Source organism: Brachypodium distachyon, chromosome 5 (genome assembly GCF_000005505.3).
Source record: "Brachypodium distachyon strain Bd21 chromosome 5, Brachypodium_distachyon_v3.0, whole genome shotgun sequence".
NCBI classification, from domain to species: domain Eukaryota; kingdom Viridiplantae; phylum Streptophyta; class Magnoliopsida; order Poales; family Poaceae; genus Brachypodium; species Brachypodium distachyon.
This window is the reverse complement of record NC_016135.3, coordinates 25,884,625-26,006,520: the sequence shown is the minus strand read 5'-3', so window position 1 is coordinate 26,006,520 and position 121,896 is coordinate 25,884,625. Positions and strand designations below refer to the sequence as shown.

The window sequence follows — 121,896 nt, the reverse complement described above, 5'->3', positions numbered from 1 at the left end:
AGTTTTCTTTACATAAAAAGAGGCTGATGTAGTTGTAACCTGTAAGCTAAGCTCGACTGAGGGAGGCTCAACCAATAATAAGCTAGCCCGGGCCATTTCGTGAGCTTCGAGCCTTTTTGGCCAACCTTTCTTCATTAAACAAAATTTTGGCTAAGAATCAATCTGTCAATATATGACATATACATATAACAATTAACTGGTACCACTAGTTTGTTCTCAAAAGTGTTTACTGATGACTATGAATTGTATCATACAAACCACATATCATGAAATAATTTTTATCAAAACCCTGTCTTAACAGAACCTAATGCACATTATTATCACGAGGCGGAGAGAGTGTAGCAGTAGTTTGGATTCTAACAAAGAAAATACCATCTTATCATAACTTTTCTTAAGATCAAAATGGCATCAGATGACCCAAAACAAGACACTCCTAGAGCAGACTCATGGAGGAAGATCAACACCAATCAATGGAGAGCTACACTGTGTTGCACGCAACTCTCACATCCACCGCCACGGCGCCACCGCCGACACTTAAATGCTCCCTGTGCAGCAAAGCAGCCTCGTGCTAAATCAACCTGGATCACAGGTTCCGCAAAATCGCAGTGATATTTTTTCTATCCTACAGCAACTGTGTCATTTCAAGGACGTACAAACACCTTTTCTTTTTCCTGCTAGGGAGCCCCAGACTATGCCCAATGACCCACAGAAAAAGCCTTGTCCAGTTGTCCTTACACCCGCGTAACTTTTTCTCTCTTCCAGTACCATTCTGTCCTTGTCCTCAACTACTCGGCTACTCTCTCACTTCCCTTCCTTCCATAGATGCCCTCACATTCCACAGCCTCACAGACTCACAGGTGAGCCACCAGCACCAGCAGTTCATTCTTGGTAAGCCGCAGCAGAGAGCCACCAGCCACTGTCACTGGACTGGAGGTCAGTTCAGCTCACCTCACCTCACTACCAGCTAGCTTTTCTTGTGTTCTTGAAATCTCTTCCTTTTCCTCTTCCATGTCACCCTTGTTCTTTGGATAATCTTTCTCAATCCTTGTTTGGTGGTTGGGGGAAAACGATGGGGATATCTTGGAGCTCGGGGTCATGGGTTTGGAGGTACTAAGATGGCGATGTTTTTGGCTTAGTTGCTTCACTGCACTTGCTTACAATTAGTTGCTGGTAGCTGCTACACCAACTTCTTCTCCTGCTTGGAAGCACAAGTCAATTTTGTGTGTGGATAATTTCTAGTGGGGTTCTGGTTACCTGTTTGTGGCTTCTTCCTTTCTTACGTCTTGGTATCATCCCTTCCCATCCTTGCTGAGTTCTTTGCCTGGGACTTGTGTAGCCAATCTGCGGAAAGAGGCGTACACATTCCCAATTAGCAAGATTGCTTCATTAATGGGTTACGACGGTTGAGTTGTAGTTGTCGAAAAAAGTACTTGCTTTAGGTGTCATCCTTATCACATAAATTTGCCTGTCTAGTACAAGTAATATTGTGGAGACAAAGGAGAAGCACTACCTTTTATGCTCTGTTTACAATACTTTTACCAATTCTGACTTCTGGGACAACGTACTCCATGCAGTGCCTCCTCACATATTTAGATGTTCCATGTACCTACCGGTGCTAAAAGGCTTCATTGGTAGGTTTATCGCACTTCTGGATCAATGCTAGTGGACGGCCACAAATGGAGTTCTCAAAGACGCAAAGATTGCTAATTCGGCTATAATTAACTCTTCTGAAAGGAAATATAGTGCATTAGGTTAACAGTCTAACCTTTTGCGGTAGGTGGTGGGTGCACTGGGTATCGATGGGAGCAAACCTCAACATAACCTTTTTTTTACGGGAAAGAAAGGAGTTCTGTCATTGCATTAAGAAGAGAGTCAACACGACAAATACAACGGCCTAGGCCAAAAAATAAAGGACAAATAAAACACCCGATGTCGCAAACAGATCAGCGACTCGGCTATACACACATAAAGCTATCTGCCAAACGCCCTACAGAACTCATCATTCTCCTCCTTAATCAAACACCAGAGATTGAGAGGTGTGAGGCTCTTGTTTTAAAAAATTCTTCGGTTTCTCTCTTTCCAAATGTTCCACACGACATAAGCAGCCAGAGTAATGTCTTTTTGTGCCATCAGATTGCTCTTCGGAACCTGAGATAATTTATTCCACCAAGCCTTAATTGAGTGTTTTCTTGCGGCCTGCACAGCATGTGAGCCACCGAAACTTCCCAGATGCCAGACCTCTTTCGCATAAGGACATTTGAGCAGAAGATGATCCGCAGACTCAAGAACCTGATCACACAAGAGGCACTTGTCATTGTGATCCCATTGCCTAGCAAGCAGTCTGTCAGCAGTCCACAAACGATTGCGCAATAAGAGCCACAAGAAGAACTGAATCTTCCCCTCAGATTTTATATGCCAAACTTTCTCCAAATGAGGCTGCGGAATTCTGCTCAGGAAATGGAAATGGTATGCCGATTTGGCCGAGTACACCGTGGAAGGGCCTCTAGTCCACGAAATAACATCCTCATCCTCGGTTAACTCAACAGCCTGGAGCTTCTCCCATAGCGCGATGTAAGCCAATGCTTGTTCTTCAGTATTTATAGCCTGGAGACCTCGCATCCACTTCCGCTGAATGATCGCAGTATTGACAGAGATCTTCTTTCCTCGAGCGATAGCAAATAATTGAGGAGCTAAAACACATGGGGCTTCCCCTCCAAGCCACTTGTCAGTCCAAAAACTGGTAGAACGCCCATTCCCAAGGTAAATCTCAGAGCAAGACTGAAACACAGCCAAATCCTCATCATCACAGGGGATCATCGCCCCCTTAGAAGGCCTGTCATCCGGCAACCATTTTTGCCACAACCATCTTAATCTCAAAGCTCGACTGAAAATAGTAATATCCTTGATGCCCAGGCCACCATACTTCTTTGGAACACAAACAGATTTCCAATTGACCATGCATTTTCCCCCCCTCGCCTCTTCTTCCCCAACCCACAAGAAATTCCTTCTTAACCTGTCAACCTTCTTGATTGCCCATTTATCAGGCCGAAAAGAGGTGAGGAAATAAGTTGCAGAGGCCGTAATGACAGAATTAATTAGCACCAGCCGACCTGCCCGCGACAGCAACTTGCCCTTCCGCGATTTAAGCCTTCCAGCAATTTTATCAATCAAGGGCTGCACATCCACCCTTCTAGGCTTACGAGTGCCTAGTGGTAGACCCAAGTACTTGCAGGGAAGAGAACTACGAATGCCAGCAAAATCCGCTAGGAGCTCATCCAAATCCAAATTCCTGCCTTGGACTGCATAAGCCACACATTTCTGAAAGCTCGTTTTCAGACCAGAGATGTCTCCAAAAATGCTAAGCAGCCTCTGAACAACAGAAACTTCATCTTTGACAGGGTTGATGAAAAGGGCAGCATCGTCGGCATAAAAACTCATACGCAATCTTGCAAAACTTGAACTCAGAGGCGACAATAGATTTTCCTCCGTGGCCTTGTCAAAGAGACAACGAAGCAGTTCCATGGCAAGAATGAAGAGCATAGGCGATAGAGGGTCACCTCACCTCAACATAACCTGTGGCTCCTTTTTCAACAGTAAAAGTGAAGGACATTGCAGCTGGCAGAAGAACAAACTGTTAATTTTGCACGGTCATTTAGTTACGATGATTGCAAATTTGTACTAAAAAACATGACATAGATGTGTGCTTTAGTTCTCCGAACTATCAATTGGTAACAAAGTGCTGAAGAACGGAAATTTCAGAATTGAAGAATCATACGAAGCTTAGTGAAAAAAATAATATCACATCGATACAGGAAGAAGTTTGCAAAGTTGAATTGATAACAATTTTTTGATTCTTTCCCCCAATTAGCGCCCTAGCAGATGCTTTACCTGGATTCGACCCTGTATATGATTTGATATAAATAAGCATCACTAATACTTCATCTACTTTTAATTTCCAGAGTCTTGTACATCATGGGCTATTGGTAAAACCTGGATTGAATTGATAACTATTTTTGTGATTCTTTTCCCCAGTTAGCTCCCTAGCAGATGTTTTACCTGGACTCAACCCTGTATATGATTTGATATAAATATGCATCACTAATACTTACTTTTAATTTCAGAGTCTTGTATATCACTGATTATTGGTAAAAACTGAGCATCCATCATGGACCATAAAACATGGCTTTGGAGAAAGAAAACATCAGAAAGGACAGTATTAGCAAAGAATAAATCCAATATATCAGAGAGGGAAGAAGAGGTACATCATCTACATATTTAGATTTATATAAAGCTTATACAGTATTAATTAACATTTTTTCCTTGAAGGAGAAGATTGTACGGTTAGAGAGATCATTGCAAGCCTTAACAGAACAACTTTCATTTGCTCATGCTGAATGCTTTGAGAAGGAGGTTATTCTGGCCAAGCAAGCAAAAGTAGCTGAAGAAGCCATCTTAGGTACTACTCTATTCAGTTAACTCTCATCCCCGTAGATGTTCTTGGTTCACAGTAGTAGGATATATGATTTGTCCTAGAAGTAAAATTGCCTCATGTATGTATGCATATATTAAATTTCTGAACAGATGTTTTTTTTATACGAATATTCTAGGTTGGGAGAAAGCGGAAGCTGAAGCTATAGCTATCAAGACAGAACTTGATGACACTCTACATCAGAAAGCCATAGTTGAGCGAAGGATCTGCCAGCTTGATGAGGCTCTAAATGTTATAATGGTAGAGAAGGAGCTATTAAAAAATGACACTGCTAAAATGATTTCTGGTGAGCAGGATAAAGTTCAGAAGCTGGAAAAATATGTAGCGGAGAAAGAAAAAATAATTGCTAGCTTGGATGCTGAATGTAGCAAACTTTCTGAAATCATCTCGGGGAAAGAGAATGTCATCTTAGAGTTAACTGAATCAGATGCAGTGAAAGAGTCAGACATCAAGGACCTTGTGGTAAAGCTAGAGTCAGCAGAGAGATCCAATTCTTCTCTTAGATACGAGGTTTGCATGCTCCAGAAGCAACTTGATATTCGGAGTGAGGAAAGGAAGTTTAATATCAAATCTGCTGATGCTGCCCATAAACAACATCTTGAAAACGTAAGGAAGATTGCAAAGCTTGAGGAAGAATGCAAGAGGTTACGTGCAATGGTACGTAAAAGGCTGCCGGGACCTGCTGCCATTACTAAAATGAGAAGTGAAGTTGAAACACTGAGCAACAATAAAACACATACAAGGATGGGAAGGTTTAATGCCACGACACCATTCAATTCATTTGATACAGTACAGAACTCTTCTGATGCATCGCATGTAAATTCTTCATTGCTTGCAAGGCTACATCTGAAGGAAGATGAAAATAGAACCATGAAGGAATCACTTTCTAGAAAGGATGGTGAACTTCAGTTTTCCCGTACTATGCTTGCTCGCTCAACCATTAAAATTTCGCAACTTGAAGCTCAACTTCAAGACTTATCAAGCGATCGGGCGGCCACAGAACTAGTAAAAAGAAGTCCTGCAGTGTCAGAGAACCCTCTTTCATCTATCTCTGAGTATTGCAATGAAGATAACACAAGCTGTTCAGGTTCATGGGCGTCAGCCTTAATTTCTGAACTTGAGCATTTCAAGAAGGGAAGTTGTAAGAGCACAGGAGTTTCAGACTTAAGTTTCATGGATGACTTTGAAGAAATAGAAAGGCTAGCAATGGTATGTGATGACAAACCTTCAAAATCATATGTTGTAAAGAGAGAGGCAATAGAATCAGCAGGTAAAGAGCTGGTTCCAGCTAATGGTCCCAACGAAACAACTAATAAAGTTCAACAATACAAGATTGAGAAGGAACTCCTGAGGTTAGTTGAACTTGTTGAGGGAGTTATCCAGAGATCTTCAAATGATTATAGTGGCAAGCTCGTGGAATCTGGTGGCAATATGGGTGATAACTCTAGGGAAATAAATGGTTATTTTGCTCACGCCTTCTTGTGGAAAACATCAGAACTTACTTGTGTACTACAAAACTTCATTCTTGTATGCAATGAGCTTCTGTATGGGAATACCCATGTCGAAAGATTTGTTCTTGAAGTAAACCTCACACTAGACTGGATAATCAACCACTGCTTTTCACTCCGGGATGTATCAGACATGAGGGAAACTATCATAAAGCATTTTGAGTTAGATAGCAGCGCTAGTGGGCTTGACGCTGTTGCGACCAGGCAAACAGGTGTCCAGAACGCAAGTGGCATGGATGAAACCAGCACCCCAAACAGGGCGGAGACATCATTAGTTTCTGCATCAAGCCTCATGGACATTGGAATTAAAGCAGACGATGACACAAACAATATAAGAAATGAACTATCAGTCACTAAATTTCAGGAATCTGAAGGAAAATCTTCTAGTTTGCGAGCAGAACTAAATGCATTGAAGGAAACAGGAAAAATGATAGCAAATGGTGTTTATGGTGAAAAAACAATGAGTGAACTTGGCAAACACGAACCAATCTCTAGCTATGAGGTGAACAAGGGCATCATTAAAGGGAGCAGTTACTCTACTACAGAAGGCCCAAAGTGTGTTTCCAGGAATGAAGAACAGAATCTAAACATGGTAAGATCCACATTATCTTATTTCCTGACATTCCTTTTTAAAGGCTGCTTTTATATTCTATGCTGTATTCCTTGTTTCTTTTGGAAAAAGCAAAGACATATTTTCAATTTACGTTAGCCTTTTTGTTTGTGTGCCACAAATTTGCGATGAGATCATCTAGACTGTGCCTTGTGTCATGAAACTGATGGACAGAATTGGGCATCGTTTTTCTTCTTCTCAAACACACACCTAAATATGTGTCATTTTGTATTACAAGAAAGCATCCATATGACGTGAATTGGACAACTTTTTAGACTACAGTATGCTGAAATAAGTGATTTAACCCATTCAATCAGATTGCTCTTTTGTGTTTTCATGATTATACCCTGCTTTATTTTTTATTGGATACTTTGAAGGCTCCTTAGTCCATGCGTATTACCTTCATTTGGCATTTACCTTTCAAGTGTTCTCCATTTAACACTTTGTCCTCTTGTTCATACAGCAGCTGGAGGTCTCGACGGCATCAGAGAAGCTCATCGAGTGTCAGGAGACTATCTTAAACCTGGGAAAGCAACTGAAATCACTTGCATCTCCAAAGGATACGACCTTTTCTGACAAGGCAGCACATACTTCAGTTCAGCCCGAGCGTAAACCTCAGTCTCAGTCACTAAATGAGATGCTGGCTGAGGATGATGGAGGGTGTGATTACCTCGACTCTCCAAAGACCAAGGAGATCATATGCTCAGAACCAAGGTCAGCGCATGAAAGAAAATTCTCTGCTGACGGGGCAGGTGATGATCTGGAATCATGCGGTGCTCACCCAATGCAAGTGGTTCGGCCCACAAAACCGTATAGTTTGAGTGGTAATTGCAAGAATGAAGCTGCTGTGAAGGTAGTAGCACTCGCCGTTGTCCCGAGCAAGCAGAAGGGGAACACTAACTTGCTCAAGAGGATTCTGACAGGAAGGAGAAAGGAGGCCATAACCAAGCCAAAGGTGGTCCTAACTCCTAAATGCATAACTGGCAGACATGGAGAAAGGAGGCCATAACCAAAGACATATCCATGATTAGATTTCATTTGCCTGTGTAAATTAAGGGTGTATGATTGTTCCTTGAGCGTGTTCTTCTTGGGTTTCGAAACACCATGGAGTGTATATGCTTGCTGTGCATGTGTACTAGTGTGCTTTGTAACGTTGTGACACTCATTAGTCATTACCTTGTTGCTTAGGTCTATGAACCTGTGGTTTCTCACTGGTAACGTGCCTAGTTTGTTACTTGTTAGTATCATGTTTTTTATTTGCATCAACCCTTAAAAGGATTTACTCCCTCAAAGGATGTCTCAACTTTGACTAAATTTGAATGCATCTATACACTAAGTCATGTCTAGATACATCCAAATTTTGACAAACTTGAGACATTTTTTGTTGGACAGAGGGAGTATTATGTTTTTTAAGAAATGAGAAATGATTCTTGCTCTAAAAGTCTGCTACTGTCACCGACAAGGTTGCTCACTGCCGTGCGAATTTGTTTCTGAAACTGACCAAGTGGCTAGACTTCATGTGCACAAGCTCTCTGTTTCTGTGCATCTAGGTGGACATGAATACATGATGGGTTTCGGATTCAACATGATAGCAGTGCGCTGCGTCACAAAACTAAAATTAAATGGGTGGATCGGAGCATGCGACGTGAATGAAACTAGCATTAACATGTTCAGAGTTCGAATCGAATTGGAAGACTCACAGGACCTGTGAGCCGAGCGGCGCCGCGATCGCATCCGTCCTTGGGCCCCTTCCGCGAGGACGCGCGGAGGTGGGGTCAGCCGCTGCGTTCTCAGCCATCGCGGGTTGTCGAGCGGCGCCTGGCTTCGAGGACAGGTGTGCCCTGCCGGGGGCGGGGTCGAGAGACGGAGGTGGTGCGAGAGCGCGGCGGAGGGGATCGGTTCCGGCGGGGAAGGGGCACGAGGACGACCGGGGGATGCGCTGTGAGGCCGAGGTTTCAGGCCCATGCGGCTCTGGGCCTTCATGCCTGGGCCACGTCCGGTCCGAGAGGGTTTCGATCCACTAGGCCTTGAGAGTTGAGATCCATGGGCAATACGAAGAGGGAGAGCCCGGCTCGGCTTGGGCGGCTGCAGCCTGCAGGCAGTTTGCGCGTAAACGATGGCGCGTTTAAGATTTCCCGAACATGTTTGCAGCGTAGAAACGAAGGTAATCATGACGGCTAAGTTGGGAGCCCCGTGCAGTCGGCAATGGCATGCATTGTGTTTTCGAATCCCCATTTCACTGGTTCTATTCGATCTACTACTACTTTTTTTTTTTGGCAAAGATCTACTCCTGCTGCTAGCAAAATGCAAGAAACCGCGAAGTAGTAGTACAGAAGTGTGTATGCGGCGTGACTCGGAGCGATCGAGAAGCAGCCGAGCCGACCGACCTACATTCCCTGCAGCGGAAAGCCGGTCCGGTAGGCAGGCAGCCCCAGAGCGCGAGCAGCAGGACACACACGACGGTGGCCCAGGCATGGCCGGCCGGCGCCCACCGCGCCTGCGTCGTCGTTTTCCAGGCGCGGAAAAGCGGGGCGCGGACTGTGTGTTAACTGCGGGGAGTCTCGGAAAAGAGCGACAAAAGCACACCGCATTCGCACGCACGCACGCGCCCCGGCCGGCCCCGCCTCGCAGGTCGCAGCATGCCGCTTCCGGCTGGCCTCGTCTCCTCCGACTGGACACGGCCGGACCCAGCCAGTGTCCGCCATGCATGCACAATGGCATGGCATGGGCGTGCTGTGACCTGCGCGGCGACCGTGTGAGCCTTTTGCTCCCTTCCCGTTCCCGACCCACCGCTGTTTTTTTCCTCAGCGTGCGGACTAAGCCTAGCTAGCTTGGCCTCACGCGCCCGGCCGCCTGCCTTCTGCATGCCTTTCAACGCTCAACGCTGCCGTCGTTTCCCCATCCCCACCGCCGTGGAGGGATTCGGAAACAGAAATTCTGCCCACGACCGCGCGTCAGCCGGGCTGGCTTTCGCCCCCCTTTTTCCGTTCTCCGGGGAATTTGTTCTTCAGGCGTACATCACCGGACACGCCTGCCTGCACCATTTGCAACTTACTCAATCGATCTCCCTGCTTTTGCACCGCTACACGAATTGTTTCGGCACGCCGTACGATGCACACATATATGATGCACAGACGAAATCTCATGTGTGTACTGTAAACTTTCTGTTAGTAGTACGCAGCAGTAGTAGCAGTATACTGCTGCCTTTCAGGTACAGCACCATACACAAAGCTCTGTCGATCGACCATGCAAACTCTACTCAAAATCATTGGCGTCCGAGGCATGTTTTACGCAATCATGGCCATGATGTCGCTCGACACACTAGCTAGCAGATGTTTAAAGCAACCTGCATGGCGAGGAACGTACGTACGTACGTATAAAGCTGGAGCCGAAGGCGGCTCGCTCAGGGCGGTCAGGTTTTGGTATTATTGGCTCGTAAATCCTGAACTGGCCTAGTCTGCAAGCACATAAAATGATTTCGAATGTCGTCGATCAGGTCTCCAAAGTTCTTGCTTCAGGATAGTTAATTGTACGTATAGTTTCCCTTCAGCACGAGCTAGTGTTCAGTTTGGTCCATCAAGTTTGAGGACTAAACATGATAACTTGGCCCAAATTAAACTCAAGTACTCTCTCCGTCTAACAAAAAATGTCTCAAGTTTGTTAAAATTTAGATGTATTTAGAAATGACCTAGTGTATAAATGCATTCAAATTTGATCAAATTTAAGACACCCTTTATTGGACGGAGGTAGTAATTCGTTTAGTGGACTATTTTAACCCCTGCTACTACCGAGCAGCCTCTGCATCTCCATGCAATACAAAACTTAGCACACCGGAGGGTTCTGCAATAGTAGTAGTAAACACTACTGGTAGAGCCGTGGAGGGTTCTGAGATCACGTCTGATTACAATACACGCCCTGGCAAGTCAGCCACACAAGTACACAAGTACACGTGCACACCGGAGTTAGGAAAAGTCCAAACAGCAGTACTAAAACAGCCAGCACACGCGAAGAAATCGTCAAAGCTTTGACAGCGAACCGCCAAAACAATCCCTTTGCATGGCTCACCATGCATACGCCGGCCGATATGCATGCGTGTGCATGCAAAACAGGTAATCAATCTGCACAACAGCACAGGCACGACAATTAAAGCCGATGTCTAAGCTTTCCCCTGCGGACGCAACGGGAAGAGCTCCAAGGTGACATCGTCGGCGGCGCCGCCGCCCTCCGTCTCCGCCGCACCGCCATGTCCGCCGTCACCCCACGCTTTGCACCGCCGCTTGCAGCTCGTCGTGACGTCGACATCGGCACACGCTGCCGCTTCCATCTTCTCCGCTCCATCCTGCACTTGCAGAGACGAAAATATAGCTGTAAAGCTCGTGATAGATTAACAGTAAGCATCGTATATTTACGCATAGATATTATCTACAGCGGCTGCAACTTGCTATATACCCCGATATATGTATAGGCATGGTGTTAGACTAATCTTGTACAAGAGTCTAAGTAGGATTAGGTTTATGCATTACTAATCCGTGTAGGTCTACTACTTGCAAGTAGTATATGTGTAGGCTAGATTGGAGTAGTCACGTACAAGGTTGAGTCCAAGTCCTAGTAGTATTAGGTCTTGTAGTTCGAATAGAAATACAGGAGTCTTGCCGGATGTGCATATATACACATGGGGGGCTGGCCTTTGTAACACAAGATTGTAACGTGAGATTTACAACAGAAATAAAGACAAGGCACGACAGGCGTTTTTGGCCATAATTTGGTGATCCTCGTGTGCTCTTCATGTGATTGACTTTTGGGCAAACCCAACATTTGGTATCAGAGCGAGATCAAAGATTTAAAAACGCGCTTGCCCCGGGGAGGCGATGTGTTAGCGCCTTGGGGCGGGCAACGGCAGCGGAAAGGCGTCCGTGGATCAGGACAGGCAAACGGTGGCTGTGCACGGAGGAGTGTTCAGCGGATTGGATCGGGCAAACGGTGTCTGTGCAGTGGAGTGACGTTCAGCAGATCAGATAGGACTATCCTCGCAGTGGGCCGATCTCTTAGTAACGGGAGATCATCCTGATCGTCAGAAAGTACTCGACATCGGATCAAGCTGCGTATGTACATCCAGGTCGTCAGCGTCTGTGAGTCGTGGTTGTGTCCAAGTGCTCGTCTGTGTGGCGATCTGTTGCAGTGGAGGTGCATCACAGTCGAAGTGCTGTACGATGAGGTGTATCATCGAGGGCGAAGGATATGCGTGCTGACAAGGTGGCGGATGGTCATCTTTGTGTCGCGGCGAGGAGATGAAGCTCAAGAGTATTGCGAGACGGTAACCGGTGATGAGTCTCTTCAGTGAGGTCATGTTTCCTGCATGAGACTATGTGATTAGTAGCATGTGGATGTTTTGCGCTAGGAGTGGACGGTGTTGCCACGGGGTGTACTGTGTAGTGCACAAAGTTAGTGTGGCTGGGAGTCAAGATCATACATTGAGTTGAATCGACGAGTCGTGTAGCTGTGGAGAGTCAAGATCAAGAAGAGCATGGAAATGACAAGTCAAGATTAGGGGAAGATTGTTAGACTAATCTTGTATAAGAGTCCAAGTAGGATTAGGTTTATGCATTACTAATCCGTGTAGGTCTGCTACGTGCAAGTAGTATATGTGTAGGCTGGATTGGAGTAGTCACGTACAAAGTTGAGTCCAAGTCCTAGTAGTATTAGGTCTTGTAGTTCGAATAGAAATACAGGAGTCTTGCCAGATGTGCATATATACACATGGGGGGCTGGCCTTTGTAACACAAGATTGTAACGTGAGATTTACAACAGAAATAAAGACAAGTCACGACAGGTGTTTTTGGCCATAATTTGATGATCCTCGTGTGCGTCTTCATGTGATTGATTTTTGGGCAAACCCAATATATGGGAGCTGTGGTTACGTACCTTGGTGGTCGTCGTCGTTTCCGGCGGCGGCGGCGGGGAATCGGAAGAGTCGTCGAGGCCGGTGCCGGCCGTGGCGAGGGTGAGGAGCGCGGCGCGCTTCTGCTTCTGGCGCTCGCGGGCCTTGTGGTTCTGGAACCAGTAGAAGACGTTCTTCCCTTCGATCCGGCCGTGCCTGCCGAGCTCCTCCGTGATGCGCTCGATCTGCGCCGCGTTCGGGGTTCGCATCCCGCCCCGGTACAGCGCCTCCAGCACCTTTATCTGCTCCGTGGACGGGTTCCACCGCGTCGTCCCCCCCGCCGCCACCTGCACCTGCTACCCACAAAGATATCAATGATTCCTCCACATGAATGCATCAATCTACTAGGTCGATCACTGGCAAAACTCTCTATATATAGGGGTTTGGGTTAGCTCACGTACAGTGCATGCCAGCAGCTTGGAGGCGGCGGTTCTGACGCGACCGAACTCGGGCGCCTTCGTCCTCGGCTCCGGCAGCGAGATCTTGGGCGCCAGCGGGCGGAGACATTGGAAGGCAAAGGGGAAGGTGGATGGTGTTTGAGACGGCGACAACGCAGAGGAAGAGCTGGAGGCCGCTTTCTTGTTCTCCAGGTAGGCCACATGCAGATGCTGAAGCCTCATGTTGGATCTGGATCGTACGTAACTGTACTACTCCTATAGTTTAACGCAAAGTTTTGTATGGGAAATGGGAGATGGGCCGATTTGCCTGGGGTTAAGCTAGGGCTACGTACGATCGAGAGAACGACATCCTCGCGTGATTATATATGGGGGAGACCGGACGGCAAAGGTGGCAAGGGTTTGAGTGTGCTCTTGTGGGAGATCGAGGCAACAGTGGAAAAGGGGCCATTGCTAGATAGCTTTTTCATGGGCCGGGGCGACGGCGACAGACAGGGAATGTGGAGATTGGTGATGAAAGGCGTCAGCGTCTGCGAAATCGTAATCATCGAGACGAGAGACACACGGAAAGCATGCATGCAGGGCAGGCGCTGTGTAGTAAAGGTGGAAATTCTCTCCCTCTGCGCATGGAGCTCTCCTTTCACCTTTTGATGTCGAAATTCATGACGACCGATTGACAAGTTGATGTAAATTGCATATATAAACTGATTTTCATGTGTGTAGCTTTGCATGCCTGAAAAGCAAGTTTGAGGCGAGAGCGCAACATTCTCGCCGTATGCATGCTTGCATCACGACCTTAAATGCTCATGCCTCGTGAGGAGATCTAGCTAGCTAGAAAACCCTCCATATCAGCCATGAACGACGGACTATGATTGGAAAAGCATGCAGACGAAAGCGAGGACCAGAAATGATCATAGATACTACTGAGGTTGACCTCGGAGTTAGCGCTTCCACCAACCGTTGAACTCGGAACAGGACACTGCATGCAGCGTGAACAGATAGAGCCCCCCACCCACCCACAGCCACAGGCCACAGCTAGCAGCAGGCAGTACCGCACTCCACTGCACTGAAAATATTCCTCCTCACTGCATGGTGCAGTGCATGCCACTGGGCACTCTGGTGTCACTCTCGCTGCGTGGCACCGCATAAAAACGAGCACAGTGCTCTCTCATGTTACGCACATCGCTTTCGTGAAACACCTGCTAAAAGACTAAAAGTGTCCCCGGCCTGTCACGGCCAGCAAAACTGTCGATCGACCGAACTGTAAGTAAAGCCCATCCCTAGCTAATGATACGCACTTACACGCAGACCCGGCACACGCACATCATTCTCGTGGAAAAGCTGCTGGCCGGTCGACGGCCGGGTGCAGCAGCCAGGAAAACGAGGTGCATGCATGCATGATTTCCCTTGCAAATTAATAACGTGCTCACTCCGTAGTAGTTAATCACAATCGAGATTGATCGACATGGCCGGATGGATCAAACTTACATGCATGCATGATGCATCATGGTCTTGGTCAATTCCTTGGTATTTAGCTTTGCAGTGCCCATCGTACTCAGGTAGCCATGCATGTTTGCGTGCAGCGAGTGTCACACACACACACAAGAGTGCACAACACGGTGATACCATGCCGTGTCGGGCCCGTCAAATCGGTCGGTTTAAACTTTTACTCACCGGTAGACAGTAATGATACAACAAGAGCAAGAGCCATACTACTAGTCCTACCTAATTAAGGAGTACTACATATATAGCCCCGGCCGGCCTGGCTTTCACATGCTACCAGTGAAAACAGTCTATCAGGGCACAGGTGCTAGCTCGCACGTAACATCCGCGGGCGGGGATCCATCCATCCATCGAATTAACGGCATGCATGCATGAAAAAGATTGTGCCAATCCCGATAAAGCCGTGAAGGGGCGCCAAAAGCCCCCCCGGAAAAGAGGAAAAGCTGCCTACACGTAAACTGATCAGCTCAGCTCGGACGTACGTATGAGGAGCTGCCGGGACTCTGCGTGCTTGTCGCGTGAGCCGAGGGAACGCCATGGTGGGTGGACCTAACTAGCCAGAGGTGTGGGCCGCCGGACCGGCAAGACCGACGATGCAGGCAAGCAAACCAAAGTATTTGATGCATGGCAAACAGAGATCAGGGGGGCCTCAACATGCATATCCATGCTGCAAGGTGGCCGGCCGGGGCTCTCATATGCATGCTGCAACGTGTCTGCTGGAACATATATTCACGCTGTACATTGCACTGCAGGCTGGCTCGGCCAGGATGGAATGGCCCATGCATGCACGGCTTGGGTTCGGTGATCACGGCGGTTGGAGGCCGAGACGTACCTACGACGGGGCGCCGGCCGGCCGGCCGGTGCAATCATGACGTTTGTACACACCAGCTAGCGTCGCGGGACTTGCTTTTGAGCTTTAATTCGATCGAGTAGATGACGACACGCGATATCGATATCTTTGATTTGCATGCATGCATGTTTGTTTGCCTCACGGTAATCATCGCTGCGCCCATTTGATATGCATGCACCTCGGGTATAGCTTCATTAATTAATTCTCCAATCTGATCGACAAGCTTTCATGTATGACTTTGCTCTCGTCAAATCCATCCGGCCGGGTCTCCCTTTGTCTCAGCACTCGATCGATCTCTTTGACTGGCCGTGATTTTGAAATTAAGAAGCGGCATCAGTGCTTGATTAGATCGGTGTTGCTGCTGCTTCCGCTTGTTCGATTCTGCATGCTGCCTGATCGATCGAGCCGGCATGGAGGCATGCATCTCAGGAAAAAAAAAAACTAAGGATGGCCCTTAGCCATGTTAGTCTCGGCCTGTGGTTATAATTCTGGTCCGTGCGATTTCGTTAGTCCGACCTCAATCTGTCCAAGCCCACTGTACGATTTAGCCCACTCCATGTGGGCTGTGAATCCATGTATTAACCCACTACGCGATATGGCCACTGAGTTCGACTCGCTTTTGTATGGACCGGGCCGCGGTACGTCAATTCGGCATACGTGCTTGCCCCAAAAAAAGGTGTGGCTGTGTCTAGAGAGTTGTCTGATTTTTAAAATATTTAAATTTAAGTTGATGAATCACAGCCATTACATTAGTATCTAGATCTAATTTACTCTTTTTTTTTTATCTTCCGTTACGAATCTTAAAACACAAATCATATCCAACGACTGAGGAACGGATTAATCTCTAACTAAAAATCAGACAACTTAAATATAGCAAAACCGAACAAAACATACGTGCTCTCTTTTCTTGCTCTCCCTCTAAAAAAATGCACTCTTCACTTTGAAAAAAGATTCCTAAAAAAAACTACCAAGCACTGGATAAAGATACATCCATATTTAGGCAAATTTGAGTACAAAATATCCTCAAAAGAAGAGGAGAACAACAAACTTCCCAATCGACCAATGCGGTGTGAAAAAAAAAATGCAAGAGAGCCATAATGTGCCTATGTGCAAGCTGGAACGAAGATGGCGAACGAACTAGCCTATGCAGAGACGAAACCTGACTGACCAACCCAACAAGCACCCACCAGCTGCCAATGCGACATAAATCATCAGTAGGAGATGTCGATGAGCGCGACGACATAAATCATCAGTAGGAGATGTCGATGAGCGCGACCATGGCGTGCGCGACGAGCTCCTCCGCCGGCCGTCTCTGCACGCGGCGCAGGGAGGCAGCAGAGGAGCCCTGCTCCTGCGCCCTCCGGCTTCGGCCCGCGAGGTACGCGCAGAGCTCGGCGTCGTAGTATTCCCCGGCAGCCCGGAGCGTGGCGCAGCATCGCGGCAGCTGCCGCAGCAGCGGCAGCACCAGGTTGAATGGCCACACCAGGATCGAGAACTGGAACGCGTGCATGATCCCCGCCGCGGCAGGCACCGCGAGCAGCGCCACGTGCACCACCATTGAGAGCTGGCGTTCGCTTCTACCTGGCCGATGATCCCTCTGCTTCATCCACCATGGAGACGTTCTAATCTCTTGGGTCGCTGCTGGGCTTAACTAGCGGGAGAAGAGGAGTAGAAGCATGGCGTGCGTGGAAGGATTAACAAAGTCATTGCGTGGCTTGGAACGGCGAAATGTGGAGGATTTATAATAGGAAGGAATTAACTCGATGGTATGGCGCGGCTCGATCGTGGCACGTACTATCTACTGCTTCTACACATAAGTCAGGACAGGCGGCCGGTCGGCGACATTCTTGTTGCTTAGCGTTTGTGAATACGTTTGCTTAGCGAGAGGCTTTGGGGATTCTTGATCGACAGGCCAACCGGTCCGGCTGATCGATCTCGATCTCGACATTTATTCTGCAGGCCCGATCGACCCCGTCGCCCCGCTGGCACCACTCATCAAGGGGAACAGTAGTAGGACTGTAGGGTAGCTCGTGGCTTGCCCCAGAAGTTCAGAGACACTCCGGCAGTTCTGCAGCGCAGTTAATTCGAGTCATTTTTAGGTACGGGCCCTGATGTGTGGGTTAAGTCTGAGATCTAACTTGTGCAACCTGAACCGAAAGAACGAATGAATCTGGAGGTCTGAACTGCGGGAAAGCAACATGTAAACTTTTCTGGGTTCAACAATTAAAGGATAAGGTGTTTTTATCTCAGAGTACTACGGAGTAGTACATTTTGTGTTCAGAAAAGAACAAGTCAAGCAACAACTGGATCATACGGTACAGGCCAAGATACCGACCGGTTCAGATATTTGTCAGATTAATCGAGCCCCACCCCACGCGGCAGTAACTGAGAGCCTCAGAGAAGCATCATCAACGACATCTCATAATTATGGGTATGGTATGAACTGGACATGTGTTAAACTTCGCCATCCTCAAGCTAGTATATTTTTGGTCCCTGAAACTGAAAGACACATTTGTTTTTGGCCTCTCTGGGTTCGAGGAGCTGCTCTTCTTCTGTGCTTGCGTTGCCCCTTCAGCAATTCCTCGGTATTCAATGCAAGCATGCATATCCGTCTAACTGTTGAGCTAATCCAAATTGGATGGAAGTATGGAACTGCTAGTGTTTCATTAAGTTGTAGTACTAGCGTGCAAGTGTACCCTGATAGATAGCCACCTACGTGGTATGGGATCTGTGTAGCAGGACTGTAGATGTAGACAGACGAAAAGTAAATTACATCCAACACGAAGAGGGATACTTGCAACTTTGCAAGACTATACATAAAAATAAACTGGCGCAGGAGCTAGTGACTTTTTTTTTAGCGAAAGGCTTTCGCCCGGGGTTTTAGGAAGTACGTACTTTCGACAGTGACCGAATAGTTTAGCAGGAAACATAAAACGGAGAAACCTAACACGATGTAACTGGAAATGAATTTAAGCATGCTCTGTGCTGCTGCTGCTTGCTTGTTCGATCGGGTGTATCCAGTATCCACGCAAGAATGTTGCTTGGATTTACAGATAGCAATGACAATGTGTCTGTTTCTTCACGGTTCCAGCAATAATAATAAAACAAACCATGCCCAAATGCCTGCCGCTCTCCCAGGAAACTAGCAGGAATGATTGGCGATGGCAACTACAACGCTCAGTGCCGGTAAAATTACGGAAATCATGCAATTGATATTGCGTGCAAGCAAGAAGTAAAGGACGGTGCTACTCCATAATGCTGGGGACTCTACTCCACGTTACAATATGCTTTCAGGGAAAATACCCGGCAACAATGTATGATGATGAAGTAGTGGTACCACCGTACCAGTGTTGCACTCCAAAAACTCCACAAGGTTCTTCACGTGTCGACGGGAATTAACGCCAATAATTGCCTATTCCGAGACGTCGCACATTCCTGTTCTGAGATGTGGAAAGACAGCAACATTATAGGTTTTCAGATCAAGCAAGCGGGCTATCGTACCTCATGCTGGGCCAGCCTGCCGGGACCGAAGAATGTATATATCAGCCTGTCATGCCCACTTTCATTTCTCCTCCGTGAAACAACACTAATATACTGTCTGAAACAATTTTATTTTTAATTTACGTACTCCCTCCGGCCGGAATTACTTGTCGTTGATTTAATATAAGTTTGTACCAAATCTGGGACAAGTAATTCCTGCCCGAGGTAATAATGATCTTAAGGAGTGCCCGCTCTCGGGACGTGGATTGCCAAATTGGGATCGGGTTCGGAGATGAATGTCGTTGCATTGGCGGATAGAACGAAGGAGCAAGGCAAGAAAGGTGGCTTGGGGGCGTTCACTCTCTAAACGGAGGCGAGAGCTGCGCTAGAGGCTAATTGATTTTGCTTTACATGAGTTCTCTCAAAAGCTCAATCTGTCGCTCCGTATTTTCAGCTGAGGGGCGATATACGCCTTATTAATTCAGCTATCGATACTGTCAAAAAAAAAAGAACGTACGAACTCACGCCACCGGTCCACGTCACTGTTGATCGTCTCTGTTTGCTGCTTCCATGCCAGTACTGCGCAATTCCTCTGCAAGGAAATCTTCCTTGTAACACTTACAAATCAAGGCTACAACCAAGATTCAGATCAACGCAAATGCTCGGGAAGACAACGGTATGATCAAGCCGCCGCGTCCAGCAACAAACCAAGACTACTCTAGTAAAAACAAAGCATAAAAAACAGACTGAATCCGTCCGGTTCCATTATCGATCTCAGTTCAGTAGGAGACGTTGAGCAGCGCCTGGCGGAGAATATTCTCGCCGTCGTCGTCGCCGCCGCCATGGCGCCCGCGGCTGTCGCGGCTCCAGACGGTGCCGCCGCGCGCGTACGCGCGGCGCAGCCAGGCGACGTGCGCGGCGAGCGCGCCGCAGAGGACGCCGCATGCCTCAGGAAGGTGTCGCGCGAGCGGCAGCCAGATGTTGAGCGGCCACAGCAGCGGCGGCGGCGGCGCCGAGCCGTGGAGGTGGAAGAACGCCTGCAGGAAGCCCCTCGCCGCCGCCAGCGCCAGTAGGTGGAAACCCATTATCGGCCGATCAATAAGCTCAATCCATACCGGTGATGAAAAATCTCGGCTCGTCTCGAGATGCAGCTGAGCCGCCTGAGGGTGATTGGACGGCTGGACGGTGATGTGTGTGAGTGTGTCGCTGCCTCAGCTGGCGTGACTTAATTTGGCGGTGGCGCCGGGGTTGCGGCCTTCCCCGGGTGCGAGCGGGGAGGACCTTTTGTTGTCATCCATCGCGGGGGCCAGCGCGCACGTAGTGTTTTCCAGATCGGAAGAACCTGACGGGGAGGAGCAAAGCTCGAAGCTCCAAACGTGCAACCCGTTATCTGAAGACCAGAAATGGGTAAAAGGGGCAAAAAGATGCGACGGCACCTGCGCGCTGGGTGGACCAACTGGAGGTGACGTAAGGAACGAAAATCCACTGTAAAACTAAAAGCTGCATCATGTCTTTCGAAATCAACAAGTCTAGATCAATCTTTTGCAACTTGACGTTCTACATGTAATTGGTAATGGAATTGCAGAATACCATGTTTGTACAAGCTGGACTAACTTTGTACGTTTTAAAAAGACGCTTGAGTTGCCTACCTCAAACAATGGGAATCTAAATCGGCCTTTTTTTTTTTAACCGTGTGACTCGAAGGCCCGAACTACAGTGGTTTGGCGGGCCGATCCTGGGCCTTAACCGCGGGTCCATCAACAACGTGTATGGCCGATGCATTGGCAGAGGCCTGCGGGTGCGAAGCCGGAAGAGACGTCCATCCATTTCAATAAAAAGAATTCAACGGGCCAATAGGCCTAGCGTTCGGACCCTTTTCCATGGGCCTAGCCTCCAGCTCCAGAAACTTTGCCTAGCCTCGCCCCAAAGAACCCGGCCGTGCCCACACCATTATTGCTGCAAACAATTGTCTTGTAACCATGTGCACCTTTGCTAAAAAAAAAGAAAAAATGTAACCATATGCACCATGCAGTGCAGCACAAAACGAGCAACCGCATGGTTCCCAGACCACACTTTCCAACCTTGGCACCTTGCAGGCAAAAGATATGGTTGGGACCCCTCAAACATACTCCAGTAGACTACTTGCTTCCCAGAGCTGTCCAGAAAACTGAAATGGTATCACCAGTATTCAGTAGCAATAATTTAGATCAGTACTACTAATACTTACCGCACTACAGCACTCTGGTCTTTTCCAAATAAATCTCCACATAACAGATCGGTGCTGAAAATACAATAGCAACAGGCCACAAAATCCATACACTAGGGAGAAGAGATCCTAAGATATATCGCAGAATTTGGAGCTCGAAGAGATACCAGTCAGAGAGACCATGACCCCACATCCATTCTCCTATGCTAACACTCTTCTTCGACTGGTCACTTGGGATAATGCATCCAGTGGACGATGATCGAGTTGATCCATAGAATGCCTAGGAGTTGCTAGTAAGATCACTGTCATGACTGTCATCGTTGCCACCAGTTGTATCCGCTTCCTTCACTTCCTGAATCATCTTGAGGACTTGCCAGGCAGTTGGCCGACTCTCGGGCGAGGACCGGACACAGGCAGATGCTATGTCAACAATCATCGAGAGGCGCTCGCTGTCCATACCTTCATCTTCCCTCGCTGACAGAGCATAGGTCTGGAGATTGGTTGCCACCAAGACTGAGTGCTCAAGTGGTGCCTTCCCACTTAGGAGCTCGAGGAGAAGGACGCCGAAAGCATAGACGTCTGATTTTGGGGTCAGCCTTCTGTTGGAGTTCATGTTTTCTGGTGATCTGTAAGCAGCATCGTCTTTGATTTCTGATGATTCCAAAAGGAACGACAAGCAATTGTCGGTAAGGCAAGCCTCAAAGTCTGAACCAAGCAGGACATTGGAGGACTTGATGTTCCCATGAACGAGTCGAGATGCTTGATGAATGTAAGCAAGGCCCTGCGCGACATCTTCAGCTATCTTAAGGCATGAAGTCCAGTGGAGTGGTTTTGCCTGCGATGACCTTGAACCTGCAATTAATTTGAGTTTGTGGGGCTAATAAGCACAATAGAGACAAAAAACATTTAATGCCGCTAGCTACGACTTTACTACCTCCTATCCTAGAAACCATGCTATTAAGCCGGAGTACACATAGCACGGTGCATAAACCCCACATTATGAAACGAGAAAACGGATATTGATTTTGTACACCCGGACTAGCACATGTCCTCTCGTAATTTTATAAAATTCAAAAGGTGGTTTTTGCAGTTCCAAAATTTCCAGCAAAACATCGCAGGTAGAGATACTAGAATGACCTATGTATTTGCAAAGTTTCGTGAAAAAATAAATTGATTTATTCTACACTAAGAAGACAAGGATGTGAGGCTAAAAAGCATCTTTATGTGCTCTAGTTTTGTTCTCTTTGCAGGTACTACGAAAATGCAAATTTATGCATGAAACTCAAATGATGTTTATAATGCTGAATCATTAACATGTGTGAATTGTTTCTGATCTTTTGGAAGCATGGCCTTAAAAGGGATTTCCATGCATAAGCCTGGTACGCATCATTACATTCCAAAACACTCCTAACAATTCCTACTGCTATAAGAAAAGGGAAAACATAAAGTATGTGTACTATGTTGTTCCCAATAACAAAGCTCGCTCTTGAGGATCAACTCGTCAACTTACGTGTATGTTTTAGAAAATAGGCTGATCAACCTATCTACTTCTGTCTGCATCTATTTATTTTTCTGGCTACTGTCCGCACCCAATTCATTTACCCTTCTGAAATCTCCAAACATCATTACATAATTATCATCAAACCACAATGAACAAACAACCATGATCATTATGCTCTTCCTGGTGATTACGAGTTCAATACACAAACCGGTACATCACTCAAGCTGTTACTTATTGCCATTGGCAATCACATGTTCTCCTAATTTCCCTTTCTCGAATCAAGATCGGTGAAAATTACAAACATTTGCTAACTCCTTGGTCTCCTACAAATTCTTAACTCTAGCCATTGTTTCCATTTCATGAATTAAATCGATGTTTGGTCCAGAACAGCGATCACATATACAAGGGGTCCACTCAACAGTCAACACATGGTGAAGTCCTAGTGGTGTTAATGCCACACAACCTGGTCGCGTGCTAGATCAGCAATCAATTATGTATGGTAGTTTGCTCTGTTCAATGGGGTTCACAAAGGAAAGTGTCTAAGAAAAAATCTAGTAATAAACCTATGAAGCACAATGCACTGCATAAATAGGTCCACCCGGGTACAGATTTTCACATGGCAAGTCTTCTGAATTTCAATTCATTCCCATGTTAGGATGAAGAATGTCTAGCCTAAAGAGTTAATGTTAGCCTAGCCAACTCTACTCCTAATCCACCGGAATTGCAGATTCACAAGTATAACAGCACCAAGCAGAATAGTTACTCACAGTAAGTAGCCCCAGATCAATCAATTTACCTATCAGCTAAAAACACACTATTACTGAAGCTAAATTACCGTGGATTAGAGAGTGCAGGCTGCCATTGGGCTGGTAGTCGTAAACCAGCAGCCGCTCCTCCTTAGCCTGGAAGAATGCCCGTAGCGGCACGAGGTTCGGATGCCGTAGTCGCCCAACCACATCCATGTTCTGCTCAAAGGCCTCCGCTTCCGAAGCCGCCGGGCCGATCTTGGCCGCATCCAGCCTCTTGACAATGACCACAAGCCGGCCGTCGAGGACCGCCTTATATGTCGTCCCCACGCTCCCGCGGCCGAGCACCTCCGCAGAGGCGCGCATCAGCTGCTCAAGAGTGTAGCTGGTGGCTTCACCGGCACAGAACGTCAGGCAACCGCTCCTCCCAAGCCGGCGTGCCTTCTCCTCCGGCATCATCATCGCTGCAGTCTCCTCATCCGGCACACACTCAACATAGCCGACGTCAGCGTTATCCAGCTCCCTGCTCACCTGCGACGCGGCAGCGCTCTTCTTGGGGCTCGGGTACGCCGCCGAGCTCGGCCGCCTCCGCTTCTTGCCCCTCCTCGCTGCAATCACGGCGCAGACAAGAAGCACAGCCAGGAAAGCCGACAAACCAACCGCGACAGCCATTGCGGTCCTCCTTTTAACTCTAAGCGTGCGAGGCCCAGCGGGCGAGTCCGGCAAGCTGATGCCCTCCCCTTGCGGGGTGGCATCGGAGCTCTGCACCGGGGGATCGGCGGCGGAGCCGTTGTTGCCGCCGCCGTGGAAGAAGAGGAGGTGGGAGCCACGGCACTCGCGGCGGACGACCTCGCCGCAGAGGCCCGGGTTTCCCGCGAACGCGGCGGCGCCCATGAGCGCCATGGCGGCGGTGACCGGCACGGGCCCTGAGAAGTTGTTGTAGGAGACATTCAGCAGCTTGAGCGACGACTGGTTCCAGGCCGGGACGGAGCCATCGAAGCGGTTGGCATCCAGCCGGAGGGCCGTGAGATGCGGGAAGGCCGCCTCAATGCCTGGCGGGAGCTCGCCCGAGAGGCGGTTCCCGGAGAGGTCGATGGAGCGGAGGCGGCGCAGCGAGGCGAGGGATGACGGGAAGGGGCCCGAGAAGCGGTTCCCCGCGAGGAAGAGCGCCTTGAGGTTGGAGAGCGCGGAGAGGTCCGGGATGGGCCCGTGGAGCGCGTTGGACTTGAGGCTGAGCACGCGGAGCTCGGCGAGCGCCGAGAGCGTGCCCGGCGGGAAGGTGCCGTTGAGGCCGGCGGACTCGAGCACGAGGTGGGTGATCTGGTTGGACCCGCCGGCGCCGGCGCAGGTGACGCCCGGGTGGGTGCAAGGGGATGAGGTGAGGGGCGGGCGGAGGTGGGAGGACGGGTCGGCCTTGGCGAGGAAGGCGGCGAGGAGGGATGCCTGGGTCGCGGCCGGCGGCGGGGTCGAGGCCAGCGTGGCGGCGGGCGGAGGCAGGGTTTGGGCCGGCGCGGGCTCCGAGTGCGACGCGCCCGCGCCGGGCCTGGGTAGCGTGGGCTGCGAATGCGATGTGGCTGGTGCTGCAGTGGTGGTAACGGCGGCGAGCAGCAGGAGGAGGAGGGGGACGAGGGGGCGGAGGAGCGCCGGCATTTTTGGGGGTTTGGGGGGGTTGGGAAGGGAAGGTGGTGGATTTCAGTGGAGTACTGGAGCCATGGAGAGTGTGCGGTGGAGTGGAGCACTGGAGTGACGAGGTGCGGGGCGGTCGGCTGGGTGTTTGTTTGCTGGAGCGGGCACAAGGGGTCAGAGATTCGTCGCCGTGGCACGTGGTGTTCAGTGTATTTTAAGAGCATTTTCTCCCCGTTAAAACAACGTACGGAGAAGCTTAACTGGGCTAAGTATAAGAGCACTTACTTTCGAGTTTAAACGCAGGTGGCAAAAGGAGCAGCAGCAGCAGCACTGGAGTTGTACTTGCACATGGTTCATGGAGTAATTAAACATCTATACCCAATAAGAAGAAAAATATCCGGAGTAATATCTCATGAAGCAAACATTCTACGTACTCCGTAGTACACATTTCTACCTGCCACGTGCTCCCTAGCACGTCGACGGAATTTAAAAGAAATCGTAGACTCGTAGGTACGTACCATGATAGTACCATCAGCAGAGTCACGGGGGAATGTTTGAAAAATAGCCGTTGGATCCTGCAGACGCCAAGTGGTGCCATTCCGCCGTTATTAACGATCTTGAAACTGGCAAGTGGGGTCAGTCAGTAAATTTACGAAAGTCCCGTCAGTCTGCCTGGCCCACGTGCCTACCCCAGTTGTGGTAAACCGATCGGTACAGTTTTGTCGGCGGGCGGCAAGTGTCCGCTTTCTCTTTGGTTTGGCGTATTCTTAGTTCCATGCGTTAACTGCAGGTTTCTCCACAGGGCCTTCAAGAACAGTACTCCACAATAAACAGAGAGAGCCCAGGTGTGTGTGATCCGGTAATAATCGCGTCGGGTGCAGGAACCGATCGAAGGAGGACGGCGCGTGTACGACGGTGAACTGTAAAGTGTTTGCTGCTTGCTTGCTTTCTGATGGCCGCCGTGGAAAGAAGCGACGCGTCACGTCCCGTGCGCTTGCAGCTATCCGATTTCGTTGCCGGCGGGGCGTGCTGGTTTCTAATCTGGTTTTCTTTCTACTATCACGGTAGGTTGGGTGGAGTGTAATTTTTATCTGAACTTTTGGGAGTTTGTTTTTTACACTCTGCCAGATCGCAACGCAGTTCTTGTCTGGCCATGCATGTATCGGGGGCCCCTGCATCGTTGCGACCCCTGTCTGATCGATGATGATTCAGAATCTGAAAACCCGTCAGAAATCTAGCAGTAGTATTAATTATCCTTGGTCCTTGCCGTGACCATGCAGAATTGGAAGGTAAAAGGGGCTGTCACGGCCCGGCGGTACAGCTGGGGCACTTTTCCCTCTTCTTCTCGAGAGGAGGCGACTTTCAGTCACGGGCCTGGGTGGGGATAAGAAGGCCATGGCTGTTCCAGCCCTATCTCCGACGAATGTAAACAGTGATATCCAGCAATAACGTGTTCAGTGTTCTAGTTACTTGAATTTTGGTCCTCCTAAAAAAAGTTACTTGAATTTTTGGTTCCTCTAAACAGAAGTTACTAGAATTTTTGAATGGAATGGCCTCAGCGTGTGCTTTAAATCTGAAGCACCGGCAATTATACCAGGAGAGCTGTCTCTATGCTCTGAGTGACAGGTACGAAATCTATGGGAACCTGAGAAGATAGTATAGTTTTCACACCCTGACAAGGTTACATCTGCAACCTATCTTCACAAGTCTCATCGCATACGTTACGAAAAGGAAAGGTCCTGGTTTATACAGCATGATACTTTCACTTCTGGGGGCTTCTCAGCAGGAATCTAGAGAAGTTCTCAACAAGACAACAATCAACATCCCTGTTTGGGATGCAGCCTGCCGTGCAATGGTACTGAAGCTGCTCAAAACAGTGTGAAGAACAGAGTAAGACAATCTCAAGGCCGCAATGGCATTGTTACTGCAGCAACAATGCATTTTCTTTTTCAGATATAGAGAATGCTGGAATGTGTCTTTGAACCCATTCGAAGCTCTGTCACTTGGAATCTTGCCCTGTCTCGTTCCCAATAACAGAACTGCCCTGTTGCAACGGGTTTCTCAAATACGGTGACTCTTTGTACTTGGCATATGCTGGTAAATCCAGGGCTTTCTCTGCTATCCTCCCATCCTCGTGAATCCTCTCTATCAAGCTCTCAAGTGAAGGAAAGTTGGCCTAAGCATTTGGAAGTTAAGTGATGTCACGAGTCAGGATCATGCATTCCATTTTGCCAGTATAAATGTGGTGTGGTTCTCAGTTACCTCAGGTCGTATGTAGCCAACAATAACAAGACGCAGCTCCTCTCCATAGAAGTCCTCATCAAAACCATGAAGCAACCATGGTTCCTGAAATCAATGCCTTTTAGAACAAAGCAATGCTACAAAACATGGAAATGGTTGTGTAAAGAACAGTACTCACGATAGTCTTCTCTGTGTTATCAAAGTAAGGGTTCCAACCAATGCTCATGACCATCTTATATATACCTCGCGTTGAAAGTCCAGCCCAGCCAAAGTATACACCTGATGTATGCTCGGACAGTATGTCGGAGAAGTTTTCTGCGGGTAAGTTGGCTACAGGAGAAATTACAAATATACAGTTATCAGAGGTCAAGAAGAAAAACTGAGTTTACTACTATAAAAAAATGAGTATATATTTTGTAGCTTCAAAAGGAATACATACATACTGAAGCCACAAAACCAAAAGCAATGCAATTCTTAATAGAACTGGAAGTTGTCAGAAGGTTTTCTATAAATCTTGTCAAGTAATTAGGTGGATGCATGCATATTTAAGCTGAGTGTTTAAGCAGACTTGCAAAAGATGCATTACCATGGAAATAAGGTAATAAATCTTAATATAATTCAGAAACTTAGCGTGACTAAATAACACCATTTCAGTTAGCCAGTTAGTTGCTTGAAAACCAGCATGAATCAATTTGTGTATCTTAAATCGTTAGCGGCTTTCCAGGGCCATTGGTTCACCGGTAAATCAGCTAGCTGGGTTTACATCTAAAATGGACCATCAATGAACAAAGTTAATAACATAGTATCATGACATAACCATTTATAGAACTGATAGCATGTGAAATCACTAAATTGTTGTACACTCCGTAGGCTCTAAAACATGCTAGTGAGATGTATCTTTACTTATGTTCCACCATACCTGTTGGTATTCCTAGTACTTTAGAACCACGGCCAAATCCTTTGATCACAGGTCCACCGATAAACCATGGTTCTATTGGTAAGGTACCTTCAACCCCTGGGCAGAAATTTATAAAAAGATAAGTAGAAGATCTCCATAATGTTCCAAAAGAAGAATAAACAAATAGTCACAAGAATTAGAGCATACAATCATTAAACGGTGGCAAACCCCACGTTTCAGGCTTTACGTCAAGGAGAGAGTTGATAATCTCATCAGCAGAACTGAATTCGTCAGTCCTTTTGGGTACTGAAGGTACAGCTATGACATGCATTCCTGCAGCTTTACCAGCTGTAACACCTGGCCTGGCATAATCATTGATTGAAAATGTTAAACCTAATATGCTTTCCAAACACTGCAGGTCAAACTAAAATTTCAAAACCAGTAAAGGAGCGTAAGAAAAAAAAATACTACTAGTGGGTTTAGCCCGATAATTTTTTTACAGAAGAATGTGGAACAGCAATGCATCTGCATCATTAGAAATTCTATGTGTCGTGCACAATGGCATTAGCTTTCTTTGAAGTGAATTCATCAGTTTATAACACTGTAAGCTGCTATGATGTAGAAGACCTCAAGACCATTCATATCAGAAATCATCACTGTCCAATATAGAGAATTTGTTCTCCACAAAAAACAATATAATGTTCTTAAAGAAAAGCAAGGAATACACATCTCATATGTTTTAAACTTTTAATTGCACACAGTCACACATGTAGCTTCGAGAAATGAGAACTAGACCTCCATGGCTATTCAGGCATTTGAAAACATGAATTTATGTTCCATCAAAAGGTGTATGGTATTCCACTGGAAACATGTCTATACTGCAGATGGTGATGAAGACAACTAAACCATGTAGACAGCAGAACCAAAAATAACCAAAAGTTAACCAAGGCAGAACTTACAAGGAATCCTCAATTACTAGGCAATTTGAAGGATCAATGTTCATTCTTTTTGCAGCTTCCAAAAATCTAGAATATCAGAACACCAGTAGATCAGGAGTAACAAAAGAAGATCAGTTTGACAAATCTATAGGGTGTCAGCAAGGGAACTAATTTAGCACATTATCTTACATATCTGGGGATGGCTTCCCCTTCTCTACTTCATCTCCACCAACGATTGCAGAGAACGAATCTTTCCATCCTATACATCATAAGAATAACTAATTGATGTATTATTCCACCAAGTAGAAAGAAGAACACCAAATATCCAGATCTTCCCTGCACTTTAGGGAAAACCAGAAAGGGATACCTTTATGGCAAGAAATTTTGGATTCAATGTTTGATCTTGAAGAGTTGGAAGCTAAAGCAGTTGGCACCCTGTTACTCTTTAAATGTTTTATTAAGCGATTAGCTCCTGGAAGAGCTTTTATGTTGCCCCATCTGCAATATGAAATTTAATACGTTACTCATAATAGCTTAATGAATAAAATTGCAAGTGAAGAACATTTGGACACATTTTTTTTGCAGGACAATCTCCACACATTATAACATGCCAGCCACCAATCAAAACCTTGCCACAGCTTTCAGTAAGGCTTTACACATGATTTATTTAGACACAGAACACTTTATTTATTTATTTATTTATTTAGGTACTTCCTGCAGCATACCAACAGCTCACAGTGTTATTTAAATTGCATCAAGGAAGCTTGATGTCAGAAGTACTAAGTGTAATTCTACTGCTGAGATACAGGATACAAGATTTTTTCTGCAGTGGCTTGACAAGTGCAGTGGGCAATTCGGAAGCATACGACTAGGCATAAAAATTGAAGAATAACTTCTTATTTGGCTTTGAAACTGCTCTACGATTTACTGGATGTCTCCTCATAAAGGAGCACATGGTAGCATAAGTTAAGTATGTACTAATAAAACAAGGAGAGATTCAAATCAACCTGTAGATCAGATTGAATTATTAATCATTTCCACGAATTATTTGGTGCCAGTACAGCCAAGTATGAACATGCTAATGGATAACATATGTATAAGCAGATGCGAACACAAGAACGTAAGCACACATCAGGAAGGCATTATTAGTATTTCTGGTGAAAGTGTCTGATTAAAACTAGCCAAACATGGACATTAATTCAATAAATTGCAGGGAAAAAACAGATTGGCAAGAAAAGATATATGTGCACACATCAGGAAGGCAAAATATGTCTAAATTCCCAATTACAGTAGCATGGCTATGCAGTTTGCAAAATATAGACAAGTATAAAGAGGCTCTGATGACATTACTGCTGACTGAACATTGGAGTAATCATTGAGAGGAACTCTTCTGTGGAGTAAGGGAGTCCGTAATCTTCCAAAACAACTGCTGCAGCTTCATAAGGTGTCTTTCCAACTAATTTGTGAGCTTTCTTGCTATCCCAATTTTTCCCATTTTTTACAAGAAATGGTTTAACCACTTGGCTTACGATGGAATCTGTCAAATGGTAAAACCAAGGTAAGCAAAGAAGAGAATTCAGAGCTGAACTTGGAAATATCAACTCAAGTAAATTTTGCAGCTTTCAGTCACCTGTATTTAAGAGGGTGCCATCCAAATCAAGAATGACATGGGAGATAATCCGAGATATGGGCTTGGGTGCTGCCATTTCCAAAAATGGAAGATCCTAATGCAGCAAGAGAGAAATTATCTGGGAAGCCCAACCTGACATATAGCCAAACTATTCAGGCATACACCACATTAATGTGACTTTTAAACTATGAAGATATATATCACGACGGATGTAATGAAACTAATTTGGAGTTATGTTGGTAGTTTTTTCTATAAACTTGATCAAATTTTTAAGAATTTTGACTTAGGAGGACAAAGCTCGGACATCTTATATTTAGGAACGGAGGGAGTAGTAGTAAGCTTGTCCACACGCAAACAGACAGTGTGGGTATTGAGTAGGAAGCACTTATTGCTTATTTTTGACCTTAGCTGGGATGAGCATCTATATACTGAGTGACAATAATGTTGTAACACCGGCGAAGTACTGAGATGAATTGTTAGAAGCCTCAGGCCAAAAAAGTTCGGGCAAAAAAATTGAGGTGATCGGGTGATTTCTGGTGGAATAAACTGTGTTTTTTTATATTATTCATCTTGACGCTCTGTAAAAGTAAATTGAAACAGCAATTATAGAATGGAAGCATCAAATTCATCACACATTCATTTGATTTGTACACTAAACTACAAAAGCTCTAAACTAAATATGAGGATAACATCAAAAGAACACAAAATTGGGGGAGAGGACAGAGAGTTGGGACAAAATCCCTACCAATTGGGGGCTGCCCGCTGCCGCCTGTTCCTGTACTAGAGGTGTCGGGGAGGGAGTCAACGACGGCCGGACGGCGACCTGGCGGTGGCACAGCTCTTCAGCCCGGGGGGGGGGGGGGGGGGGGGGCGGTGTTGCGCGTGTGGGCTAGGCGAGGCGGGGGAAGCTAACGCCGGCGGGCGGGCGGCCACGGTCTCCCTCTGTTTTCGTCTCTCGCAGTCTCGCTATCGGTCTATCGGACTCGCTATCTCCTCCCGCAGCAAACCCCGATGGCCCGATCGTTTCTCTGTCTCTCTGCTTGTTGGCCTAGGCCAGGGTATCCGCAGTTGACTAGGCTAAGGTGGGCTGCGGCCCGGGCCGAGGCCCAACTCTCCTATCCTACTCGGGCTCTGGCCTTGACTGCGTTTGTAATTTTTGTACTACAGAAATTTCTAAGCGCACCTGAAGTAACATGAACCGTTAAATTGGCGAGATCCAATGGTTCACCGCTCTGTTTACCTCACAAGGGCGCAATGTGAATTCTCAGGAAGATTTCTACGGGCTCAAGAACGCCAAGCTAGCTCAGTACAGTACAAAAGTTGGAACGATCCAATCCTAACACCGAGTATCCAATCCTAACACTGATTATGTACATACTTCCTCCGCTCCATATTAATTGTTTTAAATTTGTCCAAATTTAAATGTATCTATGATTAAAAAGAGTCTAAAAATACATGTAATATTTCGACGGAGGATTACCTTGCAAAAGAGTGACGGCAGCAAGTAAGCATACGGGATAGTACCAAGCCGTCATCGGTGGTGGTTGTTGGGAGTCTTCCGACGTATAATATGACATGAAAGCCAGCACGTCAAGATTAATTGCTACTCGTTCTGTTTCATAAAGATTAACATGAATTTAAACTGGAGTTAGTTTAAAACCGTACCAACGAGTCAGATCAGTCCACGCAGCGCGGCCGGCGGCGGCCTCTGACACCCCGCAGAAATCATGACAACACGGATACATACATGATCGAACTTTGTGAGCTTCTATTGTTGCTCCGTACGCGCCTACCCGCCAAAAAATATTTGTAAATAAAAGCCCTGCCTACCACTCAGGTCCGCACGAACAACGTGCGACCGGACGCGACGCGGTAGCTACGGATTTCTGAAACCGGCGAGACAGCGTAACAACTCTCCCTCCAGGCTCCAGCAGCCTCCACTCACTGCCGCTGCTGCCTGCTGCTACTTGAAGCGAAAAAGAGATCCCCAGCTGGGCTTGTGACGAGCCAACCATCCCGCACAAGAGGAGCTGACCTTGCTTCCTTTCTTCTTCTTCTTCTTCTTCCGTCTCCATCCCCTCCCCTCCCCTCGCTGATCGATTCCACCCCCTCGCGCACACGAATCGCCGAGGCAGAAGAAAGCCACTCCGGGGATGAAGTCCATGGGCAGCCGAGACAAGCTGCAGGCGGCGGCGGCGGCGTCGGGCCACCGGCGCGTGCTGCTCCTCGTCTTCGCCTCCTGCTTCGCCTTCGCCACGCTCTTCACCTTCCTCTACACCTCCGACCACTTCACCTCCGGTTCCTCCCCCTCCGGCGTCTCGCGCTACAGCTCCGCCTCCAGCTCCATCTCCGGCGCCGGCGCCGGCGGGGCGCTGCCGCTGCCGGTGTTCGATGCGCTGGTCCACTACGCGTCCTTCTCGAACGCGACGCACCGGATGACGGACACGGACATCCGGGCCATCTCCGCCATCCTCCGGGCCAGGGGCCCCTGCAACCTCCTCGTCTTCGGCCTGGGCGCCGAGTCCCCGCTCTGGCTCGCCCTCAACCACGGCGGCCGCACCGTCTACCTCGACGAGAACGAGTTCTACGTGAAATACCTCGAGCCGCGCCACCCGGGGCTCGAGGCCTACGACGTCTCCTACACCACCAAGGTCCGCGACTTCCGGGACCTCCTGGCGGCGGCCCAGAAATCACGCGCCGCCGAGTGCCGCCCCGTCCAGAACCTCCTCTTCTCCGAGTGCCGCCTCGCCATCAACGACCTCCCCAACGAGCTCTACGACGTCGCCTGGGACGTCGTGCTCGTCGACGGGCCATCCGGGTGGAACCCGTCGTCGCCGGGCCGGATGCCGTCCATCTTCACCACCGCCGTCCTCGCCCGCTCCGGCGCGAAAGGCCGCCCCACCGACGTGCTCGTCCACGACTTCAACTTCGAGGTCGAGCAGGTGCTCAGCAAGGAGTTCCTCTGCGACGAGAACCGCGTCCAGGGCAGCGGCACGCCGTCGCTGGGCCACTTCCTCATCCGCGCCGGCGGGCCCAAGGACTCCTTCTGCTCCGGCCAGGACAGCGCCGCCGCGGCGTCATCCGGGGAGAAGACTCGCAAGTAATCGAAATCTCGTCGCGACACGATTAGCAGCTTCCCCCTTTTCTCCTCTTCTAATTTCCCCCCCCCCCCCCCCCCCCTCCTCGGCTCGATCTTCACTTGTTATTATTAATTTTCTTCTTTTGTTACATATATATATGTTTTGTTTTTCTATTTTTTGGAGACCAATAATTGTAACAAAAGGCTTCCAAAGTGTAACAACCGTGACTATATGATTGCCTCGAAAAGAAAATAGAGGCTGGTTTACACTTCACACTTACACTTAAACAAACTTTCAAGAATAATCTTAGCATGATCCCGTGAAGGATCTGTGCTGGTGGGGAGGTAGTGGTTGCATCGCATTTCATGGGTCCGATCGGATCGCTTTCCATTTCTTTTTCACCCCGTCTCGGTTGCGTGCGTTGCTCGGCCGCCCGGCCAGGCGACGAACGATAAAGTGGATCACCTGCTCATCTTCCGGCCCCTCGTATGTATGAGCCGTTAATGAGGGTCTAGCTTAAATATCTGATGAATGAAGAAGTGCCTCGGATCAGTCATCAGATCCGAGAGAGTTGAGCTGATGTGCACCCGTGATGCATCCCGTTGCGGCGTTGAAAGTGTATGCCGTCTTTCGCAGCAACGCCCCGACGGCTCAACGAACTTCTGGTGATCCTTAGCTCAGCCTTTTTCTAGGAGTACTACCGTACTTGGTATACTAGTAATGGACAACATGTGTCCGTCTACGTGGCAATGATCAGGCACACCGACCTACCAGCAACCAATATGCCATGCCGGTACAATACAAATGAGCACATGTCTAATCCCTACCACTGCTACTTCAATCGTTAACAGAGAAAAAAATTGTCAAATTCTTAAGTAGATCATGTTTACCTCTTGCCGGTCCGGACCCCATTTTGATCAGCCGAAGCAGAAGTTGTTTTCTCGACACGATTGACCACGTTGGCCAAGACAGCAGCGGCATGCACGAGCTATCACCGTCTGGTGAGTGGTCAGCTCAGATGCTGCTGGGCTGCGTGTCTCCGGTGCGCTTTTGCGAACCAACAGCCAGCTCGTGGAAGAAGATTGAAAATTGGATCCGGCACGGTACGAAGAGCGAGCCAACAAACGTTGTTACAGGCTGCCCCACGTGACGTCCGGCTCACCAGAGACTTTTATTTAGGCGAATCGGGTGACATGCCAACCACCAAACCTCCTGTCCGAACACGAAACTTGAGCACTAGTACTGGTTTTCTGGTGGCAACACACCCACCGGTTACCATAGAATCAGGACAGGGATTGCGATTAGAGAGTGTGCTGATATTTTCTAAAGATTTTTTTTCTCTTGGAGATTTTTTTTCGACAAGAGAATTCATTACGTCGTCAAGGTTTTTTTTTTAGAATATCAGGAGGCCGAAGCCCCCGGCTCCATTGTATTAATGAAACCAGCTGTACAGAGTTCAAAGAAGTTGCAGAAAGTAAACTTTAACATTCAACAGGGAAGTTGCAGAAATGCAGAGTGATGAACAACCTCCAGCGGGTGCATCGGCCAAAAAGCTGGACAGGTCCGGTGTTGTAGGGGAGAACGAGGGAGCAACTGCCACAGCCAGAGCTCTGTTCAATTCCAGGACAGCTGAACTGGCGCCTGGAGGCGACCAGAAATGTGCAGGATGAACCTGTCCATCCCCCTCTGCATATGATCTTTGTAGGGAAGAGACCATTTGCGCAGGGAACGCAGGATTAACCACTAGATCTGTGTAATATCAGTCCATGGTTTGTGATTAAAAATCATATCATTGCGAAATTTCCAAAGATTCCACATGATTGCAGCATTAACAGTATTCATAACAGCATGAGTTTTATTAGCTACCCAAAAGCGAGCCACATATTCATAAGAACTACCAATCCGTCTATCAAAATATTGGGAGGTGTCCTGACATTTAGACTGGGCGACCACACTGTCAAAAAATAAGTGATGTATAGTTTTCTTTTCAGAACAAAACACACAGCTTTCAGGCTTTTTAATGTGTCTCCTTTTTAGATTATCTCTAGTCATGATGCGATTGTGAGATAAAAGCCATAGGAAAATGTGTAGCCTAGAGGGGACTACAATGGACCAGATTGCAGGAATGAAGATGGGTACAATCCCTCTGAAATTTATAATGCTATAAAGGGAGCTAGTGGAGTAAGTGCCTGAACTGGTATATTTCCAGATTAGGGCATCTTGCTCAGAAGTTAACGTAGTGCCAAGAATGATTTGCTCAAGTTCAAACCATCTTTCATTAACTGGGGAGAGAAGTTCCTTCTAAAGGACAATTTAATAATTTCACCATCCCAGATAGAGCAAATGTTGGAAAGCTGCTGATTGCAAATCACATACAGCTCCCAAATTGAACAGACAATGGGGAAGAGCCAACAATGTGGAAGAATGTTTAGATAGTGATTACGAGTTGAACTTAGGTTGACGGGTTCACGAACCGGAAGAATGTGGTAACTCGGTTTTGACACGGCCAGGAATTGGTTAGAAATTGACGGGTTCAGTTTCACGAGCCACGCGTTTTACCTCTGTCAGTTTGTCAATCTGTCGGTCCTGTCCTATCTCATGCGCTTTAAAATAGTACCACTGGCACCACTACGTGTGCTAACTAAAAACTTTGTTGGCTCTCGAACACCTTCCCACTAAAGTACGTAGATAGATGTGGTGCAAGAAATGATTTCCCTGGGCAGGGGATCCCCGAGCAAACTTCTGAATCTGCTCTCAGTGTGAAGCCAGGAAAAGGAGTTCTCAACTTTTGATGATTTCCTTCCCTTGGTCAACGAGCTGGGGCAGCATCTTCTGGACAGGGATAAGTTCAGCCTCGCAGTAGCGTACAAGGTTCCTGCAGTGTGTACAGGTTTGATAATGTAGGACTACTGCCACGTACTACAGTGTACAGTTCATCCTCCTCGACAGGGTTAGGCGAGGGCCGACCGAATTTGACGTGACGCTCAATTGACCCCTCACCGATTCCCATTCCGTTTCGTGCGGGAGACTCTGCAGTTCTTTCTTTTTTAAAGAAACTTTCCAACTAAAGCATCTTAAATGTGGGACACTTCGAGACTTCAGCAATTTCATGTGGCTACTCGTCGATCATCATCACTTCAGCATCTTACATCGTGAAATACTAGTAAACCTGGTGCATCGTATTATGGGATCAAGGCATGAAGCATCGGATGGTGCTTCCGTCCAGTAAAAAAGAAGAAGGCAGAGCATGTGTGAAATTGGGTTTACCGGTTGACAATGTCTTTCTGGCTGGCCAGCGCTTGTTTTTTTCTTCTTCTTTTTTTTTTTGTGTGTGGTTTGCCTTCCGATCAGAGCGCGCTCATGGCCCGGCCAAAAAATTGGCCGAGTCTGTTAGATTTGAAGGGCAAGGGCCGGGACATCTGGGCTGGTCGGGTTACCAGGCCAGATTCTGGCTGCTGCTGATTGCAACAATGGGCCGCAGGCCGTGTAGTTCACAACAGAATCAGCGAGTAGCTTAACTTATACTGCTGCCCCTCCCAGGCTGCATTTGTATGTTGATGGCGCTGCCTGGAGAGTCTGACGACCACCAGTGATGAAAATGTGAAGTGGTCGTCTGATTGCAATCCTGGATATATTATCGCGCTGAGCCTAAAGCTGCTGGAGACAAGACATGGTGGAACAATGCAAAACACACAAATTATGTCATGGAAAAGTGAGCGAAAGGGAACGGTTAGCAGTTGCACAGCCAAAGGTTAGCCAATCTGGCTAGGCAAGGAAGTAAGGGTTGATCAACAGCACAGAATTGCGGAACATCATACACACGCATTATGCATAAATGTTTGCAATCTGCTTATCTTGTTCCATTTACCAATCTCCGTAGTAACAAGTGCAGTCTCAAACCGCACAGGAATGTTGATGAATTTTACATATACATTATGCAATAGCAAATTTGGCGGTTCTGTAAATGACCGAACCCAATTTTTAGGTTTATGTACATGGGCATCTATTATAAAGGAGATACTTGCGCGCAGCGATCGGTCACCCCGCGCCTTCGTCAGTAACCAGGTGATCATTTGTGGAAGTTCATCACAGTGGTTGTCGATGGGTCTAATGGGCATGCTGCAATTGCTTATGCGCTGCTCTTCCCGGAGAAGGTACCGTGTGGCTTGGCCAGAATACGCTTCAGAGCCTTCACTGACATTGGGCTGTCCTTACCCTGTTCATCAAGCAACAAAAGCAGTGAGAATCAGATGACACGCAACGAACAGGTGGTTGTGATTTACTTCTTTTTTTTGCAATTGTGTTGAAGAAAGCATAACGAAATGGTCTGAGCTATTACCGCGAGGCAAGTTCCCTGCTGGACGTTGCAGATTGGGTAGCTGTGGGGGCAGCAGCTGTAGTGATCATCACAGCAGGTAGCGCCCTCGAGTGGGCAGCAGCCCCAGGCAAAGCACTCCTTGCCGTAGGTGTAAATGCAGCAACAGGTCGTGCTCGCAGGGCACTCGTTGTAGCTGTCACAGACGGTTGATGGTGGGGCAGGGGATGGCGGAGTTGGGCCAGGGTTCGGGGGGTTAGCGCCCTTCTTGAGGGGGTAAGAAGGCTCAATGGCGATTCCACATTTGCCGCTGGTTGCCTTGATGTTACGCTCCAACCGGACGTAGCCATCCTCACCCCAGACGGTGCCCCAAGAATTCTTCACAATCCAGTAGTCCTTGCCGTTTTCTGAACCATAACCAACTGCGGTGACACCATGGTCAAGAGCTGTTCCACATCTTCCCGTGAAGATACCCTGAGAGATTATAATGTGACAATCAGTATACAGCGAATGCTTCATCAAACAAAATCCAATTCGACGACTTGAAAAAACATTTGTTTCACCTCACGAGTTTACTACTTGGACAAGAAGAAAATTGTTATTAAGTTTTCAAATCTATTTGAGTTGTTTATCTACCTGAATTTCTTCTCCTATTTCTTTTTCTACACGCCCGCAAATGGGGCCGGTCTCCACAATTGCAAAATAGCAGAGCAGGGAGGTTCATTTCTTCTCCTATTTGATTAAGATGTGTAGCCAAAAGTGTTCAAACATCTTCATAATCGGGTATTCTACTTTGCTGATTTCAAGCAGAAGTGGATGATAGTGTAACCACCTAATCCACTAAGGTACACATGTGAACACACAAAGTGGCCCATCCCACTAAAAGTGCTTCGTAAAGGGAGGACATATGTGTTCAGCATGATTATGCTAAATGATGGGAAAATTGAAACCAAGTTCTGGAAGACTAAAAGAGGTTTAAGTTTAATTGTTTTTTCCCAAAAGGAGGGAAACCCACGGCCTCTGCATTAAATTTAACTAAATGGATGAAGGTGATAATATGATATCAAAGTATGCAAGGGTAAGAGGACTGCGTCGGTCGTATTCATAGTTTCACTCTATTAGTCACCTCACTTGCAACTGGGTGACAAACTGACAACATAACATTTTTACGTGTTAAAGAAGCTCATGAGGTGACAATAAAATCAACTTTTGTCACCTACTCATTGATAATCATAACTCTAAAACACGAATGTTAAAGAAGCTCACCGATTTGTAGAGCTGGAATGCCCTGCCACCAGCCTCAATAGCGACACTGATGGGCTGGTTTGCAACTGCCTTCTTCAGACTCAGCTCACTGTTCACGGGTACATCCTCATACCCATCAATTGTGACAACCTTTGCATTTTTCTGTTTAATCAACAAAACAAAGATGGAACAGCATATGAGTATGATGCCCTCCTTAAAATCCAAAAGGAAAGTTAAACAACAGAAGATACCTTGTTAGCATCACAACGGTTGTCCCTCTCCTTGTAAGGGTAGTCTTCCTCGCTGTCAATTCCACCATTGTTAATGATGAACTCAAATGCATAGTCCATCAGACCTCCATTGCACCCCTGGTTGTATGATGTGTCACAATCAACTAGCTCTTGCTCGGACAGAGCGATCATGTCACCTGTGACGATCTGGTTGATACCTTCAACAGCAGCAATTGCTGAGAAAGCCCAGCAACTCCCTGTAAAAGAACACAGATAATCAGTTATTTAATGTTCATAGCATACTGACACCGGTAGTAGAGAAGTAACAAAGCAACAATACATTGGAGATTTTGACTGGAGATAACAACAAAGAGGACTAGGCTGCTACCAATTGGAACACAAAACGTTCAGAAGAGCTTAATAAGATGAGATTTCTGGATTCATGCGAAATAATGGCATATGGTGAGACCATCAAACAAAGAAAAGGACAAATGGGTCCATCAGCCTAGCAACCAGACAATGACCACTAATACACTATTAATAAGTTTCCTCTATTTCTCTTCTAGTTAAGCTCATTGAAGTTGAAACACAAACACAACTGGACATGTCCATGTTCGATGAACCTACGTGCACTGCATAAGGCCATGCAAACCTTCTATACTGGTATCCTTGTAGGTAAAGTAGTACTATCAGTGAAGTACTCAAATTCTGATAAAATCAGGTTGGAAACTATGCGTATCGGAGACACCGATCCTTTAATATATTATGTATACACCAATTTACCATACAACAGAAAACAACAAAGGAATTATACTGAAGAAATTTGATACTGGACCGATTAACGCATCCTACCAAAAATATTTTCTTTTACCATGTGATTCAACACGTCGAACTAAGAATCAGATCTGTAATTGTTTCCTTTTCACTATCCCAATCGTATAGATAAAGCCTCTAAGCAGCACCAATTATTGAAAGTTAGATACAGGTCCCCTGATTTCTGTTCATGTGGATACTGAAACTACTACACGTTGACCAAACAAAAAAGTTCCTAAATTTTCGTCAAGGATCAAGCGGTCACGCCAGAAGCGGAATATACTACTCGTAAGAATCTTCACTTGAAATAGATGGAATCTATCGATAACAGGTAAAAACACAATACTTACAGTAAAAAGAAAACAGAAACAGAGCAGTGGAGGATTCTTACCACAGCCGCCCTGGTCCTTGACCTTGGCAACGGCCCCCTTCTCCCTCCAGTCGACGGACTCCGGCAGCTCCTCGTTGTCGGCGGCCTGGTACCTGCCGCTCAGCCTCCGCTCCCTCACCGGCTTGGTCCGGACGCCGAGGTAGGTGTCGCGGTACTCCTCGTTGGTGAGGTCGGCGAAGCGGTTGAGGCCGAGGCGGAAGGAGTGGAGCCCTGCGTCGGCGGCGGCGTTGTGCTGGTCGACGTAGCGCAGGTTGTCCCTGAACACCTCGAACCTCCTCTCTTCCTCGCCGATGGCGTTGTAGGTCCTCCCGTTCTCCGCCATCCACTCCACGTACATCCGGCGGACCTCCTCCTCGCTCCTCTCCCCGTACGACACGATCGACATGTCCGCCGCCGCCGCCAGCGACACCAGCAGCAGCAGCGCCGCCGCGGCCACCAGAGCCATGGAGCTCCTCATCTCCGCAATCAGTGTCGATAGGAGGGTGGGGAGGGAGTAGATGGGGTTAGATGGACTTTGCAGCTCGCTGCCTTGCTTTTGGTTTTCCATGGAGGGGTCGCTTTATAGCAGAGGACGGGACGGGGGGGAGTGGTGGGCCCAGATTCTCCAATCGTTTTGCTTGTTAATTTTTAATTTTAAGTCGCTGGACCAATGGGATATTTTTCCTGCTTTATTGTTTCTTGGGATCGTCTGAATGTGTCACACGGAGGTGGACGGGTTGGATTAGTTTAGAGGTGAATTCTTTTGACGTGTTCGTGTAAATTACTCGTGTTCCAATTTTTTTTAATGGATGTTCCAATTATTCAGTATGGGTAATTGGTTGATTTGTTTGTGTTGGAGATAAGGTAAGTTCCGTGTGGATGGAGACGAGCAGAGTATGATGGTGGGGAGAGGAGGTGGAAGGATTTGACTTGCATGATTTTCCTTCCCTGAGCTGCGCTAGTTTATTGCTCGAGAAACATGGATGTTTATTCCCCGAGGAATTTGGGTACATCGATCCCCCGTTCAAACTTCCCTAGAAGTTGTTTCTTGTAAACATCAAACTACGACCGGAGAGTTGAGACGCTGCCCATTATGTATGTATGGTCCTACGGCCAGCAGCAGCAACGAGGGAATGGAAGAGAAGGCGGCTAAGTGGAAGGAGGAGAGCCGACCAAAAATAGCCAATGCAATCGCTCGCAAAGGCGACGTAGCCTTCTGACCAACCTTGGCCCCTGTCAGTGCCAGGGGAAGGATTCAAGGATCGAAGAGAAGCAGGGGACCCCTTGGAATCTTGGTAGGTGTAGTTGGAGTTGTGAGACATGAAGAGATAGGATGGGATCATGGGGGAGAGAGGGGATCTAGATCCCAATCTGCTGACTAGCTAATCCTATCCACTGTTCCTCTCTACCCGTCTCCCATGGTGTGTACCAGGGTATCTCCGCATGTGTGTACATGTACGATTCATTCGCTTGCTTGTTTAGTGGGGAGCACGATGGGATTATATATGAGAATCTGCTCGTGCGATTAGTTTAGGCATTACTAAAAAAACCGTATCCTCGCAAATTATTAGTGCTATAACGTGGATAATGCATGTGGATCGGTTGACCTAGATCCGTTGCGATCTTCCTCCTGCTCGACCGGGACAATCCTGACCGTCCAATAGGTGTTCTGTATATCTGTAGTAGGACAGCGTGGGCTTGATACAGTGGGTTGTGACGCCCGCAGTGACCTAAGCTGCTTCATGCTAGTAGTAACATTTGATCTAGTCCACATTTTGTACTATGGCACACTTCTTGCAGTGAGATGGTTTCCTCCAAATCCTAAGCCCTCGCTTCTAAATCAAAACCCAACACGTTATGGGACCAAATGGAACGTAACAAGGTGCGCTGAATTTGGCCCTTGTTGTTTGCGGCCTGAAAACTCTGAAGCATGGGATAGCAGCGAGTTGATCCAGGGACCGGTGATATAGGGGGATCTTCTTGAAAAGGGGCGCGTCCTTCGGCGGCCGCCTGCATGGGCGGACCAGAACCCTTGGAATCTCGGGTGAGGCGAGACGGGAATACGGGATGGGGGCCTTGCGGCGGCCGTCGGTTGGGTCGATTGATTGGGTGACTTGCCGTGGAGCCACGGGACACCAGATTCAGATTCACTAGAAAAATTGCTGCACGGACAAAACGAGATGTGGGGGGAAATGATGCGGGGCCGAGTCATCGAAGAGAAGAAGACCCAATGAAACACGCCACCCAAAAGATCCGGTAAATTTTTCAGATGAAATCGCTCTACTGTAAGTTTTGATTGGAATTTCGTGGTGAAAGGGGCGGTAGAAGTTAAGTTGCTCCGTTGGCTTTAGTTTGATATCCGCGTGTTTTGGGTGCGGGGACTTTTGCTGATTTCTCACGAATATCAGTGCTAATTTCATGTGAACGAACTCTCGTGCATATCCCAAACAGGGGGTTGCATACGTGCAGCGCGATTTGGATACCTTTGCGCGCAGTTCAGTTTGTGATAAGTAGACAGCAGCTGCTGCATGGCTTATCACACCCTCCAGTAGTCCAGTTATACCAGCAAGTAGCTGATTCCTGTACGTTTCCATTTGTGCACATCAACGTCGCTTTCAGCTCGAGCGACAAGCTACCGCTGGCTTGATTGAAAAAAGAACTGGCCTGCGAGATTTGCAATAATACAGTTATCAAAACCAAAATACAGTAGCTTTTTTCACAACATAAAAATACAGAAGTGAAGGCCGTCACGGTAGCTCTCCCTCCGCCGGGCCCACCTGCAGATTCTGAGCCAGTGACTGCTCACTGGTATGCTAGCGAATTCGTAAAGACGTTGGAAATTGTGGACCCATCCACTTGATGCAGCTGCTTATCTCGTAGGAGTAGTGGCCTGGTGTCCTCTCAAAAATAAAAGTAGCGGGTGATGGCGAAGACAACAAGTACCAACAGGACTTCGATTGTTGGAGCCATCGTGGCTTCTATTTTATCTGTCCTGTTATTTTTCCAAACACCTAACACCCGGTTATGATTACTAGTAGCACAACTTTACTACAGGGATGTGCCGGTCAGTATATACTTACGTACTCCGTAGGCATATTCAATCTCATACAATAATGAAAGGCATCTTATATTCATTTCATAAAGGCATCATGTTACTACTACTTCAATTATTCTGCAGAGCAGAGTAAACAGCACATGTGAGTATAAGCCACGAGGCAGAGTCGTAAATCATCAATCAAGCCTTCAAGGAGGGCTGTCAACTGCTGGCATGTTATTGTTATCCTTCCCCTCGCTTGCACTACTCTTCCAGCATTTTCATCTGCACGCACCTTCGCGTCCATCACGTAACTGCAAACGGTGAAAAAGCCAGCCAGCCATGTCGATCGAGCATTACTCGAGCTGCCCGTCACGCAACCCTCTTAAATTACCACCACGTACTCCGCCGGTCACCGGATGATCGATGGAGACACGTCTTGGCCGGACAAGTTATCTCGTTCTGCACTCTTCCTGCGCCCGGTTCAGACGACCGGCGGCGCCGGCGGCAGGCAGCGCACGGATGGATTGAACAACCTTCTTTGGCGTCTCAGCAATGAAGATCCGTTAAGAACTAGCGGAGCCCCTACGGCCAGCCCGCCGGGATATTTCCGGTTTCAGTCAGTGCTCGGCGACACGGGGGATCTGGACAGTGATTTGATGGATGGATTCTTGCTGATGCAAGGTCGCCGTTGGTTGCGCTTTGCTTGCTTGAGATGGGATGACATGAAACGTGTTGGGATTCGCCTTTGGCCTTAGTCAAACGAAGGGATCTGGAAAGCTTAAACTCCTTGGACGTGCCAAAATAAAACCCAGAAAAAGAGTCGTACGAGCTATTTTCAGATCGAGATTGTTTTGAAGCCTGAAGTAGTAAGATTCAGACTCAGACAGAGGGAATGCCCTGCACGGTCAGCTTCTGAACCATGTTCGTTTCAGACTTCCGAGCGACACAAATTTTACGAGACAGCGAGTGAAATTCTGAACCCAAAACCAGCTTCTCTGTCCGGCGTGGCTAATTGGGAATCTGCAGCTACGGACTTGGCGTATTAAAATAGTAAAATACACCGCTGGTTTATGAACTCAGTAAAAATGAACACTTTAATCCACGAATTTGGAAAACGCATACTTAAACACCTAAACTGAGATTACTGTGTCACTTTAGTCCAAAAATGATTCAGCGAGGCTTAAACATGTCACGTGGCCGCCAAGTCGGCTTTTGCCAGGACCGCGGGCTGCTACTCGATTTTCTCAGAATTTTTTTTGAAAAATCGCCATGCCCGAGCCGCTCGTGAGGGCAAGGCGGCCGAGCCTAGACGAAGATCCTGCGGTCCTGAGAACCACACAGTTGCTGCTGCTGCCTCGCCTAAGGTCGCTATCAAGCCCACAACGTTCAATTTTGACGAGACGACACCGGTGAAGTGGTCGCCGAAGCCGACGTGGCGCCCACATGGCGTGTTTAAACCTCGCCCAACCGTTTTTGGACTAAAGTGACACGATTGTCCCAGTTTAGTGGTTTAAGTGTGCATTTTTCGAGTTCGTGGACAAAATTGTTCATTCTTGCCGAGTTCATGGATCAGTGACTCGTATTAAAATAGTTCTGCGGCGTGTGAACCCACTTGGCAATATTAAGATCCCATCGTTACGTACGGCCAAGAGAAAGCCAGGCAAGAAGAGGAGAGAAAGAAATGCAAATAAATATCTTCTGTCTGGCTAAACAAGCATTTCTTTCCGTGTTGCTTTCATTTAGGAACGCAGTTCTCCTGTTGCTTTCATCTAATACTACTATTTTCTTTTCGAGGATAATGCACACGTCTATTATTAGAACCCGTCCTGGTCAGATCTTACATGATGTCATGCTCTGCTGCATTTGTTGTTCCATGGACATTATGAGGGTTTCTAGTGATATGTTGCTAACTTTGTGTTGACGCTTACTGGCCTTTTCTTTTTGACATGATGCTGGCTGGCCTTAGTAAGGTAGGCAAAGAAAAATGAGTAGGGTTTTTTTTTAGCGAAAAGAAAAATGAGTAGGTGATGCTTCTACACGCACAAGTACTGCGGGCTAATTGCTAGCCCACAGGCCAAGAAGGCCTTGTATTTTCATGGCCGGTTTATCTGGGCCCAACTCGCTTGGGCCTACTTTTTTTATTATCGTTCTAGGAAAAGAGCTGATTTTTGCAATAGCTCACATCTTTAATTTCCAGCTTACAAATAACACACGATGGTTAAGCTCACATAACTTGGTTGTTGCAACGTATAGCTCACATAGCTTGGTAGTTCCGTACACGGGCAGAGGACCCAGTAGGGCAAGGTAGGTGGCCGCACTACCTTAAATTTTGCCTCGGTTATGAGTTGGGGAAGATTACGAGAGAGAGCTAAGAGCAACCACAACGTTGGTCAACACCGGTGCTAAGAAGTTTTAGAAGCGGTTCCAAACGCTGGAGCACTGCGGTGCTAAGAAATTTTTCTTGGAACCGATTCTTGTACTTGCGCCGGTTCTGATGGGAGGTCGGGACCGAGAGAATCGAAGAGGAGATAGATACCTACGCTGGAGGAAGACGAGGCAGGGGGGCTGCGGTGCCCGGCAACGGGAGGGGAGGGGGTGGAGGGGGTGGCGGCGCTCGCGCGAGGAGGAAGACGAGCGACGGAGCTAGGGGGCTGGGCCGCTCGGCACCGAGATGGGCCAAACTATAGGGGTGCGTTTGGTTCCTCGGCGAGCAAAAGTGGACACGGATAGCCATGGATAAGGATATCCCTGCCCTGTATTTGATCGCTTAACTTGGATGAGATGGGTCTCTGTTTGGTTTGGATGGACAAGAGATCGGAGGCGGGCAGGCCTAGAGGCGGATGAGATCCGGTGGCGGCGCCGGAACACTTGGCCGGCGCGGTGACCTGGTCGGGAGAGAAATAGAGGAGGAAGGGAGTCGGGTTGAATCAGGGGCTCAGAAAACGTTTCGGGAAGGAGAGTCACCCGCCAGGACAGCCCCGTCCGGCCAATTTTTGCTGATATTGTCAGCTATCATATTGGGGGGAATATGCCAAAAACAGGGATATCCATATCCACGTTTGGTCCACTCGACCAAACGTTGGCCATACCTATAAAACATGGATATCCCTATGCCATCCATGCCCATCCACTCGACCAAACGTTGGCCATACCTATAAAACATGGATATCCCTATGCCATCCATGCCCATCCACTCGACCAAACGCACCCTAGGTGGCCAACGGGTCGGGCGTGCCCGACACAACCCCGACTCGGGATAAACGGGCCTGGCCTGGGCACGGCCCGGTGAAGCCTGACAATAGAAGGGCCGGGCATCACCAAAACTCCTCCTCTAGGCCCAGGCACGGCATCGAGCCTGGACAAGCCGGCTTGGGCCCGTTAAGCCCAACGGGCCCAGCAAGGGCCCTCGGGCGAAAGGTAGAATTTTTTTTAAAAAAAACGTTAGATTTGGGCCAGAACTGGTTGAGTTGATGGGCCAAAACTAGTTGAAATGACATACCAAATATAAAAAATGAGTTTGGTTGCGGTTAGAATCTATATATGTATATGACCTATAAAGTTGATCCCCACTAACTGCAATAACCTATAAAGTTGATCCCCACTAACTGCAATTAATGTTTGCAACCTTGGCATGCAAGGTGTCCACATCATCATCCACATCATGCACATCATGGGTATTCAAAGGCTCCACATCACCATTCACATCATGTGTTGTTGTACATTAGGAATCCATTTTGGTGGTCCATACAAATTTATATAACCTATAAAGTTGATCCCCACTAACTGCAATTAATGTTTGCAAACTTGACATGCAAGGTGTATACATCATCATCCACATCATGCAGATCATGGGCATTCAAAGGCTACACATCACCATCCACATCATGTGTTGTTGTGCATTAGGAATCCATTTTGGTGGGCCATTCAAATTTAATATTTTGATACCTAAGATTTTTATCTTCACGTTGCATATAAATATTTCACCAAACACACATATTTTCATGATATGTATGTCATTTTTTCTAAGATCTACACATGTTCAGGTTGACGAAACTTTATTTTTCGGTTTCTTCGAAATTTTTAATGTTCATGCACATCAAAATTACACCTATTGTTTTGTTGCAGAGGTGTTATGGATGATAAAATCGTTTTGTCCTACAAGATTCATATTTATTTTACATTAAAACATATTACTATCATTTGTTTCTAAAATCATATTCAGACGTGCATATAGAATTTTCCGTGGCAACGCGCAGGGAATCACCTAGTTGAGAAGGTTAATGAGCCAAATGTATTAATCCTAAAAAAATAAATATAAACGGTCTGTGCCGGGTCGGCCCGAGGACCTGAGGTTGAAGCCCACACACGGCATAGGCGGGGCCGGCCAGGCCCGATTATTTTAAACGCAATACATATATTATGTTATGCTTTTTATACTGTTAATGTAACAATATCTTTGCTGAGAAGAGTCTCATTTGCTATGTCACATATTTACTTATCTTTTTTGGTGTGTAACTATGGAGATGTTTCTAGAATAAAAAATATCTATACCAATATATTAAATTGGAGTTGGTGGTGATGGTACGGACGTCGCGGTACGTCACTTCACCGAAATTACGAATCTGCCACCGCTGTCCCCATGCGCCTTTTAATCCCGGCTCCCGCGGTCCTCAAGCGTAGAAAAAACATGTACCGCCCAAAAAAGAAAAAAAAACAACAGAGCCCTCCTCGCTCCTCCTCTCCTACGAATCTCACCCCCACCCGATCCGGATCTTGCCAGCGCCCGCCACCACTCTTGGTCGCCTCCACCAGCTCGTGCACGTCGGCGGAAGGCGGCTGCGGACCCGCGGTTTCGTCGCACGCCTCGACCGCTGCCTCCACCGGCTCGTGTGCGCCGGTGGCTCCCCGCGGAACTTGGACGGCGATGGGATGGCCTGAGGCCGGGATGGCGGTGGCCTCGCGCAAGGCAGTAGGGACCGCGTCGGCGCGAGCCATCGGTGGCCCTCCCGACGGGCAGTGGTGCGCGGCGACCAGTGGCCAGACGCGATGTGTGGGTGGCACGCGAGCGCGGCGAACGGGCGAACAAGGCTTTGAGAGGGCACACAGGCGTACCGGGCAGCAAGTGGGAGAGCAGGCGGCGTGCATGAGCAGACGGGCAGCGGGAATCTATGGGCGGAGGCGGTGCGCACAAGCGGGCGGCCGCGCAATGTTCAGTGGCGGGATGAATCGGGACGGGAAGAGGAGTTTGCACTCAGGGTGGATGGAGAGGATAGTCAGAGGGAGAGCGAGAGAAATTGGGAGAAGTGATTTGAGAAATAAAGTAGGGAGTAGCAGTAATAGGAGAGCAGTAAGGCTGCTTTTATAGTGCCGCTTGCTTTATATGATTGTTGCTGCTGCTTACTGTATTGATCGATATACCGATGCTTGCTTTTTAAATCATCACCACACGGGAGGTGGAGCGGCTTGGACGGATGGAAATGATAAACTTTATCATTGCTACATGTTCTTCATTATTCATGATTATATTGAGAATCACTTCATGAATTCAGCAAAAAAAATTAAAAAACACTCACACATGACTTTTCAAGTGTGGTGTATGTGAGAACAGTGATAACCTGGAGGTAGAAAGCAAAAGAGTTGAGCATGTGTCATTTTCTCTTTACACGAGATATAGAAATAAGACATGTGCAAAAAAGAAAGAGACCAGAGTATAGCCTAGAAAATAAGCATATCATAATCGTTATATACATATGTGCCCATGAAACAGATCAACATTTGATTTGACGTTTTGATACAATTTTCCGTTGTTCCATGGCAACGCACGGGTCTTTTGCTAGTAACTATATATTAACAGTTATAAAAACCGGTTGAAACATTAGATTATCAAAAATGTGTAACACAAAGACATCACAAACATGCATGCAGATATTGGTGAGACATTTACAAAAAATATAACTACATATTGGCCAGTGCTTTTTACTTTTATGAAACTTATTGTTGTAACCGCCTGCTTACGAGCATCCTAAAATAAAAATCAATACAATATTATAAAATTATTAAAAACTAAAAAATAGATATATCAAAATGCATTTTTGCAAGCATAAAATAAATATCAAATGTTATGTGTATGAATATAAGTTGCCCTACCTAAAAAAAATTGTCATCCGCAAATGGTTACGTACAGATAATGTATGCATTTTTATCTAGTATAAGTGGGGTTAAAATATGCGGAATAGGAGATACTTGATCGTTTTATATAATGGTATGCTGTGGTATTACGCACACGTCTATGCAGCCGGCGGCACAACGGGCTTAGCGCAGTTGATCAGGCACTCGATGTTCATAGAAACTTTATCGGGGCATTTCACATACATGGTGGAACAACCCTTAAGTCATGTGGCACATCTCATGATGCATGATATTCTCAACCCCGCGTCGGGGCACTAGCCACCCCGCGGAACTCCATATTTCGTGAGACGGGCGACGTGTTAGTGAATTATGCATGTGAATATCTAGTTTTGGCGCATACATATACATATATAATACTATATAATAGATTGTTTTAGCACGGTGCTTTAGTGCTATCATATACACAATTTCATGCATAAATATTGCAATCTGCGTATATTGTTCCTCTATTAATCTCTGTAATGAAAATTGCACGCTACCAGTTTCAGACAGAAAGGAAAGGAGCTGAATTTAACATACATGTACACATGTAAAAGCAAATTTATCTGTTCTCTTTAACAACTGAATCCATTTTTACATAGATGTACATGATCATCTTATCTACAAAGGAGATACTTGAGCATGTATAGAAAATGGTCACGCTCCGCCATCGTTGTTCTTTGGTTACAAGGTGACCATTAGCAGAAGTTAATCACCGTGGTCGTTGACTGCAGTGTTTACGCGCTGCTCCTCTCACCCTGTTGATGGAGCATCAAAACTATTTACTCAGAATCAGGTAAACAATACTCGTGATTGATCAGTAGCATGTGTAGAGTGTGGTAGAATAGGGAACGATGCGTACCGTTGGGACAGTGTTCTTGACAGGGTAGGAAGGCAGCATGGCGATGCCACATTTGCCACTGGTTTCCTTGATGTTGCGCTCCATCCGGGCATAGCCAGATTCACCCCAGCTGGTGCCATAAGATTCCTTCACAATCCAGTAGTCCGTGCCGTTTTCTGAGCCATAGCCAACGATGGTGGTAGCATGGTCAAGATCTGTTCCACATGTTCCCGTGAAGATACCCTAAGAAAATCAGGAGGTGATAATCAGTATGTTAGTGAATGCTTCATCGAAGGAGTACAATGCAGTGGTCTGGAAATTGCTATTCTCACTTCATGAGAGGATTTCGGACATGCTGAAAAAGGATGTCCTACTTTGCTGATTCCCATAAGTGGATGGTAGCTCAAACCACACTTACTGAAAAAGTGACCCGTGCCACTAAAACTGCTTTGAGAAGGAGGGACACAAAGGCAAATTAGCGAAGTTTTAAATTATCTGGACGATATCAAATTATGATGAGGTCAGGATTTGGATTTTTTTTTTCTTTTGACGAAAGCAGCAGCGCCGATTCATTATTTAAGAGTTGGAATATACAGAAGAAAAAGGAAAGGACTTGGAAGTTGGAACTGTGTCAAAAGTAGTTTCACCATAATAGTAGCTGTGCGCATTGGATGGTAGCAAGCTAGGAGACAACTAAAGCAATTAGGCCGAACCTAGCATATTCATACATTGTAGATGCTACCAAGCTCAACAACAACAACAACAACAAAGCCTTTAGTCCCAAACAACAAAGATGCTACCAAGCTCAGAAAAGTAAAATCTCCATTTAGACACAAAGATGTACCAAGATACTTCGTTGCCATCATAGATAATTCAGAACTGTAGGTTCACAGCTAATCAAAACTCTATAACTGTAATTTCGGATAAAATCTCACCGATTTGTAGAGTTGGAAGTCTCTGCCACCAGCTTCAATTGCAACACTGACAGGCTGGTTTGAAACTGCCTTCTGCAGGCTCTTTTCGTTCATGCGTAAGTCCTCATAGTCATCTATTGTAACAGCCTTCCTGTTCCTCTGCAAATACCACAAAACAAAGATGGGTGCCATGGAACAGCATATCAGTGTAAGTTCTAAATTTTTGAAAAGGAATAAAGTAGCAACAGATACCTTGTTAGCATCGCAACTGTCATTCCTCGCCTTGTAAGGGTAGTCCTCATCGGTGTCGATTCCACCATTGCTAATGATGAACTCAAACGCATCGTCCATCAGGCCTCCATCGCACCCCGCGTTATATGAGGTGTCACAGTCCATCAGCTCTTGCTCGGACAGAGAGATCAATTCGCCTGTAACAATCTGGTTGATGCTTTCCACAGCTGCAATTGCCGAGAAAGCCCATGCGCTCCCTGCAAAAGAGAAATAAAAATCAGATTGCATACTCTTGTGCCACAATGCTTGGTATATTTTTTTTCACAGGTGAGCAGAAATATAAAGCTTCAGGATTTGACTTATGTCCATTGCATACTGAATTGCTGATGCAAGTATAAAGAAACATTTTAATATGAATCACTAGTCTAGCATTTTGGTTTGTGATGACAACGCAGAGATGCAGAGAGGAGGACCTGCTGACAGCAGGAACAGAGCAATGTGCAATGTGAGTGGATAACTCTGCACCGACAGGTTAGTTGAGAGGGGCGCTAGCTTACCACAGCTGCGGCCCTGGTCCTTGACCTTCCCAACCGCCCCCTTCTCCCTCCAGTCCACGGACTCCGGCAGCGCCTCGCCGTCAGCCGCCTCGTACCGGGCGCTCGGCTTCCTCAGATCCCCCACCGCCCCGCTCCGGAGCCTGAGCCCGAGGTAGGCGGCGCGGTACTCCTCGTTGGTGAGGCCGGCGAAGCGGTTGAGGCCGAGGCGGAAGGAGTGGATCCCGGCGTCTGCGGCGGCGTTGTGCTCGTCGATGTACCGCAGGTTGTCCCTGAACGCCTCGTACCTTCCCTCCTCCTCATTGGTGATGGGGCTGCCGTGCTGCGCCGTCCACTCCGCGTACATCCGCCGCGTCTCCTCCTCGCTTCTGATCTGCCCGGAGGAGGACGCGATTGGCATCCCTGTCGCTGCGGCCGCCAGAGACAGCATCAGGAGCAGCAGCGCCATGAGAGGCGTCGTGGTCCTCATCTCTGTGTGACAATGGGGAGACTGAGACTAACGAGGAAGAAGACTAGGGGATGAGAGTGTGGAGGCCTTGCTTTCCGTTTGTTTTTTCCATGGAGGATGGTTTCAGTTTCAGGGTCGATCTGTCTCGTGGAGCGGTGGCTCCGATTCAGAGTGCGCGCGCACTGTACTCTGCCTAAAATGAGCATTTCTCCCACATCTTTACTAAAAAAAAGCATTTGATTACTGATCAATAACCGAACAAGACTTTTCTATTTGAGAATCAACAACCGAACGAGAAATTCAGCCGGCCTGATTGTACCTATAACGAATGAACTGAATATGGCCCACTCGGGTGCCAAAACCATAAAGCTATCTCGAGAGTAACAAGGCATGCATGTATGCAACTGGGACATGAAAACGTGTGGCAACAGCTGGCTAGCTCTAGCCCACCCTGATGCCGAGGAAGTCCTTGATGGAGTATTCAAGCTGGCTCATGACGGCCTCCCAGCCTGCATGCGTGGGGTTCATCTCGTCCCAGTAGAAATAGCTTTGGACGTTATCAGTGTCCAGCGTGTAGGCGAACATGCCGTCTTCATCGTCATCCCGATCTCCACATAATCCATTGGGATCACTGGGCTCGCAGCACGGCGTCAGCTTGCTCGTGAACGGCTCCGCCACTGGCGAGTCTTCACATGCAGATCAAACCAAAACACATCAGTATATGTGAAGCAGAAGATCGATCAATGACGAAGAGAAACGATGGAACAATAGTACTGAACGAGTACGCACCGGTGGTGTCAGCGATGACGGCGTTGAAGGCCGAGTTGAGATCGAGTATGAGGACGGATTTGCCCAAATGGCTCAGCTTCTCTTCCAGACGTTTGTTGTGGATGGACGCGATGGAGTTGCCGCGTTCGTCGCAGCTGGTGTGGTTGTTCATCCTGGTGCGCAGCGGGACGCAGCTAGCCCAGCGGGTGCGTGTTGTTGACGGGGATCTTCTTCGCCTAGCTTCTTCATCCGCTTCACGTTCTTCACGATCTCCTCCGTCACCTCCTCAACAAACGGCTCGATCTGCAAGGGCCGATTAATTAGAATAGTCATCACTGGTACAGTATCTAATCTAGCTGCTACGCTTAGCTAAACTCACAGTGCTGGTGTCGTTACTGTTGCTCATGAGGGAGGTCTTGAGCAAGGGAGGCGAGTCCTGGCGATGGTGCCGCTCTCGAGGAGACTCTTGAATTTTTGACCTGCTGGTGGAGGGTATCCACCTTCTGCGGCACTTGGAACACGCCGGTGGCGAAGGACATGCCGTAGCGGGCCATGTGAAAGAAGCCTCGGTTGTGCGGGTGAGCTGCTTCGTGGACACCTATCATGTTGGCTGCATATATACCACGATCGAGACCAAATTACAAAATCAATGATCATTAACTGTGTATATGGATCTGAAAGTGAGATGAGAGATATGTGTAGAGTACGTACCGAGGAAATCGGATTGAACCTTGTAGTCGGAGAAGCGGCCGGTCGGCTTGCTATGCGGCCATCCGTTGTACTCCTGGTAAGAGATGCTGTACGGGTAGCGCCATGCACGGGCCAACCGGCCATTGTTTTCCTTGGTGTGTTCCCGTTGTTTTCGAAGGAAACACCGAACACGAACATGTTGTACCAGTGGCTGGTGATCGAGTTCGTGAATCCATGAAAAAACATTATTCAGGATCATATATCGATGGTGGACAACAAACAAGTTTGTGCTGAAAATCTAATCTAATGAGCGTAACGTACCATGGAGGAAAAGGAGAAAGCACACGACGGAGATGGCCGGAAGCTTCATCATGGCGTGAACATATGATCTCTCGTGGTGCTGCGGAAAATGGATGCAGATGTGGTTCGCCGGCGTTGCCTCTTTATAATGGTACGCAGGGAGAAGGATAACGACAAGTCAGATGCCACATCCCTAAAAGATCTCTCACTAGAACGATATTCCCTCATGTTTTTCTTTTGTTTCGAGGGAACATTCCCTTCTGGTTGTTAGCTAGGCCGGCGCCGTTTGAGGAGCCAGCCGTCGCCTACTCGCCTGCCGGTGCTGCCCCACCTGTAAATCTTCTGTTTCGTGCAAACTAATTTAAAGCCCGCACGTGCAGAGACCATCTCCTTGGCGCCCCTGTCTTCGCTGAGGTCTAAGTCCATCTCGCTGGTTCAATCCCGCCGGTGTCTTTTGCGTCTCTCCTTCTGCTTAGCACGTCCTGCGCACAAGTGGAATCGGAGATTGTTTAGCTTACGTACCAGTAATTCCATGTAACAGTTTATTTTTGTCTCGTACTTGGTTGGCTGTGTGTGTTTCGGCGCAGAGACCGGGAATGTGATACTCTATGTGTATCGATCGATATGCCGTCGAGATCAATAGAAACTTTCATTTTCGAATAACGTACCAGTAATTCAATGTGCATAACCAGCCGAATATACCTGGTTGGCCGGGTCAGTTACTCCTAGACTTGGGAACTAGTACAGTACGTAGTAGTGAACTACATACAGAAATCCACGGTCACTATTAAAAAATTCATCGTAATGGCCGATTCAGGATCATCTCTATAAATTTTTCTGAATTTGATTAAAATTCAAAAGGCAAGAAGATAATTTCGAACTCAGTACAATCACATGACCAAATCCCACCAACCAACCGATTTCAAGATATTAGGAGAGAATATTAACAGCACTACGATTGTCAACAGCAGTACGGAGTATAAGCAAAATCCAACCAACCGATCTCACAAACTGTTTCCTAAAAATCATGTACTATTTACCTAACCAAATAGATTAGCACAATCTATTGTCCAAAACAGCAACCTGAACAAACTCCAAACTAGTAATGAAATCCGAACTCAATATACAGCCGCTTGATAGGCAAAGCATATATGGCATATGGATATACTACTAGTTCTGATCATCGATCTAGTGATCTAGGAAGTACTTGATGGGCTCTTCCAGCTGCTTCATGACAGCCTCCCATCCTGCACTCGTCGGGTGCATGTCGTCCCAGTAGAAGTGCTTCTCGACCTGATCTGCGTCCAGAGTGTACAAGTAATTGGATTCGTCATCTCTCAGCCCACAGTACCCCTTGGGATCCTTGGCCTCGCAGGCCGGCGCCAGCTTCGTCGTAAACTGGTCCGACACCGGCGAAGCTAATTCACAAGCAAATCAAATCTACACATGTCAAGCAAATCAAATCTACAGAGATATATAACAGAATTCAAACCACATGAAAACGTACATACCGGTATCGTTTGTGAGCTGGCTGGTGATGTTGGTGAAGGCCGAATAGAGGTCGACAATGTGGACGTCGGTGTTTATTCCCAGCTTCACTTGCAGGTTGTCGTTGTGGACGGAGGCGAGGAAGTTGCCGTGGCCATCGCAGCCGGCGTAGTTGCTCAGCCTGGCGTGCCGAGGCGTGCACCCGAGAGGGGGCATGTTGTTCAGCAGGATCTTCTTGGCCCCCAGATTCCGCAGCCGCTCCACGTTCCTCGCAATCTCGCTCGTCACGTTCTCAACATAAGGGGCGATCTGCATGAAAATGAAAGCACATCTAAGTTAGTACTGATGATCCTTGTTACAGATGATCGTTTGGTAGCACGACTCACACTGCTGATGGACTCGTCCATGAGGTGGATCTTGGGCAGGTAGTCGTTGCCGGCCGAGATGGCGACGAGCAGCACGGCGCCTTCGAGGCGCGTGGACGATATGAATCCAGTCCTCAACAGGTCTTGGAACTTGTTGATCTGCTGGGAAAGGGTCGGCACGAACACGCCGTTATTCTCCGGCGCCTCGAACACGCTGGCGCCGGCGGCCGCGAAGGTCATGCCGTAGGGGTGGCATAAGTAGCCCGACTGCTTGTACGCTGGAGGAGCTGAATGGATCCGCAACATCCTAGCTGCAATCAACAAATTAAAAGCTAAGATTACCTAGGACCATGTAGAACAGTAGAAGCACTAAACATTGAGATTTACACGTATGTACCGATGAGATCGGGTTGGATCATGTAGTCGGAGAATCGGCCGGTAGGTTTGTTGCCGCCAGGGTTTCCGTTGTAGTCCTTGTAGGAGATTCCGAAGGGGTAGTGCCAAGCACGCGACAGGCGATCGCCGGACTTGGGGGTGTTCCCGGTGTCCGCAAACGAATCCCCGAAATTGAACATGTTGAACCAGTAGTTCTTCCTAGACTCCACACGAGTAGCTACATGTTCCAATCATCATCATCGTGCATGCAAAACAGCAACGTCGTCGTGCGATTAGCATGCTAGCATATATGCATGCATGAGAGCCAAATTGAAGGAGGAAATGGAAAAGGATCGATCTGATCAATCTAGTGATGCATGAAAAACGAATCTAGAAAAGGTGCGTATACCTTGGAGAACAAGCAGGAGGCAGAAGAAAGAGATGATCTTCGCTGGGGCCTCCATGACGATGACTCGGTCAATGGGGCTGATGACCTGTTGGGGAAGAAGCTAGATCGATCTTTTTTTTTTTTTGCGGGTAAGAAGCTAGATCGATCTGTCCAGCCGGTGATCGGTCGATCGTGTCCTGAGTATGTATATCAGTTTTTTTTTCAACAAACACGGGGAATATTTCTCAGAGATATTTTTCAGAGAGGTTTGTGGATGTGGGCCTTTTTTTAACCAGTAGATGTGGGCGTTTTTTTTGCCACACGAAGTTTCTTCGGCGTACAAGTAGGCCGGCCTCGCCTGGCCGGAGCTAGCTGTGGCGATACAGCCCCGATAGCTTAGCAGGCTCTTGCTGTGTCTCGCATGCATGAGTCGACGTGGCCATTGCAGGCATTAATTTTTCTAGGATCATTATTTTCCACAACTTTAATATATAGACCTGGTTACAAATTAATAACAGCCGATCGAATTAACACCGTTAACCTCACGCATATGCACGTGATTTAAAATTAAAATATATATGAGAGGACAGACTCAGTTTATTACGCACGCGCATGCGGTATTCAGGCAGCTGCCGGCGGCGGCGGCGCCGGCATGGCACAGTTGACAAGACACTTGGTGTTCCCGTCGATGCAACCGATCGCGCAGCCGGAAGCTTCGCCTAGCGGCAGGTTCACGCACATGGTGGAACATCCGGTGAGCTCCGTGGCGCATCCCACGATGCAAGTCAGCAGACTCTGAAGCTCCACGTCGTGGTTGGCGTCGCCGCCGGCGTTGGCACCTCCAATCAACATGGCTGTGAGGAGGACGCCAAGAGTACAGGTGGTAGCCCTAGCCACCCCGCGGAACTCCATCTTCCGATCGTGAGAGATGAGCTACCTCGAGCCGTGTTAGTGAATTGTAGCCTAGCTTACTTGTTTGTATGTTCTGATCGATGGGAGCAGCTAGCTTGATTTGTTCCTATATATGTAGATATACAAGGTGCTACATGCCGAGTGTGTGAATCTTTTCGTGAAGGAACGTAGTTCTGTGTACTGGACGTCTCAAGATCCGATGGCCGCTTCTACGCGGAACCAGAGCGCATTCGGCCAGCTCTGTGCCTCTCTGTTCTAGCTATGAGCATACAGGCATTAGAGAGTTGCTTTGTTACTCGAGTCGTCGTGCATGGCACCGTGTCCGTGGACGTGTCCAGCGGTACACGGTAGGTAGCGTGTCGTGGTTGTGTCGTCTAGGACTTCGATTCTCGGTCACGCGATGTGAGCGCCGCGCTTCCATGCATGGTTGGCGTTCCCGGTGCAAATTCCACAACCACCGGCCGGCAACACTTGTTGCATGCGACCGTGCGTACAGGAGCAACCAAGCGCGACGGCAGGACTATAAATTCCAGCCCGCGGCGGGCACTATCTTCTCGATCTCACTCCCACTCTCGCTCTCACTCCACCATAGTCTTCTAAGCGGCCGATCCGCACGTGTACCATGGCAAGCGTCACCGTCACCGTCGTCGTCGTCCTCGCCTTCCTCCTCGTCGTCGTCGGCAGCAGCAATGGAGCGGCAGAAGCCGGCGGCACCGGGCAAGCTGGCGAAGAGAACATGATATCGTGCATCACGGACTGTTCAGTTGTTATAGGGGCGTGCTCCGTGGAATGCACAAAGAAGTCGCTGGGAGAGTTTCCGCAGTGTACTATGGACTGCCTGCAGCAGGATTTAGCTTGTATCGCAGGTTGTCCGGCAACGGCATAGTTTCATATATACGGGGGTAAACTAATATGTCCGGTCACCGCCCCCACTTTATCTCCACCGCCGATATTTCCTCATTTTCACTTCTATTAAACGTTAGTGTCATTATTCATCTATTCACCTGTATGGAATAAGGCATCTATCATTTGCGATTATTGCACGTAACGATGTATTTAATTATGGACTGGATTTTACTACCCATGTTTGTAATTTTGTGACAATGTTTACTCTATTATAAATTTAATGTTATATATACCTCATGTTTGTAAACTTGCGACACTATTGTTTGCCCCGTTTTTGTTTACCCGATCAACCTGTCAGCCTATGCGACAAATGAATGGATGCCAAATTAGAAGCATGCTTCCGCTAGATGTTTTCCCCCTCGTGCCTAGACCTGACCCGCTTGCCGGCCATCTCAGCTCCTGGCGCTGCACAGCACACAATCCCCTGCAGCGGGAGGAGGAACGCGGGCACATGCAGGGGCTCATTTAAACACATACATCTGCACGGCTGCACCTAGGGAACTCCTATTGCACTGCCCATAATAATGTGTGAAAACTTAAAATCTCTGCACCAATCATACATTTCAACCTTACCAAATACTCTGTATTAGCAGGATTGATAAGAGTCCTTAGTTAACGATGCTGCTATCTGACAAAGTACAGTACACATAGCTTATCATACAGATATCTAGCATAGCATTCACTTGATCATACGGTCTTTACGTTTTCATAGGTTTCTCCAGAACATAATAAATGACAGTAATTAACACAGAACTCCCTCCATTTCCTTTTATAAGACCATTCGGCAAGTTAATTTGGCTTGCCAAAACCTCAGAAGAACAGAGGAAGTAGTAGGTGATGGCCTCATAACAAAAGCACCGCAGGGAGATGAAGTTTCATCTTGGTGGTGAGCAACAATATAGACATATACACTAGTTTAGCAAGGCCAAAAGGATCCTACGTGCGCACATCAGTCATTAGGATTTCAAAGCTTCATCTGCTCCCATTGCCCCATCTTGTGCCATGAGAATTTTGTACAATCTTTTAGACCATATCTTTCCCAATTTTTTGGTTTCATTACCAAGGCTATCTTCACACATGAGGTCGTAAAGCAAACGCTCCTTCTCACGCTCCTGTTACGTAAACCCATTTTGTGCCATATGAATTGTGTACTCTTCTTGAACGCCGGAAGGGCACTGTCAAACTATTGAACAAGGTAAAAGGGTTGCACTCACAGTTTTACTAGGATCCATATAAACATTCAGAAGGGATCTCATTGTACTGTACTTCTTCGAGATTGCAAGGGCCAAACTTGGCTTGAGTTTAGGGATAGCTATTAAAAACCTCAACCTGTAGTTAAGAATAAGCATCAGATACATTGCAAACATATCTGATCTGAAAGTTTGAATTCAAAACTGAGAAGTGAGAACTATAGAACTATGTTTGGATGGATAGTTGGAAGCTATTGGTTGATGCTTAACATTGCCACAGCTAACCTTAGGCAAATTGTGTCTGCCACAGAAAATGCGGTCAACAAAATGGCTGCCACACAACAATTGTGGCAAACTTTTGGCAAGAAACTGAGTATGGGCATGTGAACCATAGGGCTAACAATTTGTCGCAAGCCACAGTTGTGGCAAATAAATATCTAAGAAATAGTGGCATGGTATGGTTGCTTGTCACAACCTTAAAATACCAAAACAAACATGCCCTAAGACTGTTGGCCATGTGATGGAAACACCATCGAGTTGTGAACATATAAAGAGAGCACATGATCAAATTATGGATCTACTAGTGTTTTCGATAGCCTGCCATAGCTCCATGATGGTTTTCTGCTTTCAGATGAAGGTACAGTATTGACAAAATCTAGCGATGCAATTACAGCTACAACCGCTGTATCAGTAAACGACACGAAGATTTACTTTTTTTATTTTATACTCTTCTTTTCTGTCGTTTATTATGCAAAAGATTAATTCATTTGCTATATTAGTTTAGAACTTCACCTGATCAGAATTCAATTCTGCCAAAGGAGAACTAAAGTAAGACCAAATGGCAGGTAACCTTATGTAGAATGTGAATTTAGTCAAAATATGCTGCTTGTAACAATTTAGGATCGGAGGGAGTACTACGCAAAAAAGGGGAACTGTTCTCAATTTAGAGGAAAAGAAAAATCAACACAGAGAACATTAAATAGAAATGTAGTGCGATATATAGTTCTAAGCAGAACTTGCCAGGTATTGTTCTTAAACAGAGCTTTATCCACGGATCCCTTTGATGTCATCGCACCATTACCATGCACATATAACCATGTCAACTGTTTCCTGCAGAGTAGTCAAAGGGAATATTAATTAAAAAACATGGAATGGCTTTAAATTCACTAGAACAACATAACTGCACGTTTGCACCAAATTGGCATGAAAACCATTGGATGGGACTGCATGACAATGGTTTATATTATAACCCCGCCCCCTGCCCCCCGGGATCCAAAATATAACTCTACGCTTAGTACACTTCTGCCCCTGTCTTAGCCGCATCAAGAGTTGAGCCTATAACTCTAGCATTTATTGTATTTGGGAGAAAAATGAGGAAGTAGTAGAAATAAATTAAGGGCAATATTGGCATTTTACCAAAAGCCTTAATTATTGTGCCTAACTCTAATAAATCCCTATGTACATACATTTCAAAAAAATTAAAACCAACAGAAGTTAATCATCCTTATAAGAAATGCAACTTGCCTGAATTTGCAATTTGCAAGACTAGTTGTCAAACCAACAACATGCTCTGCCACTTCAGCTTCATCTGTGCATTGCTTTGAGTGTACTCTATCATAGTGTGTTACTAATTTGCATAAAACCTAAAAATACAAATCAGTTGCATATTGTAGGAACAAGTTCAGGGGAATCCAGATACAGTTGAAAGCATACCTCTTCCACTGGTGGACGTTTCCAGCTATTAGAACTGGATGGATTCGAATACTGATGTTGCTCACTGAAATGCCAAAATAAGATATAGGACATTTTGGCAAGATTATATCATGGAACATGCTTATATTTTCTATTACTAGGAAGTTACAGCATTAGCAAAACTAGTTAATGATGTGATGCAGAACAACCATGCCAGTCAGTTCTTATTCCTTTAAAGTACATTCTTGCGTGTACAAGTGATGTTGGTTATGGTCTATTGATGAGGCAAAAGAAAATTTACAATTCAGAGGAAACTCCATACAGTGTATACTGCATCGTTCCCGTGAACACAAACCAATGAATAGTAGGAAAACTTAGCATAATAAAGCTACAACACAAATAACGCTGCCAGCTACTACTGCTGGTCCATTAAGGAGAATCGTTGGGGTCGTAGACAAAGAAATAAAAGCATATAGATCAAACAAAAAAAAGTTGAATATGGTAATAAAAACTTAGAAGAACAAACCTTGTTTGATGCATTTCACCAATTTATTAATGACATAGCAAATGGTGAATGTTGGATAGCGAGCTCGAACTTCGAGAACATGATTGAAGAACGCTCCATTTCTTATAAGATCACAGGATTCCTGAGCTTGGAGCACAAATAGAATATATGATACTTCTGAAACTGGATGCTGCACAAAGATATATCACGGTATTAATTTAGGACATTCATGAGGTGGTACCTGCAATGCTGAATTTTCTATCATGCGTTGCCTTGGATCTATGTCTTCTTGTAATTTTACGGCATAAGGATGCCTATTTTATCCCTCCAACACCAACAGAAATTACATGGCAAGCAAGTGTTTTAGACATGGCATTCTGCCACACCAGTTGGATTATCCATATAACTTGAGCATTGGATAATCCAACTGGTGTGGCACATGAGTTGATCGGTTAATTGCTAGATTTTTCCCACTAACTACACATTTGTTCATACATTTTACAGGATTTGGTCCCATCACATAATATATTGAGTGCCCCCCTAACATAATACTCCCTCCATTCCAAAATATAGGCACACACATTTCCCAAATTTTAACCGACAAACAACTAGTCCACCTATACATGGGTTGCGTGATACAAAATTGATATCCTTGGATTCGTATTCAAAAGAATTTCCGTATGAAGTTATGCATTTATATGTTAGAAAAATCGTTGGCCAAACTTAAAACATGAAAAACGTGCAAACCCAATATTTTGGAACAGAGGGGGTATATTGAAAGCCATAAAGCAGCTGCATAATTTCCCCTTTTATCAACATGCTATCAGTAAGAACTCAAGTTGTCTCATATAATAAGTTATGGTTGAATGAATCATAATCTAGTAACTCAATAGTGTAAGCACTCATGCTAGTTTAGGGAAACCACCAATATAATGCTCCAATGAACCCTGGTTGAGCAGGATAAAGTTTCTTATCTACTGAATTGAAATATTACATCAACTGAAGTATGAATTTGGCCTGGCCTAGCAAACTGCAGAATTGACTACTGAGTTACATGACTAGCAGTATCTTAACCATAAGCATGTATTGTATGTTATTGGTCTGTAAGGACAATAGGACATGTCTAATAGCTTGACCAAACATACATATATTTTTTACTAAAAAGCAATGACATGCATAGCATAGAAAAAGGATTGACGTCATTGAGCCACAACTATATGGCAGCTACCATATGATGACTTGTAAGCACCTGATCATTTTGAGGAACCATCTTCCACAAGATTGATCCCCTCATTGGATTAGGCTTAACTTGAAATGTAAGGTTCTTCTCTGCAAACCTTGTCAGAAGAGAACCTGGTCGCAAAGGTCCAGATATCTCAGCATTAAAGAAATATGAAAACAATGCACGATGATTGGTACAACTGACTTGTAAGTACCTCCGATTGAGCCGATTTCGAGGACCGTTGGGTCAATCTCTGCCACAATCGATCGTAAAGCATCTTTTCCTGAACCAGTCTTCTTTTTCTTTGGCCAACTTCTTCTGCTCTGTTCGTTGATGTTTATCAGCTTCTTTTTGCATTTTTGTTTCCTGCAGCAACATAAAGTCATAAACAACACCCTCCCATATTCTCTACTATTTCTCACGTACCACAACAGACATGTCTTTTAAAATACTTTACAAGTCAAACCTCTCACTGTTGACATTTTCTAATAAAACTCTTGTTGTCGTTTTTCTTTTTCGTCTCTCTTTCTTATTAAGCCTCTTATGTTGCACAAAAGCCTCTCATTTATGATGCATATTTTTCATGAAACTAAACTAACAAGTTACATGCTCAATCAGCCAGACCTGTTTTTTCTCATCCTTGCTGGGTGTGTCCTCTTTCTGCGGGGTAGACCATTTGTACCCAAAGTCATCCAACTCATCATCACTGTCCAGAGATATTGGACAAGAAGCTCCTGTGAGGCACAAATATTTTTTTTACCCTATTACTAAATAAGATGATTATTATTCCATTGCGGAGTCTCAAAAAGGAAAGCAGCTACCAGCCTACTAATAAATAAGCAAGGAACATCACCAGACAAATCATGCGTCGTGCGGCTAGTAGAAGAGAAGCCCGGGGTGCTGGAAGGCCCAACAGAGCGCGGGGTGGTGAAGCCCGGCGTCTTAGCAGCAGCAGTGTCGGGGTCGACCGAGCACCGGGGAGCCGATACGGGGATCCTCGAAGCGGCAGCATCGTAGTCGAAGCGGAACGACCGCGGGAGAGCAGAATCAGAATCAGAATCAGAATCAGAATCATGCGTCTCGCCAGAGGCGGCTCGGGAGCGGTGGCCCAGCGAGCAAGGGGCAACCGATTGGGGAGCCTCGCGCACGACGGAGCCCGGCGGCTCGGGCCGCCGCTTCGGCGGTGGAGGGGCATCGTCATCGTCGTCGAGGAGGAGGATCGGGGTAACGGACGCGCGCCGCTTCGGGACGGCCGGGGAAGGGGAGAAAGCTTCGTGGAAGTCTGGAGCGGTCGAGGGAGTGGCACGGGAGCGGGAGGGCATGCGGTTGCGGAGGGTGGCAGGGGAACGACGATGGGCACACGAGATGCCATTGTCTTGGTGGGCTTGTCCTGCAAGCTTCGGTGTTCAGTTGTTCACCGTCGGAAGAATTGGGGATTTGAGGGTTTCAGGACAGAAGGCGGGATTTATGAATTTTGGACCTTTCGAGGTACAACGGATAACCGAGCAACCAGTAATCTCTACCAAGAAGTCAAGAAGGGTAGAGTAGGTTCCGTAGAGTAGTTGCCCGTTGCCTAGCTCTTTCATCAGTAGGTTGATGACTCGATGATCACCGCAAAGCTGCACGGGTCATGTCAAAAAATATAGTCACTCCTATCCTAAATTTATCAAAATATGAACGTATCTAAGAGGAAGCGAGTTTACGAGAACGCAAGACCATCCCTGGAACTGGAACGCAGATCACGGCCCACAGATAACTTAACGTGCGCAAACGTGGTTAGCGAATCAAACAAGGTTCAAACAACATATCAACAACTTAGCTAGAACTTGCTGACTCCACCGCCTGCTTTCTTGGCTACACGGCACTTCTTCTCTTTTGACGTTAAGCTACACTGCATATATTGTCTCGCAGATCACCTCGAGAAGTAACGATGTACTGTTGAATCTGCCTTTTCCTTTTTTCCTTAGAAAAATAACTCAATCAAAATCCAATTATTTATTTACTCTACAAGAACGAGCAGATCAAGTAATACATAACTTAGCGTATATATCTAGCATTAGCATACGATCATCATACATGTCTTCATAAGGTTCACGGAACATAGTAAGTGTCATGACAGTATGACACAACATTGCACGCAACGGTCATTACAGAAGCACTGCAGGGCGCTGAAATTTCATATAATACATATGCACTAATAAGTTAACAAGCCCATAAGGATGGTGCGGCCATAGATCCACCGTTAGGGTTACTAGGCAGAATCCGCTTCCGCTGTTCCATCTTGTGCAGTGAGATATTTGTACACTCTCTTGGAACATACTTGTCCCACCCTTGTGCCATCGTCGCCTACTCGATTTTCGCACTTCAAATCTTGAAGCAAAAGCTCCTTGTCGCGACCCTGTTACAAGAACATATTAAGGCACAGAGAGAGGGAATGTGCAATTTCTGCATTATTCCAGAACCTGATCAAACAGGCAGCACTCACAGTTTTACTGGGATCCATGTAAACATTCAGAAGAGATCTCATGGTAGGGTACTTCTTGTAGATTGCCAGGGCAAATCTTGGCTGGACTTTAGGGATGGCTATAAGAGACTTCATCCTGTTACAAATGATTTACTTCAAAAATTATATAGGATAGAAGAAGACATGTAACTCTGATCTGAATGTTCGAATTCAAAAATGTCGTACTCCCTCCGTCCAACAAAAGATGTCTCAAGTTTGTAAAAATTTGGACGTATCTAGACATGACTTAATGTATAAATGCATTCAAATTTAATCAAAATTGAGACATTCTTTGTTGTACGGAGGGAGTACTACATATGGATACCATAGTTGGAAGCTCAAAATGATTGATTTCACTGCAAACATAATTCCAAATTATCACTACCATGACAAACAGGATGATCATCAGATCAGATTTGGTTAAACACCATGATCACTGTAGGAGCTAGGATAGACAGCAGAACCTTGTCACTGTAGGAGCAAGCAACTCATTGTTTTCTTAGTTTACAACTATGATGAGAAGTCAGTTCCGCAGATGGAAAAGTAAGGTACTCCCTCTTTTTCAGTTTATGAGACAGTGCATATGCATTATATTGTACAAAGTAAACCACTGAATTTGTATCTGAAAGAAGTTCCTAATGGTATACTTTTGGTGGCAGTCACATGACTCCTATTTCGTTGATCAAATTGATGATCTAGCTGAAAATGAGTAAGAACCAAACTGCAATTCCTAAATAACCTTATGCAAAAAGTGAAAAATACTGGAAGTGCACACTTTATGATATATACAAAAACAGAAATAAGAAAATACTGAAAATGCAGAGCTTATATACAAAAACGAGAACCATTTCAATTATAAGTACATCTTACCAGGTGTCTTTCTTAGCCAGATCTTTATCGATGAAAGTTTTAGGTATCATCGCACCGTTAGCATGCACAGACAACCATGTGAGTGGTTTCCTGCAAAACAGTCAAGGGAAAATTAACAAAACATGCAGGCTGCATCAACATCAAGTAAAACTACGTATTTGCACCAAATGGACATCAAAATTATATTATAGAATAGAACTACATGACAATTCTTTTATGTCATATTAAGTCATTTAAAGGCATAGGTACTCTTAACATTTTACCTTGAAAGGAAACCAACATCAAGTGCAAAGTGGCTGACGCATACAACATCGAGGTCATAACAGAAGATCTTTACTATGGTTACAGAGGCCAGAAGTGTTTTTTTTTCAGCAGAGAGTTCACAGCACTAGAGCTGTGATCATAGCGTCTATCGGAACTTTGGCATACTTATGCCGAGATTTTGTGGATGTGAAAGGTGACTCAGTAACTAGTAGCCACTAGCAAAGTACCACATGAATTGAGCTTATCAAATTAAGTACATCCATTTAGTATAATCATGTGCATGGCAGTTGTACAAGGAGAAAATGCATACCCTATATGCAATTCATAATTACATTTCACGGACAAATTCTAGGAAGCTGATTGTACCAATTTGGTCAGATTTCAACATGGGAGTGCACATCTTTTTATGGTGTATAACCAAACATTTCCAAAAAGCTTCGGTAGTTTGATGTTATCATACAATAAAATCAGGAGCAAGTATATAGTGCCACAAGCAAAGAGATACATATCGGTATTACCCTTTAGTCCTTTACTATGATGGAAATGGTCTAGATATGTGACATATATACCCTCTAGTATCATAGGGATCATATAAAAGTAATTCAAATACAAGGGAGCAGAGCAAAACAAATAGTTAAATAGCCATTCTGATCTAGAAAATGTAACTTGCCTGTATTTGCAATTTGCAAGACTAGATGTCAAACCAACAACGTGCTCTGCTACTTCACCTTCATCTGTGCATTGCCTGGAGTGAACTCCAACATAGTGTGTTGCTAGTTGGCATAAAACCTAAAAATACAAATCTGTTACACATTCTAGAAAAAGTTCAGGCAAACTTCGCTACAGTTGAAAACAGACCTCTTCCACTGGTGGACGTTTCCAACTATTAGAACTGGACGGATTCCTATACTGACTTCGCTCACTAACATGTTAAAAAACAGATAGAACATGTTAGCATTATTAAATAGCAAGAGATAAATGCATTTTCTACTAATTACAAGTTACAACATTACATGAAAAAATTAAATATATATATAACACAGAAATGCTCCACTTTCTTCTTTTTCTCGTCATTCTTGCCTAATTTTCCAGGCTTGTTTGTCTGTCGGTTGTGGTTTATATAATTAACAGGACAAAAGAATACCACAATGAAGCAAACTATGTCATGTAAAGCAGTCAGAAACTCTGCATCGTCCATAGTTCAGGTGAACATAAGACAATGAAGAAGAGGAATTGCTCAAAAAAAAATTGAAGAGGAAGTCAATATTATCAGCTACTTAGCATTATTGCATAAACAAGTGAGGGGCATCGTAGACAGTTGATATACAAAATAAAGATCAATAAAAAAACTACAAGATGGTAATTTAGACATAGAGGAACCAACCGTTTATTTATGTAGTTCATCAATTTATTAGTGACGTAGCAAATAGTGAAAGTTGGATAGCGACTTTGAACTGTGTGAACATGATCCATGAAGGATCCACTGCTGATGAGATCACAGAATTCCTCAGCTTGGAGCACAAATAGAATATATGGCACTTCTGACACTGAAGCTGGGTCCTGCACACAGTAATGTCATCCTCAGAAAGATATGCCACACAACGATATTTGTGATGTGGTTATAGACTAATGATGCTGAATTTTCTATGTCACGGTACCTTGGACCTACATCCTATTGTAACCTTCTTCTATTCCTGTAGGCCTAAAATAAATGGCACGACAGGAAACTTACATTCTACTTCTGTATGGTGTGGAATGCATATATATGTTTTGTTTATATTACGGAAAACTTACATTCTACTACTGCATGATGTGGAATGTATATAGATCTTCCATTTATATTAAAACATACTCCCATATAACTTGAACATTGGATGACCTAACTGGTGCACCTATATTGACAAGCTGAAAGCCAGAATTTTACTCTGAATACACATCTACATTTCAAATGTAAAGAGGAAGCATGCATCGCTATATGACAGGTACTGTTATGAGTCATGACCAACAAGCACCTGGCCAATTTGAGGAACCTCCATCTTCCATAAAATTGATCCCCTGATTGGATTAACCTGAATTCGGTACTTGAGGTCCTTCTCCACAAATCTCGTGAGAAGAGTACCTGTTTGCAAAGGTCCAGACATCTCAGCGATAGAGAAAAGATGAACGCAAGTTTCCAATAACTGATGACTTGATAGTTTAATGGAACTAATTTAATTGTTCATGGTTTAAAATACCTCCAACTGAGCCACTTTCAATGATTGTTGAGTCAATCTCAGCGACAATAGATTTTAAAGCGTACTTTCCTGATTCCCAATCCCCTTTTTCTTTGGCATACTTCTTCTGCTCTGCCTTTTGAGCTTTCATAGATTCTTTCAGGAGCTTATTTTCCTACAAAGTAAACAATAACCCTCATATTCTGTACTCTTTGTCATGCAACAAAAGAAACATGTTCGCTAAAATGCTTTAAGTTTACGAGCCAGACCTCTCGCTGCCGTTTCTTTTCTTCATTCAACCTGTCTCTCCCTTCCTTTGTTAACCTCTTCCTTTTCTATATAATGAAATAAAGGCTTATTACTCAAGTTGCTTCATTTGTGAAACTTAAACTAACATGTTATCTTGTTCAAAGAAACAAACAAAGGGAGAGACTAACAAAAGGTCCTTCCAGACCTGTTTTTTCTTTCCTTCTGCAATCAGCTGAGGATTCCCTTCCTTGTCGTCTTCATCCTGGTCCTGCAGAGTAAGATCTTCACAGGGCGAAATCAACTTGGGCGACGGCAGTCTGTCCCCAAAGACATCCTCCTCATCACTGTCCAGAGATATCGGAGAAGAAGTTCCTGCAAGGCACAAAGAAGAGTTACACATACAGAACTCTCAGTTAGTCATACAGAACACGCAATCAAAGATTTTCGAGTCTCAAAAGTTAAGAAGCAGAAGAAAAACCTGGGACACGGGACGGCCCAGGCTGTCCAGCCAAGGACGAGGTGGTGAAGCCCATCATCTCATTGTAAAGACTGTCGGGGTGAGTAGATGCTGGGAGAGGCGATCCCGGGATCTCGAAAATGCCAGTAGCGCGGCCGGTCGAGCTCGAGACAGCAAAACCAGCACGCAAGTCCGAGCTCGGGAGGTCGAAGCCAGCGTGGAAGTCCGAGCTCGGGAGGTCGAAACCAGAAGGGAAGTCCGAGGTCGCGAGGTCAGAACCAGGCGCGGCCGCGCCAACGGCGGACCGAGCGCCGAGCAGCGAGCAAGGGACGAAAGACGGCGGGGTGTCGTCGTCGAGGACGATGGGGGACACGAGCGTCCCGCGCCGCTTCGGGACGGGCGAGGGAGTGGCGAATGCGTCGAGGGAGTCCTGGGAACCCGCGGACGAGGGAGCCGCGTAGACGGCGCGGGCGCGCTTGTAGAGGGAAGGGGCAGAGCCCGCGGTGGAGTACTCGTCGTCGTCGTCGTCGATGAGGTGGACCACGTCGTCGGGGAGCCGAGGAGGGGCCATCGCCGGTTGGGGCTTGGCCTGGGGTTTGGGGCGCTCCGATTTGGGGATTGGAGATTCGTGGGCCTCTGTAGAGACGAGAGGGGGGGGTTGTAGTAGGGCGCTGGGTAGTAGACGTTGGAATTATTTTTGAGATGGCAGTGCAATTCTGCCACGTGGTGGCGAGTAGATGGGGAGGGCGGTCGTTTTAATTTCGCGGGTTTCGCGGGGATAGGCGGGTGTGGGCGCCTGGGCGGCCGCGGCAGGCTTTTGCCGGGCCTAGTTGGTACGGCACGCGAGTTCGCCCATTCGGCCCAGGCCCATCTTCCAGGCCGCTCGGGCCTGCCTCTGCCCGGAGAAAAAAATAAAGAAATGTATTGACTGTTGAGAGGGCAGTCGAGCATTCATGAGCGCAGGCCATCGTTTCTCCCTTTCTCGTTTTCTTTGCGTTGCAGGGCATGGGAGCGAGGAGCTCACATTGACATTGTCGCCTACGCAAAGCAACTGACTCAGCAGCAGCATGCGAGCTAGTACTCAGTAGCAGTACGCGGCGTCGCAGCCAGCACGCGTCGCGCCATTGTAAACTGTGGACACCGATAACGTGAGCGAGCGAGACAAGAAACAGAACACAAGTTCGCTCAGAGAGAAGAGTGCAAGGCACGTACGTACTCGGCCTGCGCAGCAACGCACAGTGCAGGAGCACAGAACAGAGCCATCGGAAGGAAAAGCCAGGCGTGGAACTAGCGGCCGGCTGGTTCAGTTCCAAGCTTTCGCTGGCTTGCTGCTGCGCCGATGCACGTGTGGAATTAAGCCAAACCCAAAATGCCAGGCGTGGCATGCATCTTTTTTTGTACGAAAAAAAAATCTTGCACTTGTTACCCCCATGAAACCGATACGATAAACATGCATGAAGTCACGTACGTGTCATTCCATGAACCCCCAGAGTAATCAAAAAAGAGAGGGTGCGATCCAAATTGGAGCCGGCGCATTGTGCGGTATCTCCCAGCTGCGAACGGAGAGCAGGCCACAGATGAGCGGTGTTGTCCCTTTGCCCGAAGCACGCAAAGTCCCAGCAGGCGGCGATTTCCCGCCTCCTGATCAAGCGGCGTTGCTCAAAGACGATTTTGTCATAGATGAAACGCAATTCGTTCTTAACCTCTGGCGATCCTCGTCCATGACCGGCCGGCGCGCACACGGCCGAGCTCTTGTCCCCAAGCAACAGCACCCACTGTTCTCCGATGCCCTCTAACTTCTCCGCCGCCGCCTTCTCCGCGCCGAGGCCAAGCTTGTACACGCAGAAAGAGCTCTCTCGCCGTACACGTACTGGCGGTAGATATGGAGGACGTAGGGGCGCTCCGACGGCCAATACTTCCTCGCCACCAGCAAGACGTCGCCGCTCGGTGTTACTGCGAGGTACCGGCGATAGCCTGGTCTGTGGCGAAGAGGCACCCGTGCGCGGAGCCCGCGAGGACGATGGCGTCGTCGTGCGGGAGCGGCATGTGCGGACGGTGGTGTCTGTGGACGGGGAAAAGAGATAGAGCGGCGCCGCTGCGGCGTTGTCGGGGTCGGGCCGAGGGTAGAGCAGGCAGGGGGGTTGCTGCTTGGACGACGGGAGGCGGAGCCGGCGGAACGTGGCGTAGGTGGAGCGCCAGTGGGAGCAGACGTCGCTCGACCGGACGACGTCGAGGGCGTCCATGGCCGACATGGCGATCAGCAGCATGTCCTCCGGCAACTCGGCCCAGGTCACCGCCTCGTCGGCAGGTGTTTCTCTAAGGAACCCAATACTTGCATTGCTGAATCATCATCTAGTCTGGTTACAACTCAAGGATTCATGGAGAAGATGAGGAACACGAGGAGGAAGAAGAAGCAACACACGTCCTAAGTCACGCCTCGGCCGAAGCCGCCGTCAAGTCCCTTCCTAGCCAACCTCCTTGTTGCCGACATTCCTGTATTTGTATTGCGGCTCGTACTTTGATACCGGGCCGTAGCCCATGAACGATATGGCCCAATGTGCAGCCCAGCCGAAAGGGTGAAGGTCGTTGACAGTTTCTTTCATGGCCGCCGCGCACATCGTATAGATCTAGGCTACTCTTCCTCCTCCTAGTCCTAGTTAGGGCATCCCCGATTGGATTTACATTATTTTAGGACTCCTACCGTCCTACCTATGGGGAAAAGGAGCGTACCTAATCGGCACCGCATAATTAACACCCCTAATTGATGTGTCAACTGTGCTTAATTTAGAGACAGAGCAGATCGATTCGTAGATACTACTACTTCCGTTTCATAAAAATTGGCGCGGCTTTGAAAGAAGGGAGTAGATCCTCACCGCGGGGATAGGCCGGTGTGTGTGGTGGCGGAGGGAATAGGCGGCGCCACCGCGCCAGGCTTAGCTTAGCCCAGGCCTGTCAGTACAACGCGAGTTCGGGCAATTCGGCCCAGGGCCAGAACACGTTGATTCAGGGCAGGCCACACTCTCGTTTTCTTGCAGGGCATGTGAGCGAGGAGGAGCACAGGTTGCCACATACCGTCTCACACAACTGTCTCAGCAGCAGCATGGGAGGGAGCTGGTATGCACGCTGCGTCGCAGTCAGCACGCGTCGCGCCATTATAAGACTGTGGAGACTGACAGCGTAAGCAAGGGAGCCAAGCAACAAAACAGAAGTCGCTCAGAGAGAAGAGTCCAAGGCACGTGCGTCCTCACTCGACCTACGCAGCGCAATGCACAATGCAGGCGCACAGACAGAAGGCAGCAGGAACGGCTTTCGGGGCCGGTCAGTCACGCAGGAGCCACGGCAAGGGAAAGCCAAGCGTGGAACAGAGAAATAAAAAGGGAGTAAAGCGTGCCCGTGGACTAGCGGCCGGCCCGACCGAGGCTGCCTTTTGGTTCAGTTTCAAGCTTTCGCTCGTTTGTTGCTGCCTGCGCCGATGCATGTGGAAGCCAAATGACAAAGGCGTAGCATGCATGCACGCACGCAGGTTGGTTCGAGCCTGCAGGCAGGCTTTTCATGCGTACGGTTAAATAATTACACGTCGCGGCTTTTTTCTCCCTCTTCAAAAGGTCTCGCCGATGCGACCATGGTCTAATATACGCACTACCTCGGCCTTTTCAAGAACCTGATATACGCACTGCCTTCGCCTCTGTTTCGATGGAACTTGGAGCAGGCAGTGAGAGCTTTTTTTGTGGACTACTCGTACACTTTGGCCATCATACGTTTCAAGGAAAACTGAAGAACAACTTTATTTCGACAGCTCAATAAACTGTTGTTTGATCGACCGATAACCATTTTCAGAGCTATTTCCTCCGTTTTATAATTCTTGTCGAAATATTATATGTATCTAGACGTTTTTAAAAAATAAATACATTCATTTTTGGACAAATTTGAGACAAAAATTATGTAACGGAGGAAGTATGTTAGACAGAATGAACTACTTAGTATACAGTACTACCCCCCGTTAGGGAACAGTCATACACTTCTAGCTACCTGGGTTTCATACATGACATACTGACAAAGGAACAGCTAAGCCTCTCTGAGTCCGATCACAACGGCTCCTACTGTATCGGTCCTTGGACTCTGAAAGACCGACAAGAGCTCAAGGAAAAGGTACCCAAGCTTGTCCCCTCTGAAGAACAATGGAAGTCTTCAGTAGAGCTTGCAAGTATTCCGATTCAGAAATTTCTGCTGGATAATAACACACCTGATTTCTACGTATTTTCCATGGAGCTGCAAGAGTAATCGCAAGATCGAGTTGGTGGGTTGACAGGGTTCTGCATACTATTCTCCTGGAGCAACAAAACAGTTGGCTTTGGAACCAAAAAATGTTCTCCTGGAGAAATCATCTGCAAAAACTACTAGCAAAACAGAACAGAGCAGAAGACACGGAACCAACGAAAGGAGAGCAACTAACTCACTAATGAATTTAATCGAGCTCTAGTCAACTAGCAAGCACATCACTAACACATACACACCCTACGGCACACAAACAAGCTCGTCAAATCGTCAATCACTCCAATAACTACGAAGAAAAGAAGCGCGTCGTAAAGTTGGACGACGAGGAGGAGGCCCTGTTGGCGTCCATGGCCATCATCCCGGACCACGCCGACATCGACGACGGCCGGCCATCGACGAACCCGAACGCCGGCGGTGGTGGGCACGCCAGCACGCCCAGCGGCGGCAGCTTCCGCATCATGGACAGCGGCGGCGAGGAGGAGAACCCCCCTCCCTCCTCTTCCTCTTCCGTGATAACCCCGCATGCCGACGGCGAGGCCTCCGGCGTCTCGTACACCGGGTTCGAAATGCGCACGAATCCGCCACCGCCGCTGTGCGAAGCGGCGTAGGAGGAGCCGGTGGACGGCGGAGACCATGTCCAGTTGGCGGCGGCCTCGAGCTTGGGGATGGCGAGGAGGAGGTCCTTGCGGCATGCCGGGGCGCTCATGACGCCGTGCGCGTAGTAGAACGGCGGGGTGCTCGAGAAAGCCTCGTGCGTGGTGGCCGTCGTCGCCGTGGTGGCCACGGACGCATCGTCGGCTGCGGGGGTGAAGGAAGGCGGGGACTCGAGCTTGGGCCTTTTGTGCGGAGCCTCCATGTCCGCGTGGCGGAGGCGGCGGCGGCGGAGGTGGGAGCAGAGGAGGTCGGCAAGGAGGAGGACGAGGACGGTGAGGAAGACGGCGAGGCTGAGCGCCACCATGACGCACACCCCCACCGTCAGCCTCGACATCCCGTCCGTGAACATCACGCCCTCCGCCTCAGCTCCCCCAAGCTCTCGCTTCTCAGCACTCAGGTACTCGGGTGGTGCGCGTGCTACTGTGCTGAGCTTGGCTTGCAACAAGTACAGTGGTCACTGGTCAGCTGAAAGTTCCGGTCCCGACGACACGGCTAAAATACTCCCTCTGGTAATCTCGTTTGGATTAGCTACCTAGGCTGCCTACTCTCCTTGTCTTAATCTAATCCGCTGCTAGTACGGCAGTGCTACCTGCTTGTCCCGTCTCGTAACGATCAACTGCCGTGGCTGTCAGCGAGGCGAGAGTTGGTGCTTCCAAGAGCTAGGGGCTAGTGCGGTTAGCATCCATTAGATTATGGTGCTCTTTGTTTCAGAAACCACGAGGTTGCCGCTGCCGCGAACCCCTTTCGGTGGTGGTGAAGGGGCCCCGCGTGCGAACGACGATGTAGGGCAGAGTTTGTCAGCCGGAGTTGATCTCCCGAGCTGGGTAAAGACCCCAGTGTCTGTGTTAATCGGTGCGTGATCGATCATCGGGTGTCGAGAAAGGAGCTTAGACGGGGTGGGATGTTGCCGGGAGGTCGTCGATCTGCAGCTGATTACACTATTACAGGTGCCCATCCAAAGATTCTGCGGTTTCTGCAGCTGCTCTGACCGCGCGAGGCACGATCGAGGACGAGTCTTTTCTTCATCATTTGACGGGGGGGTCAGGGGTATTGACTGATGCTCTTGCCCGTACATCGTGATTGGCGTTTGGCAAAGTCATCGTCTTGGTCGCTGTGGTTCAAGCAGGCGTGAGCTCACGTGTCACTTTTCCTTACTTTTTGGCGAATGTGTTAGTCGGTGCATTGTACTCTTGGTTTTCGAAAATAAAACTACGAAAATGTTTTTTTTTCAGCAAGAAGGTAATTCTCAAAGAAGTCCGTGGTACTTCTCATGTCATGTGAACGTGAATTGTCTTTCATCTGGCTTCATATGAAAACTAATAATAGATGGCATCCACGTGGCAGCCTATTGCTCTTGCTCCTATATCACATTGTCACGGACGATTTATCGTACAATCGCAGACGCTCCCAACATCCCAACACGCACGTACACTCACCCCTATAACTGCGTGCACACACATCTTACCACCACGAGCACTTCCTATCTCACCAACTATTCTCTCACTGTGTGTTTTTGATATAAGAGTGACAATCGACTCAGCCAGCATGTCATGCCAATGTCACTTGGCTAAAAGGATGACACATCATAGCAAACTCAACTTTTTTTGACAGCACATAGCAAGATCAACAAATAACAAGTGGATGACTCTGCTTCATAGTATGTTGTTTGTTGGAGGTATAGAGGAAAGTACATATTTAATCCCTTATTATAACTTGACCTCCTGACTTCCTCCCTTGTCTACTTCTTTCCCCTGCGTGAATTTGATTCTTATTGACATGTGTATAATTTTTTTCACGAACATCGATTTATTAGTAACCATCGACAACGAGACAAAGAGTTCTAAAAATTTCAACACCGGACTCCCCTGCAAATGGAGTACTACGTGTCTTGTACTTCGTAGTTTTTATCTCGGAGTATTTTAAAACGAGCGGAGTTTTTATCTCGAAACGGCAAACAAACATGTTCAGCCTTCGAATCCACTCCGTCGAGTTCCCCGACGCCATCGCCGACCGCACCACTGCCGGAGCCGACGAAGTCGGCACCAGCAGCGGCGCCCCCGGTTGCATAACCGCGTCTAGCCCCATCTCCCCGCGCTCCGGTCACCCTCTCCCCTCCACCGCCTCCCCCACGACACCTCTCGAGCTGCCCGGCGCAACCTCCGCCGCGTCGGCACGAAACCCTAGGATCCAGCACACCCGCGGCATCCTGCACCTCTACCGCTCCTCCACCTCCTCGCCCGCTTCGTCCTACGCCTCCGCCGTCGCCGCCACTCCCTCCTCGTCCTCCTACTCCGGGCCGACCGCCCCACAGCTCCCCTGCGACTCTCTGCTCCCGGTAACAATTTCCGCCTCGGTTTCTTACTAATCCGCTCGTTTCCGTGCGTGCTCATGCCTGATTTCCCGTCTTTTCCCAGTCATGGCGCGGCACGCGGCTCCTGGTGCTCGCCGTCCCGACCCGCGTCTCGTCAGACGACTTTGTACGCTTCTGCGGCCCTTATGTTGAGCACGCCTCCGATATTCGTGTGATCAGGTGAATGTCATATTGAATTCGGAGCCGATTGCATCTGATTCTGCGCGTAAGGCAGTAGTTTTCTTATACATGCCGTTATGACCACAGTGATGATGGGGTGGAGGACCGGTACAGTGTGCTTGTGGAGTTTGAGGATCAGAAGAGTGCTGATGGATTCTACCTGGACCTGAATGGTTGGAGGTTCTCTTCATCGGAGGTTGTTAAGATTATCCATTGGGTGTTGGTTTAGTTTGTTGATCTTCTGTGGTACTGCTGCTGAATTTGGGAATTTCACTTGTTGTTCCATGGTGCAGGTGGAGGTGTGCCATGTTCTGTTTATAGTTGCCGTGCAGTACACATCGTCAGCCGAGATCGCGGTCATTCCACCAGTTGGATCTACTGAGCTCCCGACATGTCCTGTTTGCATAGGTGAGCTTATTGCTGTTTCTTGTTTCCCCTTTAAGGATACACACATGCTAGTATGACATCATAATTGGATTTTCTGCATTGCGTATTTACTGTTAGTTATGTCCCTCTAGCTGCATCAGTTTCCAATTGTAATCTCAAAAAAATTGACGAGGCGTTTCTCTGATGAGAAATGACACCTGTGAGGTTGATAAGCTCAGCAAACATAAAAATGTTTTCTACTGAGTTTTAATCTCATAAAGTGTGTATTAACCTTATGTTTAAGGTTTGGTTTCTTACAGTAAAATAATGTTTTATACACGAACGTCTGTTGTTTAAAATCAATTTTTTTTTATATACCAACGTTCCATTTTCTTTACCATTTTCAATTTTCAGAATTTGTTGGCTTTCATTTTAGCTATCTGGATGACCTTTCTGTTCCTTACCATCTTTTATGTGTTTGATGAATCAGAAAGATTGGATCAAGATATCAGTGGAATTGTGGCAACGAACTGTGATCATTCTTTCCAGTGTTCATGTGTTTCAATGTGGGTCAGTTCATCTTGTCCGGTAATGAAGGATCTTTCTTACAATCTCTGTTTTACTTGGTCATAGGGCAACTAGCAATCACTTTGTTATGGACACAAGTGATATTTTCTTCTAGTTTTTTGGCACTGCAATGGATTGGCCACTGGAGACTCTCGTTTACATGTGCTTCTGACTTTGAATAGTCATCCATAGGAACTTTTCATGAAGTTGCTGAAATGCCATATGAATGTCAAATATACAATAATTTGTGACCAGGAGATCACCCATTTCGCTTTATTTGAAGTTGCGAAGACATGGAATCTAATCAGCTCCAGATGTATTTGCAGAATATCAAACATCGTGTATGGTTTGCTGTTCACCATGGCATAAGAATATATTGATTGTTCGTTGAAGCTATTTGAATCTAATCTATTCATATTGACCTTCACTGTAATTTACTGGTCTTAAGTAAATGAACAAATGCTGGCTTTTGGGTACAATCATATTCTTGCCAACACTCTAACCTTATGGAACTATACAGTTATATTACCTGTGTATTGAGTTTCTTGTCTTTCTATTAGTAAACTTTGGATCTCAAGCATCACTTGCCTTGTTCATATTTGTTTCCGTTTCAGGTTTGTCAGTTTTGTCAGAAGTTGTCTGAAACTCCTACAGATCCTACATGTTCTGTTTGTCAGACCTCTGAAAACCTCTGGATCTGTGTGATATGTGGTTTTGTTGGATGTGGAAGGTATGCACACTTACTGACTGAAAATATATATTTTATCTGTGTTGAAGACTCGATAGTTAATGAACTATCTGAAGAATGAGGGACCTGCTTTCATTTCACACGTGTAGTTAATGTGCTGCATTGCTGCCCCAGTAACTAGGTTACATTTCTACTGCTCAGACTCTCCTTAATACACGGTTTTGTTGCATGTATCATAAGTTATTTCCTCCTGGACGTTTTTTTAATTCAGAACTAGTAGTCACGATGCTATCCTATGCACAAAGCGTGCCAAAGAATTTAACATGATTGTTTAATCTGACGTACATGGTAGAAGTTAGAATTTAATGAAAATTACATTAGAAGTTAATTATATGATTGCTTAAACTTATCTCATCATTCCCAATCGACCGTCCCTTTATCGGTTTGCTTGTTATAGGTATAAAGAAGGCCATGCAATTAGGCACTGGAAAGGCACTCAGCACTGCTATTCTCTCGATTTGGAAACTCAGCGTGTTTGGGATTATGTCGGTGACAGCTATGTTCATCGACTTAATCACTCAAAAAGCGATGTGAAGCATGCCAAGTTCAAGTCAAAGTGTGAGTATTCTGGTGACAACTGTGTGAACTGCTCATGCAATGATCACTCAGATATGGGTGGAGCTATATTCAGCAGCAAAACAGAAACAGTAAGATTTTTTGTTATTTGCAATCTATGTAATACCTCATTGGTAATCTTGTTCCTCAAATTCACAAGTTCTACTCTCCTAATAGATCGTGGATGAATACAACCGTGTTCTTGCAAGCCAACTTGAAACCCAAAGAGAGGTGCAGTCATCTTTATTTTTGCACACGCTTTGATGCCACTATCCACTTTGGTGTTCCAGAGCTCCTTATATTGTTTCTTTGGTTATGAAGTTGTTATACATGGAAGTGTAGTTTATATCTGATGCATTTGTCGACAGTACTATGAGGCTCTTCTGTCAGAGGCTAAGAAAGAAAGGGAACAGCACATTTCTGTTGCTGTGGATAAAGCTGTAAACGATAAGCTTCAAGAGATGCAACTTAAGCTTGAAAATTTAGCGTTGGAGAAAAAGAAAGTTGCAGAAGTGAGCATATTTAAATCATCCATCTTTCAGTTATTATAAGCACTGACAAACTTGGCATGACTGCTCACTTTCGGCTTTTATCCTGTAGATGAATGAAAAACTCACGAAGAGCCAGGATATATGGCGCCAGACAGTAAAAGGAATAGAGGAAAGGTATGTTTTCATCCGTCCGCCCAAAATAGTAGAAGCTGGCTACATACTACCATTCAAGATGTATTATGAGAGGTCAAATACTGATAATTTTTGGGGCACGTTATATTTATAGCTATAGTTGCTTGCAATGATCACTAAAGAATTGATTTCGTGATTATAAATATTTTCAGGATCTATAGGATGCTTCAATATTATCCTTTATCTAATAAATTCATTAAAAAATGCCACAAGTTTGCCCTTATACCTTTTGTTAAATCTGCACTAACAGGGAGAGGGCACAACTGAAGCTGAAGGATGACACGATTATTGATCTGGAAGAACAGGTGCTTATTATTGTCCCTGTTTCTTATAAAAGCTACCGTAGAGGTAAGGGCATTTGTTAACACGTGCTTTACAATTTCCTGCAGATAAAAGATTTCAAATATAACATCAAGTTACAGAAGTCGATACAGAAGAATGCACACGCTGATGACCTCCAAGGAGGTATGCTGGTGCCGTTGGCTATGGAATCCGACTCCGGAAAGGGTAAAAGGTCGTCAAGAACAAGCAGGAGGAGGAATTAGTGGTAGGTAGCTAAGCTTTGCTAAAAGTTGACAGCATGAACCTGCAGCAGTGACGCACATGCTGTATATATATGTAATAGTGCAGCACTGCAGTGTCTTGACTAGCCGCATACTGTTCTGAAGCGTGATAAGGTACTACAGCATTTTTATTTTTATTTTGCGAAAAGTACTACAGCATTGTTGGTACTTGGTATCCTCTCAGCGCTAGTCTGTACCAATCAAGAAACGCACGTGAAGATCATCGATCATACCACTCGTGCGTGCACGTAGGTTGGTGCTTGATGTTGTTTTCAGAGCCACGTGTATGCATGCACCGTGGGGCATCGCAGGCAGTACAAGCAAACGTCTCGGAGGGACGGACTGCTGCATGCATCAGCGTCATCTGCCCTCCGTTACATGTATCTAGACATATTTTAGACATAAATACATCCATATTTGAGCAAATTTGAGTCACTTGATATGGGACGGAAGGGGTATAAACAGTGCCTTCACTATGGTTAGGCTTGTTAGGGTGCATGCATCTTTGTTAGATGTTTATCTTTGTTAGATGATTTTTTTACCAGACTTTGTTAGACGGTTATCTAGATCGCCAGGATACCAAATTATGAAAATGAACGAGACATCAATTCAAGTGAAAGGCCAAATAAATGGAGAAGTTACCCAATAAAACATACTCCATAGATACTCCAAATAAATGGAGTATCTGTTACGTTTTGAAGAAAAAAACCGAGAGTAATCAGTGCATGGAAAGAAGAAGGATTTAAAAATTCCATAAGTAAAATTAAGAGTTAATTCCACATTTTACCTACCCTAGCCCCTTTATACAATTCTTGCGCTTGTTAACCCAGGAAACTATATGATAGCATTGCTAGACATGAACTCGATCACGCACGTGTTATTCCATGGATAATTAAAAAGGAGAGGGTGTGATCCATATCGAAGCAGGCGCCGAGTCCGGTAATTCCAGGTCCAAATGGTGAGCAGGCCACAGATGAGCGATGTTGTGCAACTGCCCGGTCTCAAAGTCCCAGTAAACGCCCATGTCCCGCCTCCTGATTATCCGGAATGGGTCACAGAGGAATTCCCTACGGATGAAGTCGGCCAGATAGGCGCAATTTGTTCGTAACCTCGGGCAATCCTCCATGTTGATCTTAACGCACAAGGCCGAGCACTTTTCCCCGATTAACAGCACGTGCTGGCGGTCTCCGATGCCCTCTAATTTCTCCGGCTTCTTCTTCTTGTCTTCTTCCTTGGCGCCGAGGTCAAGCTTGTACACGTAGAAGGGGTTCGCGGCGTCGAAGACGTCGTCGGGCTCCGACAGCCAATGCTTCCTCGCCACCAGCAAGACGCCGCCGCACGGCGCGACGGCGAGGCAAAGGATCCGGGAAACGAGAAGCACCTCCCGTAGCCTGTGCATGCGCGCGGCGACCCACGTCTGGGGGCCGTGGCGGCGGTGATGAAGGTCCAGGGCGTGGACGGTGCCGCAGCACTGGAGCGCGTAGAAGAGGCCGTCCTTGTCGTTGTAGACGGCGCTGATGAAGCCGTAGCCGAGGGAGGCGGCGAGCGAGGCCCAGGCCCAGCGGCCGTCGGCTCCTCCAGCTGGGCTGGCGAAGTGGAGGTCCATGGGCCGCTGGTGCACGACGAGGACGACGCACGACGGGTCCGCGCCGCCCGCGGAGATGGCCACGTGGCGGTACATCCAGGAGCGGGCGCGCCGCGCGGGGACGGCGTAGGTCGGAGCCGACGGCAGGTTGGGGGCGTCGACGTGGTAGACGATGTCCCCGTGGCCGTCCAGGGAGCTGCCGACCACGCACTGGAAGGTGGTGACGGGCGGGAGCGGCGCCTTTGCGCCCGTGAGAGGGTTGAGCAAGTAAGGGTTGGCCGCCTTGTCCGTGGCGAAGAGCCACCCGTGGGCGGAGCCCGCGAGGACGAGCGCGTCGTCCTGCGGGAGCCTAATGCGGACGGTGGCGTCGGCGGAAGGGGAGTAGAGATAGAGCGGCGCGTCGTCATCACGACAGAGCCGCGCGTCGTCATCACTATCTGCAGGCCCGCCGCTGGCGTCGCGGGGCCGGGGCCGGGGGTAGAGCAGGCAGGGGGATTGCTGCTTGGAGGACGGGAGGCGGAGCCGGCGGAGCGTGGTGTAGGTGGAGCGCCAGTGGGAGCAGACGGCGCTCGAGCGGACGACGTCGAGGGCATCCATGGCCGACATTGCGGTGAGCAGCATGTCCTCCGGCAACTCGGACCAGTTCGGTTTGTCGTCGGCGGTTGATTCTTCCATGGCCGCCGCGCGTACCGTGTCGTATCGATCTGCCCAACTTACTCCTCCTCCTAGTTAGGGCATCCCCGATCGTGTATTATTTCGTTTACTTGCACTCGTGGGAGAATATGTACTCCTCCGTTCAAGGAAGTATATCGCAACTTTGACTAAATTTAAATGCATCTATACATTAAGTCATGTGTAAATACATTCAAATTTTACCAAACTTGAGACATCTTTTGTTGGACAGAAGAAATACGTAATCTGGACGGCATAATAAACGTGTCAGCCGTAGCATCAGAGGTGTGTAGTTTTACCAAGAGTAAAGTCTATTTCGAATCTTTTTTTAAGGTCGACTGACCTCTAAATCTCTTAATTTGGCACCCTATCCCTTCCGAACCCCGGTCTGTAGCGCATAAAATGAGATTTCCTTGCTGACATGGCGAGTTCAAGACGGTATTGGAGGTACTGCCGCTCACGGCGTTCGGTAGCGCCTCCGTGAACACAACGACGCCACCACGTGGACAGCCGCTCCTTCCTCTTGGACAGCGCGGCCAGCAGGCGGCCCAGCTTCGGATGATGTCGAGGAATCTGGATATTCACCCCAGCCTCTCCTCGAACACCCCCAACCTCGCGAACGGGCCGACGATGATGTCGAGGAATCCGAATATTCATTCCAGCTTCTGAATTTGTGTCGATCTGACCTCCAGCGAGAGGATCGAAGGGAAGGAGATAAGGCTGGCCGCCGCTGGCGAAGACCTCGTCCGCGCCGGCAACAAGGCGCGCGAGCGCCTGGGAGCGGTGGCAGGGCCTGGCCGGCGTGCGGGAGCGTCAGGGAGCGGCACCTTGGCGAGGCCGGCGTGCGGGAGAGGCGGCGCGGTGCAGGGTGCGCGCACCGACGGGCATGAAGGGCATCGGCCCGCGGGGAGGGAAGGGAGCGGCAGGCCGGCACAGAAGGACGTGACGCGGGAGCTCAAGGAGCGGCGGGCCGACGGGAGGGCACGGAGCGGCGGGTCGGCACAGAGCGACGGGAGCGCATGAATCGGCGGGCCGACGTGAACGCACAGAGCGGCGGGCTGGCAGGAGTGCAGGGAGCTGCAGGCCGCATTGATGGGAGGGGCAGGGAGTGGGTAGCGGCAGGCCGGCGTCGTGATGTGGGGAAGAAGCCGAGGGAGGAAGAAGATGTTTGCCTCACTGACGTGTGGGTTCCCCATGTCAGTGGGAAGCCACGTGAGCAATCCTGGTTTGGGAAACAGGTTTCTGAACATATGGATAGGGATTAAAAAGCACAGGGTGCCAAATTTTATCATTTAGAGGTCATGGTTTGATAATGTCGACCTCTACAAAGTCAAGGTGCAAAATCGATTTTAAGGATGTCAACGCAGAAGCATTTGCGCTCGAGCGCGTCGTGCGCCGGACTGACGCGCAAATGTTTTAGCGCGATATAATTTAGGTTCATTAATATGAACTCAAGGTGACTATATTCTATATTACCTCGGTAATGCATACGCCAATCATCAGACAATTAAAAATCCAGACCAAGTAAACTATTCCAAATATTTAAACTTCCCATTTCGAATCCAAAAGTCACTTTACAAGGGAGCTATGTGTACCCGAAAAAAAAGAGGGGAGCTATGTGTTTTCCCACTCGTATAGACCACATATGATACTATAGATTATGTACATACACCAAATTCAGAGCCAATGGCCAATGCATAGTTTAATATTTTAAAATTATTTCATATACTTCCTCCGTTTTTAAATAAGTGACTTGGTTAACTGTTAACCGGGTCGATCGACTAAGAGTTAGTCGGATGAATCGTATATCACAGATCGAGAAGAGAGTTGAACTATTAAAAGGATGACGATTAATCGCCTATAGTTTGACAAGGTATATCGTGAGGCAAAAGGGACTAAGACGTATGTCACATTGGAAGGTACGTCGTCATGACTCGATGGTACTTGGGAGTCGGCACGTTCTGCTAGCAGCCGCTACCGATTGATCGATTGAGAGTCGGACTCCAATCGTGTCCAAGTCGCCATGTGTCTGCGGGGTCACACACTTAAGAGCGGGAGCAAGTATTTGGTCAGGTTGGACCCGAACTGGAATTGGGCTGACAATGCGAGTTGGACTCGCAAAGTGGATGGGCCACAAGTGCTGGAGCCCACTTCCACTCGGTATATAAGCAGGGGCGTGGGATGCCTAAGGGTAACGGTTTTTTCCACTCTCATGCGTTGAGAACCCTAGCCCGATTCAGTTCAACCGTCGCACCGGACCTAGCAGTCCGCCGCCGGAGCTCCTCCTCGCACGTGTGGATACCGGCAGAGGTGCTGTACGTTCAGCACTTCGACGATCGCGGGATTGGATCGGCTGGATCGGATCGAGGGACTGCACTGCATCAAGGCGCCGCATCGATAATTCGCAACTGCGCGTCTAGTGGTAATCCTCGCGGCCTTCTACCTCGGCTAGATCTTGGGAGTTCGCGTAGGAAAAGTTTTTGTTTATCTCTACGCGCCCCTTCATCAACAAGGGGGGAGCTCTATGGAGGGAGATATAGCACTTTGAAGCTTTAGAAATGGTGTGGAGAGAGTTGGGCTTCGGATGAGTTCATCCCGAGGCAGGGGATGACTATTTATGGGGGTCCCGAAATCTAACCGTTATGCACTAAGTCTGCCAGGATAGGAAGTTCCGGTCATATCCCGGAAGTTCCGGTGCCCCGGAACTTCCGCCCTTGTTCCGGTCCAACTTTCGCCAAACACAAATGAATTCCAGTAGCATCACGGAGGTAGGTCGGACGTTTGGTGGAAGTTCCGCCCTACCGGATGTAGGCCGGAAGTTCCGGGCCTGGAACAGACCTGGCAACACAGTTAGACTTTGGGTGGCTCTCTCTCGCACGGGTAGGCTTTATGTGGGTGCAAATATGATAGTTTGTGTACGTGAAGTTGATTCACCCATTACCTTCCCATGTGGACTCCCTCTTAATAGTACGGAGTTCCTACGACTCAATATAAATAAAAAGCCGCTAAACACCGCTACGCTTCTTTCCTTTAGGTAGTTAGATAGTTAGATAGTTAGATAGTCGTTTAGGTTACAGCTACCAACATGACACTCATGCAGTTAACTAGTCATTTATAGGTTATAGTTACCAACATGACACTCGTGTAGTTATCCGGTTACTGAGGTTAGCGTTACCATCTTGATACTTAGATAGTTTTCCAGTCGTTTAGGCTACAATTACCTACAAGACACTCCTCACGTAATTATCCAGTTGTTTAGGTTACAGTTATCAACATGACACTCATATAGTTATCCAGTCGTTTAAGTTTAAGTTATCATCAACATGACAGTTTTAAAGTTGGAAAAAAAGTGGCCAAGAATACCCAACTGGATCTAACTTTCAAAATAATCATGAATAGCCCGATAACTCACTTATTATTGCCCGGTAACTTTCAAGCTCGAAAAAGGTTTTGAAACACTCCGAGTAAGTATAGCTTTCACATCAATAACTAATAGTAAATATGTCTGGTAACTCGCACAGTTATGGTTGGTAACTCCTAAGCTTGAAAGAAGTCACCGAAACATATCTAATCGGGATCTTGTTTCGAAGCCCTCGCCGATACGAAGTCAACTGTGGAAATGGATTATAAATCAAGTACACGGTTTGATCTAGTCAAGTTTTAAAATTTTCTAGAACATTTAAAATGCACGTGTGTGTTGATGCTGCAGCCCCCTTCTTACTTCTATTTGCATGCACGGATGCAACCAGTGGTTCGTTCCACACGAACATGGAAAAAAGCAAGAGGTGGGGGGGAGCCGCACGATCGGTTTGCGAAATGGATCGGGGAGAATATTCGCGGGAAACGTACGGTGGCTATGGTAACTGCCACACGGCTGTTATATAGTCCAGTCCTTTTTAGAATAGGGAAAACGTAGGAGCTTTTTTTCTTAGAATGGAAAACGTAGGAGCTAGGCCAAGCTCAAAGATGCTGGGCTGGACGAGGCTACTAGAGCCAATTGTCGGAGCAATAGCGGGAGTTGGGCTTCAGGGTCGTCTCCTAGGCTTGGGCTTCAGAGTAAGAGACAAACGCCGTAAAATATTCCACTTTGCTCAGATTTGAAATGGTACTTCAAAGTTTGTGTTTGCACCAAAGCAATTCAAACTACCAGAGTTGGACCGTGCAGTGTGCAAGTTCGTCTGGACCAAGTTAGATTCGGGTGATTGTAGAAAAACTAGGTATGAATTGCTTTGTTGGAAGTGAAACTTAAAAATACATGCTTACGAGCCAGCTTTGCTTTTGCTTAACAATTTCAAACAGGTCCAAAGCGAAATGATCAAATTCGAATTTGGTTCACAATTGCAAAAAACATCATAGAAAGTGCCATAATGTTAAAATTTTCAGTGGAATTTACTCAACAATCTATAACGCGGCATTGTGAACTAAAACAGGGCGTTTCCCTGCGATTTGTTGCATTCAATTAAAAAAAGGGGAAAAATCCTGCGGCTAAACGGTCGGGGACCCTCAAGGGCTCAAGGCGGTGGGTTTCCTTCCCCCGCACAATCCCCTCCCCCAGAAGCTCCAGTTGTCCCAAATCACCACGCCTAGCCGCTTCGTCCCACACCAAACGCCGCCGCCTCAAACGCCGCCGCCTCGTCCCACACCAAACGCCGCCGTCCCACGAATCCCACGGCCTCGTCCCGCAACGGCCTCTCAGGCTCCCCGCGATGGCCAGCTCCGCGATCGCCGACTTGGTAGAGAAGGGCAAGGAGATCATGCGCATGAAGGAAGAGGGTCAATTCGGGCACGCACTGCAACTGGCCGACGTGCTCGCCATGAAGCACCCTGACTCGCCCCTACCTCCCAGCCTCATAGGTGCGATCCACTACGATGCGGCCATCCGCGCGCGCGAGGCTGCTGCGGGCTCGGAGGAGGAGGTGGCCGACGCGGCGGCGCTAGCCGAGACCCACCTCCGCGCTGCTCACCATGCGATCATCCAGGTGAATTCGGTGGCGCCCGACAACATCGACAACCATATCGCGCTCGCGGGCGTGCTTGTCGAGTTATCGATGTTCCGCGAGGCGGAGACCGCGCTGCGCCGCGCTTGGGATTTGGAGGCAAACCCACCTGTCACGACGCAAGGCCTCCACAGCCGACTGGGATCCTCCACTCGCGACGCGAAGGATCAGTCCTACGAACGGCTGACCAATCGGATCGTTGACCATGAGATTCAGAAGGTATCAGAGGTGCGCAATAGCCATGGTGGGGCGCTGAATGCTCTGAAGGAGGCTCGAAGTCTCGCCAAGCGCTTCCCGGTCTCGGTGCGTGCGCGGCTGTTCGAAGCTCTCATCGAATTAGAGTACATGAACAACCTCCCTCGAGATCTTGACAGGACCAAAGGATTGGAAAGGCTTCTACAAAGTGCCAATGCTATTGTTGAAACATTCCCCAAATCAGGTGTATCTGCTTCTTTCCGAGCCCGATTGCTGTTCCTTTTGGGTAGGCATGATGATGCGGAGGCAGAATGCAATCGGGCACTTCCTTTGGTTGATCTAAAAGAAGATACAATCCTCCCTGCATCCATCAGAGGGGATAAAAGCGAGTTTGATGACCTACTCTCCAAAATCACGACCAAAAGACAGATGGCTGGAGCTGGTGGTAGACCATGCCAGAAGATCACCGTGGATGATATTGCTACCATCTTTAATGTTGATCAAGTGTCAAGCAAAGAGGAAGTCTCCTTTCCAGCAGGTACTTTTTCCATCTCAATACTTATTATAACACTCCAAATTATAGAAATCTAGAAACAGAAGAGCTCCCTGGCATGACACTTTCAAGGAAAGGGAAATCCACGATGCCATATTTTAGAAGATAAAATGAGGCAATGTAGTCCTTGCTTATAGCTTTTAATCTATGTTTGCTGTACTTTGCATTCAGTGGTCTGTGTAGCCTCTAATTGGCTGACTGTACTTTGTGTCACTTTGTATAACACTGGTTGCTATGGTGAGTGCTGATTGCAGTCTGCTGAAATATTGATTTGGATAGAGCCACGAAGCAACATGTAACCATACATTTCTGTTGTATTTCTTTGAGGGATCCTTTGGTTATATTTCAGGTGGACATGAGCTTAGCAAGAGTACAAGCAACATTGGTGATATTGCTGCCATCTGTAATGTTGATAAACTATCAAGCAAAGAGAAAGTATACTATCCAGCAGGTACTTTTTCCATGTCAAAATACTTATTAGAACACTCCAATTTATAGAAATCTAGAAACAGAAGTGCTCCCTGGCATGACACTTTCAAGGAAAGGGAATTCCACATGCAATATTTTACAAGATAAAATGAGGCAATGCATTCCTTGCTTATTGCTTTTAATCTATATTTGCTGTACCTTGCATTCGGTGGTCTGTGTAGCGTTTTATTGGCTGACTGTACTTTTATAACACCGGTCGCTATACTAAACGCTGATTGTAGGTTGCTTAATTACTGATTTGCAAAGAGCCACGAAGCAACATGTAACCGTACATTTCTGTTATATTTTTTTGAGGGATCCTTTGGTTATATTTCAGGTGGACACGAGCTTAGCAAGAGTACAAGAACTGTTGGAACTTTCTACTGCTCAAACACGAAAGGCATTCACTTGCTAGAGTTCATTCTAATGGTAACGAATTTGTTCTTTTCAAAATCGCTTTGATCATTATGCTATGGATTTTTTTCTAAACTTTTACGATTGTGCAGACATTGTGGTGTTTGAGACACTTCGTTGCTGAAGTTATAGAGATGGAGTCTCTTTGCACCAATCATAATGGTCCTTGTATTAGTGAGATCGTACAAAACATCTTTTCTTTATGGGAGAATAATGAAGATCATAAGGAACAACTACGATGTCTAGCATATGCAATAAAAAGAAGATTAGACGATGAAAATTTCTTTGAGAAGGTACACATATTTTACATTATGCTCTTTCTCTGCTTTTATTTAGTCATACTTGTGTGGGAAATGTGATCACAAAGCATATAAAGTATTCTCTCTTGTGTGTCTTTCTAGAAATTTGATCATTTTTGTATTCTTCAGCTACAGGATGATTTTGTCTCTGAAATTACCACCACAATTCTTAACGGACTTCATGTGAATGATTTGTGTTTACACATTCGATTCGTCGGTGGTACATTTGCTTGCAATTCGTGCAGATCCAAAAAGGTTTCTTATATATGCTAACACTTGCTTTAGTCAACATTTTTTTCAGCAAACAGGCCATAATTGAGGTTATTTCCTATTTTTATGCAGGTCAACAACATATGTATCAACTGTAGTTCTCCTAGTAGGAAGGAACCCCACTCAACAATCGGTAATATATATTTGTAAGAATATACAGTAAATTATGAAGTTACCTTGTTGTTTATTTTGTTGTTACTATTTCAGTGGTCTATTGGACAAATGTGAGGGCAGATCCGCGGTCTTTTAGAGAAATCCTGAATGAATATGTTGGACCTGTTATGACTTTTGCTTACAACAGCGGTACAGCAGTTTACAGCCTAGCAGCAATGGTACGTGCACAAAATCTTTTATCTAAATTAATCTGGTTATAGACCTCAACCATTAATGATTATTTTTTAATTTTGACATTAAGGTATTATGAGGAAGGTGAATAATTGACTCATATAAATAGCCATGAAAAATTACACATGGCATTTATCGTGGTGTTAATGTCTCTCCATTGGTGTTCGATGCTGGATATGCTTTAAGATGCACACACAGTGTCTTAAAATCCCAATTTGGATGCACTGATAATTTGAAAAGGCCCTAGAGATGTCCTGTATTTGTCCATTGAAAGTTGGAATTGCTTGAAGTCTGAATTGGGTCTTTTTTCCGCGTCATATGAGAATTTTTTGAAGCCAAGGTTAAAGGAGACGGAGACCCTTGTATACAAGTTCTTGTCTTATGTACAAGCCACATGGTATTCATTTACAGATATGTTACTTGGATGGCTGTTGTGTTGACATTGTTCGAGCTGATGGATGCTGGATTATGTATAATGAGGCAGGAGGAGTTCAGAAGGTAAATGTAGCATGTAGCCAATTACTTGGTCAACATTTTCTGTGTTAAACGTTTTGTAACTTCCATGCAGTGTCTGGGCTCCTGGGAATTTATGCTTGAAATGTGCAGGAAGTACAGGCCATCTGTACTTCTTTACGAGGTTATCAAGTAGCCGAAGAGGTATGTTTGCATTAACATCACAACTCTGTCCTACATAATGTATGTGCCTGTTATATACTAGGGGAGAACACGCTGCAGCACACTGCACGGTTGGTGAGAATCCATTGTGTCATTGTCGGTTTATATGATATCGACTGCTTGGTGGTGTCGTGGCTACATAGCAGAGCTGTTTGGTGTCATATGTAACAACACAGATTTGGTTTAGATGCTTTATGCTTAGAATCGTGGGTTTGTTGTGAACAAAAAAATGGGACTTGTACCGTTGTACGCTACTCAGGTTATTTCTTGGACTGGTAGATAGATTAAGTCAGAGTTAGTCTCGTAGGAGGAATTTACCGTGTCAATTGGAGGAATACAAATAGTTGCCACGACATCGAAAATGTAAATTAATTGATGGTCTCTTCAGGCTGTGGACATAAGGCACTCATATATCACATGAGTACATAGATAATTTAGCAAATTATAGAGCCTCTATATGTTCTACTGTATCGGTGAGAAAAGTTAAGCAGATTCCAACCATTTTCAGTTTGCACTAGATTGGTCTCTAACCTCGACTTTTACACAAACATTAATTTGTAGCCAGCCCATACATAGTTCAACCTGATAGATAATTCACTTCCCTAAGAGAAATAAATGCATAGAACACAAGTATCACATGATAACCAGAAGCATTCAAGACTGACATCTCTTGCTTCTTCTTCAGGCAAGAGAACGGTGCGAAGATGCACTTGGGCAGGGGCAGGCCCAAGGGCAACTGCATGTCCAGTGTGCGCAATTGAGCCGCTGGTGATCTTGGGGCCAGCAGAGTGTCGAGATACTTCTGTAAACAAAACTGCGAAATACTGTAGAATAGAGCAAGGAGATGTATCGGCCTCCTTTAAACCTTGCAATTTCTGTTGGGGATGGCTTAATGTTGCCTTGAAGTGGATGCGGGTTGTGGCCCAACTAAACTGTTAGCGATCATGCTTGTAGTTAGATAAATATAGATATGATGATATAGTTACTGCCTTTTTTTTTCTGGGGGTTTCTTGTTTTTGTTTGAATAGAGTATCCTTATAGTCTGGGGAAGTATATATCCTCCGTGGATACTTCTGATGTAGCTTTGCATAAAGCTTTTGGTGCTGCTCCACCTAGCCACACAAACCAAAAACCCAATGAGTCTGGGTCAATCCATTTCTTCTGCACAGAAATTTCATGGCAATGAGCCAACCAACCCAAAGACATTTCCCACATCACTAAGAAGCTGAGAGGCAAATCTGCTAGAAGTATAGAAACAACCGATCCAAACCGTCACCAGTGCACGCCGCCGGAAATAAAACAAAGATAATACAGTAATAGATCAAATTGTTACTCCCTCCGATCCATATTAATTGTTTCAAATTTGTCCAACTACGGATGTATTTATGTTTAAAAAGCGTCTATATACATGTAATATTTCGACAATTAATATGGATCGGAGGGAGTAGATAGTAGGCATGCTGCACGGCTTTGACAACAAATCTCTACATAAAGCCAAGAATAATGGGAGAAATAACAAATCAGAACTCGATCAGATCAAGTGGAGCAAAAACTCGATCAGACCATCAACAGCAATCGGTGGTTTCTTTTGCAACCATCAAATTAATGGTGACTTGACTTGACATGGCTTATCTCAACCCTCCATGGTCTATAGCAGTAAACGAAACCAAACTAATCCATGAACTGTGAAATCTAGGCCGAAAAAAAAGAGCTAGGGTAAAAGATGAAACTGCTGCTGGTGACGCCATGGCCTCCACCGCTTCAGGTACTCATCGAGGTCGTCCCCATTGCCCATTGGCCATTGGTAGGTGCACTTTTATCCACCACCGTCGCAGTAGAATGTAGGGCATCAGTTCAAAACAAATAAACAAACAACCAAACTGAATAACGAAACTCAATCTGCAGAGCCGGTGATGGATGCAACAAAAGGGTGAATTAATGTCGACTGCTATGACTGACTGAACGGTAAAATGCCTTGAACCCGACGTAATGAAATTGCTAGCTATAGCTGCTCCTTTCACGTACAGCAGATCAAGGTATCGAAGCTTGTCTAGTCCAACTAATCTTGTTTTTATTTGTACAGCTAGGAGATAAGAAAACAACCACAGTTACGAATTGTTCTATAAGAGAATTCCGAGCACATACGTACTCCCTCTGATCCTAAATTCTTGAGTCAAATTTGTCAAAATATAAATGTATCTATTGTTACATGTAATATTTTGACAACAATTTGGATCGGAAGGAGTACCTTCGAAGCAGCTTAGCGAACAGGGCTTGTTGTATGATAGATCCAGGTACAAAAGCTCATGGAATGCAGAAAACACCGTCAAGTTACCAAGCATCATCCTCTGAATTTGCCAATTCATACGAACAGGCGCCGTCAGGACTGGTGCTCCGAATTGGGAAGACCGTGCTCTCGTCAGGGAAGACCTGATGTCCAGTAGGGTAGCCCTCTCCTCCATGATACAGCTAGAGGACAAGTGAAACATGTACTGTAATAAGAGAAATAGGACCTCCCAGTTACAGAGCCGACCCCCACAGGAAAGCCATACCCAAAGAAGCAAAGAAGCACGGAAGTGGTCATGAATGATCTTCTCTTTATCTTCCCGCAAGAAAGCTGTACCCTGCTCGATCACCAGAGACGCAAGAAATTACCCATCTGCAGCCAATAAGCTTTTCCTTCTACCGGCGGCGCGCATATACACTACGGTTGGGGCTGTAGTGGCTAGACCTTGAGAGAAGAATTGTGAGTTTGCTGATCCACTAGCTTTGTGTTAGCTTTATATCTGAGCCTGGGGTATGCCAGCAGATGAGCAGAGTGCAACCTGGCACACAGAACTGAACTGTCACCCCAGACATCACAGAGCATCACACAGTGTGACCGGATGACAAAATGTGATACTCTCCCTTTCCAACAAAAAATGTCTCAACTTTGATCAAATTTGAATGCATCTATTGATCTATACACTAAGTCATGTCTAGATACATCCAAATTTTAACAAATTTGAGACAATTTTTGTTGGACGGAAGGAGTACGTAGGTTGTACGGGAGGTATTTGTTCAGTGTGCTGCGGCCAGACATACTGGTCATGGTGCTGAAAAGGTATGGCTTAGGAACTTAGGCTGTTGGTACTACGTCGTGTTGTCGGTTTTTACATGGAGTCACAAAAGTGTTACATACATCTTTCTTTTTTGAAGAAAGATGCGGCCACCGAGCCCCAGGTGACAGGTCTTGTGCAGGGGAAAGAAAGACTATCTCCATCAGGCCTCGTTCGGTTACTCCCGTCCCGGTGGGGATTGGTAGAGATTAGTAAGAATTTAGGCCAAAATCCTTTCAATCCTCTTCAATCCCTACAGGGATTTATCTAACCGAACGAGCCCTCAATGGGCAATACCAACCTGGGACTGGGAATTACCCTCATGCTGCCTCTGCACAATACACTCATTATGAATCAGTGTGGCGCATGTGGTTATGCCAGCCGCTCCGAAGACCTTGTTCTTCCTTGCGTGCCGTATTGTGACAATGCTTGGCCTTGACCAGATTCTGGCCTGAATATAAGCCTCTTTCTCTGGAGTTAGGTCTGCAACAAACTGGACGGAAATGCAACAGAAGAAACTCAAGTGAAAATCCCAAATCCTTCTTGATGCAAAAATAAATAAATAAAATCCCCTTTTTCTCTGTCTCCATTTCCAGCCTTGGAATCAGGACCGTAACAGCTTTGCTAATGCTAACCATGTCGGGTAGGTACAAGGCATTACTTCATGAAGGGACATGTTAAAGATTGTAGATGGCGTCATGAGTCACGGAAGGTAGGCTGGAAAAGGATAGAAGGTCGTCAAGAACAAGCTTGAGGAGAAAATCAACGGCAGGTTTGCTAGCATGAACAGACACAGAGATTAGAGATGTGTATCGAACCTGTGTGTTAACTAGCAGACAGTTCTGACATTGTGTGATAAGGTGCGGTTTTCGGCTCGGTCCCTTATAAATAGAGCCTCTATTCTTCTTTAATGAAATGCAGGAGCACCTTGCCCTCTTGATGAGGTTCCGTAAAAAAAACATTGTGTGATAAGCCAAAGGTTGTTTCTTACTGGTAGCGTTTTGTTTCACTGCAAGTCTGTACTAATCAAAGCCAATCTAATACATTTCCGTAAGAAAAGGTACAATATGGTACAAAATTTAAAAACTGATGTGGATGTATAGTTGTATACTTACACATAAAGTGCATAACAAGCTGTTTTGTTTTGGGACACAGTACAACTTTGAGCATCACATTTAGGACCTACTCTATTACAACTTGAGTATCACATACCTCCCGTACGGATGACAAAACGAGAACGCAACAGTGGCCCAAAATGCCAAAATAAACGAGGCAGCAGTGACCGCGTACAGGACTGGGTCACCAGCAGTCTCTCCCACAACTTCCTCCAGAACGGGATCTGGACCGGGAGCAGCACATATGCTCCCCTGTGTAATCTTGCGAAGGTTGGTGTTGCCAAGGTAGCTGTCCATGCTGAATGACCCAAGCTGACCGGAGTTTGGTATGCATCCTGACAAGTTGTTGTATGCCACAGAGAACACCCCCAATGGTGATAAATGAGCTAACTGTAGAGGTATTGGTCCAGTCAGCTCATTATGGGAGAGGTCCAAACTTTCCATCTCCTCTAAGCCACCAAAAGTTGTTGGGATCGGGCCAACAAAGAAATTATGGGACAGATTAAGGGATTTGACATGGCTCAGATTTCCTAGCTCCGAGGAATTTCTCCATCCAGCATGTTTGCAGATAGGTCGATGCCGGACATCAAAACGAAGAAACTGCGGCCGTATGTGTAGAAATTCCCTTTGGTAGCAAAGGTGAAGTCTCTTAAGCCATAGAAAGAATTGTAGGAGTCCGATGCCCAAAATGCTGGTGCAAAAAATTGATCATCTGTGTCACCGTTGAAAGAGATGTTACCAATACATGATGGTAACGAACCCGAAAGCTTGTTATGGGCCAAATCAATTATCCTCAAGTACACGAGTTTGCACAGGCTTGGAGTAATCTTCCCTTCCAAACCTGTTTCTGCCCAAGGAAAGAATCCTAATGTTATCAATAGAACGTACCCAGTGTAGGCTGCCCGTGAAGTGATTGTTTCTTATATCCAAAGCAAGCAGACTAGATGCGTTGAAAAAGTAATAAGAGATATCACCAGATAAGTAGTTCCCAGACACAGGCTTAGGGCAGAACTGCTACGTCGTGATGAGGGGGGTAGGGGGGGGGGGGGTAGAGGAGCTGCGCGGCGGGCCGGGATCTAGGGAACGGCGCCCCGGGGGACTGGATCTAGGCGGGATCGGTCAAATGATTCAAGCAGTGAGGCCACACCTGCGGCGAGTAATACCGGCGAGTAGGCACTAGTTGTGCGGCTTGGTTTCCATCGCCAGCTCTGTGTGGGCTTCTTGCTCCTCGACGGCTCGCTTCCTTTTATTCCCCCAGCGAGACCAAGACTGCTCCCATATCTGACACCACTGCTAGCTGGAGCTCAACGATCACCCCCTTGATCCACATAAGTTAGCACATCATCCTTGCTTCCTCATATGATCATAATTCTAGGTGTCATTCGTGTTGATGCTACCATGACATGTTAGTTGTTTTGGTTCTTGTCTTGCTAAGAGTAGTTAGTCTGTTCAGGATTTTGTATGGTGACGTGAAGATGCACAATATATAACACTAGTGAAAAATCGGTATGGTCGACTAGAGGGGGGGGGGTTGATAGGCGACTAACAAGTTTTACCTTTTCTTTTCACTTTTATGGGATGCAAGCATCAATACATGGGTTCACTAAAACATCTAAATGATGAACACCCCTAGTATGATGCAATAGCCAAAGCACGAGCACAAGCAATAGATAATCAATTGAAACTTGCTTGATAGCCGAAGCACATGATAAACAATTAAGTTTTGCGAGTAAGTAAATGGGCAAGAATGATACCACACGGGGAGACGAAGATTTCACCGGAGTTCCACCTATTGGGGTCGGTGTACGTCTCCGTTTGGAGGAGTGCTCTATTACAAAGATAGAGGCGCCACAAAGGCTCACTCTATTCTCCAACTCACCACACCACAAAGGTGAGGTGAGTTCCACTAGTGGCTTCCTTGAGGACGAACGCCGAACCTTTACAAACAAGGAGAAGGGCACGACTCCACAACTTAATTGGAGGCTCCTTCCCGAATCCTCAAACACCTCCTCACAAGATTGGGGGCCTTAAAGAGACACCTTCCGGCTATGGATCCTAAAATCCCAAGAGTAACAAAATCCACAAAGGAAACAAGGTGAATCAACTTTTTGCTTTGGTGAAACCCTAGATCTAGATCTCCTCCTCCAATCCTCAAAGAATCAACTGTTGGGAATATGCCCTAGAGGCAATCATGTATGATGTAATTCCCAATGTATTCATAAATATTATTAAGTTGTCCTTGTTTGAACATCTGATATGTATCATTGAATATGTGATTTGATTGTGGAACTAAGTATTCATGTTGTTCATACTAAATTGTCCTTAGTCATTGAGGTTGTGCTGGACACATAACCTAGACTAATGTGAAAGTTGGCTGATGACTCGGTTCCACTTGTCATGGGCATGGTGATGTCATTCCAGCTTACACGGACTCGGCTAAAGAGTTTAGCGAGTCGGACTGACCCATATTGAGATGCAACGAGTAGGTCGTCATTTGCATGTCTCAATCAATGTAATCCTTAGACCTGAGGTTATCGCACAATCCGAATTGTGGATCACCAACTTAGGTTCTGTCAAACGTTGTTCCGTAACAGGGCAGTTATAAAGGCAGAGTTCGGGTTGACTGAGAATCAAGCTGTGTGATGTGGATAACCAAGATGGGATTTTGCCCCTCCGACTGGAGAGATATTCTCTGGGCCCTCTCGAGTGATATGATTCGGGAAGCATGGCCATGCGCGACTTGGTTAACTGTTAACCGAGTCGATCGACTAAGAGTTAGTCGGATGAATCGTATATCACAGATCGAGAAGAGAGTTGAACTATTAAAAGGATGACGATTAATCGCCTATAGTTTGACAAGGTATATCGTGAGGCAAAAGGGACTAAGACGTATGTCACATTGGAAGGTACGTCGTCATGACTCGATGGTACTTGGGAGTCGGCACGTTCTGCTAGCAGCCGCTACCGATTGATCGATTGAGAGTCGGACTCCAATCGTGTCCAAGTCGCCATGTGTCTGCGGGGTCACACACTTAAGAGCGGGAGCAAGTATTTGGTCAGGTTGGACCCGAACTGGAATTGGGCTGACAATGCGAGTTGGACTCGCAAAGTGGATGGGCCACAAGTGCTGGAGCCCACTTCCACTCGGTATATAAGCAGGGGCGTGGGATGCCTAAGGGTAACGGTTTTTTCCACTCTCATGCGTTGAGAACCCTAGCCCGATTCAGTTCAACCGTCGCACCGGACCTAGCAGTCCGCCGCCGGAGCTCCTCCTCGCACGTGTGGATACCGGCAGAGGTGCTGTACGTTCAGCACTTCGACGATCGCGGGATTGGATCGGCTGGATCGGATCGAGGGACTGCACTGCATCAAGGCGCCGCATCGATAATTCGCAACTGCGCGTCTAGTGGTAATCCTCGCGGCCTTCTACCTCGGCTAGATCTTGGGAGTTCGCGTAGGAAAAGTTTTTGTTTATCTCTACGCGCCCCTTCATCAACAAGGGGGGAGCTCTATGGAGGGAGATATAGCACTTTGAAGTTTTAGAAATGGTGTGGAGAGAGTTGGGCTTCGGATGAGTTCATCCCGAGGCAGGGGATGACTATTTATGGGGGTCCCGAAATCTAACCGTTATGCACTAAGTCTGCCAGGATAGGAAGTTCCGGTCATATCCCGGAAGTTCCGGTGCCCCGGAACTTCCGCCCTTGTTCCGGTCCAACTTTCGCCAAACACAAATGAATTCCAGTAGCATCACGGAGGTAGGTCGGACGTTTGGTGGAAGTTCCGCCCTACCGGATGTAGGCCGGAAGTTCCGGGCCTGGAACAGACCTGGCAACACAGTTAGACTTTGGGTGGCTCTCTCTCGCACGGGTAGGCTTTATGTGGGTGCAAATATGATAGTTTGTGTACGTGAAGTTGATTCACCCATTACCTTCCCATGTGGACTCCCTCTTAATAGTACGGAGTTCCTACGACTCAATATAAATAAAAAGCCGCTAAACACCGCTACGCTTCTTTCCTTTAGGTAGTTAGATAGTTAGATAGTTAGATAGTCGTTTAGGTTACAGCTACCAACATGACACTCATGCAGTTAACTAGTCATTTATAGGTTATAGTTACCAACATGACACTCGTGTAGTTATCCGGTTACTGAGGTTAGCGTTACCATCTTGATACTTAGATAGTTTTCCAGTCGTTTAGGCTACAATTACCTACAAGACACTCCTCACGTAATTATCCAGTTGTTTAGGTTACAGTTATCAACATGACACTCATATAGTTATCCAGTCGTTTAAGTTTAAGTTATCATCAACATGACAGTTTTAAAGTTGGAAAAAAAGTGGCCAAGAATACCCAACTGGATCTAACTTTCAAAATAATCATGAATAGCCCGATAACTCACTTATTATTGCCCGGTAACTTTCAAGCTCGAAAAAGGTTTTGAAACACTCCGAGTAAGTATAGCTTTCACATCAATAACTAATAGTAAATATGTCTGGTAACTCGCACAGTTATGGTTGGTAACTCCTAAGCTTGAAAGAAGTCACCGAAACATATCTAATCGGGATCTTGTTTCGAAGCCCTCGCCGATACGAAGTCAACTGTGGAAATGGATTATAAATCAAGTACACGGTTTGATCTAGTCAAGTTTTAAAATTTTCTAGAACATTTAAAATGCACGTGTGTGTTGATGCTGCAGCCCCCTTCTTACTTCTATTTGCATGCACGGATGCAACCAGTGGTTCGTTCCACACGAACATGGAAAAAAGCAAGAGGTGGGGGGGAGCCGCACGATCGGTTTGCGAAATGGATCGGGGAGAATATTCGCGGGAAACGTACGGTGGCTATGGTAACTGCCACACGGCTGTTATATAGTCCAGTCCTTTTTAGAATAGGGAAAACGTAGGAGCTTTTTTTCTTAGAATGGAAAACGTAGGAGCTAGGCCAAGCTCAAAGATGCTGGGCTGGACGAGGCTACTAGAGCCAATTGTCGGAGCAATAGCGGGAGTTGGGCTTCAGGGTCGTCTCCTAGGCTTGGGCTTCAGAGTAAGAGACAAACGCCGTAAAATATTCAACTTTGCTCAGATTTGAAATGGTACTTCAAAGTTTGTGTTTGCACCAAAGCAATTCAAACTACCAGAGTTGGACCGTGCAGTGTGCAAGTTCGTCTGGACCAAGTTAGATTCGGGTGATTGTAGAAAAACCAGGTATGAATTGCTTTGTTGGAAGTGAAACTTAAAAATACATGTTTACGAGCCAGCTTTGCTTTTGCTTAACAATTTCAAACAGGTCCAAAGCGAAATGTTCAAATTCGAATTTGGTTCACAATTGCAAAAAACATCATAGAAAGTGCCATAATGTTAAAATTTTCAGTGGAATTTACTCAACAATCTATAACGCGGCATTGGGAACTAAAATAGGGCGTTTCCCTGCGATTTGTTGCATTCAATTAAAAAAAGGGGAAAAATCCTGCGGCTAAACGGTCGGGGACCCTCAAGGGCTCAAGGCGGTGGGTTTCCTTCCCCCGCACAATCCCCTCCCCCAAAAATCACCACACCAAACGCCGCCGCCTCGTCCCACACCAAACGCCGCCGTCCCACGAATCCCACGGCCTCGTCCCGCAACGGCCTCTCAGGCTCCCCGCGATGGCCAGCTCTGCGATCTCCGACTTGGTAGAGAAGGGCAAGGAGATCATGCGCATGAAGGAAGAGGGTCAATTCGGGCGCGCACTGCAACTGGCCGACGTGCTCGCCATGAAGCACCCTGACTCGCCCCTACCTCCCAGCCTCATAGGTGCGATCCACTACGATGCGGCCATCCGCGCGCGCGAGGCTGCTGCGGGCTCGGAGGAGGAGGTGGCCGACGCGGCGGCGCTAGCCGAGACCCACCTCCGCGCTGCTCACCATGCGATCATCCAGGTGAATTCGGTGGCGCCCGACAACATCGACAACCATATCGCGCTCGCGGGCGTGCTTGTCGAGTTATCGATGTTCCGCGAGGCGGAGACCGCGCTGCGCCGCGCTTGGGATTTGGAGGCAAACCCACCTGTCACGACGCAAGGCCTCCACAGCCGACTGGGATCCTCCACTCGCGACGCGAAGGATCAGTCCTACGAACGGCTGACCAATCGGATCGTTGACCATGAGATTCAGAAGGTATCAGAGGTGCGCAATAGCCATGGTGGGGCGCTGAATGCTCTGAAGGAGGCTCGAAGTCTCGCCAAGCGCTTCCCGGTCTCGGTGCGTGCGCGGCTGTTCGAAGCTCTCATCGAATTAGAGTACATGAACAACCTCCCTCGAGATCTTGACAGGACCAAAGGATTGGAAAGGCTTCTACAAAGTGCCAATGCTATTGTTGAAACATTCCCCAAATCAGGTGTATCTGCTTCTTTCCGAGCCCGATTGCTGTTCCTTTTGGGTAGGCATGATGATGCGGAGGCAGAATGCAATCGGGCACTTCCTTTGGTTGATCTAAAAGAAGATACAATCCTCCCTGCATCCATCAGAGGGGATAAAAGCGAGTTTGATGACCTACTCTCCAAAATCACGACCAAAAGACAGATGGCTGGAGCTGGTGGTAGACCATGCCAGAAGATCACCGTGGATGATATTGCTACCATCTTTAATGTTGATCAAGTGTCAAGCAAAGAGGAAGTCTCCTTTCCAGCAGGTACTTTTTCCATCTCAATACTTATTATAACACTCCAAATTATAGAAATCTAGAAACAGAAGAGCTCCCTGGCATGACACTTTCAAGGAAAGGGAAATCCACGATGCCATATTTTAGAAGATAAAATGAGGCAATGTAGTCCTTGCTTATAGCTTTTAATCTATGTTTGCTGTACTTTGCATCCAGTGGTCTGTGTAGCCTCTAATTGGCTGACTGTACTTTGTGTCACTTTGTATAACACTGGTTGCTATGGTGAGTGCTGATTGCAGTCTGCTGAAATATTGATTTGGATAGAGCCACGAAGCAACATGTAACCATACATTTCTGTTGTATTTCTTTGAGGGATCCTTTGGTTATATTTCAGGTGGACATGAGCTTAGCAAGAGTACAAGCAACATTGGTGATATTGCTGCCATCTGTAATGTTGATAAACTATCAAGCAAAGAGAAAGTATACTATCCAGCAGGTACTTTTTCCATGTCAAAATACTTATTAGAACACTCCAATTTATAGAAATCTAGAAACAGAAGTGCTCCCTGGCATGACACTTTCAAGGAAAGGGAATTCCACATGCAATATTTTACAAGATAAAATGAGGCAATGCATTCCTTGCTTATTGCTTTTAATCTATATTTGCTGTACCTTGCATTCGGTGGTCTGTGTAGCGTTTTATTGGCTGACTGTACTTTGTGTTACTTTGTATAACACTGGTTGCTATGGTGAGTGCTGATTGTAGTCTGCTGAAATATTGATTTGGATAGAGCCACGAAGCAACATGTAACCATACATTTCTGTTATATTTCTTTGAGGGATCCTTTGGTTATATTTCAGGTGGACATGAGCTTAGCAAGAGTACAAGCAACATTGGTGATATTGCTGCCATCTGTAATGTTGATAAACTATCAAGCAAAGAGAAAGTATACTATCCAGCAGGTACTTTTTCCATGTCAAAATACTTATTAGAACACTCCAATTTATAGAAATCTAGAAACAGAAGTGCTCCCTGGCATGACACTTTCAAGGAAAGGGAATTCCACATGCAATATTTTACAAGATAAAATGAGGCAATGCATTCCTTGCTTATTGCTTTTAATCTATATTTGCTGTACCTTGCATTCAGTGGTCTGTGTAGCCTCTAATTGGGTGACTGTACTTTGTGTTACTTTGTATAACACTGGTTGCTATGGTGAGTGCTGATTGTAGTCTGCTGAAATATTGATTTGGATAGAGCCACGAAGCAACATGTAACCATACATTCCTGTTATATTTCTTTGAGGGATCCTTTGGTTATATTTCAGGTGGACATGAGCTTAGCAAGAGTACAAGCAACATTGGTGATATTGCTGCCATCTCTAATGTTGATAAACTATCAAGCGAAGAGAAAGTATACTATCCAGCAGGTACTTTTTCCATGTCAAAATACTTATTAGAACACTCCAATTTATAGAAATCTAGAAACAGAAGTGCTCCCTGGCATGACACTTTCAAGGAAAGGGAATTCCACATGCAATATTTTACAAGATAAAATGAGGCAATGCATTCCTTGCTTATTGCTTTTAATCTATATTTGCTGTACCTTGCATTCGGTGGTCTGTGTAGCGTTTTATTGGCTGACTGTACTTTTATAACACCGGTCGCTATACTAAACGCTGATTGTAGTTTGCTTAATTACTGATTTGCAAAGAGCCACGAAGCAACATGTAACCGTACATTTCTGTTATATTTACTGATATAAGCAGGAAATGCTTATTCCATACCTTGTTCAGTCGGAAGAGCTCCACTCAAGTTATTACCGCTAAGACATAAGACTTCAAGTGGAACTGGTTCGGAAGACAAACTAATAGGAAAAGGTCCTTCAAAATTATTGAAGGACAAATCGAGGAACTTCAGATGAGGAGGTGCAAATAATGATGGAGGGAGAGATCCGCTGAATTGATTTCTACCCACATTCAACTTCCCGATGCTTTTAAAGGCTGTGATGCATGCAAGTAGTATAATGATTACAGGTGGCACAAACTGAAGTATTAAACATGAAGTCCTTTCCTAATGTAAGTAAGAACTTGTTTTTTACCTGAAAACGGCAGAGTTCCATTGAGGTAATTGTTACTGAGATCCAAGACTTCAAGTGAAATCAGTCCCGAGGATGAACTAATTGGGATAGGCTCAACAAAGAGATTTACCGAGAGAACCAGAATCTTTAGCCGAGGAAGTGAAAATAGAGATTCTGGGAGGTTTCCATTGAAGTTATTCACAGACATACTCAATTCTTGCAAGTTTCTAAGATTTTCAAAAGCTGCAAAGTGAATAGGGATGCTAAGATAATTATGGATATGAAATGTCAATCTCTACCTTAGTATACTAGAAACAGTAAAATTTTGTACCTGCGCCTGGAAGACCTCCGGCCATGTTGTTTGAGTCGAGAACTAAAACTTCCAGTGAAACAAGTTTACCAATAAATTCCGGAAAACCCCCTCCCTGGGTAACGAAACTGAGGTCAAGATATCGAAGCTTGTCTAGTCCAACTAATCCTGCATGTGTTTTTGTTTGTACAGTTAATAGAATAAGAAGCAACTACATACACATACTGTTCTGAGAGAATCTCGAGCACATGAAGCTCATGGAATGCAGAAAACACTGTCGAGTTTAAATACCAACATCCTCTGCAGATATCGTGTTACGTACAAAATGAAGGTCAAGATGAGACACTCGTTGGGTGCTACCGTTGCATTTCACACGCTCCCACGAGCAGCAATCATCATTATCCTTTCCCCATGAATCAGGCCCTGTCAGGGGGGGTTGGCTTCGCTGGAAAGCCCGTGTTCATATCAGGGAAGACCTGATGTCCAGTAGCGCAGCTCTCTCCTCCATGAAGCAGCCAGAGGACAAGTGAAACATGGACTGTAACAAGAGAAATAGGACCAAAGACAATGATCTCCATGGCAGGCGGCAGCTACCCATATTCGACAATAAGCTTTTTCCTTCTCCTGCCTGCGCGCATATACACTATGGCTAGGCCGTACTGGCCAGACCTTGGGAGAACAATGGTGAGTGATCTTGACACTCTGATGCAGGCTTGTTGTTATCTTCGCTATCTTCGTATCAATTATAGCTAGGGGCACCGGGCACGCAAGTACGCAAGGAATACAAGTCTATGGGTACAACTTGGCACACATGGCCGGCTTACTTGGACCAAGTTCAGCAAGAACATGAACCACCGAAAATCTTGTGGATAAGAAATGTCAATGTATTCACAAGGTGAATGGTCAATTAGTCACAGACAGCATTAATTGTTGCCTAGACTTTTGCAGTTCTAACACAACATCATATATTCATATGGGGGTTACCATGCTGACGAAAAGACAAAGTATAATCAGGAGCTGAGATAACCTGAGCAACGCATATCTAGCAGCAAAATTACTGGTCAAATCAAAGGTTCAAAACAAATCAAACAGGATGTACTAGGAGGAACCAGAGCACATGACCGCTACTCACACGAGCACTCCTCCACAGTGGCAGCCCGGCGCGGACTCGACGCCGCCGCCGTGGCTCTCAGGCGAAACCCTTGCGCCGTCATCCGTACAGACGCCAGAGATAGCATTCCTACCGGGCGAAGAAACGCGCGGGGCTGTTGGCTGGCCCTGGGCTAGGCAAATGTGTGTTCAGTGTTCTGCTGGGGTTCCGGTCCGCCACCCGCAGGACCACCTGGTCGCCGGCGACGGCAGATGGTGACCGTGGCCCTCCGCCGCGTCGATAAGAAGGCCCGTGAACTCACTGTTTCCTGGGCCTGCTGTTGTACACCGTAGCTAGGCTGGTTCCAGCATCAGGCCCCTTACCTTCTGATTCTGCTGGACCGCTCGTGTTATCTTGTCCTCATGCAGCTGGCCTGCTAGCCCGCTACAAGGCCTGCAGGCCGCAGCCCATATAACATAGCCATCCGGCTCTTTTGCCTTCAGAACTTTCTTTTTAACGCCGGTTTATAGTCTATGCAAAGCATCGTAATCATGGGAGAAAACGACGCACGGTTGCATACCTGCGAACACGATTTAATTCAGACCCAGAGACGACGCTAGCAAACTTGGAGGCTCGTGATGGCTGCATTTCAGTACAACCGACGAGTTCGGTGTAACCCATCCGTCCTTCTCCCAGGCTTATGGCCTGCACAAAGCAGCCAATAATCAATTCTTAATTCTTATACGGGTCGTTTAGCAAATGTTGGCACTTCGATTTTCTTCGGCCTTGATGGGAACGCAAGGATTTTCTTTTCGAACATGATCGTTGGCGTCGAGAGTAACAGGCTGCAGAGAAGACTTTGAGAGAGAGAGAGAGAGAGAGAAAAGAAACAGATATTTGGAGATTATCAGATTCAGTCCACGATAGGGGAATAATTAGAGCAAGGATACTTTAATTTATCTGGCTGCGTGCGTCGTGGCAAGTTCTCGTACTAGTGCCGATCTGATGCGCTTGGTTGCATCTTCCCTCCAGAGACAAACCATAGGAACAAAGACCGGATCAATGGATCGTAATATACTCCGTATGCAGTAACCCACCACCAATGGTGTTGCAGTTTGCGGTGAAACCAGATGAGATCTGCATCTTTATATGATAGAAAATGCAGCTATCCGTAGCAAAGTGGTTGAGGCAGATAATGAATTCTGGGACTTCCCGAATCCTGACCAGTAATTCCCCGACACGCTGAATTTTTTCTGTAGCTAGCACTGTTGGTTGTGATGTTGTTGTCCTGACATGGTTTGTTTAGGTGTACAAGATGAAGTACTTAAATCAGGAGGGTGCTGCCAAATGTTCCGTTCATCCCCTAGATTAGATCCATCCAACTCTGCACCTCGGGTTATTCGGCGGGTGCTCATGAGGTTATCCGTCGCCACCCTAATTTTTTGGGTTCAGCAATAGCAACGTCATTTTCTGAACGCTCGTGATCACAAGAGAGTCTGAACGTGTAATTTCTTCGAAAAGAAGGCGAAAATGTAGCACGTGAACAGACGGCGATAATAGGAGCTCGTGACGGCCGGTTTGTGATCCGGGCCAGACCCACTCCTCTGCTCAAATTACTGCATCTCGTCTGAACGTTCGCCAGTACACAAACAAGCCTGGACAACACAAAATTCGTCGTACTACGACTTGCAATAGGAGTACTTGTTTCAGAGGCTCGGAGCCGGAGAAACAAAGCGATAGTCATTGACTTCCACGCCCACCTTCCCTTCCAATCGGATCCAACCATCTAATCCACCCCGCGCCGCCGCGCCTATAAACTCTCCCCTGTTAACCCAAGTCCACCTCCGAACTGCTCCCAATTCGACGCCGGCCGTTCTCTCCTCCCTCGTTTCCACCGGCTCACTCAGCCCCCTGCTCTTGCTGCTGCTTCCCTGTGCCCGCCCGCGGTTGTTTTCCGGCGAGCTTCGGGGGCCGTCTGGGAGGTATGGCGGGGAAGGAGGGGGAGGAGGAGGTGTACGTGGCGTCGATCGACCAGGGCACCACCAGCACCAGGTTCATCGTCTACGACCGCCACGCCAGGCCCGTCGCCTCGCACCAGCTCGAGTTCAAGCAGCACTACCCGGAGGCAGGGTGAGCGCCTTAGGAAGTTTCGTGTGATCTATCTCATGGAATTTTTTTGGGGCGCTTCGGTGTTCTGTTCTGTTCTGTGCTGTTCGATTGGTTTGACCTGGAGGGAATTGCGGACCTTTTCGTTAAGCTGTACCTTTGGGGTTGTTGATGGTCCGAATTTTGTGGAGCGTGGAAGTTCAGTCTTAACTGTGAACACATGTTAGTGCTTCAGGTGTTCGACCGGGCACATCGTGCTTTTGATGGCTGAATTGTCGAATTAGGATCGTGTGTGATGGTCTCTGTAGATTTTCTAGTGCTAGATAGTTACCAGAATGGTTCACTCCTTTTCTAGTGCTTCTCTATTTGAACGTTTGAACTCTACAGTAGTACAGTGTCATGAAGAAATTTGGGTAGATAAATAATCTTAATTTCTAGAAGATAGGGCATGGCAGTTTACTTACTGAGTTAATGGAGTCTAGGATTTTGATTTATTTACAGGACATGATCTCTTAAATTATTTAGAGACGTGACTTTGCAGTGACGCCTCTTTTCTTAGATTATAAGTTGTTGTCTTGAGTACGTAAACATATGACTAGATGGGTTGGGAGGCTACTTGATAATATTTCCATCACACTCAAGTTGATACACAACAATTACTAAAAAGAATAATACTTTTGAGGATTGACCTCTTTCTCTGATAGAGCAGTTTGACGCCTTAACATTTTTGGCATATGCTAACCTGACTTTGTGTTGACACTTAATGTTCCTTCTATACTAATTATCTTGACACATTCTAGGAGTACCGACCTTCTAACTTTCCACTTGAGAAGATGTGTTTTTACCTGTAATACTAGCTTTGTGAGCAACATAAAAACTTTTCTTTGTTTCACTTCTGTTTCCATTTAATATTTGAGTACAACAAACCTAAACCTGCCATACTGAACCGTTCTTTATGTTCTGATGTTCTATGCTAGTATTTGATACTGGTCTAGTCACAGTCTGTGCCATCTTCCTGTGTAAACTATAAAGTACCTACAGTTTTCATCTTGAATTTATACTGTTATATTTTGTTCCTTAGTTCTGCAGTTTGGATATAACTTCTGACTTTTGTTATCTATGTATTGATGTGAACTACAAGATGGGTCGAGCATGATCCTATGGAGATCATGGAGAGCGTGAGGGCGTGCATGGCAAATGCACTTGAGAAAGCTGCTGCTGATGGATTAAATGTGTCTGCTGGCTTGAAGGCTATAGGGATCACAAATCAGAGGGAGACCACTGTTATGTGGAGCAAATCCACAGGCCTTCCGCTCTATAATGCCATTGTGTGGATGGACGTTCGCACAAGCTCCATTTGCAGGTCTTATTTTTTGTCCATATTCCATTTTCTGTTAATGCTGTAGTACTCTGTATTGTTAACGTCAGGCTTGATGCTTTGCCTCTTCAGGAGATTGGAAGGTGAGCTGGCGGGTGGTAGAACACACTTTGTGGAGACATGTGGATTACCAATCAGTACCTATTTTAGTGCTCTGAAGCTACTTTGGTTGATGGAAAATGTTGATGCTGTCAAGGATGCAGTCCGGGCCGGGGATGCATTATTTGGCACAATCGACACCTGGCTGATCTGGAACCTGACAGGAGGCATTGGCGGTAAAGATGGAAAACAGATCGGACAGCATGTCACAGATTGCTCAAATGCATCTCGCACGATGCTTATGAATCTAAAGGCACTTGATTGGGACAAGCCTACACTCAAGGCATTAGGAATTCCTGCTGACATCTTACCAAAGATTATCAGTAACTCAGAGAAAATTGGTTTGGTTGCCGATGGGTTTCCTTTGGCTGGTGTCCCCATCTCAGGGTGTCTAGGAGATCAGCATGCAGCAATGCTCGGGCAATTATGCCAAAAAGGTGAAGCAAAAAGCACCTATGGAACTGGTGCCTTCATCCTTCTCAACACAGGGGAGGAGGTTACCCAATCTTCCCATGGGCTTCTTAGCACAATTGCTTATAAGCTTGGCCCAAGCGCACCCACTAATTATGCTCTAGAAGGCTCGATTGCAATTGCTGGTGCAGCAGTTCAGTGGTTGAGGGACAGCCTCGGAATCATTCGCTCAGCAGCAGAAATTGAAGAGTTGGCTGAAAGCGTGCAGGATTCAGGTGGGATATACTTTGTGCCAGCATTCAATGGATTGTTCGCACCATGGTGGAGGGATGATGCCAGGGGGATCTGCATAGGAATCACAAGGTTCACCAATAAGGGGCACATTGCTCGAGCAGTGCTTGAGAGTATGTGCTTTCAGGTGAATGATGTCCTCAGCTCCATGCACAAGGATGCTGGGGAGGCAGGAGAAGTCAAGAGTGCTGAAGGAGAGTTCTTGTTGCGTGTTGATGGTGGTGCTACTGTCAATAACCTTCTCATGCAGATTCAGGTACAGAAATTGTGGATTTTCCCCTTCAGCAGCTTCTTTTCTTCTAAGGAAATACTTTACTGGAATACTCTTATATGTGGTTCGTCACATAGCTGTGTGCTTAAACAGGATTAATGTTTCTCAAAGAAACTCAGAAGTAAATCGGAAATGTAGAAAAACCTAGCTTACTAGTAAATTATTTTGCGTAATTTTGAGATAATACCTTGGTACACAACCTGTTCTGTTACTGAGCCAGCAGTACCTTCTCTTGTAAATGTAGAAACTCAGCAAGTTTTTATCAGATCATTAACGATCATATGCACTTTACCTGCAGGCTGATTTGCTGGGTAGTCCTGTTGTCAGACCAGCTGACATCGAGACAACAGCCATTGGAGCCGCATATGCAGCAGGGTTAGCTGCTGGTGTCTGGACAAAGGAGCAAATATTTGCAGGTTTGCACAAGGAGAACACGACAGTCTTCCGCCCGAAATTGGATGAGGCACACAGGAAGAAGAGAGGGGACTCCTGGTACAAGGCGGTCTCAAGATCATTTGATCTGGCTGATCTTTCTCTCTAGATTGTTACACCTTGTTGCACGGTAAATTGGATCAGGTGTGTTTGAAGGTGGTATATCATTTAACCCCTGTTTGTCAATGAATAAATGGAAACGTTGTGCATTACTTCGGTGGGTTCTTCTTCAGTTTCATAGGAAGAATCAGAGCATACTTGTTCGTATATCTATAGGTACATGGATATCTGGATTCTTCAGAAAGAAATATTTGTGTAGTATTTGTATTTTTCTGAAGTAAACTGCCAGTGTTATGATTGGTACTACCTCCGTCCCATAATTCTTGTCTCAAATTTGCCCAAAAATGGATGTATCTATTGAATTATGGGACGGAGGAAGTATTTCATTATTAGTCTGCTGCACATTTATGTGTCCAGGGCTCCAAGCCAGGGAAAAACCATTTTCATGATATACAGAGAAGTCCTTAATCGTCGTGTATGAGCTACAATATGAACAAACAGACTCAATATTCAGATATATATAGCCACCTCTTTCACAGGTTCATTGACGTTTTCAAGGCATACATGCTGACAACACAACCAGGTACCATGTTAATAATAAGAGATTCAGTCAAAAAAATGTTAATAATAAGAGATGGCTGATAATTTCTTAAGAGGACAGAGGAGAGCTTGCAGCTTGAGGACAGAGGAGAGGACATGGACATCCTCTCTCGGTTGAAACTACCATCTCACTGTCAAAAGGCTTTCAAGGCGCCTTCAGCAGCGCCTTGTGAATGAACTGCAAGGAGGAAGAGGGGTCGGATTCGCCAACTGACGTCCAGCGAACCATCCCTTCTCTTCGGTGACGCCGGGGGCTGCATCACCATGTCCAGCCACTGCTGCAGTGCATCATCAAATTTGTACATAAGATATCATCTCTACAAACTGTGTGCGGAAAAATTGATGGGCGTACCACAAGAGGAGACAAGTAAAAGAAACTGAAAATGAATAACAAGAAAGATTGCGTTCAAGTTTGGGAAGCATCACCCATGCTGGCCTCAACATCCTTTGGGTCTGGTCGTGGGAGCGGGACATGCTCAGGGCCATGGCTGAGACTAAAAATGTTAATTGGTACCATCTGGCTCGTCAGGGGTGGGTCTGAGACGTGCTCATAGCCATGGGTGAGAACAAGGACAGTGGCCAAGGTGATGAACACCATGGACGCCATCGCCCGTCGAGAGGAATAGGCTTGGTCGATTGGGTTAAGTGAACTCGGTCCCTGCTATATACAGAGTACAGACCTCAATCTGACAGCCGACAGGAGTGAGTTGGGCCATCGCCATGTGAAATTACTCCCTCCGGCCCATAATTACTAAGAAGGCAAAGATATCTTGTAGAGGTCACTAGGATGGTCTCAGCATCATGCTGGAAATTACTCCCTCCGGCCCATAATTCTTGCCGTTGTTTTAGTTCAAGTTTACGGAACGGAGGGAGCAGTTAAGAGCTCGTGAATGCCAACCCGACAGGGAGTTCGGCCATCGCCATGTGAGATCATGTAGGGGCGCTGGCTTTGAATTCCACATCTCCACCTGCTTCTGTGCTTCATCATGGGTCTGTGGAACTTTCAGCCTCTCGGATTGGACATGGCTTGACAAGCATTATCTTGCCTGTAAGTTAACCTGACTGTTCTGACAGTTGATAAAACATGACTTTATTAGTCTGAACTTGGACATGAGTCAGCAGCAGCACTTAGCAACAAGAGGAATAAACTTGAATGATTGATCGATTGGGTGAACTGAACTGGGTGCCTGTTATATACGTAGCCGACAGGAGTGAGTTCGGCCATCGCCTAAGCGTCTTGCTGGAAACCAGGTTGATTCAGTCAAAGAGAAATTAGATCACGAAGGCAATCGCCATAAATCCCAGTATCCCACCTAATGTTGTGCTTGAGGATCATCGTGTCGTCTGCAAGTTAACCTGATAGTGTAGAGCAAACATCGCTGTATTCGTTCAGAGTTGCATTTCTTTCTACACCATATTTCAGATTTTCAGTACTGTTATCCTGCTTTTCCTGTGCAACACATATGCGGCAGGTATCATCACCACGGCTGCGGTTCTTGAGGTGGCGCTTCGCACGCACGCGGCGCGAGGACGGAAGCAAAGAGTTCTTCTCCCTGGAGGCCTGGAGCCCTGGAGGCCTGGACCCAAAGCAGCTGCAGAGAGGTTCGGGGATTCGGCCGGCTCTCGGTTCCCTTCGTCCACGGTCCACCCATAGATATCGGCCTTTCGTTTGGTTGGTTAATTTGGGACCGTGGACTCCTCCGTATAGTGATCGGCCTCCGTGTCCAGGAGAGTATGGCAGTTGCATGCTACTAGGCGTCGTCCGATTGAACCGTGTGAAATAGTCATGGCCCTTCGACTGAATCCCACTTCTCCTGTCTCATCCTTTCATTGATTTCCTGATAAGATCACCACTCTTTGTAATACTTTGTATCCCTATTGGCGGCAGAATAATCCTCTCCTGATACTCTTACATATCGATTGTGGAGGCGGTGCAGAACCGCAGGGATCCCGGTAACTCTCTGATCTTTTGATACAGATCTTAAGCTTCGAAGAATTAATTCGTTTTTGTACCGTGCTATGTAGTATGAAATAGGTTCTTCTTCTTCTATACAAAAAAATAGGCTCTTGAATCCAACTTTGTACTGTTCTCAATTTTATCTATCATCCTTAAACTGATGGACGATTTACCACTTGCCGGGTTGGTTATCATCTGCCCCTGAAAACTGCAGGCGGTGATATGGCTAGATCAGTAGATGTTGCCAAATTGGCTGATTCCATGAAGAGGGAACTTCATTATTACTGGTCATTGGATGAGGGCCTTGACAGAGCGGCAGCATCATGCATGATATACAAAGTCCAGAACCATATCCGCGAGGTTGACAAGTTTTCTTATCAACCATTAGTAATATCAATTGGGCCATATCACCACGGAGCTGCAGCTTTAAACACTTTGCAGAAGGAAAAATGGAACTATCTGGATTATTTTCTTAAATTGCATAGTCAGAGAAGCTTATATGACTACTTAACTGCCATAGGGGCCCTAGCAAAACAGGCAAGAAACTGTTATGCCGAGGACATCAAAATGAATGATGATGAACTCCTACAAATGCTCCTGCTTGATGGATGCTTTCTTCTGGTGAGCCTGGGAGGGACCAACGTAATTTTAGAGTACAGATTACAAATATATAGAGAGAAACATAATCTTCAGGAGACAATTACAGAATGTGAAAATGGATCAGACGAGGGTACAAGCACAGGAATCACACCCATGAATCGAGAAGCTACTGTTAATTACCAAAATGAAGCCACTGAAGATGATCGCAAAGTTGGGCAGTTGATCGAGAGTGCACGAGAAGAAAAAGTTTATTGCAACGCGTGAAGGGACCCCCGCGTCGCTCGGGTGACACGGGCGGCGACTCAAACCCTAGCCGCCACAGCAGATCTCCATTCCCCTCCCTCCCTCGTCGCCGCCGGAGGACGCCACCGGACAAGGACCGCGTGGCCGACGGCAGCGGCGAGACTTCATCGTCAGGTTGCGACCTCGTGGGCGCTCTTGCTTTCTGTAGGGACGGTGGTCGGAGGTGGTTTAGGCGGTGCTTTCCGGTGATGAAAGGCGCCCTCGTCGGCAGCGCGAGCTACCGCTGGCTCTGCGTCTCCGGCGTTCGGCGGGCAGCGCGCGGCCGCTTGGGCCGCCTGGATCTGCCGCGGCCTCCGCGGGATCCAACGCGTGGCAACGGCGTTGTGGGCGGCGCGGCTGCTCCTTGGTGGGGCATGGCTTCTCTGTCCCAGCCGGACGGCCCTCGGCTTGGCTGCTCGGCTTGACCGGCCGGTCTGTGGCGGGGCAGGCCCGGTCTGCGGCTTCGGCAAACGGCGGCTCAGATTTGCCGCAAGGTACGCGTCGTAGGGGTCGGTGTGGGGCTGCGTGCTGGGATTGGGAGCAAGGCGCTTGGATCTGGTGCTTCGCTGCGCGGAGACAACCGGATCCGGCGCTTCTTGGCGGCTTTGGCATGCGGCCGCGCAGGTCCGGAATCGGGCATCTGCAACTTCTTCTGCATTCTTGCTTTCGTTGTTGCTGCTGCGTGCTTTGTTTGTTGCCTTAGTTGTGCGCAAGATGTTGCTCTGGGTGAAAACTTGCAGGGCCCTCGGTCTCTGCCGATGATGACGGCGCCTTTTGGTGCCATTCCCCTCGTTGGAGGCTTCATCGAGGAGCTAATTTTCGTGCATTGTTGTTTGGTGTTCTCGGGGTGAAAACCTAAGATCTGGTAGTTGTCGGATTGGGCAACGACGACGTGCAAATGTCGTTTCCCTCCTTGGAGGCGCTGCCTTGGAGACCCCGACTCTTTGTTGCTTCCAATCGGTGCTTAGTCACTGTGAGTGCTTCGCCTAAGGTTTGTTGAAGGTTGGGTGCTTTCTTGTGTCGCCTAGGTTCTTGGTTTATGTCCGGCGAGGGTGTGCGTTTGTTTTCCTTTGGTGTGGTCTCGGCGTGTGTTGCCTTTCGCACCGTCGGCACATAGGTGTCGTGTTGTATTCTCGGTGGTGTGTGTCCTTTCGGCCTGCCGACGACTCGAGGAGGTAGTGGTATGTTCTCGATGGTGGGTCATCCTTCTATTTCATCGGTTGGCATTCTTCGCCGCGGTGGGTCTCGGTGGCGCACGGCCCTTCGAATATGCTGGCTACGTAGCGGTCGTGGCGTCCTCGGCTGCACGCTACCCTTCGACTTCATCGATGACGCAGTGTTTGGGGGGGCTCGGCAGCTCGACGCCTTTCGACTTCATCATCGATGTGCTTTGTTGTGCATGTCTATCGTTTTTGGCATGTTTTGAGACCCTAGGTTTTTGTTTTCTGTGTTTCTGTTGGCAATGCTGGCGTTGTACTCGTTGTATCCCAATTCTTTTATTTAATGAAAATGTTGTGCAGGCTGGCTTTTGCCCGCCGTAGTTCGCTTCAAAAGATTTTTAAATCATGATATTTTACTATTGGAGAATCAGATTCCATTTTTCATTGTCAAGGCATTGTATGGGGTATTGGTGGGTCATGAAATATTAATGTTTCCTTCGTTTACAGATGAACTTGTTAAGCACGTGGAAACTGCTTTGCGTTGGTACCCAAAAGCAATTCAAGAAACTGATCGACCAAAAGATTTTCAGCATTTACTTCATCTGTGTCACATGTACTTCAGACCTAGCCAGAAGCCAGAAGACGATCAGCATGACCAAATCGGGCCTCAATATCTTCACAAATTCCTCAGTTTGGACAGAAGTATTTTAAGCTTGGTTATTATCTTGATGATAATGCGCGAAGATTTTCATCTGACCAAGGGGAGAAGTACTTACAAACTGGAGAGGAACTCAATCGCTGGCGCCGAGCAGCACAATATCTTGAAGCTGGAGTAAAATTTAAGAGAAGGGAGTACGATAGATTAGAACCACATTCTTTACTTGATGTGAAGTTCAGGAATGGTGCAATGGAGATGCCTTGCATTGTTATTGATGAATCCACTGCCAGCCTTTTCAGGAACCTTATTGCATTTGAGCAGACATGTCCCGAATTTGGGGATGACTTCACTGCCTATATTGTTTTCTTGTCTCAGTTAGTTAGCATGCCTGAAGATGTTACACAACTCGCGAAGAGAGAAATAATTGTGCATCATCTAGATAGTGACTTACAAGTGTCAGATCTGTTCACTATGCTCAGTAAAGATGTGGTATTTGATTTTAATGGCACATATTATTTAAAGTCTCTTTGTCAGATATTGGAGGTTCATTATCAGAATCGTCTAAATCGGTGGATGGCTTGGCTCTGGACGAATCATTTCAGGAACCCATGGTTGGGCTTAGCTGCAGCAGGAACGATTGTTGTACTTGTCTGCACTGTTTTGCAGACAATATACGGCATATTGGCATACATTAATCCACCGTAGTGAAACTTGTACACTACATCAGCCACGAGCTATCATTGCTTAACTAGCGGAGACTTCACTAGTTTAGGAGGCCCTCTTCGTCTGAGGGTTTTAGTAATCTACGAATACTTCTTTCTTCAAGTGCATGGATATTCACACATCCATATGTGTTCTCCTACCGAATTCAATACATGTGTTTTTTTGGAAAATTTATACCCTGCAAACAAACTTTTGTTACTCTCTTGCAAAAATTGTCCACTGTCATCAACCTATGAGCAACTGAAAGTCTGAAATCCTGGATACTCATGGGATTGTCCACTGTCTTCTTCTTCTTCTTTTTTTTTTTTAAGAATCTCCCTTCGAATTTGATGTGCTTTTGCTTTTAGGTAGTATTGTGCGGAACGCGGGCATTCCCTAGACTCTTAGACATATACTCCTTCCGTCTCATATTAATTAAGTCACTCAAATTTGTCCAAATATGTATATATCTATGTACTAAAATATGTTTAGATATATGTAATAGAAAGTGACTTAACATGGGACCATGGGACGGATGGAGTATTTGGCGATGTTCTGAGTAATGCATAATGGCTAGGAGATATTGATTCCACATACCGAAGGTGGTCTGGCTTAAGCTAAGCATGCATGAAATTAAGGAGGCATCAGGAGATCATATAAATTGTATAACCAGAGGCGCCCCAAGGACATCTTAGTTTCAGTTGATGGCGAAAACGTCTCGTGCTACGATGGACGCATTTGCCATCATTATGCTCGTCGCACTCAGCTCATCTCGAATGCTTCCATTGGCAGCTGGAGCAAGCGATAACGCTTCGCTTGTCAAAGGGAATCGTTATTCGCCATCTAAGATCGGCAACGCCGACACCCACGGTTCGTGATACTACAATTTTTTTTCTTATTTTTTTTAGAAAACACAAAAGCTTTGCGTCTCGAGCATTGATATAAAGAAGTTTATGTATAAGAACACAGAGAACCACATCCGAAATACAACGTGACACGTCTAACTAGCCGATAGCAACGTTCCAAGGCTTGCCGCGCCCGTAGTCACCAAACATCTAGCATCAGCTTTGGTCAGGTCAAGGAGGAAGGCGACGTTGGGGGTTGCGTTGTCGAAGACGGCAGCGTTGCGATGCTTTCAGATAGACCACGTTGTAAGCATGATCAGGGACGCCGTGCCTTTCCGCGCGGTGGGAGGGGAGGAACGGAGCAAAAGAAACGCTGGCGGTCGGAGGTGGAGCGGATGATACTACGATTCTTTTCATCGGTAGCAATTTGGTTTGCATTTTTATGTCCGACAGCCGTCAGCTTATAGTGCTGGTTTTCGTCAGGTCGGGAAGATCGATCGACGGATGGCCAAGAGAAGATCTTACTAACGCAACCGGATACTCTATTCCGCCCACCCAAAATCCCACCGCTGCCTGCCTAGTATCAAGTGCTACGGGTAAGGCAGAACGAATACGTCGCCTAATGTTCTGGTACCCTCGCCAGAAGAAAAACAACTATGTTCCTAACAGAACTATGTAAGAAGAATCCAGTGGACAACTGTTACTAGATGGTGCAATCCTTTGCTTATTAATGAGACCTCCGATGTTAGTATATTAGAAAGAGAAAAAAGGGATAGGTTCTCCATTACATTTTCTTTTCTTTGACGAACTCACTCAAATTTCTTTTTTCGAAAGTTACAATATTGCAAGTCTTCCATGCGATTTCGGGGTTCCATTTTGCAGTAGAATTGTGCAGAAAGGATTTGCTAACATATGAACAAAAGAATCACTTCTTTCTGAGAAGTTTTGGCTAAACATCTGTAGAACCTCCAGGGGACCCTGAATGAAATACGAGGGGAGCAAATTCAGAGTCTGAACAAAGAGTGAAAGACTGTTATGTGCCGTAAGTGGACAATATGATTCAAATGAAATATTGCAACAAACATTGGAGCATTGCCGAACGCTGGCCGACCTGTCGCCAGTCTGGATATAATAAACAGCATACATGGAAGTTCAGTAAAAAAATCCATAAATTTATGTTAAAACTTGAAAGTATCCATAATTTCAACATGCTGAACAAAAACAAATGGACATCACAAGAAGAGTACAAGAAAGAAATCTTACTATGCTTCTGGGGGTTTGATGTAAGCAAGGACAGTAAAAATGGTTTGAATAATGGTGCACAGGAGCATGATAACTGCAGCTAGGACAGCTAATGCTAACCATGGATTGCTGAAGTGATTTCGCCATAGCCATGCCAACCATCTGTTTGGCCGACTTTGGTAATGAACCTCCAACATCCAGCACAAAGAATTTAGGTAGTAATAATCATCAGATCCAAATGATACTTGTTTTGTCAGCCTAGTGAACAGAGCTGAAACCTCATCATCACTATCCAGCATATGTACAATTATCCCATGGTCAGTAAGTAGTATAACGTCTTCTGGGGTGCTAACAAGCTGTGACAGAAAAACAATATAGGCAGTTATGTCATTCCCAAATCGAGGGTCGGCTTGTTCAAATGCAATTAAGTTCTTAAACAGAGACTCAGTGTTTTCATCGATAGGAATACATGGAACTTCCAGTACTCCATTGCTGAATTTGATATCCAAGAGAGCATGCCTCTCATATTAACGGTACTCTCTTTTCATAAGTCCAATACCAGCTTCATGGTACTGAGCTGCTTGACGCCAGCGACTAGGCAACATGCCAGCTTGGAAACAATCCTTTTGTTGTCTTGAAGTGTTAAACTGGCGGCTTTTCGTTGGTCCATGAGCAGTATCTGCATAGTTATGGCCAAAATTTATAAGGTGGTACAAATACCCAGGCCTTATTGGGTCTTCCTCAATTTCTCCAGTCTTTTGGCTTGGTCTAAGGTACATATGGCATAAGTGCAGGAAATGGTGAAATTGCGTAGGTCTCTCTGTCTCCTCAATGGCTATTGGGAAGTGCCTCAAGATATCCTCAACACATTCGGAAGTTTTCTCAGCAGGTGATGTGTCTATCGTAATATCATCCATCACAAATCTGTATATCCTGTCAATGACAAAAAATGGAATCTGATTCTCTAGCAAAAAAAGATCATGCCAGGCTGAAATACTGTACCAATCTCCCATGATATAAGAGTCACATGGACTGGTAGGTTTTTCATCACTCGGCACGTTATTTCTTCCGGCTGTGGAAGAACTAACACCCTCGTTGCATAGTCCCATTTCTAGCACAAATTCCTCATGTTGGTTCATAGATTTTGCAGACAAGCTCCGGACGTATGTTGCGTCACTATTCACTGGTCTTAATGATGCTCCAGTTTCTTGAACTGTAGTATCATCATTTACTTCTTGAGCAGCACTCCGTCCATACTTATTTAAGTCATGCATTGCAGTGATAACAGATCCATCAATTTTAACAAGAATAAAGCACACATCAAGCAGAAGCATCTGAATAAACTGTTTCCTTTCCATCTTGATCTCCTCAGAATAACAGTTCCTAGCTTGCCTTTCTAATTCAGCGGTCACTTTGAGGTAGTCCTGTATCGATCTTTTGCAATTCAGTTTCAGTATGAAATCTAAACTTTTCCATTTTTCCTTCTCCATGTGTAGCAAAGCCTGCGTTCCATGGTGATATGGACCAATTGAAAGAACAATCGGTTCATAGGAACTCCTATCGACCTCACGAATATGCTGTGGAACCTTGCGAATCGTTCGAAATCCCCTTCGAATAACCTCTTCAGGTGACGTATATTTGTTTAGTTCCCTCTTAATAACACTGACCAACAAATCCATCCTACCAGCTAGAAGTACTGACCTCCTTACGGTTCCGGTTCACCACCCTGTCCAGATATCATGTCCAGTCAATCACAATAAATATGCTCCGGTGTTAGCTGCTTGAACAACGACTAGAATGAGAGAACGACGAGTGCTGGAGACCTGAAGGACGCCCTCGTCGAGATCGTCTCAAAGATGCGCTAGGGTTTCCGTCTGTAGGCGTACTACAGAGGAGCCTTCCACCGAGACCGCCGTCGCTGCGACTGAACAAGCCCGTCCGATGTTGAGTGGCTGGGGACAGACGGAAACGCGGTGATCGGATTGACGAGGGACCGTGGGAGAGGTTCATACCTCACATACGCTGAGGGGTCGCATCGCCGCAAGCGTGCTCGTGATTTCTCGAGTGGGTTTTGATCGGTCCAGGTTGAAGACGCCACTTCAAATAATTGTGTGTTTACTGCGACAAATATGAAAAGAGGAAATTGGTCACAAGACATCGTTATTTTTCGTCCTTTGCCGAAACACACCGCTGAATTGCGCCTTTGTCCAGTACCTTACAATTTCGTGGTCATTTGCCACGACATATTGCTTGGAATAAAACGGAAAGTTTCACTTTTCCACATTAGAACTGAATTTTAAACATATGATTTTGTGGACTATTATTTTTCGACTTGTGGCTAAATGCTGACCAATTTTGTAATCAAATTATGTCCAAAATCGACACTTACGTGCTACCATTTCGGGACAAAATTTCAATTAGAGATTTTTTTTTTTCAAAACCATCATCCTCCCAAGCAAAAAGCGTCATTCAGAGAAATAAAAAAGTTAAACTTTTCTTTTTGAGCTATATAGTGTGTTATGCCAAATGACCACAAAATTATAATGGTACCGAGCAAAGACACAATCTGACAGTGTGTTTCAGCAAAGGCCAAAAAATAACGGTGTGTTGTGGCCAATTTTCCCATATGAAAAAGTCGCCTGATTTTTTTTTCTTTGACAGCAAGTCGCCTGATTTTTAATCAAAAGAGACGACTTCTCGATTAATATTTTATTATCTTCTCTAAGTTTTTAAATTCAGTTGACGCATCAGGACTATTAGATTAAGATCTGAGGGTCATGTTTTGCTATCACATCTTCCATGTGCTATCGTTGGATTAAGATCCGACGGTCAAATACGTCGACTAATTTCTAACTAAAACGGACGACTTCTCGATTAATATTTTATTATCTTCTCTA

The 121,896-nt window shown here is 46.5% G+C and overlaps 22 protein-coding genes and 1 long non-coding RNA gene across 35 annotated transcripts; 7 read left to right on the top strand and 16 right to left on the bottom strand.

Annotated features, from left to right (window-relative positions):
• Window positions 1-607: 607 nt before the first annotated feature.
• On the top strand, window positions 608-7,851 carry LOC100833348 (filament-like plant protein 7). 3 transcript variants are annotated; one of them, XM_014895997.2, is made up of 5 exons: window positions 608-933; window positions 4,122-4,258; window positions 4,333-4,456; window positions 4,608-6,589; window positions 7,071-7,851. In XM_014895997.2, the coding sequence occupies exons 2-5, from the start codon at window positions 4,166-4,168 to the stop codon at window positions 7,614-7,616; spliced, it is 2,745 nt and encodes a 914-aa protein (XP_014751483.1). In that variant the 5' UTR covers window positions 608-933; window positions 4,122-4,165; the 3' UTR covers window positions 7,617-7,851. The 3 variants fall into 3 exon arrangements, with proteins under 3 accessions (XP_014751483.1, XP_003580689.1, XP_014751482.1); XM_003580641.4 differs by having other exon boundaries at window positions 612-933; window positions 4,327-4,456; XM_014895996.2 differs by lacking the exon at window positions 608-933 and adding an exon at window positions 955-1,107 and having other exon boundaries at window positions 4,327-4,456.
• A 2,639-nt stretch (window positions 7,852-10,490) lies between these two features.
• On the bottom strand, window positions 10,491-13,261 carry LOC100835061 (WUSCHEL-related homeobox 4). The gene is made up of 3 exons (XM_010229016.3): window positions 12,947-13,261; window positions 12,530-12,838; window positions 10,491-10,946 (listed from the first exon to the last, which is right to left on the bottom strand). The coding sequence occupies exons 1-3, from the start codon at window positions 13,163-13,165 to the stop codon at window positions 10,764-10,766; spliced, it is 711 nt and encodes a 236-aa protein (XP_010227318.2). The 5' UTR covers window positions 13,166-13,261; the 3' UTR covers window positions 10,491-10,763.
• A 2,869-nt stretch (window positions 13,262-16,130) lies between these two features.
• LOC100834277 lies at window positions 16,131-17,251 on the bottom strand. 2 transcript variants are annotated; one of them, XM_014895623.2, is made up of 2 exons: window positions 16,555-17,251; window positions 16,131-16,516 (listed from the first exon to the last, which is right to left on the bottom strand). In XM_014895623.2, the coding sequence occupies exons 1-2, from the start codon at window positions 16,897-16,899 to the stop codon at window positions 16,505-16,507; spliced, it is 357 nt and encodes a 118-aa protein (XP_014751109.1). In that variant the 5' UTR covers window positions 16,900-17,251; the 3' UTR covers window positions 16,131-16,504. The 2 variants fall into 2 exon arrangements, with proteins under 2 accessions (XP_014751109.1, XP_003580692.1); XM_003580644.4 differs by having other exon boundaries at window positions 16,131-17,251.
• Window positions 17,252-19,312: 2,061 nt separating this feature from the next.
• Window positions 19,313-20,161, bottom strand: LOC100833653. Its single transcript, XM_010242223.3, has one exon. It carries the CDS (start codon window positions 19,856-19,858, stop codon window positions 19,553-19,555), a length of 306 nt encoding a protein of 101 aa, XP_010240525.1. The 5' UTR covers window positions 19,859-20,161; the 3' UTR covers window positions 19,313-19,552.
• Window positions 20,162-20,929: 768 nt separating this feature from the next.
• On the bottom strand, window positions 20,930-25,021 carry LOC100832105 (probable inactive receptor kinase At5g67200). The gene is made up of 2 exons (XM_003580637.4): window positions 23,316-25,021; window positions 20,930-21,831 (listed from the first exon to the last, which is right to left on the bottom strand). The coding sequence occupies exons 1-2, from the start codon at window positions 24,874-24,876 to the stop codon at window positions 21,260-21,262; spliced, it is 2,133 nt and encodes a 710-aa protein (XP_003580685.1). The 5' UTR covers window positions 24,877-25,021; the 3' UTR covers window positions 20,930-21,259.
• Window positions 25,022-26,472: 1,451 nt separating this feature from the next.
• On the bottom strand, window positions 26,473-31,556 carry LOC100832727 (bifunctional riboflavin kinase/FMN phosphatase). Of its 2 annotated transcripts, none has more exons than XM_014895752.2 (11): window positions 31,305-31,556; window positions 30,560-30,653; window positions 30,280-30,466; window positions 29,297-29,427; window positions 29,119-29,188; window positions 28,951-29,016; window positions 28,199-28,353; window positions 28,013-28,108; window positions 27,272-27,423; window positions 27,115-27,198; window positions 26,473-27,028 (listed from the first exon to the last, which is right to left on the bottom strand). In XM_014895752.2, exons 2-11 carry the CDS (start codon window positions 30,633-30,635, stop codon window positions 26,852-26,854), a joined length of 1,194 nt encoding a protein of 397 aa, XP_014751238.1. In that variant the 5' UTR covers window positions 30,636-30,653; window positions 31,305-31,556; the 3' UTR covers window positions 26,473-26,851. The 2 variants fall into 2 exon arrangements, with proteins under 2 accessions (XP_014751238.1, XP_014751237.1); XM_014895751.2 differs by having other exon boundaries at window positions 30,560-30,691; window positions 31,305-31,555.
• An 851-nt stretch (window positions 31,557-32,407) lies between these two features.
• On the top strand, window positions 32,408-33,920 carry LOC100833033 (protein IRX15-LIKE). The gene has a single exon (XM_003580640.4). The coding sequence runs from the start codon at window positions 32,713-32,715 to the stop codon at window positions 33,661-33,663; it is 951 nt and encodes a 316-aa protein (XP_003580688.1). The 5' UTR covers window positions 32,408-32,712; the 3' UTR covers window positions 33,664-33,920.
• Window positions 33,921-37,441: 3,521 nt separating this feature from the next.
• On the bottom strand, window positions 37,442-41,195 carry LOC100831807 (oryzain alpha chain). The gene is made up of 5 exons (XM_003580636.4): window positions 40,634-41,195; window positions 39,451-39,686; window positions 39,221-39,361; window positions 37,979-38,428; window positions 37,442-37,855 (listed from the first exon to the last, which is right to left on the bottom strand). Exons 1-5 carry the CDS (start codon window positions 41,178-41,180, stop codon window positions 37,769-37,771), a joined length of 1,461 nt encoding a protein of 486 aa, XP_003580684.2. The 5' UTR covers window positions 41,181-41,195; the 3' UTR covers window positions 37,442-37,768.
• Window positions 41,196-50,260: 9,065 nt separating this feature from the next.
• On the bottom strand, window positions 50,261-53,000 carry LOC100832410 (oryzain alpha chain). 2 transcript variants are annotated; one of them, XM_024456441.1, is made up of 5 exons: window positions 52,361-53,000; window positions 51,825-52,060; window positions 51,594-51,731; window positions 50,680-50,901; window positions 50,261-50,595 (listed from the first exon to the last, which is right to left on the bottom strand). In XM_024456441.1, the coding sequence occupies exons 1-5, from the start codon at window positions 52,824-52,826 to the stop codon at window positions 50,590-50,592; spliced, it is 1,068 nt and encodes a 355-aa protein (XP_024312209.1). In that variant the 5' UTR covers window positions 52,827-53,000; the 3' UTR covers window positions 50,261-50,589. The 2 variants fall into 2 exon arrangements, with proteins under 2 accessions (XP_024312209.1, XP_003580686.1); XM_003580638.4 differs by having other exon boundaries at window positions 50,261-50,575; window positions 52,361-52,996.
• Window positions 53,001-53,246: 246 nt separating this feature from the next.
• Window positions 53,247-53,745, bottom strand: LOC106865545 (GDSL esterase/lipase At5g03610). Its single transcript, XM_014895721.1, has 2 exons — window positions 53,595-53,745; window positions 53,247-53,491 (listed from the first exon to the last, which is right to left on the bottom strand). Exons 1-2 carry the CDS (start codon window positions 53,743-53,745, stop codon window positions 53,247-53,249), a joined length of 396 nt encoding a protein of 131 aa, XP_014751207.1.
• Window positions 53,746-55,572: 1,827 nt separating this feature from the next.
• Window positions 55,573-57,255, bottom strand: LOC100834754 (GDSL esterase/lipase At5g03610). Its single transcript, XM_014895720.2, has 5 exons — window positions 57,201-57,255; window positions 56,814-57,029; window positions 56,438-56,727; window positions 56,075-56,360; window positions 55,573-55,981 (listed from the first exon to the last, which is right to left on the bottom strand). The coding sequence occupies exons 1-5, from the start codon at window positions 57,253-57,255 to the stop codon at window positions 55,752-55,754; spliced, it is 1,077 nt and encodes a 358-aa protein (XP_014751206.2). The 3' UTR covers window positions 55,573-55,751.
• Window positions 57,256-59,592: 2,337 nt separating this feature from the next.
• Window positions 59,593-65,039, bottom strand: LOC100834452 (crossover junction endonuclease EME1). Of its 4 annotated transcripts, XM_014895754.2 has the most exons (10): window positions 64,460-65,039; window positions 64,231-64,340; window positions 63,821-63,972; window positions 63,634-63,737; window positions 62,406-62,574; window positions 61,901-61,964; window positions 61,712-61,830; window positions 61,208-61,297; window positions 60,212-60,326; window positions 59,593-60,109 (listed from the first exon to the last, which is right to left on the bottom strand). In XM_014895754.2, exons 5-10 carry the CDS (start codon window positions 62,417-62,419, stop codon window positions 59,954-59,956), a joined length of 558 nt encoding a protein of 185 aa, XP_014751240.1. In that variant the 5' UTR covers window positions 62,420-62,574; window positions 63,634-63,737; window positions 63,821-63,972; window positions 64,231-64,340; window positions 64,460-65,039; the 3' UTR covers window positions 59,593-59,953. The 4 variants fall into 4 exon arrangements, with proteins under 4 accessions (XP_014751240.1, XP_024311272.1, XP_024311271.1 ...); XM_024455504.1 differs by lacking the exons at window positions 59,593-60,109; window positions 60,212-60,326 and having other exon boundaries at window positions 61,259-61,297; window positions 61,712-61,814; XM_024455503.1 differs by lacking the exons at window positions 59,593-60,109; window positions 60,212-60,326 and having other exon boundaries at window positions 61,267-61,297; window positions 61,712-61,964.
• Window positions 65,040-65,627: 588 nt separating this feature from the next.
• Window positions 65,628-70,815, bottom strand: LOC100834151 (crossover junction endonuclease EME1). The gene is made up of 11 exons (XM_003579342.4): window positions 70,184-70,815; window positions 69,911-70,077; window positions 69,726-69,791; window positions 69,478-69,631; window positions 69,256-69,362; window positions 68,628-68,803; window positions 68,102-68,165; window positions 67,914-68,032; window positions 66,980-67,069; window positions 66,092-66,206; window positions 65,628-66,004 (listed from the first exon to the last, which is right to left on the bottom strand). The coding sequence occupies exons 1-11, from the start codon at window positions 70,731-70,733 to the stop codon at window positions 65,858-65,860; spliced, it is 1,755 nt and encodes a 584-aa protein (XP_003579390.1). The 5' UTR covers window positions 70,734-70,815; the 3' UTR covers window positions 65,628-65,857.
• Window positions 70,816-74,527: 3,712 nt separating this feature from the next.
• On the bottom strand, window positions 74,528-76,324 carry LOC104585451. The gene has a single exon (XM_010242221.3). The coding sequence runs from the start codon at window positions 75,438-75,440 to the stop codon at window positions 74,724-74,726; it is 717 nt and encodes a 238-aa protein (XP_010240523.1). The 5' UTR covers window positions 75,441-76,324; the 3' UTR covers window positions 74,528-74,723.
• Window positions 76,325-77,027: 703 nt separating this feature from the next.
• LOC100833841 (BRCA1-associated protein) lies at window positions 77,028-81,278 on the top strand. The gene is made up of 12 exons (XM_010242220.3): window positions 77,028-77,426; window positions 77,506-77,621; window positions 77,709-77,817; window positions 77,915-78,029; window positions 78,478-78,575; window positions 79,169-79,284; window positions 79,700-79,949; window positions 80,035-80,088; window positions 80,226-80,369; window positions 80,458-80,522; window positions 80,791-80,845; window positions 80,930-81,278. Exons 1-12 carry the CDS (start codon window positions 77,052-77,054, stop codon window positions 81,083-81,085), a joined length of 1,653 nt encoding a protein of 550 aa, XP_010240522.1. The 5' UTR covers window positions 77,028-77,051; the 3' UTR covers window positions 81,086-81,278.
• Window positions 81,279-81,995: 717 nt separating this feature from the next.
• On the bottom strand, window positions 81,996-83,405 carry LOC112269397. The gene has a single exon (XM_024456092.1). It carries the CDS (start codon window positions 83,361-83,363, stop codon window positions 81,996-81,998), a length of 1,368 nt encoding a protein of 455 aa, XP_024311860.1. The 5' UTR covers window positions 83,364-83,405.
• A 4,583-nt stretch (window positions 83,406-87,988) lies between these two features.
• LOC100824268 lies at window positions 87,989-92,576 on the top strand. 3 transcript variants are annotated; one of them, XM_024455476.1, is made up of 10 exons: window positions 87,989-89,090; window positions 89,455-89,556; window positions 89,911-90,002; window positions 90,080-90,280; window positions 90,422-90,541; window positions 90,629-90,689; window positions 90,764-90,888; window positions 91,313-91,399; window positions 91,470-91,558; window positions 92,262-92,576. In XM_024455476.1, exons 1-9 carry the CDS (start codon window positions 88,067-88,069, stop codon window positions 91,548-91,550), a joined length of 1,893 nt encoding a protein of 630 aa, XP_024311244.1. In that variant the 5' UTR covers window positions 87,989-88,066; the 3' UTR covers window positions 91,551-91,558; window positions 92,262-92,576. The 3 variants fall into 3 exon arrangements, 2 of the variants coding, with proteins under 2 accessions (XP_024311244.1, XP_014751714.1); XM_014896228.2 differs by having other exon boundaries at window positions 90,416-90,541; XR_002960763.1 differs by lacking the exon at window positions 92,262-92,576 and having other exon boundaries at window positions 87,994-89,090; window positions 90,416-90,541; window positions 90,972-91,399; window positions 91,470-91,518.
• A 3-nt stretch (window positions 92,577-92,579) lies between these two features.
• Window positions 92,580-94,627, bottom strand: LOC112269238. 2 transcript variants are annotated; one of them, XM_024455478.1, is made up of 3 exons: window positions 94,129-94,627; window positions 93,825-94,045; window positions 92,580-92,688 (listed from the first exon to the last, which is right to left on the bottom strand). In XM_024455478.1, the coding sequence occupies exons 1-3, from the start codon at window positions 94,158-94,160 to the stop codon at window positions 92,612-92,614; spliced, it is 330 nt and encodes a 109-aa protein (XP_024311246.1). In that variant the 5' UTR covers window positions 94,161-94,627; the 3' UTR covers window positions 92,580-92,611. The 2 variants fall into 2 exon arrangements, 1 of the variants encoding a protein (XP_024311246.1); XR_002960764.1 differs by lacking the exon at window positions 92,580-92,688 and adding an exon at window positions 93,024-93,389 and having other exon boundaries at window positions 93,825-94,627.
• A 6,658-nt stretch (window positions 94,628-101,285) lies between these two features.
• Window positions 101,286-104,747, top strand: LOC100833534. Its single transcript, XM_003579340.4, has 5 exons — window positions 101,286-102,455; window positions 102,820-102,921; window positions 103,287-103,388; window positions 103,754-103,855; window positions 104,195-104,747. The coding sequence occupies exons 1-5, from the start codon at window positions 101,432-101,434 to the stop codon at window positions 104,347-104,349; spliced, it is 1,485 nt and encodes a 494-aa protein (XP_003579388.1). The 5' UTR covers window positions 101,286-101,431; the 3' UTR covers window positions 104,350-104,747.
• Window positions 104,748-107,607: 2,860 nt separating this feature from the next.
• On the top strand, window positions 107,608-111,235 carry LOC100831505 (glycerol kinase). Its single transcript, XM_003580635.4, has 4 exons — window positions 107,608-108,035; window positions 109,153-109,374; window positions 109,462-110,446; window positions 110,760-111,235. The coding sequence occupies exons 1-4, from the start codon at window positions 107,890-107,892 to the stop codon at window positions 111,000-111,002; spliced, it is 1,596 nt and encodes a 531-aa protein (XP_003580683.1). The 5' UTR covers window positions 107,608-107,889; the 3' UTR covers window positions 111,003-111,235.
• A 227-nt stretch (window positions 111,236-111,462) lies between these two features.
• On the bottom strand, window positions 111,463-113,670 carry LOC112269239. Of its 2 annotated transcripts, none has more exons than XR_002960765.1 (2): window positions 111,980-113,651; window positions 111,463-111,828 (listed from the first exon to the last, which is right to left on the bottom strand). It is a non-coding gene; the product is annotated as an uncharacterized LOC112269239 (long non-coding RNA). The 2 variants fall into 2 exon arrangements; XR_002960766.1 differs by having other exon boundaries at window positions 111,469-111,831; window positions 111,980-113,670.
• A 2,050-nt stretch (window positions 113,671-115,720) lies between these two features.
• Window positions 115,721-116,915, top strand: LOC100832914 (UPF0481 protein At3g47200-like). The gene is made up of 3 exons (XM_024456091.1): window positions 115,721-115,730; window positions 115,913-116,016; window positions 116,208-116,915. Exons 1-3 carry the CDS (start codon window positions 115,721-115,723, stop codon window positions 116,913-116,915), a joined length of 822 nt encoding a protein of 273 aa, XP_024311859.1.
• Window positions 116,916-119,382: 2,467 nt separating this feature from the next.
• On the bottom strand, window positions 119,383-121,078 carry LOC100832290. The gene is made up of 3 exons (XM_024455523.1): window positions 121,012-121,078; window positions 120,823-120,923; window positions 119,383-120,725 (listed from the first exon to the last, which is right to left on the bottom strand). Exon 3 carries the CDS (start codon window positions 120,676-120,678, stop codon window positions 119,527-119,529), a length of 1,152 nt encoding a protein of 383 aa, XP_024311291.1. The 5' UTR covers window positions 120,679-120,725; window positions 120,823-120,923; window positions 121,012-121,078; the 3' UTR covers window positions 119,383-119,526.
• Window positions 121,079-121,896: the final 818 nt, after the last annotated feature.

Coding starts and splice junctions, on each gene's coding strand:
- LOC100833348 (XM_003580641.4), top strand. CDS start 4,166: ATGGACCATAAAACATGGCTTTGGAGAAAGAAAACATCAGAAAGGACA. Junction 4,259..4,326: donor TATCAGAGAGGGAAGAAGAG/GTACATCATCTA, acceptor TTTTCCTTGAAG/GAGAAGATTGTACGGTTAGA. Junction 6,590..7,070: donor AAGAACAGAATCTAAACATG/GTAAGATCCACA, acceptor TTGTTCATACAG/CAGCTGGAGGTCTCGACGGC.
- LOC100835061 (XM_010229016.3), bottom strand. CDS start 13,165: ATGAGGCTTCAGCATCTGCATGTGGCCTACCTGGAGAACAAGAAAGCG. Junction 12,839..12,946: donor CCAAGCTGCTGGCATGCACT/GTACGTGAGCTA, acceptor TGTGGGTAGCAG/GTGCAGGTGGCGGCGGGGGG. Junction 10,947..12,529: donor AAACGACGACGACCACCAAG/GTACGTAACCAC, acceptor CTGCAAGTGCAG/GATGGAGCGGAGAAGATGGA.
- LOC100834277 (XM_003580644.4), bottom strand. CDS start 16,899: ATGAAGCAGAGGGATCATCGGCCAGGTAGAAGCGAACGCCAGCTCTCA.
- LOC100833653 (XM_010242223.3), bottom strand. CDS start 19,858: ATGGGTTTCCACCTACTGGCGCTGGCGGCGGCGAGGGGCTTCCTGCAG.
- LOC100832105 (XM_003580637.4), bottom strand. CDS start 24,876: ATGCCGGCGCTCCTCCGCCCCCTCGTCCCCCTCCTCCTCCTGCTGCTC. Junction 21,832..23,315: donor CCTGCACTCTCTAATCCACG/GTAATTTAGCTT, acceptor AATTAATTGCAG/GTTCAAGGTCATCGCAGGCA.
- LOC100832727 (XM_014895752.2), bottom strand. CDS start 30,635: ATGGCAGCACCCAAGCCCATATCTCGGATTATCTCCCATGTCATTCTT. Junction 28,109..28,198: donor TTTGCCACCGTTTAATGATT/GTATGCTCTAAT, acceptor ATTTCTGCCCAG/GGGTTGAAGGTACCTTACCA. Junction 27,199..27,271: donor ATAACACAGAGAAGACTATC/GTGAGTACTGTT, acceptor CATTGATTTCAG/GAACCATGGTTGCTTCATGG.
- LOC100833033 (XM_003580640.4), top strand. CDS start 32,713: ATGAAGTCCATGGGCAGCCGAGACAAGCTGCAGGCGGCGGCGGCGGCG.
- LOC100831807 (XM_003580636.4), bottom strand. CDS start 41,180: ATGGAAAACCAAAAGCAAGGCAGCGAGCTGCAAAGTCCATCTAACCCC. Junction 39,687..40,633: donor CAAGGACCAGGGCGGCTGTG/GTAAGAATCCTC, acceptor GTTCTTTTACAG/GGAGTTGCTGGGCTTTCTCA. Junction 38,429..39,220: donor CATTCCAGCTCTACAAATCG/GTGAGCTTCTTT, acceptor ATAATCTCTCAG/GGTATCTTCACGGGAAGATG.
- LOC100832410 (XM_003580638.4), bottom strand. CDS start 52,826: ATGAGGACCACGACGCCTCTCATGGCGCTGCTGCTCCTGATGCTGTCT. Junction 51,732..51,824: donor ACAGTTGCGATGCTAACAAG/GTATCTGTTGCT, acceptor TGGTATTTGCAG/AGGAACAGGAAGGCTGTTAC. Junction 50,902..51,593: donor ACTTCCAACTCTACAAATCG/GTGAGATTTTAT, acceptor TGATTTTCTTAG/GGTATCTTCACGGGAACATG.
- LOC106865545 (XM_014895721.1), bottom strand. CDS start 53,745: ATGAACAACCACACCAGCTGCGACGAACGCGGCAACTCCATCGCGTCC. Junction 53,492..53,594: donor CGTCATCGCTGACACCACCG/GTGCGTACTCGT, acceptor CTGCATGTGAAG/ACTCGCCAGTGGCGGAGCCG.
- LOC100834754 (XM_014895720.2), bottom strand. CDS start 57,255: ATGGAGGCCCCAGCGAAGATCATCTCTTTCTTCTGCCTCCTGCTTGTT. Junction 57,030..57,200: donor CCTCCTGCTTGTTCTCCAAG/GTATACGCACCT, acceptor TGGAACATGTAG/CTACTCGTGTGGAGTCTAGG. Junction 55,982..56,074: donor CCAGCTCACAAACGATACCG/GTATGTACGTTT, acceptor CTTGTGAATTAG/CTTCGCCGGTGTCGGACCAG.
- LOC100834452 (XM_024455503.1), bottom strand. CDS start 64,978: ATGGCATCTCGTGTGCCCATCGTCGTTCCCCTGCCACCCTCCGCAACC. Junction 63,973..64,230: donor GCAAGGATGAGAAAAAACAG/GTCTGGCTGATT, acceptor ATGTTGCTGCAG/GAAACAAAAATGCAAAAAGA. Junction 62,575..63,633: donor TGGTTCCTCAAAATGATCAG/GTGCTTACAAGT, acceptor ATCTTTGTGCAG/CATCCAGTTTCAGAAGTATC.
- LOC100834151 (XM_003579342.4), bottom strand. CDS start 70,733: ATGGCCCCTCCTCGGCTCCCCGACGACGTGGTCCACCTCATCGACGAC. Junction 69,792..69,910: donor CAGAAGGAAAGAAAAAACAG/GTCTGGAAGGAC, acceptor TTCATTATATAG/AAAAGGAAGAGGTTAACAAA. Junction 68,804..69,255: donor AGGTTCCTCAAATTGGCCAG/GTGCTTGTTGGT, acceptor TACTGTGTGCAG/GACCCAGCTTCAGTGTCAGA.
- LOC104585451 (XM_010242221.3), bottom strand. CDS start 75,440: ATGTTCACGGACGGGATGTCGAGGCTGACGGTGGGGGTGTGCGTCATG.
- LOC100833841 (XM_010242220.3), top strand. CDS start 77,052: ATGTTCAGCCTTCGAATCCACTCCGTCGAGTTCCCCGACGCCATCGCC. Junction 77,427..77,505: donor CCTGCGACTCTCTGCTCCCG/GTAACAATTTCC, acceptor GTCTTTTCCCAG/TCATGGCGCGGCACGCGGCT. Junction 80,089..80,225: donor AACTTGAAACCCAAAGAGAG/GTGCAGTCATCT, acceptor ATTTGTCGACAG/TACTATGAGGCTCTTCTGTC.
- LOC112269397 (XM_024456092.1), bottom strand. CDS start 83,363: ATGGAAGAATCAACCGCCGACGACAAACCGAACTGGTCCGAGTTGCCG.
- LOC100824268 (XM_014896228.2), top strand. CDS start 88,067: ATGGCCAGCTCCGCGATCGCCGACTTGGTAGAGAAGGGCAAGGAGATC. Junction 89,091..89,454: donor GGAAGTCTCCTTTCCAGCAG/GTACTTTTTCCA, acceptor GTTATATTTCAG/GTGGACATGAGCTTAGCAAG. Junction 89,557..89,910: donor GAAAGTATACTATCCAGCAG/GTACTTTTTCCA, acceptor GTTATATTTCAG/GTGGACACGAGCTTAGCAAG.
- LOC112269238 (XM_024455478.1), bottom strand. CDS start 94,160: ATGACCACTTCCGTGCTTCTTTGCTTCTTTGG. Junction 94,046..94,128: donor GTGCTTCTTTGCTTCTTTGG/GTATGGCTTTCC, acceptor CTTGTCCTCTAG/CTGTATCATGGAGGAGAGGG. Junction 92,689..93,824: donor TTCGCTAAGCTGCTTCGAAG/GTACTCCTTCCG, acceptor TTGTGTGGCTAG/GTGGAGCAGCACCAAAAGCT.
- LOC100833534 (XM_003579340.4), top strand. CDS start 101,432: ATGGCCAGCTCTGCGATCTCCGACTTGGTAGAGAAGGGCAAGGAGATC. Junction 102,456..102,819: donor GGAAGTCTCCTTTCCAGCAG/GTACTTTTTCCA, acceptor GTTATATTTCAG/GTGGACATGAGCTTAGCAAG. Junction 103,856..104,194: donor GAAAGTATACTATCCAGCAG/GTACTTTTTCCA, acceptor TGATATAAGCAG/GAAATGCTTATTCCATACCT.
- LOC100831505 (XM_003580635.4), top strand. CDS start 107,890: ATGGCGGGGAAGGAGGGGGAGGAGGAGGTGTACGTGGCGTCGATCGAC. Junction 108,036..109,152: donor CAGCACTACCCGGAGGCAGG/GTGAGCGCCTTA, acceptor GTGAACTACAAG/ATGGGTCGAGCATGATCCTA. Junction 109,375..109,461: donor CGCACAAGCTCCATTTGCAG/GTCTTATTTTTT, acceptor TTGCCTCTTCAG/GAGATTGGAAGGTGAGCTGG.
- LOC100832914 (XM_024456091.1), top strand. Junction 116,017..116,207: donor TTGTCAAGGCATTGTATGGG/GTATTGGTGGGT, acceptor CGATCAGCATGA/CCAAATCGGGCCTCAATATC.
- LOC100832290 (XM_024455523.1), bottom strand. CDS start 120,678: ATGGATTTGTTGGTCAGTGTTATTAAGAGGGAACTAAACAAATATACG.